The 120,692-nt window shown below is 37.8% G+C and overlaps 1 protein-coding gene across 3 annotated transcripts; it reads right to left on the bottom strand.

Moving 5' to 3' along the window:
* Positions 1-908: 908 nt before the first annotated feature.
* Positions 909-101,151, bottom strand: LOC149833654 (midasin-like protein). 3 transcript variants are annotated; one of them, XR_016432705.1, is made up of 79 exons: positions 100,893-101,151; positions 100,508-100,800; positions 97,865-97,943; positions 96,365-96,633; positions 96,060-96,257; positions 95,783-95,946; positions 94,426-94,538; positions 94,204-94,323; positions 87,119-87,197; positions 85,946-86,068; positions 85,776-85,872; positions 85,545-85,641; positions 85,319-85,453; positions 85,175-85,237; positions 84,901-85,077; positions 84,687-84,812; positions 82,819-84,600; positions 80,521-80,582; positions 80,243-80,438; positions 79,989-80,093; positions 79,594-79,899; positions 73,528-73,721; positions 73,356-73,410; positions 70,418-70,568; positions 42,286-42,359; positions 42,044-42,191; positions 39,623-39,721; positions 39,180-39,280; positions 38,998-39,087; positions 38,847-38,912; positions 38,586-38,750; positions 38,257-38,464; positions 37,272-38,146; positions 35,603-37,129; positions 35,353-35,530; positions 35,196-35,261; positions 34,519-34,601; positions 34,137-34,391; positions 33,876-34,008; positions 33,688-33,770; positions 33,514-33,599; positions 32,975-33,116; positions 29,515-29,604; positions 29,270-29,390; positions 28,973-29,127; positions 28,740-28,850; positions 17,669-17,824; positions 17,179-17,361; positions 16,948-17,100; positions 16,692-16,793; positions 16,353-16,595; positions 16,126-16,227; positions 12,113-12,194; positions 11,888-12,018; positions 11,636-11,800; positions 11,450-11,528; positions 11,167-11,279; positions 11,016-11,095; positions 10,817-10,942; positions 9,967-10,035; positions 9,705-9,861; positions 8,824-8,990; positions 8,629-8,738; positions 8,274-8,521; positions 7,647-7,880; positions 7,394-7,520; positions 7,240-7,313; positions 6,991-7,149; positions 6,677-6,898; positions 5,704-6,018; positions 5,427-5,573; positions 5,137-5,343; positions 3,317-5,032; positions 2,890-3,171; positions 1,820-1,999; positions 1,644-1,742; positions 1,437-1,562; positions 1,230-1,319; positions 909-1,150 (listed from the first exon to the last, which is right to left on the bottom strand). XR_016432705.1 is itself a non-coding variant. In XM_090010929.1 (78 exons), exons 1-78 carry the CDS (start codon positions 100,995-100,997, stop codon positions 1,287-1,289), a joined length of 16,329 nt encoding a protein of 5,442 aa, XP_089867055.1. In that variant the 5' UTR covers positions 100,998-101,151; the 3' UTR covers positions 909-1,286. The 3 variants fall into 3 exon arrangements, 2 of the variants coding, with proteins under 2 accessions (XP_089867055.1, XP_089867054.1); XM_090010929.1 differs by having other exon boundaries at positions 909-1,319; positions 33,688-33,767; XM_090010928.1 differs by having other exon boundaries at positions 909-1,319.
* Between the last annotated feature and the right edge of the window lie 19,541 nt (positions 101,152-120,692).

A 120,692-nucleotide genomic window follows, 5' to 3' on the forward strand; every position in this document is an offset into this window, starting at 1 on the left:
GCGATTGAAGGAAAAGTTTTATAGGACAACAATTAGACCCGCTTTACTATATGATATGAAATGTTAGGTTGTCAAGAGACATCATATTAAAAAAATGAGTGTAGCTACGATGTGTATCCTGAACCAGCATCACTTAGCAGTGCAGCTAGTATCATGAACCAGCATCACTTAGCAGTGTAATAAACTGAAAAAAGAAAAACCATGCATCCTAAGTAGCACATGGCTCCTGCTGACTGCCATTTTCGGGCAATTGTTTTTAACACTTCAGTGGTCGCCCGACAATTGCAACTTCTTCCAGAATCTTGAAAATTTTCAATGAGAGCAACACATCCTTCAACAGTGAAGATTCAGAACGAGTTTCGTTAGCAGCAAGAGATGTAACATAAAATACACGTATAAGCTCCTGCTTTCTGATAACGCAACAAAAACCAAAACGACTCACTTGGGAAGATCATGTTATCAATCTACTGTTTGGAATTCCTAATCCCCACTTGAAAACAAACACGACAATTCCTTGGAATGAGTTCATCAGCGCCAAAAGATGCCTAAGATCAAACCCATATACAAGAAACACCTTTTTATAAGGTAGTAAAAACAAAAACCCATTGCTATGACACACATTAACACAAAAAGATGCAACAGATAAACTCGCACTTCCTGATATCATGCAAAACATAGAAAATTCAGGATTCCTCAACCCCAGCAAAGGCAAGAAGAGCACAATGAGGGATCAGAAAGAGAAATTTTTTTTGATAGGCAAGATGGGGTTAGGCAGACCCCTACTAGTCCCAACACAACTATACCATTGAGTTTTAAACCTGCAACATCCCAACACAAGGTGACGTGCAGTACAGGGGCGTAGCTAGGATTCATGTGAGGGGGGGGGGGGGGGTGCAAACAGTGGTGTAGCAAAACAAAAAAAATTTGGTGTGATTTTATTGATTATAATGTATATATAACGAATACATAAAACAAGTTAGGTATTGACAAATATATCAACCATACAGTAAAAGAATACATACAATAGGTTAGGTATCTACATTATTCAAGAAATTTGAAAAATGCAGCAAGTTCTTGGAACCAGCAAGGTGAATGTAAAAGCCTTAACAGGACATCTTAAGCTCAAGCGTTGTCATCATGGTTATCACTTCTGTAATTTATGTAGAAAAATATGGTCTGTCAAACACTTTGCAATTATGGACACCTTCCTTTGCAGTGAGAACATTTACCTCTAGATGTCATGGTACCAAACCAAGGAAAACATATTCCATAACAATGCCAGGTAATCATTCATCTGCTATCTGCATAAGCTCAAACCACTAAAACAAGGACAAACATAAGCTTTCACAGAAAAAATGATAAACCCACACCCGCAAGGCCGCAGTAGAGAACATCAAGGTATCATACACCTGTTGCAGCAGAAAGAAAATGCTCACCTGTCGCAACAAACCAGAGAGTGTTCGTGGAAGTGCCTCAATATTACTCAATATGATGTAGTATGGGAAAGGGAACGAGTCAAGATACTTTGAGAATGTCGGAGAGCCATTTGTGAAAGAAACAGACTGGAAAGAAGAAATAAAAGTAAAAACAAAAAGGAGTCTCAATAAAATCACAAACAAAAGAATCAAAAGTTAGAAGTTTACTTGAACATCCATGATAGATTCATGTGGGCTATCAACAATAAGAAAGGCAATCATCCGCTTCCTACTTAAAGCATCCCTAACACAACGCCTCAGATTCTCCTGTTTGGAATGAAATCATTTGATTTTGATCAAATTCAATAAAGAACCAGAGAAAGAACACAAATGAGCAAACTTACCTTCTCATGGAACCTTCCATCCGCTATGATCAGAACAAGTTGCTGTAGTGGGTTTTGTCCAGACGGCAGACGGGCATTTACCACTGCTGCATCTAGCAAGCTATTCAGATAGCTCAAGAGGTCAACCATGGGTTCATCAACAATGGAATTATCTTGCTTGAACGTTAAACTTGAAATCATCTGCTCATCCAAGAAAGATAGCCCAAATCAGAAAGAGACAACAGAACCATAAAAAAAGTTCTCCAGAAAAGTTTGTCTACAATTTGTGTTCACCTACCGTTGAAAACAGAAAAGCTAATACCTTCGCCAAAACGTGAGACAGGTAGGTAGCTCTGGAAGTAATGATTTAACAAATGGTGATCCACTGTATACAGGTCGGCTGAAAACAAAGAATTCACTAAATGGGCTGGAAACATGGTGTACATGTGTTGGATCAGGCTTTACTCATTGGATATAATCGTTGAAAAGTGGGCCTGGCTCAGGATCCAGTTGGATGTCACAATGACATTCCAAATCTGGTTAAGAAATGGCATGCCATGGTACCCAATCCAACTTAAAGTGGGAAAAAATTATTAATTTTCAAGTGAAAACAGCAAGTAGTACAAGTTAAGACCTAATTCGAACCAACCCTACACTTATCTGACCAATAATTTGTATCTGTTCTGGATCTAACCCAGATTCAAATGTATACTATCTGAATCCAACGTCAGTCAGATCCAGTTTGGTCCTGGGACCTGTTTGCAACCTAACTGGACAACTGATAGTCAAATGAATTCACTGAATTATCACATGCAACAAGAGGTATTTGGAAAATTAAGCATGGGGATTAAAAGACTGCAAACTAATTCAATTGTTTATGTAGTGCTCTGGCTTCTGGGAAGGCAGTGTATAAATCACTTTCTGTAGTTCTGATAGTGGACGCAGCAATTTGCAACATTTGGGTGCAATTTGGAAATCAACATTATCCCCTTAAACAACATAATTTTGACAGCAAATGAATTTTGATGGTAATCACCTACTCAAATGCATTCCCTTTTACTCTAACTTTAGGATGCAGCCAGAATACATACCCTGACTCCTGCTTCAGAAGTAAAAGGCTGATGAAAATCCTGAAGCAATTGGATATTCCCTTTTTCTCCAAAACTAGCAACTGCCAACTGTCCAACTTCAAGTTGTGACATTGCCCGGCAGACTGTAACTAATGCTTCAATAGCAATGTGGCCACACTGGCTTTCGGCCATACTCCGTGAATCATCAATTGCCACAACTACTTGATAATCCCGCTTGCTGGGACGAGTCCTTCTCAACCATATCTTATCCTTCCGAAAGTGACTTGCAATATATGGAATGACCTGTCAATTTTACTAATCAGAAAAAGTCTCTAGGAACTCGATATGTGATGGAAAAAAAGGAACACAATAGTCATGCTGCAGATGCAGATGGAACCTCAAACAGAATACGAAAGGAAGTGTTTCTGCAGCCCACATGAAAACTAACCTTCTTCATATTTATTCGCTTTCCAGTTCTATAATCTCCCTGAAGTTTGCTAGCCAAAGTAGGTTCCATAACCAGACGTAGTTGTTCAGCCAATTCCTGGGACAATGTGACAGTAATTCGTTCATACCTTGCCCAAAGTTTACTGGCGTTATGCACAACATCATGTGACATTTCAGCAACATCCTTCCTCATTTTGTTCAACTCTGAATGACTTATTGGGTGATTGTCAACTTGTGAGAGGCCAACATTGAAATCGGCATTTCGAATAAAGACAAAATCTCCTGAGCTGCTAATGGGGTGCTCGCCAACATCTGGTGATTTGGTGTCATCGGAAACCGTGTTTGGGTGTTCTGACTCGGGAACATTATTAGATATTTCTTCTTTAGCAAGACGAGAAGAGGGCATAACATGTTGGGAAGATAAATATTTTCTTTCTACATTTGAAATACTGGAGTCAGTCATTTGGTCATCAAAATCTTCTTTCATCAATGAGGAATTTTTCAAGTTGATGTTCTGGTCTATCTGATCAGCAGTTGCAGAGCCTAGAGCCTGGGAGCTGCTTTTTTCAAGCTCAGAAACAAATCTGAACTCATCGGCATTTTCATCACCAGTTTCACTAGGATGATCTGTTTCATTCTCATAGGAATCTGAGACCATTTTCACCCTCTGTTTCCAGTCCTTCAGGGCATCCCCCATACTCCTGCAGGGGTTTGGACGTGTTTGATTTAAAGGAGGAACAGAATCTGTAACTGATGGATGGTGCATGGTTTGATTTGCAGTCATCTCCCCCTCCTTGCTAGGGTAAGAAACCAAACTTTCAGCTTTGGAAACATCTTTGTTGGGCATACCATCAGTCATGTTTTGCAAATCTCCACCATTTCCTACATGTGATTTTGAAGCCTGGTTTGGTTCAAGAACATAACTACCATCCACCGTATCAGTGGAATCCATGATCGGCATAGGCTGATCTGAACCACTCACTTCTTCCATTTCCTTTCTGTCATCACCTTCCTTCTCCAAGGAGTCTGCACAAATGTTTTCAACAGCCACAGTGCCAGTCTCATTCACAGGACTGGTATTTTTTTCAGATGAATCTACCTCAATCATGTTTTCATCTTTACCATCGATATCATGTGCTTCCTCAAAAGTTTTGTCAGGTGCCAAATCCACTCCCTCGGTGCCATCCGAGTTATCATCCTCACTTGCTTCCAATTCCATATCTCGAAGATCAAAATTCTCTTTATCAAAATCAATACCTTCATGATCACTGGATGCAGTTTCTTTATCCATATTCCTATCCTCTGGAGCCTCATCACCATCATCAACTGTAAGATCTTGATCTTGTTCTTGTTTGGCAAGACCATCATTGTCTACATCCTCATCCTCATCCTCATCCATACAGGAAGAAGCATCCTCCCTAGCCCCAAGTTCTTTGTTGGTTGCGTCCATTTCTTTGACAGATGGACCCTTCTCATATCTTTCCTTGGAGTCGGCAGGAGAAGCATCTTTATCCTTGTCCCATGGCATCTCATCAACCATTTCATTGGTATCTCCAGTTTGTCCCATTACAGATTCCAAGTTGACATCCTCACCACCTTCACTTGAATGCTCGGAGTCATCACTAAGGCTGTACGTTTCACCATCAAAATCCTGCTCCATTTCTATTCCTCCATCATTAGTACTGGGAACATTGTCCTCATGATCAACTCCTTTTTGCTGAACCATAAAACCAAACAATAAATTAGAAGAAGAAGAAGGCAATAATTTTTCAGGAAATAGTTACACTAAGTTACAGAAATGACTCTTCTACATACACTTACCTTATCAAATGTGCCAAGCAGCTGATCTTCATCATCTATCTGATTGCTTATATCAGTAATTCCTTCACCCTCCCCCATACCTGTTCCACTTGCATCCTGGCATTTATCACCAGAACTAGCTTCACCTTGATCCCTTTCTGCAGCTCCAAACCCTTCCAAGTAAATGGACAGAAGGACATTTGCAAGCATGAAGGTCATCTCTACTACCTGCAAACATGTAGCAGAAAATATCAGTTCCCAGCAGCACACAAAGATTAGAGAACAGTGAAATGCAGGAAAGGGATTAATACACTTCTGTGAAAGATGAGAAACTCGAACAGAATCCTCTTCCCAGCACATAGAATTGTATCTAGCAACATATAAAGATTCTTCAAATGTATTTCCACCCCAGAGCATAAGTTGGGCAGATTATCGCCAGCATAATTTAGAAGTTCACCCTGTGGAAGATTCAACAGGATTAGATGATCATCTACAAGAGCGAATGGAGCTATCAACGAGAAATACATGGCTGTGAAGAAGGGCTGTAATGCTAATATGACAATGTAAAACGACTTTTTAGAAACGTACTGCAGAAATTATTGTGTGACAAAGCACATTACTAATACGATCCAAATTTAAATCCTCCATTTTCTGTTGAAATAAGCAATCTAACTTGGAAATATTTCTAGTAGTGAGCTCATTAGCCAAAGCACAATCTTCACGCAAGGAGCATTTTTTTTCAAAAGCAACCATAGCTTCTTTTAAAGTCTCTTCAAATGATCCCATGAACGAAGCACCCAGTTTCTTCAAGTTTCCAACAAATGCAGCATCTTCCCTGCATTCGCTTTTTAATCGACACTCGGCCCCGTGATCAGGGTTGAACTCCAACATTATCTCTTTACCCTGAAATAATACAACATGAATGATCACTAACAAATGATATTTCAAATTTACTGCTTCTGCAAGATAAGACATTGACATGTCTAAAACAAGAAAGTTCTAGTGATCAAGTGAAACTTAAACATTTGGTTCAGACAACAGGGTCAGCTAGTTAGCATAAACAAGGTTATCAAATTCACTGCTTCAGCATGATAAGGAATCGAAAAGTTAAATTTACAAGTCTAAGGCAAAAGGTTATGGTGATTTTGTAATTGCTGGGTGATAAGAGGTTGCATCAAACTCAAAAGTTTGACTCATACAAAGAATCAGCTAGTTGGCAGAAACAAGATTTTCATATGAATACACCAATTGGATGTTGACTACCTTAGAAATCAGTGATTTATGATTTTAAAGATATCAAGTTGAGAGCAGTCTGAGCAAAACATAAATACTATATGTATCTTGTGCTATGTCATGTGAGTCAAAAGGCCATCTTTCATCTATTCTCATTCTTCACAGCTCACACAAAATGCTATCCAACACAACTGCATGTGCCCAGATTCAATCACATAGCTCACCATGAAAGTCAGAAAAAAAAACCCAAACTGATAGTCAAGTAATGAATACCAAACAAAATTCTACCACCAATTGCATGATAATACATTGAAATTAGATATTTCACCTTGTCGATGATGCTAATGAGCTGTGCTAGGAGGCACTCTTTCCCAGATTCACCATCCAAGGTTCCCTCATCAAACATCTGAATGCCCTTTTCAATTTCATTCAAGACTTCAAAGTTTTGAATCACAAAGTTCTCCATTCCCTTTGTAATAATAAAGGGATGCTTAAAAGCAGGTGTAGTAAGAAGACCGTCATTACAAAGAAGGTACTTATCCAATAAAACCTGTTGAAAGAAATGGTCCAACATAAAGGCCCTTTAGGAGAGAAGGGACGGGGGAGAAAAAAAGAAATTCATCTTGACTGCAGGGCATTTACCTTGGACTGCTCAACCACAGGGGTGTATTTCCTAATCAAAGCCAAAATTCTGCTGGTGTCATCTTTAACTCTGTCACAACTACTTAGATGTACATTTTTAATGGTTTCAAGCAACAATGATGAGTCCCTAAATATTTGCCATAGATTATCAAACATGTGCTGCACAATAAGAAGACAAGAATTTAGTGCATAAAGTTCAAAGCTAAAAGGAACCAAATATGAATTCACAACAATAACAAGAACACAAACCTTTTGCTGCCACATACATTTGTAAGTGGCATGCTGCCTACTGGTGAGATAAAGTCCAGTACTAATCTCATGATCTGCAAAGGGAAAAAATTTCAAGCATCTAACAGAAGGTAGTAGAGAATGTCTAATATTTCAACTCAAATATTTTCCATACCATGCTCTCCTATCGGTGATATGAGCTTCCTCAAGATTTGAAGCTTGCTTGAAAGTCCATAAGCAAGCACTCTATGATGTTGCTGGATCGATATAAGATGTACAATGAAAGATGTTGTGGACTCAACCTACCAAAAGACAGAAGAATGTGCACACACATTAAGTAAATGACCACAATTATGACACAAGTCTAAGGCTGGGGGTGACAGCATATGGATTATTCAAATCCTTCCCAGTGTTCCAGGGAATCATACCTGTTCAAGAGTCAAATCTTTGTGGAACTTCATGCTAGCCTGATCCAGCCGCTGCATCATTGCCAAATTCTTGTAGTAGTATAGATTGACCGCTTTCCAGTTCAACTCAATGGTTTCATGAATATAGCCAAGATGGAAGTCACAGGAAGGTTTAGCACTCAATTCTTCAAGCTGAAGCAAGTGCTGCACTTCAAAGGCAGGCTGAAGAAACCAGCTGCGAGGATTGTGCTCAACCTGTTGAAGGTGTATTTAGACCAGAAAATATAATCACAGATACTTGAAAGAAGAAATTCCTGATACCATTAAGTGCATGATTATATCTTTCAAGACATAACCAAGTGCATGATAGTTTGTTGTAGACTAAAAATATAAAAAACTGAACTCCATTCTAATCAAGATTCTATGAAGACAGCAAAAAGTAGTCATGCACTCTAGTGAGAAAGCATTTAACTAACAATTTCAAGAGCTCTGAAAAAAAGTCAAATGCATAGGAAAATGATAACAAGTGAAGAAAAGGAACAATGAGTAGTCAAGGAAGCAATGCATCCCTTGGCAGAGCGGATATAAAATAATGCAGATGGTCAGAACTCAACCTGAAAGGGAAAAACAGCAACAATTCACACATACCATGCGCTTAGATAATCCACTTTTTTCTAAGACCTTTAGGAGGCCAGCTAAAGTTCTCCTTTTCTTCACATTATAGGTTTTCTGTTTGGAGAGTTCCACAAGTTCGATTGTGCTCAAGTAGACCTCATTAAGTAACTTTAACCCACTCTCATATGGCTCCAGAAGATTGTTCAAAACAGATTCATGACAAACAGAATGCAAAATATTCATTGTTCTCTCGATATGGACTCCAAGTTGTGCTGTAACTCCTGAAATTCAACGAATTGATGCACAAAAAAGTGATAAAATGTGAATACAAGATCAATTGAGAAGCATCCAAGGGAAAAAAACAGAAACAAATGAGGCACATACAAACCTTCTGCTTGGTCGAGGATGTCCACAAGATTACCATGCTGAATCATCATTGATCTAAAGACATCCAGACCAGACATAATTTTCTTCAGCCATTCATTTTCCCAAAAAGACCTGAAACAACAAGACACCTACAAAAATTATGAAGGATAAAAAACGTAAAACCAGTAAAAACTAGACAAAGGACATTCACAAGAACCTGTCAGAGGTGCTAAGCCTGTCAAGATCAATCACATCAAGCAGCAACTCATTATTAGTTCCACAGATCTCATTATCATGCTTAACTTCAAGCAGACTATGAGCATGAATCCCTAATTTTGATGCTTCCTGGCTTATAACAACCATGATAGGCTGCTGCAGTATGTCCTATCACACACACAGATATAAAGCATTTATAAACTACATAAAAAGAAAACAAAGAAAGATGAACAACTTTTTATAAACAAGTCAGGAATTACATGAAATATTATGAACCAACATGTTAACACATAAAATAACGAAAAACATACTTCCAAAACAACCTTGGACGATCGCGGATCACTTGCTTATGTAAAGAGAGGGAGAGAGATTTATTATCTTCGAAGTGGGGATCCAATAAAAGGATTGACAGTTGAAGTAAAGGGTGGGATTCCGCATCACGCATCGGAGAGAGATTGGATCTTGAGCACTTCCCTCTTTTCCACTCCCTCTCTCCCTCACTCCTTTTTTTCTCTCTCCCCCATGATTAATGAAATCAAACTCTCTCTCTAACGATCCATTCTAACTCTTCACTTGATAATACAAACATTGGTGGAGAGAGAGAGAGAGAGACATTTAGAATTTCAATATTTCAATTCATTAAGGGAAATGCAGTATGTTTAAATTTTCTTGCAGCTTAGAAAAAGATTTGGCTGAAAATAATAATCATATATGCACATAGATGTATAACAACAGCGAAAAACTAACAATATAGAGAAGTCAAACATGGTTGGATATACAACATAAACGTCAAAATCCTGAAATACACCCATATGCCACTTTTCACCCCCTAGAAAGGGGAAAAGCTCAAGTATACAATGAAATAGTTTGCATGGTACTCACATTGAACTTTTGTACAAGCTTCTGAAGCTTTTGACGAGTCCGCTTGGATGTGTCCATTAGTGCATAGTAACTACGACACTCCCACTTTGTAAGCTTTGAAAGTTCTTCCAACTCTGATTTTACACTTGCCTTGCCATTGCTAATGTACCTTGAAATCCTGAAGTGCAGAAAACATAAATAGCCATATAGAAATTACCAATGAATTTTAAAAAAGAGAATAACTATAAGATACAAAGAAGACATTATTTGGAAGAAAACTTACAAAGGAAGGAATTGGGTATAATACCCAAATATGTTGTACATAATGTAAGAATTCTTGACCGAATGAAACCTGCAAGCCGAAAACCAACCAAAGGACATCATTTGCCAAGAATCACAGCTTGTTAACATCACCTACACAACATGTCGAGTTTTACACATAAAACTACCAAAGGACATTCATGTATTAAGGAAGAAACCACATCGGTCAAAGTATGTCATAAAGGTAGTAGATATACATGACTCTCTCTCTCTCAATATTAAAGATGTCCAATGAAAGAAGCAGAACATAAAATTCATTATCCATAAAAATTGATAAACAAGTCTATAGGATTTAAACCAAGGTTGCCAAACTAGGAGGCAGAAACAGGAAACGATACGGGAAGCGGAAGCGAGAAGCGAAGCATTTTAAAATTTATAGGAAGCGGGAAGCGAAGTATCAATTTAAAAGCAAAATATTAAAAAAATGAAACAATATAGTAATTGAATAGGAATCAAACAAGAAACAAATAAAAACTAAAATAAAATTGTTTATTCTTATATTTCGTGTTTTTTCAATAAAAGAGTTAAATTTTTGTTAAAATCTAACAATGATGGTTACTAATTTAAAGAAAGTACATGGAAAGTGAGTGAAAGCGTGAGAGAAAATACATGAAAAACATGAAAAGAAATGTCAGAAAATATATAGAAAGCATAGACCATGTGTGTGGGAAGCATAGACCATGTTTCTGAAGCGAGGAGTATCGCGCTTCCGAAGCGAGTTTCCGGGAAGCGGGTTTCCGGGAAGCGAGCTTCCCACCTACCTAAGAAGCTTCCGGTAACTCTGATTTAAACAAACACTTTCCCAGCCTCACCTAAACTTTTCATCAGAAAAGGCTTCCACACTGATTTCCGTACTAATCTGCCCATGAAATGCAAGCAGTAGCTCAAGACGCCTTTTGAATTCACCTACAGTTGAAGTTCCCATCAACTGCTCTAGACTGCAGGTTAAATTTTTGTAAGAAATACATACAGACAATTGTATCCCTAAGATTTAAACATAAGGAAACTTACGCATTAATTGTTGATTCACAATCATCGTCAGCACACTTGGAAGACCTTCGATAAATAATCGAGTACAAGGGAAACCACAGCTGCATTGTGGAGATGAAACCGAAAAGTTAGTAACCTGTTTCATCTCAACCATTGTAGAAAATTAGAATACCTTTCCAGCAGCAGATTCATGTTGCTCTTCAACACCATCAAGCAAACCAGGCCATAGATCAGCCTCGATCTTCAGCCAATCAGAAACAAGAAAAAAGATTGGCTGCAGCTTTTCTGAAAACAGCGGAAAATAAAAAACTAACTGTGATGAAGTGGATATCAGAAACAAGAAAAAAGAATTGACTGCTGCTTTTCTGACAACAGGGAAAATAAAAAACCAACTGTGATGAAGTTGATCAAAACTAAAGTATGAGAAGACAAGGTTGAAATGAAGCACATCTTACCAGTAATAGATGGGATTTTCAAAGCATTTTCTTCCCACAATTGAAATCGACCAAGCAAAAATTGCAATATGAGGAGTACCTTCACAGGAGATTTATAGATGCAGAACACGATAGAAACTCTTTACAACAAAATTCCTTATTGAAAGAGTCAAACTGCAGGCAACAACAAATACTATGAAATAATACCTTCGCCAGAGGTGTATTTATTGGAATGTCTATAAGCATCTTTAATGTTTTGGAGATTTGCTCAAGGGCTGATTGATCAGGATGTTCATTTAAGAGATCCAACACCCAATCATGGAGAGCAACAAGTGGCTTGATAATGCGAGCCAACTCAGGAACATTTGGGTCCTGCAAATGATTCAAAACGACAGTATCTTCAATATATATATCAATCAAATGTACCAAATCAAGGATGATATGATCACTCTGTACAACCTTGTAAAAGTTGTAGGGCTTAACAGGCTGGAAGGATCGATCGAAGAATTCACTTGACTCCAGACACATGTGAAACAAATGGCCCAACATAACATGTGCATCTAAACTGGATGGCAAGGAGGGTGGTAATCCTGGAAATAAATTGAAAAAAACAACTGGCAACTGATCACAATTCCTTGGAAGAACTCACCACAGAGCAAAGCTGAATAAGACCAGCCAAATTACCTTTCAAAATCCTCCTTCCAAACCCATAGGATAGCCTAAATGAATCCACTCTGTCACGAACAGAGACCGGAACTCTACCAGGCTGCATTCGAGTCCACAACAATCGGGATGAAATATTAAAAAGAAAAAGGCAATATTCTTGATCGTTTATTCAAGTAACAACTAAACCTACAAGCACTTTCAGCTTAGGTGCCAAGACTAGCAGATGCAATAGAGTGAGAAATGCAGGTTTCAAAGAAAGCATAAAGCGAGGTATAACTTTCTACTATTTCCCACAATCTTTAGGGAGAGAAAGCATTCTTGATATTTGTATTTATATTTGTTCAATATCAACTTTCAGCTACCTGAGAAATTCATGAAACAAAAATCAACAGTGTGTCAGAATTACTTGCATTGATACTTGTAATTTTTATCAGTAATTTTGAAACATGTGGGTCTTTAGGGATCATACGATATTCTTGATACAGAAAATTGAGATACTTCTTTAGATCTCCGTTTCATTCCATATGATTCAGTTAAACTTGAAGATTCAATGAACAGGCTGAGACTGTTTCAACAGCATATCTCATGAGCAACTCTTTGATTTATAGTGCTTGTCCAAAAAAGAAAATTGCCCACAGTCCCCCTTGAAACAAGGTGTATTTACACATGAAAACATACTCAATACATGTCACATTGTGATTTATCAATCGTTTTGTCACAGACATCAATGCCTCTATCCTTCAAAACCATCTGTATACTCTGCAAACTTAATATTGTCCAACTTATTAAGGTAACACAATATGGAAATAGCACAACCACCCAAACATTCTCAACAAGGAATGACTACAGTGCATCTCAGGATGATGTAACCTATAGTGTGAAAAAACTCAAACTGTAAATTGCTTTCAAATTAGCCAAATGCATCATTTTATGAACTTTTTCGTTACCCAATAATCCAAACAAATTTGTAGAGTTGCAATAGTTGATTGAGATTTGAAGAAACGAATAAAAAGAATAAGGAAAAAGAAGAAAATAATAGAAAATTTTGCTTAGCCACTGAAAAGCTTGATAAGCACAGTATAGACCAACAGTTTTGAAGAACTCCTGCAGAGAGCAGAATGGACTGAAATTGGCATTAAAAAGGGTCTGTATGAGGGAATAATAATCAGACAGGGAGCAAACAAAGATGGGGAATATAAGAAAAATGATTCTCATAGATAAGAAAAGAATATTTACAGAAATGAATCACTTTGAAGGTTTCTTTTGAAAAACAAAACAAGCATAATTTCTTGGCAAAACAGAGGAAAAAAAAAACAAGGCAGTTAGAATTTGGATGAAAAAGAAGAACGAACAGACACTGGGTAAAGGCGAAGAGAGAGAAACAAATAGGGTGTCAACTATGTCACACGGACTCTTCTAATAGGGCACAGTGCGACACTTGGACACAGCTTCCTTTGTGTGAGGTCCATTTCTATCCAAAAATATATTCAGTTAACCCTAATCAAGTCCATTTTTATCTATATTATATATATAAATACATAAATGCACACAAATACACATAGTGTTAACTTAAAACTGTTAAAAATTATATATATATATACACACTCCCCGTGCCCAAGTTTTTTTAAAGTGTCGCATCTGCACCTGTACCCGCACCTGCACCTATGTGACATAGGGTGTCAACAGTTTTCTATTCTTTTCCCTTCATATTAAGACCAGGATCAACATGATAAGATACCAATCTCCAACGTGAAAGGTGAAATCACCCTCAGGGCACGTTTGGAAGTAAGAAAAACTTTCATACGAAAAGAAAAGTTTGCCTATGAGAAGGTTTGATATGATAATTTTTTTAAAATGAAATTTTTTCACTTGTTTGGGTAACATAAGAAAAATAAAATGAAAAATCTGAAAAAAATGAGAGAGGAGGGGGTGGTGGTGGAGCTGCTCCGGCACGGTTTTCCGGGAGGTGGGTGGTGGTGGTGGAAAATCATCGTGAAGTGGTGGTGGTGGAGCTTCTTCGGAGCCATTTTCCGGGATGTGGGTGATGGATGGTGGTGATTGTTAAAATATGTAATCTCATATAATATCTCATATGTAATCTCATAGACATGTAATGTTTTATCTCCTTTCTAGTTAGGATTTTTCGTTTAATTAATTCTAGTTAAAATACAACTAGAATTAGCCAAACCAGTCCATCATTGGACTGATTTGGCCTTTACCTTTTTGACTAGTCAAAAAGGTACCTTTTTGACCAAGTCAAAAAAGTAAATCCAAAAAGAGCAGTTGGACTCCCCAACAGCTCTATTAGAGCCGTTGGAGAGTCCAACAGCTCTCTTAAGGCTTCTCTCTACCTCTCTATAAATATGGGGCTATTCCCCTTGTAAATACTCACTCTTGTTTTGGGTTTTTATCTCAAATCAATAAAATTGTTTATTTTTCATTTTTATACCCGTTTCGGGTTGTGTGTATTCTTAAGTTCTCTTTGTGAACCTTTGTGGTTCTTATGATGTATTTGTGAGAACTTGTTGAGAGACATTTGTTGTAGCGTATTTTTCACTTTCTTACAGTGATTGATGGTGGCCGGTTTTCGGGGAGGTGGGTGATTGATGGTAGGAAGGATGGTTTTGAGGGAGGTGGGTGATGGTGGGTGGTGGTGAAAAATCATCGTGGGGGTGGTGGTGGAGCTTCTCCAATACTATTTTTTAGGAGGTAGGTGATGGTGGGTGGTAGTGGTAGTGGTAAGATGGATGGTGATGATGGATAGTGAAAAATCATCGTAGGGAGGGTGGTTTTTCTAGAGGTGGGTGATGGTGGGTGGTGGTGAGATGGATGGTAGTGGTGGTAGAGAGTGGTCCTCACCATTTTCTCTTGGTAGGAAACATTCCTCTACCTCCCCCCATGGAGAAATGTTTCTTATAAAAAAGTGTACTTTTTAGAAAAACTCTCTAAGAGAGAAATTTTTGCTCGTTTGGAAGGGTCGGAAAAAGCGTACCGATTTTTCATTTTGTATAACTTTTCCTACATCTTTCACACTTCCAAACATGCCCTTAGTGGTTTCCTAGGAAAAAATAGCAAGCCAGCATAAAGAACACAGAAGCTAACTATGAAATTTCTGTCAATGGCAGCCTAAGTGCACAGACTGCATAAAAACCAATAATGTGAAAAAGAAAGGAAAACAAAACAAACATTACACCTTGTGGAGGACTGTCACAAATCCAAGGAATTAGGCTCCTGATAGTTTAATTTTGAAGTCCAAACCAAAGAATTTAACAGAAAAAGAATATAATGCCATCTCATTTTTATTCTAGACATGAACAACCAGATTAGAAAAATGTTCTCATCATCTCTACATTAAGCACAAACTAACGGAACACTAAATGAAAATATCCAGCCCCATTCTTTTTTAGAAAAACTATGTTCAGATTAATCTCCCATCCCAAAATTTGGAAGAATTATAACACACTATCTGACAACACAAGGAAGCATATTTTATCATGCATTTGCAGAAATAGCTAGTCTCTCCAAATCCAGGCACTATACATGGATGACATTGGACCAAAGATCTCTCGTGATTTCTGCCTGGGATATATAAAGGCATCCAACACCATGAAGGTTTTGTAATCATTAGATAGATGCAGGAACGTGCTTTCTGAGGCCTCAGTTGCAGTTTGACATGCAATGTTTTGAAAAGCTAGAAAGGAAAAAGCCTAAACCCTTTTTGTTGTAAAAGGCAAACACTTTTGTCTAATACTTGGTCTGTAAGACTATACTCCCAGTAAATCAGGTTAAAACGAATGTAATAGCTGCAGAAATTTGATAAGTCTTAAGTCACCATTCTATTTGAATGTTGTCTACAAACCGATTGCATGACAGGTAGGAGAAAATGCACCAGTGAAATGAAGTTAAACATATAAAAAAAAACATTGTAGCATTCATAACCTGTCCCATAACACTGAACTTTAGTAGAAATATATTAAAATTAGACTAGGGAAAAAATAACAAACTGATGAAATAGAATAAGCACAACTCACGCAGCCAACAAGATGCGGCGATCCAAACAACTGATTGTGGACATGCACCACATTCTTAAGAAGTGACTCCTCAATATCGCTCCACTCGTCCTCTAGAATATCCTGTTTCATTTCCAGATGCAACCATAAAATCATTTCACAAAAGCATCACTGCCAAGGCAATCAAGACAGACAGAACTAGTAACTTCAGACAAGGGTAGGGTAAAACTTTTGCACAAGTATCATACTGCAGACAATGGAACCTCTTCAGTATATTCGGGGTCTAACAGCATATCTTGCCACTCGGTGGACCAAGTCTCGTCAGTGCTCAACTTTCTTAAAGCTGAAATATCAACTTCCAAAATGTTTCTGATCTTAAAGGCATAAGGCTTGAACTTGTAGATTTCAGCTTTGTCATCAACCTTTGTCTTTGCTTGAACTTTCATTTTAATCCATAGTTCCGCAAATTGGATAAATATCTTTTCCAAGATCTGATGCATAAGAGGGCTCCAAATTAATAATAAGAAATTATGTCAATGTACTAGTTAAAACCTCTAGAAGATAAAATGTGTTCAAGCTATTCCCACCTTGACTGAAGCTTTATCTATAATTGATGAACCCATAACAGAGTGGGCTACATGTACCAAATAAATTTGATACACAGTAGCATGCGCTTCCAGAACCGGGATCTACAATACAAAGTATGTATTTGCTAAGAGACTACACCCTCTAAAGGCAATCTTATATGAGTGCAAAAAAGGAACTACAATTGATTTAGAAAATGAGCACTAGCTAACAAACAAGAGACAACTTTAGTCCACTAATAATATAGGAAACACTCACATCACTTGAAATGTGGGATAACTTCTTCAATAAATCCACATCCTTCTCAGATATACAGTTAGTCGGATACACATCAGGCTGTATACTCAAACTGCTCATGCATGTCCTTTCTACTCCAACGCAAGGAAATGCCATGAGAAAATGAAGCATTATCTGTCAAGGGATAAGGGCCATTAAGGAAACGAAAAAAAAACAGATAAAAAGGTAAAGACAAAAAAATCATCTACTCACCCAAACTTGGTCAATATCAACAGCTTCATTCATTTTATTCAGAAACTGTTTCTGCAGAGCATTTGATACAAGCATTGACAAGCCTAGCTTCATTTCATATATTGCAACTTGGATGGGCTGGACTAGATCATTATAAGCAGGATATTCCTCCAAAAGTCTTTGTATAAAGCAGGCAGATGTCTCCTGAGCAATCAAACACAAAACAATTTAAAAATACTTTATTGAAAAGGATACTAATAGAAAGGAAGCTAAAGAAACGATGTAGCATTGCATAACATGCAGAATAACACTCAAGAATTTCATTATTAACTTGAGATAGAAATTATAGAAATAATAATTTTCAGCACAGTCTATCTTCCGCATTCGCCATTCCAATGAATACATGGTTTACAGGTGATCCATATCAGATGCAAAGGAAATTCAAGAAAATGTCAACAGTTAGTGCAATTGAAAACTATATAAACAAATTTCCACAGCACATCATACATACCTGCCAATTGCGAACCTTATCAATGGTTTGCTCTAACTGTGGAGATAATGAACCAAGCTCCGTTGCCAATTCCATGGAGAACGCAACCTCATCGAAGAATACAACACAATCGGATTTTAAAACCTTATACTTGCTAGGTTCAGGGCGAAAAACAACCTGCCAAAAGAACATGTTAGAGAAAATTATACATCACAAAGTGACCAAAATGTTAGAGGAACATAATCAATTTCCCGACTCAAAGTATCAGTCTGAATCCGTGTCAGGAAATATGACACATGGAGTAACTAAAAGCCAAAAGGCCATGGTGAAGCCACAAATATTCTCTAAAAACTGACAAATCCAGACCAATGGTAGCTAATAAATCTATTCATATTCACTTGCATCATAACAGCATTTGTTCAAACCAAAAATAACTAGTGTAACAGTAAATATACAGAAACAGAGACTCTTCAAGTGCATTTAAATTTCCAATCTCATAAAAAAACCTCTCAATTCTCGAATATATGGCCTGATTCACTAGATGAGGAAGGGTAGTCCGGCAAAAAGGACACATGTTGCTGATCCTACATATTAAAATAAAGTCCACATGCAGGGTGACAGTCGAGGTTGCATGTTTCAGCATTGAGTATTTTCGGAAATGATACAAGTTTTTAAACCTTTCAAGCTATGTCACAGGGATTCGGCTAGAAGGGTGCCGCACCCGCGTCGATGCGACGCGGGTGCGGCACCGGGTGAGGTCAACCCGACCCAGGGTCATTTCGGTCCAATTTTTCGGACTTAAAAAAAATGTTTTGCCAAGATTTTTTTTTTAATATATGTCACAGGGATTCTCCAACTAGGTGCCGCACCCGCACCCGATGGGGTCAACTGGACCCTGGGTGCAGTCAACGCACCCAGGGTCATTTATGTCCAACTTTTGGACTTTATATATATATTTTTGCCCCACCCCTGCACCCGGGTTTTTTGGAAGTGCTGCATCCCCGCACCCACACCCATGTGACATAGCTTTCAAGCTGTGGTAAATGAGGACTACACAAAAACACACAAAGGGAAGCACAGAAGTTTAGTTTTCTCAACAAGAGCAGCCCATTTTTTTCAGAAAAATTGTTTCTACCATTCATTCCCCCATTTTTTCCCCTTTTCAGTCTGAATGTCCCTTTAGGTTCAGATAGGCGAGCTGCCAATCTGTCTGCCCATTTTGCAGATCCACATTCGCCTCTGTGACCAACGAGTTCCCCTCCATTTTTCCTTGGTCCATTAGGAGGTATCGCTGGGTGACAAGAAGTCCACAGATTGGAACAAACTGGTTTAACTAGGGATAGTGCTGAAAAACAATTAGCACATAGTTGCACATACGCCATTTCAAAATCCAAGGTAATGTTTTTCATCTCCAACATGGAACGAGTAATGTGATGTATTTCAGCAAAATGTTAACATTCATATGAACATTTTTTATACAATGGGAGAGTACTTACAGAAGATAGACTGGTAATAGTAAATCTAACTACTATTTGACAAACAAAAAATTCAATAAGAGAAAATATACAAGAAAGAAACACAAAAGATTTTCAGCTATACTCCAGAATTAAGACCAGTATTCCCAAGGAAAAGATCTTTCAGATTTGAAATTCCACAATGGGGAGCAGAAGAAAGGTAAATGATTACATAAATCATATAAGAACACAACCACACCCGTGCAGGTGTGACACTTGGACACGGCTTATGAAGTGTTAGTGTGACATTGTTGTTGTGTGTTCGTCTAAAGCTCCTATGTGGCTATTGTGCTTTGCCCTCTTTTGTGAGATTTGTATTGAACTCTTGTTTGAGGTGTGTGAAGAGCTCTTGGTTTCATTACATGGTACCAGAGCCCTTGCTAGTTTTGATATTGGCATAAACATGTTCGTGTGAACGTGACATCGTAGATCGTATGATCGTGGACTCGTGGTGCCCAAAAGAATTCCGCCTTCATTCACTTCTTCCTCTCCATCTCTCTTTCTCTTCTTGTACCTATGGAGGATGAACGAGAAGTGATTACCACCATTCCCGTGAGGCTCGATGACACAAACTATGTGATGTGAAGATCCATAATAAAGCACAAGATTTGGAAAAAGGGCCTTTTTAATATATATATATATATATATATATATATATATATATATATATATATATATATATATATATATATATATTTCTTTTGTAATACCCAATAGGGGAAAATTAGTCTTTTCACATTGTACACGCATATCCTAAAAGATATGCTCTTTTTCTCATTTCCTTTTTTCTTTCTTTTTTTCTTTTCTTTTTACTTTTTTCTTTTCTTTCTTTATTGGTTGAGAGGGGTCCGCATAGAGTCGTTGGACCCCTTCAACGGTCATAAATATGACCGTTGGAAGGGCTCCAACGACTCTATGGGAGCCCCTCCTTGGGTCCCTTAGTGTTGTATAAATAAGGGGCTTGGCCCCATGTATTCTTTAAGCTTCTAGTGAAGCCTAATGTGAGTGAAATATATATTTTCACCTTATTTTGTGTGTTTTACCACTTTTGTGGTTATTGCAATCTTGCCCATTAGTGGCTTCTTGTGTATGTGCGTTCGTGCTTGCTCTTGGAGATATCACCTCACTCATTTGGCACTTCATAACATGGCATCAGAGCCTTGGTTGAGAAAGCTTCATTAGATCCTCTTTTGACAAGTAATATCTCTCCTCCTTCTTGCTTTCAAACTCATTTTCTATAAATGGCCAACAAGGATGCAAAAATCGACCTCTCATTCAAATTGAATGGGACCGATTACCGAATGTGGGTGGCCGCTATGGAAAATAACCTCAAAGGTAAAAAACCTTGGGGTTATGTGTGTGGAACTATTCCTGAACCACAATTAAAGTTAACTAAGTTTGAAGGGAATGAGGAAAGAGATTTAAACGAAGATGAAAAAGAGAAGGTTATTCTTGACTTCTCTTCAAAAATGGAAGATTGAAAACGTGAGCATGCTAAAATTCTAGCATGGTTCATGAATAATACCGAATTAAAAATTTGTGCAAATCTTGCAAAGTTCAAGAAGGCTAATGAAGCTTGGTTCTTTATGAAAGGCATGTACACTCAAAGAGACCTTACTAGGCATTTCTTTCTACAAAAAAAGGTAAGAGAAACCAAGCAAGGTAATATGAGTATTAGGGACTATTATAGTGCCCTATCTTCTTTATGGGATGAACTTGTTCTTCTCGAACCTCAATGAGAAGGTAGTGCTATTGCCACGAGGCAAGAGCAAATGGAAAAAGAAAGGTTTTTTCAATTTATTCATGGACTTCGTCCCAAATTAGAGCAACTTAGAGGATCCCTTCTTCATAGGACTTCTACTCCTCCAAGTGGCATTTTGGCCGACTTATGTCAAGAAGAAACTCGTTTGGCCTTGAAAAGAGATGATGAAGTTCATGTCGTGTCTAGACCCAGCAACAATGTAAGATCATATAAACCACCTCATTTTTGGAAGAATAATAGTGGTGGAGGAAGAAAAATCATTTGTCATAATTGTAATGAATCGGGCCATATTCGTCCGAATTGCCCCAAATTCAAGAAGAATGTGGCTTCCGTTGGTGAAATTCCTCCAAACACAAATGAAGATTCAAAGAAGGATGGGGACATAAAGGAGTTCATCGCTCATCTTACCGAAACTCTTCAACAATTTATAAAGATGAACTCCTCTACATCATCATCCTCACCCTCCACTTCCGGTGCGGCCATCTTCTCTTTTCCAAGTATGACCTCTTGGATTCTTGACTCAGGTGCCTCCTTTCATATGACTCCAAATGCATCACTTTTGTCAAAAACAAGTCTCAATAAATTCAAATCATATGTTTCCACCGCTGATGGAACATCTTTGGATGTTGAAGACATTGGAAACCTTAAAAAAACTTAAGACCAAAATAAAGACTTTTTTGTTCCCAAAATCTGAATTATTCCAAACTTAATTTAAATCTTTTTTCCGTTTCTCAAATTACCGATTTTGAATGCAATGTCTCTTTTTCACCAACCCATTGCTATGTGCAGGATCTCTGATCCGGGAAGCGGATTTGGCAAGGCCATAAAAGGGGGGATCTTTATTATATGGATTTTTTGTCTTTGTCATCCGAATCATTTTGTAATCGCGTTCAATCTAAAGATATTGAGACTTGGCATAAGAGGCTTGGACATCCTAGTATATACAAGTTGTATCTCTTTCCTTTTTCGAAAAAAAATTGTAATACAAGTACATTTACATGCAATGATTGTATTCTTGGAAAGATTCATTCGCTTCCGTATTCGCATAGTAATTTTGTCTCAAAAAGACCTTTTGAACTTGTGCATTCCGATGTATGGCCGTCACCCGTTATGTCCAAAGGGGGGTATTCCTAATATGTTACTTTTATTGATGACTTTAATAGATATACATGGGTATACATTATTAAAAACAAATCCGGTGTCTTCACTAATTTTAAAGAATTTCATGTCCTTATTCAAAATCAATTTCAAAACAATATAGCTATATTTAGATCCGATTCTGGAGGTGAGTACATGTCTAAAGATTTTCAAAATTATTTTAAACTAAATGAAATTTTGCACCAACGATCTTGTCCTAAAACTCCGCAACAAAATGGTCTTACATAGACATTTAATTGAAACTACAAGAACACTTCTTGTATCTAAAAATGTTCCTAAAAACTTTTGGGTCGAAGCTCTTCTTACCGGAATATATCTTATCAATCGTATGCCCTCTTCTTCTTTAAAAAATGTATCACCTTTTGAAAAATTATTTAAAATTACTCCAGATTTTAATAGACTAAGGATCTTGGATGTAAATGTTTTGTGCTTGTTCAAGGACAAGATAAATTATCACCCAAAAGCTCTTGAATGTGTGTTCATTGGCTATGGTAAAAATTAAAAAAGCTATAGATGCTATGATATTCGAAACAATAAACTCTATTGTCAAGAAATGTAAACTTTCTTGAAGAACAAAATGGTTTTGATATCCACACATCTAGAGAAGACATTAATTATTCCTTCCTATTAGACTTAGCTCCTAGAATTGAGTCCCTAGATACAATTATTTGCGATAATACTTGTGATGGCATTTTACATCATAATGATATACCACAATATGGTAATGTTTCTCAATATGAGAACCTTAATGATATAAATGTATATACCCGCGGTTAGGAAATGAACATCAACCTGAAAGATATTCTCAAGACTTCTCTTTAGAAGAACCTATTGATGACAATCAACCTAGAAGATCCTCTCATAATAGTAGGCTACCACAAAAATTTGTGTCTTATGAATCTTTTTCAACTAATTATAGGACTTGTCTCATGTTGATACATTTGTATCATGAGCCTACTTCATTTAAAGAAGCTAAAGATCATTCACATCGGATTGAAGCCATGAAAATTGAATTAGAGGCTCTTAACAAAGCCCAAACTTGGAGCATTATTCGTCAACAATTAGGAAAAAGGGCAATTAGGTGTAGATGGGTATATAAAGTCAAAACCAATACAAAGCTCGTTTTGTTGCAAAAGGCTACGCCCAAGAATATGGGATTGATTATGAAGAAACTTTTGCTCCAGTAGCTAGAATGACTAGTGTGCGAACATTAATTGCCTTAGCGTCTATTAAGCAATAGCTGATATATCAACTTGATATTAAAAATGTGTTTTAAATGGAACTCTATGTGAAGAAGTTCTTATGGATCCTCCGCCAGGTCTTGAAATTGGTAAAGAAAATATTTTAAAGTTAAATAAAGCTCTCTATGGTCTTAAACAAGCACCGAAAGATTGGTATATCTTTTTAGCAAAGTAGTTCTTGATAATGTGATAATGGTTTTTCCTCATGTTATACTGATATTGCTTTGTTTGTTAAAACTTCTAATGAATACATAACAATTTTGTTGCTATATGTTGATGACATGATTATCCCAGGTAATGATAAAAAGGGTATTGACCTTATTAAAAATATTCTAAAAAAAAAATTTGATATGTCTGACCTTGGTTTTCTAAGGTATTTTTTAGGAATTGAAGTTGCATACTCCCCCAAGGGGTATGTTCTCTCTTAGATGAAGCTTGCATCCGACATTATTGTCCGGTCTGGGCTGACAGATAACAAGAAGGTGAAGATTTCAGAAGTGATCAACGCCAAGATGAGAGCCAGTAATGGCACTCCTTTAGCAGAACCCACACACATATTTATCTGTCACCGAGCCCGATATTTCTCATGCGGTTCATAGTGCAAGCCAATTTCAGACTGCTCTTTCTACCATTCACATGGTCGCAGTCATGAGGATTATCAGATATTTGAAAAGCACCATAACTAAAGGATTATTCCTACCCTATTCATCACCTCTTACTTTACTTGTCTATACTGACTCTAATTGAGGGGTTAACCCCGATGATCGTATTTCCACCACAGGTTATTGTGTGTTTTTTGTAGAGTCACTTATTTCATGGAGGTGTAAGAAGCAACAGAAAGTTTCTCTCTCTTCTACAAAAGCAGAGTATTTTTATGGTTAAGAAGTTTGTAAGATAAGGGCATTTCATTCTCAACTCCTTCAAAGTTGTGCTGCGACAACAAGAGTTCTATCTACATTGTCAGCAATAACACCTTTCATGAACAAACAAAGCACATCGAGATAGACTGTCATTATGTTCGTGATGAGTTCTTACGGGGCACCATTCAACTGCCATATGTTCCTACCAAGTACCAATTGGCGGACTTCTTCACCAAAGCTTTGTCATCGCCTCGTTTCTACTTTCTCCTTAGCAAACTCTCGGTGATCTCACCATGTGTTTGAGGGGGGGGGGGGGTGTTAAAATATGTATAACATATATATGTCTATGCGCCTATCTATATATATAAATATATATATTTCTTTTGTAATACCCAATAGAAGCAAATTAGTCTTTTCACATTGTACACGCATATCTAAAAGATATGCTCTTTTTCTCCTTTCCTTTTTTCTTTCTTTTTACTTTTTTCTTTTCTTTCTTTATTGGTTGAGAGGGGTCCACATAGAGTCGTTGGACCCTTCCAACAGTCATAAATATGACCGTTGGAGGGGCTCCAACGACTCTATGGGAGCCCCTCCTTGGGTCCCTTAGTGTGTATAAATAAGGGGCTTGTCCCCATGTATTCTTTAAGCTTCTAATGAAGCCTAATATGAGTGAAATATATTTTTTCACCTTATTTTGTGTGTTTTACCACTTTTGTGGTTATTGCAATCTTGCCCATTAGTGGCTACTTGTGTATGTGTGTCCGTTCGTGCTTGCTCTTGGAGATATCGCCTCACTCATTTGGCACTTCATTACAAGCCTATGGGGCTTGGTGAATGGATTCGAGAAGGAACCAAAGCTTGTTGATCATGCATAATTTATGTATAATTTTATACAATTTGTATGCATGATTTTGTGTGGAATGAGCATTAAAAACCCATGTTTGATTAATGTTTGGCGTAATCCTGCAGGGCATTTATTGATTTCAATTAAATAGAAAAATCAACAAGTGTTGACCCACTTGAGTTTTTTAGAAAATTCAGTTTTCATTAACAGGTTTTTAGAAATTACTTTTTAAAAGATGAGGTTTTGTAAAATGATGGAAAATTAAGACACTTTTAGAAAAAAAAATTGAAAACACCCCCTTAACCCTAACTAACTTTATAAATATGATGATTTAGAGAGAAGGGGTTGCCTTTCCCTCTTGGAATTCACTCCCCTCTCTCTTTCCTCTCTTCTCATTTCTTTTTCCCTCTTCTTCCTTTCTTCCCCTTTTCCTCTCCAGCGTCTTCTTCTCCCGTCAGCAGGTGTTGTGTGACTTGCGAACATCGTGGAAGACCATTCTGTCCTGCCCACTCCGTCGGAGGCGAACACCCTCAGGTAAGCCTCTTCTCCCCCTTTTCTTTAAATTTTAATAGTGCTGCATATAGTTTATGCTCATTAATTTTTACATGCATTAGTTTTTATATATTCTTTTAGTTTGCTGCATAGTGTAGTTTTCTTTGATTAGATTATTTCCATTTGATAGTTTAGTTTCTGGGTTTTTTTTTGTTGAAATGAAAAAAAAAGAAAAAGTGAGCTGAATTTTATTCTAAAACGGCCGACCAGATCTGTCGAACAGATCTGGCCGACCGATCTAGTGGTTGTCCAGATCTGATCTGTGGATCAGATCTGCCAGCGTAGAGCGAGACAGCCCTGATCTGCAACCCAGACTAGATCAGTCGATTTGTCAACCTGACAGACTGACTGATCTGATGTGTGCAGATCAGGCTAATCTACCGAGCCTGCAGAGTCTGATCTGCAACCAGTCTAGCCGATCCACGCAGCCCAGACCAGATCAGATCTGGTCTGCGTATTCAGACCAGGCCAGTGCAGATCCATTCAGGCAACTGCTCTGCAGTTTAGCCCAGCCTACCTTCGGCGAGCTCAGATCAGATCTTCGATATTTTTTTGTAGTTGATCTGTTTGATGTGCAGCAAACCTGCTGGTCAGGTCTGTCGAACATTAAACCAAGCCTGATCTGATCAGACTAGATCCATCCAGTCTAGCACAGCCCGATCAAGCCTGCGATCAAGTCTGCCAGCAACAGCAACGCAGACTTAGTCTGCATATATTTTTTTTCCCAGCCTGCTGCCAGCCAAGCTAACTTGAACAGACTGCTAAAACTGCATATTCTTTTATATACATATTCAGTCTGTCAGCTAAACGCTGACCTGACCAGACCAGATCAGGGTCTAGCCTAATCAGTCAACAAACTGGGGCCCGATTTGGACTGGCAGTCGACTGTCAACTGCATGTCCTGATCTGACCGTTGAAGTGTGTATTATTCTTCAAGGGGTACGGCTGAGCTGGGCTGTGTGCATTAGTTGGTTAGCGCCCCTTTTCATCAGTCTAGTATAGATAGTTGTTGGTTAAATTATTCTTTTTGCCAAGTTTCTTTTCTTTTTAGTAGAATTAGAAGTAATTAGATTGTTTGTTCTTAGATTTTATCTTCTGCAACTAACAGTAGCTAGATTAGGGAATCTAGTTGGTTTGTGTGTCCTGTGGTTTTGTGCTTTGCAGGTGGATTCATGCTTTGTTAACTAGAACGTGATAGCAAGGGTCGTGCCCGTGCGAACGAGGAAAGCTATAACGTGAGCGAAAAGAAGCCCTGCAGATTTTTGTTTTTCTTTATTTTTAATTTTTTAGGGCCACTGGCCATTTAATTTATTTGGGGTTGTAATAATTTTTATTTTCTTCTCGAACATCCGTAATATGGTAGCACGTTTCTTTACATTTAATTTTAAGGCAATAAAAGTTCGTTCGTGTTGAGTACAAAAGTTATAAATACGTTTCCTGAGTTCAACCCGGACTTCACCACTAGTGTGAACCGGTTAATTTAAGATTTGATGCACGGTTTGCACTGACAGTTTTATCGAAAAATCTCTTTTAAAATACTTTCAAGAAAAGTTGCATCACTTGTCCTCACCAAGAATGAAAATAGCCAAGAAATTGCAGTTCAAGGAAATGAAATGAATAAAGCCATTGCCGAATATGAAAAGAAATGGAAGTAGTAGAAGATCGGTCATTCTAAAATCATGGGATACTTATTAATAGTGTTGAAATAACGAAATGTTCTAACTTAGCAAAGTTTGAATTTGCTAGTGATGCTTGAAAATATTTTCAGGATATGTACTCTTTAAGAGATGTAGCTCATATATGTAATCTCCAAAAGAAAGAAAGGACCACGACCCAAGAAGATATGAGCATAAGAGAATATTACAATGCTTTCTCTCTGTTTTGGGATGAAATGGCTCTATTGGAGCCTAAGTGGCATTGCCCACTTGGCATTGAACTCCGAGAAAAGCAAATCAACACGGAGCATTTTTATCATTTGATAAATAGGCTTAGACCCGAATTTGAAGGAACAAAATCGACTCTTCTTCGTAGAGGTGTTTTGGGTCCACTTTATTACATTAGCTGGGCCACGTGGAAAACATACTGAAGTCCTAGGAGTGATATTATGTGACAACACCACAAGCTAGGTAAGAAAGAAAAATACAAAAATTATACAGAATGGCGATGTAATCATCGAGTTGAGAAGAAAGTGTGATTCCTCAGGTGCTTTTGTATGCTCATGACATACATAACTTGAATGCTCCTGCATGTCATCTACTCTTAAACTATACCTTACACTTTGAGCACCATTCGCAACCTTGTTGACTTGGAAACAGATTCCACTTCCAAATCAAAAAGAAAATAAAAGCAAAATAAAGATCGATATTGAAGAAAAAACTACAAAGATAACACAGAAAGAACTTCAACAGATCATCATTTTTAGAGAAGGCAGAGGGTCATGCAACTGAGGCTTTACCAATTTACTTCTGCAGGTTGCAGCTTTCCATGATAACATCCATACAGTTGTTGGAGAAAAATGTGGTTTATCACATTATCAGCAAGAATCAATTCAACATCACAAAGTATAGAATGTTCTAAGAAATTAACACTTTTTGTTTAATGCAATACACAACACACATCTATGCACAAAAAGATTTCTTAAGTATCAAAACAAACCCCAAAGAAATACCAGACTACACTTAACATCAACTCTGTCAATCATGTCTAGAACAAGGACTCGTGTAGTTCTAGGTCCACTTTATTCTTCATATATACTTCGCTTATCTAATCTTTAGTTTGATCATTCCGTCGTATCATAGTTAATATATCAGTACACAATCCAGATTCTTAATTTTCGTTTTCTAGAGCTAGTGAACTTTTGTATACTTCTGCACACTGCAAACAGAAAAGAAATTAGGCAGCCACTGATGTATTTCCTTTTTGGGCTCTTTTAGTGCTAATTCTGAGCCTAAATAAAGGATGAGATCATGAGAATAGGCCTCATGTGGCAAGGCCATAGCACATTTACCATATTGCATAAAATGATCCAAAGAAAGATATCTATATGTATGTGCCGCTGTGTCAAACTTCCCAACATTACCCCAAAAGTGGCAAAAAATAAAAAGGATTCTGAAACATCTTCCAAAAACAATATGAGAAAAAGAAAGATGCTTTACAACCTTCCTTTGCAGCTTTGCCTGTTTCTCTCTCAGCTCAAATAGGGCTTCTCTCTCCAATTGGTTACCATCTCTACAGTCGGTTCCAACTAAAAATTCACACTCTTCTCGAACCTAGTGAAGTGAAGCAGAAATTAGTCAAAGGTAACAGCAAATACGTATCTGTATGCATTTCTTGTGGGTAACATGATTGCATCACTTTTTTGGTGTATGTGAGTGTGATTGCAAAGTCATACCTTCATCTCAAGTTCAACTATAGAAATCTTTTCCAATATCTGAGATAACTTGTAAGCATATTTCATAACAGGATCAGGTTCATTTGGTACAACAAGAAGATGAAAACGTAAGCACCCAGTAAGTAACCAAGCACGACCAAGCTCATAAAGAGAACCTACAATACAAAGAACATGAAGCAACACAATATTAGGCATAAAATCCACTTATTTTACATAACAGAACAAGTGATCACGGATAGAAATGCAAAATGAACACCCAAAAAATGTTTATAAAGCATATAACAGTCTCATCATTACCATCAGGTACATGACACTTGAGCAAAGGTTCAATATATGGACCAACTAATGATTTGAGTATAGAATGACTCGTTGATTCAAGAAGTACCATCAACCCTTCAAGGCTTTGAAATTCTTTGCCCTGCATAGATAACAAGAATTAGTATTGACACGGGAATTTTGATGCATCACAAATTAGAAAACTTATGTCAACCATGAACACGAAAGATACCAAAAAATTATGATTATAAGAGGAAAAGGTGTACCTCAAAAGAGCCTTTTCCATCAGAACATATAAGAGACTTAATTGCTGCAAATTTCTCTTCCTCAAAGGATTTCTTATGTGCAAATATAATCTACCAAGCGAAAAAAGATTAGACCAATAACTGGTGCATAAAAAAAAAACTTATGAAGGAGAGCATCAAGTTTGCAGTGTGTGTGTGTGTGTATGAGAGATATCGGTGGTATCATCAAAATACTGCAACATTTAAATCTTTAAAAATAAAAAACAATTTAAAAGCTAAAATATCATGATATTTAGAAAATATCAGATATTATATTTATCACAATAATACCATGATATTATAGTCATAATATCATGATATTTTCAGTCACTTTTACTTTTATAGTCCTTTTCTACATTTCATCTATGCTTTTTCTTCTTTCCTTTATAGCTTTTATATTTCAAAATTTTTATAGCTTTTATTTACTTTTTTAGAAAAACTCTTTTATCTAAACATATTCTTTTTACTTTTTAAAAGTTTTAATTGCTGATATTTTACAGAGATTTACACAGAAAACCTATATTATCACAAGATTCTGTTCGCCGAGATATAGCTGAGAATGATATTTGTGACTATGGTTGAAACTCACAGGTGCAAGCTGTTTCGGCTCAGACACCATAAATGTGTACAACATGATCAATTTGCTAGGTACTGGTCCATGGATCATGTTTTCCCAACAAAAAAAATATTTTTTTGAATTGATGCATTTATGGCCATGGGTTTTCAAATCACCGCCAGAAAAATCTGCTCACACAACGAAATCCAATGTCTCAAACATCCATCCTCAGTAAACATAACATATAGATCAGTTCTATGGTGTCAAATTGAGTTGAAACAACTTGCACCTGTGAGTTTCAACACATCTACATGGTACTCTGGCCAGCCACAATGACTTTACCACACACACACACACACACACATATATATATATATAGAGAGAGAGAGAGAGAACTGAACATATTAGGCTCAATTTTCTCGTTCTTCCCAGTTAGGCCCCACAGTTTGAAGTGTTTTATGATAGATCTGAACCGTTAGATCTATTTAGCATGCTCAATTTAGTGAGAATTGACTCTTGGATCATGTATTTTTATGAGCCGGGAAAAATTGATGCCTTAATTGCCATTGATTTTGGATGACCGGAAAAAACTGTATACAGGTCAGATTCCGGTGTTCCAAAAGCTGTTCCCATTAAACAAATCCTATAGATCACATATGTGGTGTTAGATGTGACAACAAACGCAAAAAAATATGGTTTTTGAATGAGCCTATCGGAGCAGAACGAGAAAAGGGGCAGCACCAGCACATTACTCACACACACACACACACACACACACACACACACATATATATATATATATATAGAGAGAGAGAGAGAGAGATTAATGTGTTCCTTAGACCCCATATTTCGTTAGGCCCCTTCAAAAATCGCAGTTTTAAGTATTTTTTCTAACATCAAACACCGTAGATGTGATCTATAGGTTTTTTTTAGTGGGAACCGGCTTTTGGAACACCGGAATCTGACCTGTATACAGGTTTTCCAGTGATCAAAATCAATAGCTATGAAGGTACCAGTTTTTCCCAGCTCTAGAAAAACATGTTTTTTCATCGAAAAAACATGATCCAAGAGTCTATTCCCACTAAATTGAGCATGCTAAACACATCTACGGTTTAGATATATCATAAAACACTTAAAACCTATGGGCAGAACGGGGCAGAACTAGAAATGGGACCTAATATGTTCCGTTCTCATAGGAAAACCCATATGTTCGAACAGGTTTTCGTTCGAACACGCGGCATAACACCGCATGTTCTTTTTTTTTCGAAGAAATGAGAATTAGCAGCGGTTTTGAACCGCTACTAATTCTTTGTTTTCCGCACAGAGATTTAGAGGCAGTCAAGATCACCGGTAAAAATCGCAAGCAAGCAAAAAAACGACGAAGCGTCGCCGTTTCATCGCGTGCAATCAACACACACACACACACACACACACACACACACACACACACACACACACACACACACACACACACACACATATAGAGAGAGAGAGAGATAATGGGGTGCTCAACAAGCTAGTAAAACCAACTCAGAGACAATGGGTGTAGGACGCATTTTCTCTCAGACCTCTTAAATGTATGGGAGAGACAATGGGTGTAGGACGCATTTTCTCTCAGACCTCTTAAATGTATCGGCATAGATTGTTTGATAGAATTATTCCTTGTATCATGTTTTTTCAACATAAAAATAGCACTTTTAAGTCGCGAAACTTTGGTACATTGTGGACCAAACCTACATCTATATCACGGTCACATGATCCAAAAAGTTGCTTTCTACCTATGTCACATGGATACTCCGTTTTGACTCCCGTTCTGTATCCCTTAATATACAAGCCATATTGATAACTGAACAAGAAATGCACGCAGATCATATCTGGAGAGTATGATCAAAACAAAAAACTCAAGAATCATGAAAATTTTAAAATTTTATTAGGTGGTGTAGGTGCTCCTGGAGCTCCCTAACATTAATGTATCTACCCAGCAAAAAAGATTAGACCGTTAATTAGTGGCAGAAACAAAAGACTTATAAAGGAAAGCATCCAGTTTGCAGTGTGTGCCTATGTGTATACTATGGCCAACAGCATGTGCAATCAACCAAATCATTTTCCACTTTTTTCTCTCTTTTTTTGGTAGATACAAACCCTACAGATGTGATCTACATGGTCTGTTAGAGGGTCAGCCAATATTATCAAATTTCAAGACTTAAAAGTATCATATTTTTACATCAGAAGAACATGATCCAAGATCTGACTATCCCTAGCAAACAAACTATAGTGAACACATTCACGAGTCAGATTTGAGTTTGTGCAACTTGCAATTATGATTTCCCAACTAGATTCCTCACATAGTCGACTGTAGCAAATATATGTCCTTTATAGTATATATAAGTGTCTATGTTTTTATGGAAGCAAGCATATATATATATATATATATATATATATATATATATATATATATATCATGTGTTAAGTATGAACATCTGGGGGTAATGTTTGATATCTTCGTGGGTACAGAACCCCCTAGTGAAAATTTGTATTCATTTATTTTTGCACATCTGACCCTCCAGATCTGATCTACATGATTGGTTTAGTAGAAACTGGCCCTTGGATTATGTTTTTCTGATATGTACGTTGGATTATGGGTTGAAAAATCAATGTCCTACAAGGTACTGAATTTTCACCCCTCAAAAAAACACAAGTTTATGTCAAAGAAATACAATCAAAGGGTTAATTCCTACTATTTTGACCATGCTAAACACATCAATGGGGTCATATTTGGTCAAAACAACCTCCCCCTATAAGTTCCAACTTACCTACGAGGGTAGAAAATACTTTCACATATGTGTGTGTGGTGTGAATAAATGCATGTAATGCAGTGTACAGTACCTGATTGAAGAGGGAGCGTGCAGCAGAATGAAGCACAGTTTTCATGTTTTTCCTAGGAGAACCATGATGCCAAAGATATCTAGAAGAAACTCTAAGTTGAAGAAGATAAATTCCATAATCCTTGATTGAAACTTCATTTGGACTGCAATAGCAGGAAACATAAGACAATATTGCACCAAGAATAGAAAGCAAAAACATTAGATGCACCTCAATTTACAATACTATAGTGACAGCATTAGAAGAAGATAAACTATATTTACTTGTCAGGCAAATGTTAGTATCTTGGAATTTTAGAAATAATTTTAGGGAAAACTTTAAAAAATATAATATAGTGCAGAAACTTTTGCAACAGTGCCACTTCCACCTTAAAACTGATATTTCCATCAACAAAATTGTAAACATCCAGAACTTGAAGGTCATGCTTAGAGAAAATGGGGAAGAATAAACAGCCCTCTTAAGATATAGGTGAAATCAAAAGTAAGAATCGGAATAAAAAAGAAAAGGAAAAATCAGGACAGAAAGAAAATAATGCATCTTACATGAACTGCTCAACAGCTGCAATCATTATTGGATGTAAAAAAATACGAGGCACCATATTCTCAACTTGGTAGCCATTATAACCGCCCTGCATATTCGTGGACAAATTACAATAAAATAATTGAAACAATGTAACAGCAAATAACATAAACACCATATAAACGCTAAGAATATACCAAAAACTCTTTCTGGCTATAGGCCCACAAGGAAGAATGCCATCGAAACCACATTTCAAGAATCAAACAAGAAAGTCTCCCTGCTAACATCAGAAACACCATCAGAATGTGAAAAGAACTGATAGCTACCAGAAAGAATGAACCAGAAAACAACAAATGTTTCTTAACAAAACTAATGGCATTCTAACCAGAATCTGCTGAAGACCAATTATCAAGGATAGAAATTATGCTTTGATGTGATGAAAAATCTCTTGGTGGCCTTGAAGAGAACTTCAATGAGAAATCAACCACATACTGAAGATGTCCAGATAATTGCATAAGCTGTAGTCTCAAAGGAAAAGAGGTGCCAAAATGGTTAGTGAAGAGAGCGCTGATACTAATATCAAATGACAGAAAAAAAAGCAAACTCTCATTTACACGATACCAACTTCAATAAACGAAAAACTGACCTCTTGGCCCTTAGAATCCATTAGAAGGCTACGACCTAATCTGTGAAGCACATCTATATCAAGGTAAAAGATTTTATTGTCAGGTAAGGGAAGTATCTTCAGCCACATCTCAAAGATGGGTCTACTACATAAGTTGTCAATGCACAATGAACAACAAGCAGCTGATGTTTTCTCCATAGCATTGAAATTTTCAACACGAGATGATGAAGACAATTGATTGACATGCTTCTCTGACTCAAACTTCTGCACCAGCATCTGCAAATAAATGTGCAAGAAATGAAAAAGACAAGTCAGAAAAAAAAATCAACAACTTATGTTTGCCTGTTAAAAGATACAGAAGACAGCACATCAGCCAAAATCTAGAATGTTCAACTTAAAATACCCGATATATATCCGTGAGCCCAAGAACGATGTCACCCTCACCTTCTCCGCCTTTGCTTATAAGTAAATAGGCCATAGATAGACCTTCAACATAAGGGAAGTAAATAGAAGCTTAGAGCAATAAACAAAGAGTTTTGGAAGAATAAGAAGCCTTCAATCTCTTAAAAGGAAAATAACAGACAAACAAATATAGAAAAGCAGAGGCAATGGTCATCTACGAGGAATACATTAATTAAGACATAGTTACTGAGTAAGCAAATCAAAGATAAACCAGGTAAGAGAAAATGATAAAGGTTGTGCAAGAATATAATAAAATGAGATTTATCTATCAGGTACCAATGCCAGTACTGAACTGCATAGATAGGAAAACAAACATCTAATCTCAAAGTTGCATGTTGAAGATAAAACAAATCATGTAATGTATATTGCAGAGTTTTCAATATGAAGACAACAATCAGACCATAGATCAGACTGCAACAACCTGACCTTGAATATCTACATATAGCAGACCACACTACTACACTGCAATGAGGCAAAAAGAGTAGACTATAATCATTAATACCATAAACACTAAAACATATTTACATGTCAGACAGAAAATTCCATCTTGTGCAATTGGAACAATACGAACATGTAGAAAACAATCACAAATACCACATGAAAATCTAAAGAACTTACCCTGCATCACCAGCAAACGGAATTCCACATTAGAGAAGACTATAGCTTCAACTATAGAAACTTCCTCTGTAAGAGAATGCACAACAGCTTCAGTATGACCCAACTGAAAGAAAAATAAATAATCTGAAGGCGCCATGTAGAACAATAAGAACCATACCTGAATCATGTGGAAGTCCAAACGACCAGATTTTATTGGAAAAAACTAGCAATTGTTGCATCAGGCAGAAGATGCTGCCAGAAGATGTCATAACTGGGTGCCCTCCATGCTTCCAAAGCATTGAACTGGAAAAATGACAATTCCAAAAAGGTGCCTGATCCAAATTCCTGCCAGCAGCCTACAGAAAAAAAATATCCAAATTTAAATGAAAGTTGGCAATCTCATCAAATAAATTATAAGGGAGACATACCATCAAATTATCCACTTCTTTGGGGAAGTGCTCATAGATTTTCCCTGCTTCATTCTTAAGTGAATGCCAAGAGATCAATAAGTCGTCAGACTGGGATGAATTAACACGCATCCAGAATGAAGCATGACTATCAAGAATATTGGCATATATTTGCTGTAGAAAATCAACACAAGGTGAAGCCACCATTGCATCAAGTACTTCTGCTTCCAGCCTCTTCAGGGCATCAAACACAGGTAAAATGTATGAACGAAACCGCCATACAGGGAAGGAGGCTTCATCTGGTGTCAACAAAGCACCATTCTTCAATTCTGGGAAGAAGTGTTCACATTCAGTATCCCATTGCAGAAGACTAAGCTGCATCAAGCGGATACATCGAGTAATACTGAGAAAACATTTCTTCATATGTTCAAAATCTTTGTTTGATGCATCAAGCTCCAAAGTCTTCCTTGACAATAACGGTATGGGTTTTATATCAACATTGATCTGTTTGTGCAATGAAATAAGGCGAGACCAAATTGGATGTTCCATCATCCTCTTCAATACACTGACAAAGCAGTTGAAAAAAAAACAGTATGGTTCAAATTTTGAAGCATGATACCTAAACCAGAAAATATACAAATCAAGATCATCCTGAGTTGCCTGTTCAATTGCCCAGTTAGCAGCAAATAAAAGCATCTTCTCAACCAGAGCCAAGTCCAACTTTGGAAGTTTGAAGTTTTTCAGCTGTTTGGATGAAATTGGAAACAATACTGAGAGTAAGTGTTTACGAGAAATAGTGTGTGGAAGTAACTTAAGGTGCACAGGCAGCACAGAAGTCGAACTACAATATGAGGCATATTGAGAAGCAAGAAATCCCAGATACATGCAATTCTGTTTAACATAAACTTGTTTTGAATACCAAAGAAAATCAGTTAATTTCAATGGTAATGGCCATCCTCCTGGCATAGACAATGAAGGCTCGAATAATGGATCAAACTCTTTTGCATCAAAATCTTTGAGGTATAAAGAAGTTGCATGCATGACAATGTCTTTGCCAGCAGTAGCACCAAAAGAAGATAGATACACATGTTCCATGCTTAGCTGCAAACTATGTAAATTCTGACTGCCATTCATGAGGAGTTTCTGGTGCAAATACACCCACTTTGATAGCTCGAGGAAAGAAATATGCAAGCCAACATTTGCTCCCCCACCTTTGAGATACAAATGCGCTCTAGCCAATGCACTGATCAACTTATAACAAGGAATACCAGACAAGACCAAGAACCTCTTGACATCCTCCAGTTCGCTCCTCTTCTCATCACAACCTGTAGTTAGTTCAGCAGCCATCCAATAAGGCTGCAAGAGAAACACTTCAATTCCTCTGTTTCTCATTGCTCTAGACACTTCCCCGTAACTTGGGTCAACTGTCAGAAACATGCGGAATCCATGATGAGCACAAACAACCATTGGCTGCCCATTCACAAGGCCACGCTCATTGATAGTAATTGTACCATGTGGCTCTAACAAAGAGTTGATCCTATCAAGAACCTGCATAAGCAAGGATATAGTAGATGAAATAGCCAGCTAAAATACATAAAATACCAAAAAATATATTATATAGAAAGCACAAGCTGTGTAAAAACTTGATATCAAAAGCTTCATGAAATTTGAAAATAAATAGCTTACTAACCGTGGGATTACATAAATTTGCATTGTCCAGCAGTACCCAGTCTCCATGCTCAACAGCCTTGGCTAACCCACCAACAACCCACTCAAACTTCCCTGAAAAGGATTTTAATGCATGTTTCTGTGAATCTGATATGATCTTGATTGCAGAATTGAGTTGCTTATCCGACCAAGACACAGGTAAATGAAACTTTTCCTGGTTGTTGCGGACCTCAGTAACAATCTCAATCAATGAATTTATGTAGCCCACGTCTCCAAGAAGAGAATGATAATCTGAAATCGAAGACGACTTTGTGCGTGCTAGAAAATGGAGCCACTTCTTGACAAAACCCTGCTCAGTATTTGGATCATTACCATAAGCTTCAAAATAGTAACTGCAGTACTCATTAATATACCTTTCAATTTCAACAATGGCAGAACGAAAGCTGCGGAATGCACTATATTGCTCGAAGCAGCCAAGTAATTCAGACATATCAGTTGCAGATGAGAGACTATACTCATGCAATGCATTGCCAGTGAGTTCAGCAAGTAATTTAATAAGTGATGTTTTTCCACAGGAGGGTGGACCAACTAAAATGCAACACCATCCTTGCTGAACACAATGCAGTACAGCTTCCATGCTGTGGCGAATTCCGGGCAAAAGATGAAGTTGACTTTTCAAAGCTTTAGTCGGCTGAAAGCGCTTTCTACTCAGACGTGCTTCCCCAACAACAATGTCTTGTTCATTAATTTCCAACTTTGGGAATGCAGATATGTGAGGCTTAACCCCAAAAACTTCCTCATAGAGCTTCAGAACTTGTCTACGGTCATCAACTGTACGCATTCTTTGCAAGTAGACAACATTGAGGAAGCAATCCACTTTTGACATGGAAGGAGCACCTATGAGGGGGAAGTTCAGAAACAAATAATCATATTAAAACATCTTTCAAGAGAAAAGGAAACCAGGGTACATGTAGAAAACTAGTCTATAAACGACAGTAAGCAACCACCTTCAATAAGCTGGCATGCACGAAGAACATCCCGCACATTAAACTCCCAGGGACTACCATTTTGACCATAAACAGAAGTTATCATTGTATCTTCATAAAGGCGACTATTAAAGCTGATCAACTTAGAAAGAAATGGTCTCGGAATGGATGGATAAAGGGAGTTACAAATAAAAAGATAGTCATCTGCACATAGTTCCTCCACATAAACCTGGTATATTTTGACCACAAACATAAAGGTCAATTAGTAAGTCAACAAAGTCGCAGACGATAACCAAATAGATACTGAATTATCCTCATGGCAATCAGTAGCTTAACTCAAAAAAGCATACCTTAGTAAAGCGATTGAGAAAAGACCTTGGGAGGCCTTTCCTGCCACCACCCTGATATGAAGGGTTTTGACAGGCAAAAACCCTAAAGGAAGGAGGACACTTGAAGGTGAGGCCCAATTCTGGAATATATACTTCGGCCCGGTGATCTAGTATAGCATTTAAACCCTGCAATGCAATTGCCTCCACAATTTAGCATTCAATACAAATTAAGACATAACAAAAGAGAACACCAAGAGAAAAACAGCAAGGCTGGACTATTGCCTCAAGCACAGATTGTGGAGCCAAATTAAGTTCATCCAACAAAACCCAAGATCCGTTCTTTATAGCCTGCAGTTTAAATAATATGAAAAACATAAGCCCAGCAGAAATTTAATACGTAATAAAAAGCAAAATATTAAACAAACATAAAAACCTGGAGAAGTATCCCATCAGACCAAGCAAATTCAATCCCCAGTTCACCATCAACAGGTAGATCCGATCCTAACAAATCCATGATATCTGTCTGAAGTGAGAACAATAAAAAGGGTTACTGTTTCTATTCTAGGACATAGATATCCTTGATGAATCATAAATAATAGGTCAGAAATTGCTTACTTCTTCAGATAGGTTTATCCTTACAACATTATGTCCAGATAAATTAGCAAGAGCAACAACTAGGCTGGTCTTCCCAACACCTGGACTACCTTCCAGTAACACTAGACAGCAAGAAAGAGGCTAAAGTCAGTTTGTATGAGGATCAAACGGAAGATAAAAGTTTGTATGAGCATCAAACGGAAGATAAAATACCCATGTTTATAAAGCATAGAATATGCAACCAAACCAACAGATATGAAACTCTCTCTCTCTCTCTCTCTCTCTCTCTCTCTCTCTCTCTCTCTCTCTCTCTCTCTCCATATGGAAGACTCCAACTAATTTCCATAGCAGGCCATTGTTCCGTCCGAAGAGGTTAGATAGCCAGATACAACTACATTACCAAGTTGCATCTGGTGGCCGCCATGCATAGTCACGTTGGATGTGCATGCATATGACAGAGGTACCTGGTTTGGAAAGCTGCATAGCTCGCAGAACTCGTAAGGCATTTCTAGCTGTTGTTGGTGCCAATAATTGGAATACCTCACCTTTAAAGTCTTTCTCACCTATAAGGAAAAATTAATGCAACTAATTAGTCAAAGTTAAACAAAAGGTTACAGAAAGCCAAAAAAATCCATAAGAAATTCACATTCCACAAAAAGCTACTGGTAATCATCGAAACAGAAGCAAAAAAAGGTACAAACAAACTAGTATTCGCATTTTTTAACACAGAATGTCAGCCCAAGAGCCAATGAGTTCAAGATCAATATTAACCAGCACATACTTGTGCCAGAGTGGTTGACCTTAATATGACCATGCAAACTTCTACAAGTCACTGATAAAAGTTCAGCTCATTTTTAGCACACACGGTGATATATTTTATGCATGCACATCACCAAGTAGAAACAGCAAAGGCACCTTAAACCCATATCAGTAGGTTTGAAGTTACAATTACTACAAAACCTTAGACAAAAAGACCTCTCAGGGAATCCACAGCATAGTAAAATCTGGACCTCTACAAAGGAGTCTAAGGCTAGAGTTTCATAACGTTTACAAGATGATGACATGATGAAATCTCTTAAATTCAGAAATCTTTAGGCAATTTCACCAATGCAAAGACACATGCTGATCCTTCAGAAATGACTAGCCACCTAAATAATGAAGGATGATGGATGGATCATGAAACATAATATGAACAAACGTTTGTATCTCAAATTAAATGGCATTTAGCTTTATCTTATATCAATCCTTTGTATCTCAAATACAATTCATTTTTTATTATCTTTCACCCTATGTCACATACAGGCAAGGGTTCGAGTATGGAGGGTATGGCTATACATACATAAATATATATATATATATATATATATATATATATATATATATATATATATCAGAAAATATTGGCTACCCTCATGTGTTCCCAGTCCCCTAGTTGAAACTCATAGAAGGAGGTCATGTTGATCAAATCCAATCCCATGAATGTGTTCAGCATGGTCAAAATAGTAGGGCATCAACCCTTGGTCCTATATCTTGATGTAAAAAATACAATTTTTCAGAAGGTTAAAATTCAGTACATTGTAGGATGTTGATCTTTCAACCCTTGAAAAATCCAACCTAAACGTTAGAAGAACATGATCCAAAGGCAGGTTTCTATCAAACCAACCATGCAGATCACAACTGGAGGGTAAGATGTGCAAAGAGCAAACGAGTTTTCCACTAGGGCTTTGGAACCCTTAAGGACTGGGGACTGGAGGATCACTATAAGTGGGCATCAATTGATAGGCCCTTGATCGAAAAAGAAGTGGTGCGAGATAAGCCAGATGGCAGGCTTGATAGGATACTGCCTATGTCACATAGATATGGATGCGAAAACGAGAGACAATGGGGATAAGCTTGGTAGTTGGTATGGATGGTCCAATAATTCGCAAAAAATAAGACATGTAGACATGGTGGTACATACACATATATGTCTACATGTGTGCATGCACGTATAGAACAAACATCAAATAATAAAACTGTCGCAATTGAAATGCAATGTAATTGATGACAAATTCTAAAAAAAAACTCAAAGTGAATACAAAATAAGTAAATAAAATCATAGCCATGAGAACTGTTTTAAATATTTTCTCATTTTCACTTTATTGTTTTTTTATAGTTTTATTTGAAATAGCCATGTTTTTTGTTGGTCTCTAGGCAGCAGCCATTACGTAGCAGGGCAAACAGCTAGGCACTGCCTAGAACCTTTAATTACAAGGGTGACTTTTAAATGTGTGCACACGTGCACACATGCACATGTGTGGGTGGATGCATCACAAATAACATCTTGAACAAAGTAATTCAACCAATTAGCGATACAACCTAGGCTGCGAATAGAGTTGGACCATAATAAATTTTCAAGTGATCGCACAGAGAGGTAGGCAAAAGGTTGGGTGGGTTGCAAGCTACAAAGGTATTCACTAGTCTTCAGCTGGGATAAGGCCATGTTAAAGAGGTCTGAGGTTGAGCCCAATTTGTGGCCTGTGAAATAGCCACCAGAAATCCAATCAATCATCCAGGCTAGACCAGCCCATAATGTGGTGCTCCTTGACAGAAAAGCAATGGGTCCAAAAACGTCGACAACCTCATGGAAGGGCCATTTTGTGCCTTCCCTTTGGCAGACCGGGTAAGACCGAGCCATGGCTTGTCAAGCAGCCTGTGGGCCATCCAATTTACGGGTCAAGCTGGAAAAACCAGCTGTCTGCCCTCAGTTGCAGACCTCTAGAAAATGGTTACTATGAAACCAAAAAAAAAAAGACACCTTCATTATGTGAATCACTTTATTAGAAGATCGGACAAAAGCATATGCAATAAAAATTCAAAACTAGATAAGAAACATAAACTGATACCTTTCTCAATGTAAAAAGGATCAATACCAAAGAGATGGGGCGCCTTAACTTCATTGCTGACTACCATATCTGTTTCCCCTTTAGTATTACCCCATCCATAACTTCCCACTTCTGCAATTTTTATGTCTAGAAAACTAGACTTTTGAGCCTGATGGATGAAAGACATCATATAGATCTTTAATTATGATCGACAAGACAAAACCACAAGACTAACATGGAAATGCATGACGCATGAGAATAACCTCAAGTTCCTTCAGAAGAAAAGCTAGACAACTCTTTCGCACTTCTTGTGCCATGGATTTTGAAATTCCTGTCCCTGAAATTTTGGAGCAGAGACAACCATAGGATTACAAACAGACCAATCAACAACTGCATGCAAACCATCCATAAAAAAGAACATACGTAAACTAAAATCTAAATAAGGCCCAAATAGTTATATATTCAGAATGTAAATATATAGACAATAACAATTCTTAACAACAAGAATTGTAAGTAAAAAGCTATAGTTATAAAAGTAGCTATAGAACAGGCTTATGAAGAAAATACCTACCAAAAGAACAAGTAAATTAGAATAAAAAGGAAAGAGCAACATCAACATGGATGCAAGAATGATATAATTCTACAGCTACTTCAACAGCTTTTACTACATTTCATCGATAATTTATGGCCATCACTCGGTTTTCTCCAAGACTAAAGATAAGTTATCTTTGATCAACGGAATCCTGGGGAAAAAATTGCTCATCAAATTATTTATCAATCCATGAAGACTCCCGGTATAGCAGCAAAAGCAAGACATGTAGATGGATCTAAGGATCTAAACAAGGGAAAGCATTTTCCATTTGTTGCTTATTAGGGGCACTCCCTGAAAACGTCCTAGTCAAAGTATGGCTTTCAAAGCAAGTTATCAATTAGTTGATGTTGCCAAGAGGCTGTAGTGATACCATAAGCAAAAAGGAAGAGACTCATAAAAAGTAGAGAACAATAGAGCTTTTGTACATCCTCTTATCATTTTTCAATTATATATCCTTTACCTCTGTTGTAATCCTTTCTCCTCTTTCTTCATCTTTTCCCATTCCTTTCTTTGTTTGAATTCAAGAAAAGGGTTATTCACAGATCTCAATCACTGGAAACGAATGTGGTTCACCTTTATACTAAAAAAAGCAACAAAAAACCATAAGCAGTACAGATGTCAGCATCTACATTTTCATGCTATAACCTCTACTACCTAAAACCAGTTAAAGTTGCAGGCTTTCTTTCCACATAAGATAAAAAATGCAAAAATCTACATTTGATTGTAGCACCAGCCCTATTTTAGCTTCTGTCAACTTTTATCACCTTCTTTTCTTTGAATGAATGTCATCATTCTTCTGAGTTCGTTCCTATTTTCCATCAATTATAACCTCGTATTTTCTACCTCAACCTAACAACTGAAAAGTTAAATTCCATCAACTTTCTTAACTAGGAAAAAAAGTAATAGTAAAAATAAAAAGAATCTGAGAAGCTTCATAATCATGGATCATCTTGATGTCATCGTCCTTGCACCATCAGAGTTTCTTGTGAGGAAAAATATGAGAAGGGAGCCAAAATTGCCTCATGGGCAAAACCAGCCTGTGTGGATTGGGTTAAGACCAAGGTTGCCAAACTAGGAAGCGAAAGCGGGAAACGATACGGGAAGCGGAAGCGAGAAGCGAGGCATTTTAAAATTTATACGAAGCAAGAAGCGAAGTTTCAATTTAAAAGCGAAATATGAATAAAAAATGAAGCAATAAGAAATAAAAAAAGAAACAAATAAAAACTAAAATAAAATTGATCATTCTTATATTTCATGATTTTTCTGTAAAAGAGTTAAATTTTTGTTAAAATCTAACAATGATGGTTACCAATTTAAAGAAAGTACACGGAAAGTGAGTGAAAGAGTGAGAGAAAATACATGAACAAGATTAAAAGAAACGTGAGAAAAGTATATAGTATGCATAGACCATGTGTATGAGAAGCATAGAAGAAGCATGGGGGAATCGAGCTTCCCATGAAGTTTCGGAAGCGAGGAGTATCGCGCTTCCGAAGCGAGTTTCCAGGAAGCGAGCTTCCCACCTACCTAAGAAGCTTCCGGTAACTTTGGTTAAGACTAAGAGTACAACCGGACAAGTCAGCCAGCCAATTTTTGACTAGCTTGACCAACCTGTGGACAGCCTAGGCTGAGCGTAAGTCGGTTTGAAGTTAGGCCTACACCTAAGGCCTGACCCATGGCCTGCCTGTTAAATAAAAAAAAATCATGTTTTCAATTATTGATAACAGAAAATTTAGTGCTACTGAACCCACCTTATCTAAGGCAACATTTTCTCTAAGACACTCCATCCATCCTTTACGCATGCACTCTCTCGCTATTATTACCAAGATGACCCCGACACTCCTCAGTCCTCACCGAGTTTCACATGCATGTTGTTTTACCTCCCACCACCTCTACCCAATAAAGTATTTAGTGTGACTTAATGTTTTATGCTTTCCCTCATCTTTTTCTCATTTCTAATGTTTTAATCTCTCTCTCTCTCATTTATCATGATTTATGGAACATCTTAATGTCCTTCTCCATATCTTCTCCTCTATGCAATGTAAAGTTGTCATCCATTGAATGATTTACCACTTTTTCCAAGAATCACATCTACCATTGTTTCATCTTCCTTTCCCCTCTTGCCATTGTTCAGTTTCTCAATGCCACCAAAGCACTCCAATGTAAAACTATTATGAATTTAAAGGATTACCACTCTTTCCAAGCATCACATCCACCACTACTTCTTCCTCTCCTCATATACTATTGTTTCTATTCTCAACACCACCAAAGCACCTATCCCTCACCTCTCTCTTTTTATTTTCACCATCTCACCATCAGCCACAATATTTTTAAAGGATTGTTGGCTCCAAATCAGCATGCATTTTTCATATACACGTCTTCCCATGCACCTCTTTCTTTTGTTGATCTTCTTCTATTCTATGGTGCAAATTATCAAGAGTATTGTGCAAAGGTTCCTCAATGGTTATTGGTAGGTTTCAAGTGATGGGTCGTATACATGGGTTCAGCTCAGAGTTATCGGAAGCGCCTAGCCTAATGGAGAAGTGTGCTTCCCCGAAGCGCGTTTCGGAAGTGCGAAGCGTCGCGCTTCCAAAATGCAGGGGGAAGCGCCGATTTTTTTTGGGAAGCGCTTTTCCCTTTTATGGGAAACACACTTCCCATTTATAGGAAACATGCTTCCCATTTATGGGAAGCGCACTTCCCTACGCTTCCCCCCTTTTTTTCATTTTGTTTTTGTATTTTTATTTTTATTTTTTTCGTTTCCTCCTCGCTTCCTAGGTCGCTTCCTAGGTCACTTACGGTTCGCTTCCGAGACAATTCTTGATTCGCTTTTAAGTCGTCCCACGCATCCCGCTTCCTAAAATTTTGAAAGTGCCACGCTTCCCACTCTCGCTTTCTCGACTGGCAACCATGGTTCAACTACTAAATTGAGAATCATGCCACTAGACTAAATGCCCATCATGTTTTCTTAATCAATGTTTGTTGTTGTGAAGATGTTTTGCCTATTCCAGCCATTTGGTATTTGTTGTTTTCAAAAACCATTTTTATTTGCCTCAATGAAAGAGGGAAAGGTAGAAAAGGTAAATGCTTTGGATGTTGGGAACAGGAGAGGAAGAAGGGAGGAACAGGAGAGGAAGAAGGGAAGGCCAGGGATCTGGGGAGGTGTTTTGGTTGGTTAGAGCAGGTGGGTTGCTGAAAGTGCATCCACATAGGTTTTTGTTTTACATATAGTTTTCATTTTAACCAATCATCCCTCTACATTTGATTTTGAAATTATATTTTGCTTTCCTTTTGAGATTAAATGTGTACTACAAGTATTTTGTGCTTTTTATTTTTGTTGCTTATTGTAGAGTTGCATTCTGTTATACAAGTAGCAAATAGTCGACATATAGGGAAGCATGGGTTTTTCTTATAGTCCTTCGGATGTGCTTAAATGCACTCATATCTGAAAAAAGAAAAAGAGGTTCAAATTTCATGTCTGTTTTGAATATTTGATACATAGTGTCTATACAAGTGCAGTAACTAATGATGACAATAGTACTATGGTGTCAAAAATTATTTGAGACAGCCCTAACTTGTTCATAGAACGGAGATTCATTATATAATCTGCATGTGATTTATTTTCAGCGAATCGACACTCAAAGAGAGGTGGGTGCATATGATAGCCCAAACCAGTGCTCTTATTACAAAGAGAAAAACAATGAATTTATAAGGTTTGGCTGTCTGACTATAGCAAGAAGTGTCCACCCTGCAACGCATAGAGTGAAACTGGTTCTAATGACAAAGTTGCCAGGTGGAAAGATAAGCTTTGTGGCCATAACATTGTTTTTCCAGTAAGACATCAGAACTGCTCCATTCATACTCAACTGGGAATCTCGACAAAGGTTAACGGGCTTTTAACTTCTCCAGTTCTCAATGATACATTCATTTAAAGAATGAAAAGGATATTCTTGAGACATTCTTTTTTTAGTTTGAAGCACTTAAAAGGATACTCTCCCCCCCCAACCCTCATGCATTATACGGGTTCTGCACCAGCGTGTGCACGTGTGTGTATGTATATACTAATTCCGCTTTGCAAGTGCTTTAACAGAAGCTAATTTGTGTGTAGCCAGCGTTGTTTGTTGTGTTGTTGACTCGCACTATTCATTGATCTATTGGCAGGATACCTTTTTTTTCAAGCAAGCCAAGAATGAATGGTCGGTCGGAACCTTCCATTTCCGTTAAATGACCCGTCCTCCTTGGCTCTTACACCGTCTTGGCTCCCCACTATGCTCAACCAGCGCACACCTACCACGCTTCGAGCTTGCGGCATTTTCGCCAATATAAAATACTTGCCCTTGAGTGTACCGCACACTCTGATAGAAACAACACATTCCTTCACATTTCTTTTGTGGATAAAGTCGGATATGATCTATGTCACAGGGACTCGGCAAAACAGATGCCGCACCCGCGTCGACGCGACGGGGGATTGCGTGCGGCACCCAGGGTCATTTTTGTCCACAATTTTGGGCGAAAAAAAAATCCCCCCCCCCCCCCCCCGATGAAAAGGAGGAGGATTAGGGCAAAAAAAAATTTTTCCCCTAATCTCTCCTCTCTCTCCCCCAGAGCTCGAGCTCTCCCATCGCCGCCCCAGCTCCGCCTCCTCCTCTCGGCTCCTCCTCTCCTTTCGCAGGTATGTCTCTCACTCTCTTCTTGGGTCGGCTGGGGAGGAGCTGAGCCTCCCCTGCTCCCTCGTTTTTCGGCACAGGAGCGGCCGAGCCCCTCCCCCATCTAACTCTTTTTTTGGGTGGACAGGGGAGGGGCCGAGCCCCTCCCCTTTATATTTTTCGTTTTTGGGTCGACAGGGGAGGGGCTGAGCCCCTCCCCTTTATGTTTTTCTTTTTTGGGTCGACAGGGGAGGGGCCGAGCCCCTCCCCTTTATGTTTTTCGTTTTTGGGTAGACAGGGGAGGGGCCGAGCCCCTCCCCCATCTGTTTTTTTTTCTTTGGGTCGACAGGGGAGGGGCCGAGCCCCTCCCCCATCTGTTTGTTTTTTTCTTTGGGTCGACAGGGAAGGGGCCGAGCCCCTGCCCCATCTGTTTTTTTTTTTGGGTCGACAGGGGAGGGGCCGAGCCCCATCTGTTTTTTTTTTTCTTTGGGTCGACAGGGGGCCCCTCCCCCATCTGTTTTTTTTTTTTGGGTCGACAGGGGAGGGGCTGAGCCCCCCTCGCTCTCGCTCTCTTGTTGGGTTGGCAGGGGAGGGGCTGAGCCCCCCCCTTCTCCCTGTGTTTTTGAATTGATTTGAAAATTGTAATGTATTTTTTTTTGTGTTTTCAGGATAAAAATGACGGATAAAGGGAAAGGACTTGCGTCATCCTCATCCCAACATGTGAGTTCTGCTGCTAGTTTTGCTGATAGTTGCAGTGGGATTGATGATGTGGGGCCACTATGGATACATGTAGATAAACTTGCAAAAACTGGAGAAGAAAGTGGTGGAAACAAAAGATTTCGATGCAAGCTCTGCGAAAAAGATTTTGTTAGGTCTTACACAAGAGTGAAGGCTCATTTGTTGAAGATACCAGGACATGGCATTTCAGCTTGCAGAAAAGTTGATGAGGCAATGCGAAGACAATACAAGAAAATACAAGAAGAATATGAGAAGAGAAAGGCAATGGCCGATTCTTCTGCAGTCAGTGTGCCATTTGCAAGCCACCAAGAAGATGCTGAAAAAAAAAAAAGTCAATCTAGGAGGTAGAGGAACGATACAACCAGCATTCAATACATATGGAAGAGAAGAATTTGATAGAAAAGTTGGGAGGTATTTTTATTCTGGTTCATCCCATTTAATGCGGCTAGAAATCCTTATTGGAAGGATTTAGTAACATCCTTGGCAAATTGTAATTTGAGTGGTTATGTGCCTCCAAGTTCAGAAAAAATACGAACCACACTTCTTGCAGAAGAGAGGGCAAACGTGGAGAGGTTGCTAGAAATTAAAAAATATTCATGGGAGCATAATGGAGTTTCCATTGTGTCTGATGGATGGACAGATATTCAAAGGCGTCCATTAATCAATTTCATTGCTTGTTCGCTTAGTGACCCAATATTCTTGAAAGCAGTTGATGCATCTGGGGAATATAAAAATGCAGAGTATTTGAAGGGATTGTTTATAGAAGTGATAAAAGAAGTGGGTGATCAGAAAGTGGTACAAATCATTACAGACAACGCTCCGGTTTGTAAAAGTGCAGCGTTGAGTTTGGAGAGTGAGTACCCTCATATTTTTTGGACTCCTTGTGTAGCACATAGCTTAAATCTAGCCCTAAAGAGCATATGCAACCCCAAAGAAGAAGAAAATTCACAAGCATATGCTTTATGTTCATGGATTGAAGATTTAGAAAGAAATGTCAAAAGCATTAGGAATTTTGTTGTTAACCACCATCGTGCTAATGTTATATTTAATAGGCATTCTGATTTGAAATTGTTGAAGGTCGCTGAAACACGTTTTGCGTCCATCATTGTGATGATGAAGAGGATTAAAAGAGTGAAGAATGCTTTGATTAACATGGTGACTGATGAAAATTGGACATTCTATCGTGTTGATGATGATATAAAGGCTCAAGAAATTAAGAAATTCATTCTTGATGATGAGTTTTGGGACAGAGTGGTATACTTCCTTCAATTTACGCAACCTATTTGGGAAATGTTAAGAGAAGTTGATAAGAATGAGCCCATGCTTCACAGAGTTTATGAAATGTGGGATAATATGATTGAAAAAATACAAGCTATAGTTTTCATGCATAAAGAAAAAAATCCTGCATTGGATGATTCAGATTTTTTTAATCATATTCATTCAATTTTAGTCAGAAGATGGGATAAGAGCAACACTCCTTTGCATTGCATGACACATTCTCTTAATCCAAAATATTATGCAAATAAGTGGCGGGCTGGTGGTATTGGTCGTGTCCCTCCAAATTTAGACCCAGATCTATCAAGACATAGAAATATGTGTATGACAAGACTTTTTCCAGAAGCATATCTTCTACATCAAGTCACACAAGAGTTTGGAAAATTTTCATCTTCGAGATTATATGCACCGGCATTATTCGCGAGAGAAGAAGATAATATAGATCCTATCACATGGTGGTCAACATTTGGATCAGAAACACCTCTTCTGCAACGTCTTGCATTAAGATTGCTATCGCAGCCTGCTAGTTCATCTTGTTGTGAAAGAAATTGGAGCACATATTTTCAAATCCACAACATGAAGAGAAATAAACTCACCAGCAAGCGTGCAGAGGATTTAGTATATGTTCATTCAAATCTTCGATTACTTTCGCGAAGCAATGATGAATACATGTACTAATTTGCTCTCTTAGTTATTTGATTATTTCTTAGTTTTCATTTAAATATACTTGTATTGTATTTATCATTTTCAAATTGGGTTTATAATGCAGACAAGGAACATCCAAATTTTGGGATGTAAACCCAGAAGAGTGTGACTTCGAGGGAGAACATGAATTCAACGTAACAAACATGGATTTAGCTGAGCCCAGTATTCCTTCTAATGATGCATTTGATGATGAAGAAGAAAATTATTAGCATCCATTACTTCATCTGGATATACTTTTGGTATGTAATTTAGTTCTTTTATGCAATACTTATTTGATTGATATTTAGGTCGATTTATGTAATTGCTTTACTTATTTGATTGATAATTTGATATTTAGGTTGATATACTGCATGCATGATGAATCATATTATGAGTTTATGACAATGTTTACTGTTAAATGTTAAACTGTTAAAACTTCAAAATTATATATATATATATATATAAATTTTTTTTACATTTTTGCCCCTGCCGCACCCCCGCACCCGGGTTTTTTGGAAGTGCTGAATCCCCGCACCCGCTCCCGCACCCGCACCCATGTGACATAGGATATGATCTATATGGTATGTTTACTTAAAAACATGCTTTAGATCATCCAATTGCACCAAAATTTCATGAGGTAAGCCGGATATGTTCTCAAGATTTTCAAAAATTGTGAGAAATGAAAATAATGTGATATTTTCTTGAGATGTTCAAAAAACATCTTTTTATATATTTTAAATATTTTTTGTTTCTTTTATATTTTAAAAGCTTTTCTAATTGTTTTTTATATTTTTATAAGAAAAATACCGCAAAACCTATTATTTCTTGTCTTTTTTATTATTCACTATATATGTTTTCAATTTTTAAAGCTCCCAATATTTTCTCGAGAAAAATCGCTTTTTGAGAACATCATCAAGAAATTACCTTGAATGATACAGGTCAATAATATATATATATATAACCTCCTAGAAAAAAACTCTATTTTGTACATCTAACCCTCCAGATGTGATCTACATGTTTGATTTAGTAGAAACCAGCCCTTTGATCATGTTTTTTCGGTGTACATCAGATTTTTTTCAAGGTTGAAAAATCAACAGACTAGAAAGCACCAAATTTTCAACCTGCCCATTGTCCACCCCTAGTTAAGAGTGACCAAGCAAGGGTTTGTTACATACTCCTATGCTCTCCTTGGAGCTAGGCTTCTGATAATCATTCTATATGAGGTCTATGGGAGCGTCTATCAAAGTGTCAGATAAGTATTTACATACCGAGATTTATTGGCATAAAGACAAATAAAAATCATCATAATACTCTAGCCAAGTATTTAAGATGAAAAACAAAACTGGCCAACTTGCACCAATTAGTAGACTTGTTTCCAAGAAAGACAAGGTTATCAAAACGATATTGAATTAGTCTTCAACACTATCATCAGTAGTCGATTTCCACAACCAATCCTGTAACATGATCCCTCATTTTCCTCTGTCAATTTTGGTATATTGCAGCTAAGGCTGGGAAAAGAACCGAGCAACTTGTGGCTAAGCTTGTCCTGAACTTGTTCATGATGGGATCGTGTGGATGGTGAGCAAAGCCACAAGCTGCTCCTTAAGCATAAAGAGTCGAGCCCAAATACATGGTGTTCGGTTAGGCTCCGCTCAGTGCATGTAAACTTATGAAGATATTGTAAAAATATGTTGTATACACACACACTATGTAAATGGTATTTCAGTAATTTTACATTATAATAGGGATCAGCCTATAAAGCTGTCCCTGTCTTTCTTTTCTTTTATTTATTTTCCGTTTTTATAGTTTTTGTTTATTGCTGTTGAGCTGCCCCCACCCTCCCTCTTCTTGTTTATAAATAAGGGGGGGGTTCCCTTGTATTTCCCAATGTTTTTTACAAGCATTCATGTGAATAAACACATTTTATATTTTTATGTTGTTCTCTTACGAGTTGTGATTGTGCATCTCTTTTATGATATTGTATTTGGTCCATTAGATACCCTCTTGTGTTTGTGCACTTGTGTAGCCCTTTGTGGGCATTGTGATCGTGCACATATTGTTTCGTTACATAGTTTCAAAGCCAAGGGCCCTTGTATTTGAAAAGCATCTTGATCGTGATCATTGTGTGGTGGTGTTGATCTTCTAGTCTTCCTCCTCAACGTGATTATCAATATAGGTGGAAGAGAATCAGCTTCTGACATCTCCTACAAGCTCAATGAAAGCAACTACTTGATGCGGGTTACCGCTATGAAAAAACACATCAAAAGGAAAAAGCTATGGGGTCTCGTTAGCGGAATCACTAATGAGCCCCAATTAAAGCTAACAAGAAGATGAGACCAAATCAAAGCTCTTTCCAAAGAAGAAAAGGAGAAAACAATGCAAGAATATCAATAAAAAATGGAGGATTGAAAGGATAACAATGCTCAAATACTCTCATGGTTTATAAATACTATGGAGTTCAAAATCGCCACCAATATCATCAAATTCAAATAGGCAAGTGATGCATAGGTATTCCTAAGGAGCAAGTTCAATAAAAAAGACATGGCTCAATTATATTATCTCCAAGATAAAGTACGTAATACCAAGCAAGAAGATAAAAGTGCAAGAGATTTTTATGGTCTCTTATCTCCTATTTAGGATGAATTCGCTATACTAGAACTTAAATGGGAAGGTTTGGCAATTGAAATAAGACAAAAACGACTGGAAAGAGAGAATCTTTTTCTTCCTTATATGGTCTTAGATTAGAATTCGAGCAAGTCCGGTCATCTCTACTTCATAAAACTTTTGCTCCTTCTATAAGTGATGTTTTTTCCCAAGTGTGTCAGAAGGAAACTAGACTTGGAATGCACAAGTCCAGTGATAAGGTTTTTGACGTATCAAGACCCGAAAACTATGTAAAAACCTATAAACCTCCTAACTTTGAAAAAAATACAATGGAGTAGGATACAACGGTAGAGGGAGTAAGGTTACTTGTCATTATTGTAAAGAATCGTTGCACATAAGACCGGATTGTCCCAAACTTAAAAAAGTGAGCGTGGTAAACGAAGAACCTCCAAAACGTGAAGAAACAAGAAAATGAGGCAACTTCAATAATTTGACGAGGACGTTTCAAGTGATTCAAAAAACAATTCGTTTCAAATATTATAATTGTTGAGATTAAGAAGTTTTAAGTTTTCAGTTTTAAGTTTTTTCTAGAGTAAAGGTTATTTGATATTTTAGTTTAATGAGGGACTTAGATGTAATTTCTCCTTTTGGCCTCTCTCTATTTAACATAGAGATTAGCCCTAATAATGATTAACAAGTTCTCTTTTGTACAGTCATCTCTCTCTCTCTCTCTCTCTCTCTCTCTCTCTCTCTCTCTCTCTCTCTCTCTCTCTCTCTCTCTCTCTCTCTCGGCTTCTGTGCATCTCACCTTACCTTCTACATGGTATCAGAGCCATCGACCTTGGGAGCGTGATCTCGTGGCCTGCACCAAGTTCGAGTGATTACGGAAAAGGTGTGATCGATCTTTGTTTCGAAATAAGTGATACAGATCTGACAAATGTCATGACTAAGATATGTAATCAGATCCAATGGTTACGGTAAATATCTATATCCATGTTGATAAGAACGAGTGTTGTGAAAAAGTCGTGAAACTGATTTTGTTTTGGTTGTCGTGATTTATATGGCTGAGAGCAGTTGTCGTGAATATCTATATCCATGTTGATAAGTACGAGTGTTGTGCAAAAGTCGTGAAACTGATTTTGTTTTTGCTGTCGTGATTTATATGGCTGGGTACAGTTGTCGTGAGTTCGATTTTTCTGCGTGCTCAGGTTATCGCTGGTTGTGAATCTGGGTGCTGAGTTCATCTCAGATTCTATTTGGTGAGCAGCTATCGTGATTTCTAGTTTCTGCGTGCTCATATTATTGTTGGTCATGAATCTGGGTGTCGAGTTCATCTCAGATCCTATTTGATTGTTCGATTTCAGAATATGAATATCAGCAGTCGTGATTCCCTGCTGTGTCGTGATCCTTTTGGCCGGAACGTGTGTGTTGTGAAAGCAGCACGTTAATATAATTTTTTTTTGTGGAAGCAGCCGGCGTGATCCCCTACTGTGTGGAAAAATAGTTTGTTGGTGGGACCTTTATTCTTTTGTCGTGGGATTCTGTGTTGAGTACTGCTACTGGTTGTCGTAGTGGCTGATGCGTGATGGTAACACACGCTATTCTCTGTGTCGCTTGAAGCCTGTCCAGATTTTATCTTTGGTGTGAAAACTGTGTAGTCGTGGACGTGCCTGACATGTGATAGACTGAAAGCCAGACAACTCCTTCGAATCAACTGAGCTGAATTTGTCCTCAAAGCATGTCAATAGTGGTAGAGAGGAGTTTGAATAATTCTACTATTTCGGGCATGAATCAGACACATCTCTATCGTGTTGGATGTGTGATCTTAATATGCAACCTATAGCCATCCTTTGTTGAGGTGGAAGGTTTTGGTCAAGTTTCTTTAAAATTATATTTGAAGTTTGGATCTGAATAGTCGTCGGTCGTGTTTCTTAGATTTCATTGGTGAAGTCAAAACTTGATATAGTCGGGTTTGTAGTTGATTGTGGGTGTGCACGTGTGGTTGCTCCTGCATTTTGTGAATCAAGCCCATTATTTACGCTCATCCACTTCGAAGTCTTTTGTTGCGGAGGTTGTGTGCTCGACAGGTGATGGCCTATCTGGTCAAGGCAATAGGTGGATCATTGATTCTGGAGCCTCCAGACACTTGTGCGGAAATTCGAGTAACTTTTTTAGTTTAAAACATTTGACTGGTCAAAAAGGGGTATTTCTTGCTGATGACAGCTCTTCTCCAATTGTAGGGCAGGGAAACATGTCTATTTCCCCTACTCTTCAATTGTCACATGTTCTTCATGCCCCTTCGTTTCCACAGAATTTATTATCCGTCAACCGAATGACAAAAGAGTTGAATTGCAGAGTAATTTTTGATCCTATGGGGTGCACCTTTCAGGACTTGCTGACAGGGAGAAGGATTGGTGGCGGCTATGAGGAAGGTGGTCTGTAATTCCTACACCAACCAGAGGTTTCGGCCTATTTTGCTGTTACATCATCCTCAAGTCCTCTATTGTGGCATCATCGTTTGGGTCACCTTCCCGTGACAAAACTCTGATGGAACGTCTACGAGTTGATAATCTGATGGAACATAAGGCAGTGTGATAGTCTTCCGTAGAAATTCTTCCCGAACATAGTGGCAATCTATTTCAATGTGTTTTGTTCTATCATGAAACGTATGATTGCTCGCGATATATACAGCACTCTTGTTGTCACAGCATAATCTGAAAGGTTCTCTAGTGTGAATTCCCAAATCCTCCAGTAGTTGTCGCAACCATACTAACTCAGACGTAGTCATTGCCATGGCGTGATACTCAGCTTCAGTTGAGGAGAGAGACACCTTCTGTTGCTTCTTGCAACACCAGGAGATTAAAGAGTCACCTACAAAAACACACAAACCAGTAGTTGAGCGTCTATCATTTACATCCCCTCCCCAATCAGAATCTGAGTATGCAATGACTTCTAATGAGGAAGAAGATGATAAAAACAATCCATGACTTATAGAATTCTTAATATATCTAATAATTCTCATTACAGCACTCATATGTATTGTAGTGGGAGCATGCTGAAATTGACTGGCAGAGTAAATAGCATGAGAGATATCAGGACGAGTAATAGAAAGGTAGGATAAAGCTCCAATCATTTGTCTGTATGGGGTTGGATCTTGCAGAGGTTCTCCATCATCCTTCTTCATTTTTGCATTTATGACCTATGGAGTGTCACCTGTTTTTCATCTAAGAGTCCTGATCTCTTTATGATCTCTGCGGCATACATAGTCTGTGACAAAAAATAACCGCGAGGTGAGTAAGCTACTTCAATTCCAAGGAAATACCGTAAAAAGCCAAGATATGTTATATCAAAGTTGTCTTTAAACACATCTTTGATATGGTTTACTCCCTGCCTATCACCTCCTGTGATTATCATATCATCTACGTAGAGCAACAGTATAACTATCCCTGCATTGAAAGACTTAACAAACAATGCAGTGTCAGTAAAACAAGATTTAAAATGCAGTTGAGTCATCAAATTACTAAATCTATCATACCAAGCTTTGGGAGCTTGTTTTAACCCATACAAGGCTTTTCGTAGACGAAGAGTTTTCTCATGTGCCAAAAATTCAAACCTGGTGGAGGATTCATGTAGACCTCCTCATCCAGATTACCATTTAAAAATACATTTTTCACATCCATTTGAAAAATTGGCCATTTTTGGATTGATGCTATAGAGATGAGAGTTCTGACAATCGTCATTCGAGCAACTGGGCAAAGGTCTCATCATAGTCAATTTCATATTTTTGATTGTATCCCTTAGCTACTAGTCTAGCTTTATATCTTTCCAATGTCCCATCACATTTGATTTTGATTTTGTAAACCCATCAACATCCTATAGTTTTCCTTCATTTAGGTAATGTTTGAATTTTTCAAGTTTTTGCCTTTTCTAATGCTTCTAATTCATCGTTCATGACTTTAATACATTCTTGATGATTTTTAGCTTCATAGTAGGATGATGATTCAAAATAAGAGTGTATGGCCATTAAGCATGCTCGGTATCTTGGTTAAAAGAAATCATAGGATACAAATCTACTAGGGGCTTTTGAAATTCTTACCGATTTTCTAATACTAGCAGAATCAGTACCTTGATTTTGAGAATATCTTTCTAAAGCACATGGTGGGTGTCCTTCGGTCCGCCTAGTATATGTTTGTATGTTACTATGGGATGGGTCGATATTGTTAAGATTGTTGTCTATATTTTCACTTGCATCATGAGAGTCAGAGTCTTCATGTTCACTTTCATGCTCATTATGAAGATTTTCATACCCCTCATGTTCATTGATGAGATCAAAAAGAAACGAATAATCATAGTTTTCTTAGGGTTTTTCCTTGCTAAAACCATCTTCATTTTCAAGAAATGTAACATTTCATGAAACATATAATTTGTTTATTTTCCTGATATAACATCTATATCCTTTTTTATTTTCGGCATAGCCCAAAAAAACACAAGGCACTGCTTTTGGGGAAAGTTTGTCGTTCTTATGGGTATGAACAAAACACTTACATCCAAAGACTCTCAATCTTTTATAATCAAGGGGGATTTTAAGCAATTTTTCAATATGGGATATATTTTTAATAGCTTTTGAGGGCATTCTATTTATCAAATAGACTGTCGTAAGAGCAGCTTCGGCCCAAAACATTTTTGGAACATTTTTTTATACAAGAAGTGTTCTATTGGTCTTAACAATATGTCTATGCTTTCTTTCAGCTAGTCTATTTTGTTGAGGAGGGTAAGGGTAAGATTTTTTATGAATGATGCCATTTGAATCAAGAAAATTTTTAAATTCTTTTGATACAAATTCCCCCCCAGAATCGGATCTAAAAATTTGAATAATGGTTTTGAATTGAGTCTTTACGTAATAGAAAAATCTTTTAAAACAATCAAGTACTTTCACTTTTGCTTAAGAAAAAAGATCCAAGAATGTCTACTATAATCATCTACAAATATAACATAGTAAGATACCCCGCCTTTAGATATAAGTGGAGTCGGTCCCCATACATCCGAATGTACTAACTCAAATGGATTTTTGGATATAAATTGTCTTTGCCCAAAGGGTAAACCTTTCATTTTGCCAAGAATGCAATCTTCATAAACCAAATTCTTTTCTTTATAATAAGAAATGGAACCAAGTGTAATTTAATCACACTAAGATGTCCTAGTCTTTTGTGTCAATTTTTTATATCTTTCTTTTTCACAAAATTACAAAAAGATTGTTTTGATAACTCAAGATTGTTCATTACAAAGAGGTCTCCTCTTCTATGGCCTTGCCCAATCGGTTTCCCGGACTAGAGATCTTGTATTAAACAATCATTAGAAGAAAATAAAACTTTACAACCATGATCCGTAATTTGTGAAACCGATAAAAGGTTCAAATTTAATTTTGCCACAACCCTAATATTTGGTATGTGAAAGTTTGGTTGTTTTTGAAAGATTCCAAGACTTAATTTTTAAGGATGTTCCGTCGGCGGTTGAAACATAAGAATCATTTGAATTAGAATGACATTCGAATAATATTGACTCATTTGGAGTCATATGAAAAGAGGCACCGGAGTCCAAGATCCAAGAGGTCTTACCAGGGTCACCACATGTGGATACGGCCGCCCCCGAAAAGAAATAAGCTTGAGTTTTGAACATTGGTTGTAGCGCCTCCATTAATTGAGCTAAAGATAGGGAGACAATGCATTTGGAGTTGTCAACATCATTTCTTTCCACTGAAGCAACTCTCTTATCATCTCGGTGATCTTCTTTCTTTCTTTTTGGACAAAACGGTCCCGGTTCATAACGATGATAGCATATGATTTTGACACCTTTTTAGTCATTCCTCTCATAGTTAGGATTTCTCTCATTCTCATTTTTCACAAAGTGAGGAGGTTTATAACTCCTAGTATGATTACCGGGCTTTGACATAGCAAGCACGGTTTCTTCATCCTTTGAAGTGGATGGCTTCTTCAATCTATTTTTTTCCATAGTCAATTCTTCAAGAGTATCGACTATGGATGGCACACCTCCTCTATGAAGGAAAGTCGATTTAGTTCCCTCAAATTCGGTCCTAAGCCCATTCACAAATGGGTAGAAATGCTCCGTTTTAATTTGATTTTCACGGAGTTCTACATCTTGAGGACAATGCCATTTTGGCTCAAGAAGAGTCAATTCATCTCAAAGGAGAGAAAGTGCATTGTAATATTCTCTAATACTCATTTTTAATTGAGTCATGGTTCTCACCTTGTTTTGGACATTGCATATGTGTGCAATATCTTTAAGACTATACATGTCTTTAAGATATTTTCATGCATCACTAGCGAAATCAAATTTCGCTAAGCTAGAACATTTGTGGATGTCCACACTATTGATGAGCCATCCAATTATTTTGGAGTGGCCCATCCTCAACTCTTTTCATTTTTACTTATAATCGGAAACGGCTTTACCCATTTCCTCTCCTTGAAAAGCAACCTCTTTCCCATTCTCATTTTTCGTAAGAATGAGCTTGGGTTCTCTTTCGGTACCGTCCACCAAACCCCATAATCCCTTTTCCCATATTTTGTGTTTAACTATGGATGCCCACATCACATAGTTTGTATCGTTTAGGCGTACAGGAATGGAGACCATTACCTCTCTTTCATTCTTCATTTCCTTACAAGGCTATGAGAAAGGGTAGAGAACGAAGAAGAAAGAAAAAAAGAGTGAAATACCAAATCTTATTTGAGAGATGGCACACTTTCCGATGCAACAATCCTCAATTTGTTGTATCCCCTAAGCATATGGTTCTCCTCTTGATATTGTCACGAACTTTCTTCAAAAAACTTGCCTTTGGACCACCAAAGCTCTGATACCATGTAATGAAGTGGATTGAATCCGATAAACATGCAAGAACACACTTTCAATCAAGTAAAAATACTAAATTGAATCACAAAATAACCCGCACAAGGGTCTACAAACTTGTTAATGCATAGAAGCACTCAAGAATGAGTTAGGAATACAAGGCCACAAGAGGCCAATTTATAATACAATGGAGCCAATGGGGTGCAGCTCAATATGGTTGTTGGGGCTGCACTCAACTGTCATAAATATAGCTGTTGGGGCAGCTCCAACACAGCTATATATGGAACTTCCCCGTCATAAATATAGTTGTTGAGGCAGCTACAACAACTATATGGAGTTGTCCCATCAAATCTGAAAAGGACAAAAAGGTAAAAAAAGAAAAAGACAAAAATAAATACATGAAATAAAATGCAGAAATGTCAGCCCCTAATGGGCTGACACCTATTACAAAGAAAAGACCAAAATACTCCTAATGAGTATTTCAGTTAACAATAAACACATATATACATATACATGTATATATACATATATATACACATATATGTATATCTTAACACAAACTACAAAATTCAGAGCACACAAAAACAACAAAGCACTTCCAACCCAAGAAGCCAAACAATGTGCAGCACCTACAACTCCAAATATACTGCACACAAGCAAAAAATAACTCCAACGAGATTCACTAATTCACAATTTTGCAATCTCACAACTATGAGCTCAACAAAACCAATGTTGTGAATCAGAGTCAATAAGCAAAGTAACACAAGAGGTTCAATCAAAGCAACAGATATGAATCAGATGCACTAAAATATCACTTCTGTCATAATAGCCACAAAAGTCTTTCCCTCCTTTGCTAGAGAAAGGATGGAGCAGAAGTTCCTTGAGCTGACTCAAAGAGGTATGAGTTTGGTGGACTATACCACCAAATTCAAGAGTCTAGAGTCGTATTGCCCAAATCTTTTTGTTGATGATAAGGCGAGGACGACCAAATATGTTCGCGGGCTGAAGGACAGACTTAGAGTTTGTGTGATGATGAGTCGACCTACCACTCTCAGCGACGCGATAGAGTCTGCGACGGTCCTGAACAAGGAGTGGGAGCGGTTCAGGGATGGGTCGCAGCAGAAAGGCAGCAATGGAGGTGGCTCTGCAAGCGGAGCAAGGAAGAACACACTTGTGGGCGGCAAGACGCAGGGAGTAAGAGACAGCGGACCCAGCGGGGGGGGGGGGGCAGCAGCAGCAGAGGAAGGCCCCATTGGAGTGCCAACGGTGCAATAAGAGTCATCATCAGGGCTCTTGTCCTTTGTTCAAAGGAGTCTACTATCAGTGCCAGCAACCTAGGCACATTGCGACTTACTGTCCAAACAAGAAGGCAGGTCAGGGAGGACAGCAGTATTTGGTGCAGCAGCAACAGGGACAGTGGATGACGAACGGACGAGTTTACGCTGCTACAGCAGCCATGCAGGGTGATCAGACTGATCTGATCGAAAGTATCTTTTTAGTTGCTGATCATTATGGGTGTGTTATGTTTGATTCTTGTGCTACAGATAGTTTTATATCCTCGTCGTTTGCAAGTTTACTCGATTTAGTTATGTCTAGCCTTGAGAAGGCTCTCGATGTGATGTCACCTATAGGTGCAACCTCGTCTTGCAGGAAGTATTTTCCTGCAGTTTTGTGGTGATCGAGAAGCATGAGTTGTTTGCCGACTTGATCAAACTAGATATAACATTTTATGATGTCATTCTTGGTATGGATTGGTTGTCCAGACATAATACTACCCTCCAGTGTCGAGTCAAGAAGGTCCTTTTGGAGCGTCCCGAATTGTCTGCATTGTTATTTCATTGGACTAGACCGGCGAGTGAGGTGAAGATAGTTTCCGCTTTGAAGATCTCCAAGTACCGCAAGCAGGGTTGCATGGTGTCCTTCGCCAGTTTGTTCGCGCAGGACAGTCAGGCGAAACCCTTGGAGCAGTTAAACGTTGTTTGCAAGTTCCTGGATGTCTTTTCCGAAGACTTGCCAAGATTGCCACCGCATAAAGAGATTGAAGAGATTGAGTTTTCGATCGAGTTAGTGCCGGGTACGGCACTTGTTTCTCGAGCACCGTATCGCATGGCACCTGCAGAGTTAGTGGAGCTGAAGAAGCAGTTGCATGAGCTTCTTAACAAAGGCTTTATAAGGCCGAGTGTATCTCCCTAGGGTGCATCGGTCCTCTTTGTCAAGAAGAATGATGGTTCGATGTGGCTTTGTATTGATTACCGCATATTGAACCAAGTGACGGTGAAAAACAAGTATCCCTTACCTAGGATCGATGATTTGTTCGATCAGCTGAGGAAGGCAAAGGTGTTCTCGAAGATCGACCTTCTGGGTACAATTAGTTGTGGATCAAAGCAGAGGATATTCCGAAGACCGCATTCAGGTCCAGGTACGGGCATTATGAGTTCCTGGTGATATCCTTTGGACTCACCAACGCCCCTCAGCATTTAAGGATCTTATGAATCGAGTCTTTAGTTTGTGGCTGGATTCTTTTGTCATCGTGTTCATCGATGATATTCTTATATACTCGGAGAGTGTAGAGGAGCATCGAGAGCATCTACAAATCGTATTGCAGACAATGAGAGAACATCAGTTTTATGCTAAGTTCTCGAAGTGTGAGGTCGATCCAGCCAAGGTGGAGGCCACATTGTCATGGAAGCAGCCGAAGACGGTATCTGACATCAGGAGTTTCTTGGGAATGGCGGGTTACTATCGTTGATTCATCCAGGACTTCTCGCGTAAAGCTGCCCCGATGACTCGACTTTTGCAGAAGGCGGTGAAGTTCGATTGGTCACCTCGGTGTGAGGAGAGCTTCCAGGAAATGAAGAGGAGGTTGACCACGGCACTGACGTTAATGTTGCCTTCTGGGACAGGTGGATTCGTAGTGTATAGTGATGCTTCAGGGACCGAACTGGGTTGTGTTCTTATGCAGCACGGAAAGGTCATCGCGTACGCTACTCGGCAGCTAAAAATGCACGAGAAGAATTACCCCACACGACTTAGAGTTAGCGGCAGTGGTCTTCGCGTAGAAAATTCGGCGTCACTACCTTTATGGGGAGCAGTTTGAGGTCCTATCTGATCACAAGAGCCTCAAGTAAATATTCATGTGTGATTTGAATTTGAGGCAGCGTAGGTGGTTGGAGTTCCTGAAAGACTGTGACTTCTTCATCGCTTACTATCCTGGTAAGGCGAATGTGGTGGCAGATGCGCTGAACAGGAAGGCGTCGATCATGGCAACCAATCTGATAGGGCGTAGTTGGGATCTGATTGAGGAGTTCGTCAAATAGCAACCTTTGGATGATGCCTCAGGACGTATCTCATATGCTAGGATGCAGGCGCGGTCGGAGATTTTAGATCGGATCGAGGAGCTTCAGTCAATCAATCCAGATCTTGAGAGATTATGCGTAAGTGCCCAGAAGCCAGAGGCGCAGTTTCGTCGAGTGGAGGACGGGACCATCATGTTCGGAGACAGATGGTGGGTCCCGAAGGCGTTGCGGGAGGAGCTGATGAGTGAGGCCCACAGGTCTAGATACTCCGTTCACCCTGGTTCCACCAAGATATTCAAAGATCTTCAGAGAACTTATTGGTGGAATGGGATAAAGCGAGACATCGCTGAGTTCATATCTCGGTGTCTCACCTGTCAGCAGGTGAAGATCGAGCACCAGATGGACTTTTGCAGCCACTTGATATCCCTGAGTGGAAGTGGGAAGATATATCTATGGATTTCATCGTAGGGTTGCCGAAGACCCGACGGCAGCACGATGCTATCTAGGTGATAGTGGATCGTTGGACGAAAAGTGCCCACTTTCTTCCTATCAAGATCAGTCAGAGCCTAGAGAACTTAGCAGACATGTACATGGATGAGATCGTTAGACTTCACAGAATGCCACGTTCGATAGTGTCAGATCGAGATCCTCGTTTCACGTCTCGATTATGAAGGCAGCTTCAGAAGGCCCTTGGCACTACTTTGAAGTTCAACACAGCTTTCCATCCATAAATGGACGGACAAACGGAACGTACGAAACAAACACTCAATGACATGTTGAGAGCATGTGTTTTGGATTAGGCAAGAGATTGGAACAAGCATGTGAAGCTTGCAGAGTTCTCGTAAAACAACATTTTTCATGCCAATATTGGTATGGCTCCGTACGAAGTTCTGTATGGCCGACCATGTAAATCCCCCGTGTGCTGGGATGAGGTTGGAGTTAGAGTAGTGGAGTTTTCAGAGATCATCCAGCATTACACGGACCAGGTGTGTTTTATCCTGCAAAAGTTGGTTACAACGCAGAGTAGGCAGAAGTGCTATGCCGATTAGCAGCGTAGAGAGCTCAGTTTTGACATAGGCGATCACATGTTCGTTCGAACCTCACCTACGAAGAGTGTCTTTCGGTTCGGGAAGGAAAAGTTGAGTCATCAGTATGCAGGACCCTTTGAGGCTCTTGGATGAGTTGAGGAGACCTCATACTGAGTAGCACTTCCTTCTCAGTTCTCGCAGATACACGATGTGTTTTATGTCTCAATGTTGATAAAGTATGTACCTGACCCCTCACATGTGATTCACTATGAAGCGATCGACGTACAGCCTGACTTAATGACAGAGGAGAGGCCAGTAGAAATTGTGGATTGTCAGGAAAAGACGCTGCGGAGTAGGATGATTTTGTTTGTGAAGGTGCGCTGGCAGCATCACGGACTCGACAAGTGCACTTGGGAGTCTGAGGCGGATATGCATCAGCACTACCCACATCTTTTTGGTACGTTCTAATTTTATGGACGAAATTCTTCTAAGGGGTAGGGATGAAATATCGTGTATTTTAAAACTTAGTTAAATTTGAGATTATCGAAAATTTGGCTAAGTATAGAAGAAAAATCAGTAAAATCTCAATTTTAGGTCGATGCTTTTGAGTCTAGGCTTTGCCCAAGTCTCGTTGTCAAGCCTAAATGAGCCACTTAAAACGAGAGAAAGAGTTTTAATTTTTACTTTTAAATTCAAGCAAAATTCAGGTTATTTTCAGGCAAAATTCGAAATTTATGTTCATGTTATATATCGTTGGAAGCGTCTCAAAATTCTGAGCGTAATGATGTTTTATTTTCCTTGATTCAGGTTACGGTTGGCCCGAAAATCACATTTTTTTAAAAAATGAGCAATTTGTCGATTCGGATCTAGATTTGGATCAGATCTGATGGATTTGATCCAAATTAATATAGATTTGGACTCTATCCAAGACCCATATTAATCTGGTATTGATCCAGCTCAAGACCTATTTGAATTTTTTGAGATGAATTTGGATCTTGGATCTGGATCCAGATCCATGACCAAAGATTTTCCAACTTTAAATTCATTAGAAACCTTTAAATTGGAGCTCATTAATGTTAAAAAAGTCTCCCAGGTTAATATGGTAACTTTTGGAAGCTTCTGAAAATTAATTAATTATTTAATAATTAATTAATTAATTAATTTTATTTAATTCCAAAAATTTTATTTGGCTTTGGTTTAGGACTCTTAAAAGAGTCCTTAACACTTATGGAAGGATCTAAGAAAGTTTGAGAGACTTAGAGTCCATTTCAAATAAAATTTTGAAAAGTCAACTTTAAGAGTACAAAATTTTCGAAAAACCCAAGAGAGAGGAGAGCCATAATGGGTTGTACTCTCTTCTCCAGCTCATATAGAAGGGGGGGCGTCACCCCCTTCTTAGCCTATTTAAACTTCAAAAAAAAAGAGAGAAAGAGAGGAGGAAAAAGAGGAAGATCCAGTGATCTCGAGCCATCCGAAGTTCTTTCAACCATGCATTGGTGTCTTTTCTTTTGATCTTTGCGTAAGGTGCGGGTTTTCTCTCTTGATTTAAGTGAGAAATTGAATATAAATTGAATTTTCATTCAATATTTTAGTGAAAAACCATGAAAAAAGAGTAAATCTAGATATTTACTCTAGTATGGGTTCCTCTCTTAAAATGATCAAAAGGGGAACTGAGCATGATCGAATCGGTCGTGGAGTTTAAGAAAAAAATAAAATATAGGGTCTTTTACGTTTTCTTTTTGTTTTGGATTTCAATAGCATGAATAGATTATGCGCATGAGTTCATACGTCAGATTTTTTGTTTATTCGTGCTCTTGCATTGATCTTTTATTAAAAGATCACGTAAAGTATTGATTTATGCATGCATCGATTTCATTGGAGGTTTGTGATTAGATTTCTTGGACTGAACTCAATAATCGATTTTTATGGGATAAGTCAGGTTCTTACTTAAGAAAAAGAAAACGACTTTTCTTGTTGGGTTTCATCAGATTACTCTTGGATTAACCAAGGATCCACTGGTGTGTTCAGGAAAAATGTTTGGGCAAGAAAAAAAAATTGGATTTCCTTTAAGGGTCGTTGTGAGTAAATTATGTTTAAACTAAGTAAACCATGAGTCTGTATTTTTCCTGTTTTGACTGTATTCATGTTGGATTCTTGATCTAAGCCAAAGAATCTGTTTAGAGGTCAGATCCACGTGGGTTGTTTATTCCTAATCAAAGTTAGTACTGATGGTTATGAGCAGGATCCCCTGTTGTTTGGATCAGACCATTGAGTTCATATATAATTTTGTATTGATCTGCATGTTTCGTAAGAGGGCTTCATGCTGTGTTTAAATCTGCATCTTTATCCAAAATTTGGTCTACCTGCTTGTCTCTACTGCTCTTGCTGGAAATTCATGTATATTGATTTACCGTGGATTTAAAGGCTATATGAAGGGATTTGAATGGTAACCAAAAAGAAAAAAATTTGTAAGTTTTTTTTGGGCAGCTGGGCCTCCTGGCAGCCCAGCCGAGCAGGGCAGGACTCGGCCCCATCAGGCCCAGCCTATTGGCTGGTCTGAGGCAGGTCGGGCTGCCAGACCGGGTTCTTGTGGTCTAGTCGGCAGACCAGCCGAATCAGTTTGACTGGTCAGGCCCGGCCAGTCCTGACCCTGTTCAGCTAGGCCTCGACAGCCTATCGAGCCTGCTGAACCCAGCTCAGTGGGCTCGGTTGGGAAGGCCCAATGCTTTTAAGAAAAAAAAAGAAAAAAATCAAATTTGATACTTGACTAAATTTTTTCAGTTTATGCATATTGTTGCTACCGATTTGAGCTTGAATAGAGATTCAGTCTTATCCACAAAATTTTCAGATTTGTTAATCAAATTGGGCTTGGCTTTATGCATGTAAATGAATGAAATTTTGCACATTAGTATATCATGCTTAATTGAAGCATTAATACACAATTGTTTTACATGTAAGTGCTTGCATGAATGCTCACATGTTTTAATTGAAGTGATTCATGAGTGAAAGAATGTATTTGACATGAATATGTGTATTGAATGAAAGCATGCATTTAACATTTAACATGAATGTGTGAACTCGTGCACATGCATATGAATATCATTGTTTCATGAACATCCTTAAATTGGCATAAATGAAGAAGCATTTAAAAGGAATGCATAGTGGCATGTTATTCATGATTTTTGCATATGAATGCATAGATGATGAAAATGGATCATCAGGCATTGCAAAAATAAATTGTGATATTATTGTTCTAATTACATTGTATTATGTTGTCACGAGTTGTGGTCCTGCGAAGATCTCTACATTAATTCTGCATGTTGAATTGCAAATTTAAAAAAAATGAATTAATAACAAGATAAAAAAAATTAAATAAGAATGTAATATATGTTTCCTTGATGTCCCTTGTATAGTATGAGAATCTTGAAAATTGTGGTTTTTTAGAACTGTGAGGATACTAAAACTCTGTGTGTATTGTTGTTGGCCTTGAACGCGATATTGAGGTTCTTCTTCTAACCACGGTTTTAGAGAAAATCTGTCACTTTTCCTAGGGATGGGGTGTGTAGACACGGTTGTTGTTTTGGTATACCAAGAAAGTGGCATTATAGTTGTTGATTTTCATAGTGCCCTGACATTGGTTGTTGATTTTCAATGTTCCGATGAATGGTGTTGATTCCTGATATCGGTCGAGGGCTAAGTTTGGAACCCAGTTGTAAAATACAATTTGTATGCTAAGTTACTCTGAGAACCCTACTTGACCTCAGGAACTTTTACCCATTTGGAGTATCTGCGGGCAACGGTAATTAAGAAAAATAACTTAAATTGTGTGTATTTAACAGGGACATGCATATGAAAAGAAAACTCTAATAAAAGATAATAATTTATTTATGCATTGTACTGAAATCATGCATATTCCTGTTATGCAATAGATCATGCATATTTACTTATTTTCTTAATTGTGATATATTGGTAAATGCATGATGTTTGTTCCCCAATGCATGTAAAATGGCGGTATTGCTTAACTTGTGGTCTATGTTGTTTATTGAATTATTCTCTCATGTTTAATAATAGTTCATTATTACATGAATACTTAATTGAATTATGAATTTGTCATAATTATGTCCCTCTAAAATATTGCATGAATCTTATTTATGTTTTTTTTACTTATTTGTTTCATTAGAGGGATTCGTACACAAAATTCTTTGGATTCTGACACCTCTATTTTTGTGTTTTCCGCAGCCTCAGGGGCCTAGTGAGGTGATTTGCTTTGCGAGGAGCTACGAGGCTACGGCGATTTCTTGGCAGACGTTTCTTTTGGACAACATAGCTCTTCTTTTGCTTTATTTACATTTTATTTGCTTATGTCTCAGGCTCTATGCATTTTAATAAATAAAGTTTGCGTTTGGTGTGAATGATGAGTATAAGATCCTTTATGGTGATGGTTGTGTTTAAACTGTAAGGGCCACGGGTTTCTGAGAAGGTTTTCGTACTTGTTTTAAAAATAATAATAATACTAATAATTGTCACTTTTTCATGGGACAAGTTTGAGTCGTTACATTGTTGACCCCATCTTATTACAGAAAAAGTACAGAAATACTCCTATAAATAATAATATATACACGAGGGGTAGCACATCAAGAAGGGTAAAATACATATAATTTTTCAACATAGCCCATGCCCGAGTTGTGCCCAGTGGTACATGAAGCCAAGCTTGAACACAAGGTGTTCAGTTTGTTCTGCTTGTTTACCAGCCCTAATCGCAGCTACAAAATGATCATGAACTTAAAATTTGTAAAATGAAGTTGTTTCGTCCATTTAGGGGAAGAGATAGATACAAGTATGGGGAAGCTTGTTATGGTCAAAATTTTGGTCAAGATATTGTCTTTGTTTTGAGAGGCTAGTCACAGCAATCTATAATTCCGCCTACAATTGCTGCCAGTATGCAAAGCACTAATGCTCTCAAAAATGCACATATGAAATATATGGATTGAGAGTCACTATAGGTACATGTTGGCACAAGAGACATGAAAATATTATGATAGGTTGGTCAAGGTTTTCTATCATTCTACCAACAGTTCCTGCCAGTATTCAAAGAACTAACGCTCTCAAAAATGACATCTGAAATATATGGATTGAGATGTCACACTTAGGCACATGGCACAAGAGACAAATGAAAATATCATGAGATTGCTAATATAATACTCATTACCTTAATGGACACACACCCATGCACACACACACAAGAACACAAGCAGACAAGTAGTCACACCTGTGTCACAAGGGCATGGGCTTGATATGACACAACAATTTCAAAAAAAAAATGGGTGTGAGGGTCAAGTTGTGAACAAGGTAAACCCAATACAATATGAACCAAAAAACAAACAGGAGGATATCACATTGGACAAAAGACGATCCAAAAAGTGAAGGCTCGCCCTTCACTTCCAAGTTCCAGGTGAGATAAGCGAGAGGGAGACTTATGGCTTACAAAGATAAGCAGCGGGCTGCCTCTCAATTGACAACTGCTGCAGCTGGAAGAAAGATTCCAGAGCTGGTATAATGAACAAGTAAAGGCTTGCTCTTATTGCTTGAGAAAGGACTAAGGAGTTCTATTAACTAGAACTTCCTAAGGGCGATACATCGCCTACTCAATTACACCAGGTGACAACCAATATGTCACATGGACACCCTTTAAAACAAATGAGACAAGGCATTTTTATGCAGTTTTCCTTTAAGAATAGTATATAGAGTGATAGGTTGTCATGATACAGGAGTATATTGGAGTATCCCTATGACAAGATTCCAGGTTTGACCAAAAGCAGGCTATACCAGACCCAAAACTGGCAGACTTAGGTCTGATCAGAGCCCAAAACATAAAAAAAAAGAGTTTTGAGCCCGATCAAAACCAGATCTGGTCAAATCCAGAACAGGCACACCTAGGCCCGATTAAACTTAGTTTGATCAGTACCAAGAAAGGCTAAAAAAGGGGAAAATAGAGTTATTTCTAGAATCTAAGCCTGATTAGAACTAGGATTGATCGAACCCAGAATTGATAACAGCCTAAGGACCCAAGACTAAAGAGTCAACTAATCAACAGAGATCTGAGCAATCCCAAGTTCAATCTGTAAACCCTAGCATTGTGCCAAGCATCATGAATGGCATATATGAGAGAGAGAGAGAGAGGTGAGACACGGAGAAGGGGCAGGAAGAGGAGGACAGAGAGAGAGAGAGAGATGCCGGAGGAGGTGCGCAGGAAAGAGGGTTGGTGACCAACCATTGTCCTAAACCCCCTCTTTGACCTAACAAAAAACGGACCCAAAAACAACTGGAAAGAATTAACCGGATCCAAAACTGGCTAAAACAGTCAGGTGTAATTCGACTACACTTGAAACTGTTTAATGTGTATAGAGTCACACCCGCACTTGGGTCACACCATATTGATATGGATGTGCACCCATATACTAGAGACACATGCACATGCATGAACAGACATAGCGGACAGAAAAAGCCATATATATCACTTTTATCATCCAAGCAAATATGAGGTAGTCATAACCCATAAAGAAAAAAACAATCATGTAGCAACTTATTGAATATAAATTCAGAAAGTACCTAGACCTTGCCCGTCAAGCAACATAAACCATACAACGTATTGAAACATAAATTCACAAAATTACCTAAGGTGAGCCCATCAAGCAACACAAGGAATGCACCATGTATGAAAGCATAGCTGGATCCAAGATCTTGTTCAGTTATGTTGACAAAATCAATCCAAGACAAGAGGTCTCTTATAGTTAGAACCCTTCCAATTTGCAGTTCGTGAAACCACTGTTCGCACAGCCATGCCCACAAAGAAAAATAAAAAGATTAACATAAGAAAATAAATCAGATGCAGAAAACAGTCCAGTAACATGTTTATACTAGAAAAAGAAAAAAGAGAAAATGACTTGTTCAGTCCATGCAGCAAGAACCAGTGTCCAACAAAGTGAATATATTTATATACTACAAACATAAGCAGCAGCCCCACTGTGAGGATGTTCTATGACCAGTCAGTAGTAAAGCAAGTCTGACATACTAGTTTACTTTCAAGCAACAAACAAACAAACTCAATACCAATCACCCTCACAATCAAAACAATACATCTCTAAGGCAAATAAAAATAGTTTAAACACAGTTCTTCAAAGAGCAGGAATATATGTATCAGTAACACCAAAAAAATGATGACAACAATAAAAATAAGTACTTCAGAACATAAAAAATGATACTGCAGCTAATACACTCAGTTTAAGGCAAAATAAACTTGCAAGTGGTTCAAAATATTGTCTTCAATATCCAAGTGAAAAGACATGGATATTCCATGTTAGTTTACAATGCAAAGCAGTTCAAAGATATTGATCAACATTAAATAGTAAACCTAAAATAAAAACTATTAATGTAAATACAAAAGCCACCTGTAACCTTATCAGTAACAGGTTCAACCATTATCAACACGACAAACTCCATTTATTTGGGCATAAATCTACTGAAAATACAAACTTGTATACACTAGGAAGAATGAGAAGCAAGGACATTTTAGACTTCTAGTTCAACCTAGTATTGACCATATGGTAAAAAATCAGACCACCTGCCACATCACCATAAAATCATTGCAACATATCAATCATGACAAGTTGACAACCAGCCTTCAACATGCATCTGTTCATGCCCTCACACGATTCTACTTCGGTCAATTTGGTTCACAAGATCTTCATGCTTTAAAGACTTTGTTCAGACACATGTTATGTCACTTACGTACAAGGCAAGGGGATACACCCATAAACACAAAGGAAAAGGAGCTCTCTCTCTCTCTCTCTCTCTCTCTCTCTCTCTCTCTCTCAAAGCATTTATCATAATATTTCACCTCCATATAACAAAATAGAGTCAGTTAAAACCACAGAATGGCTAAGAATTAGGAATTAGATGGCATCATGTCACAGAGAGAGAGAGAGTATGCTATTGAACTCTCTCTCATCATAGAAGAGGCGGCATCTACTCTAGACCTCCAATGCCAGATAAATTTACAAGAGAAATTTCGCATCAACCTCAAGGTAACTTCTAGGATAAGAATGTCCCAAGGTTCCCAGGGCATCAACAAACTTTAAACCTATGAGGTACTATTCCAACATCCAGATCATACAATACGTAGCAGTGTAACAAGCTCATTTTTATATTCCAAATCTTCACAGATTTGTTATTTGCCATGTAGACAAGGACACAGGTACAGAACTAGACATGGACATGCTTGGTCCAACACAAAAGGTGTAAACTTAGGCATGGGGACAGGGCCTCTTTTATCTGCATCTGGTGTGTCTGTGAATATGATTATGCATGTGCAATATTTTAAAAGTAACAAAGCATGAATACCATCTTAAGTGCAAATTCTTGAACAACAGTTCGAAATCATTACAACTACAGACATTAATAGTAAGTCCAAGTTGAAATTGATATGAAATATAATCGATGACAAGCGCTAAAAGAAAAATCACACAAGTAAATATAAAATGAACAATCAAGACCATAAAAGGAAATAGATGAGATTAAGGACATGGTTTTGACTGTGTGCAACTGTGTCCATAAAGGATCGTAGTGTGTCTAGTGGCAGTGACGCATCATGTTGACACAAGACATGCATGCCAGCCTCTGTCCCTTATACGTTGCTCAGAACAACATTTATACATAGACCAAAACATCCTACACAGAAAGCATCACTCATAGTCTTGATACCTCCCATAACTGTTACAACAGAACACACCCCATCTAGTGCATGCCATGACAAATGGAACCTGTATAAAGCATCAATGTGGCGTTGTGCACAATATGTCAAATTGCATTTGACAGCAACAAATAGATCCAAGAGGCTGATGTATGCAGGTATCTTGAGAGTATATACAGTGTAAAAGTAGCCCTAGAAAATCTAAATAGGATTCTTTTCAAAGAACACATGGAAAAGTATAGTCTATTTCCCAGTGACCATAGAGCTTAACGTTATCATGATAAAAGAAAAGAGGAAAAAAAAAAGGAAAGACCCAATGAGTGCACCATGCCAATATCTGTTAGGACCTATGACTACAGCAGAACATGAGAGTTGAGACTCATTTGAAAGGCTACTTTAACATGTTAAAAGAACAGATATTAAACTCAATTAGATAATAATAACCAGAACTAAATATTAAAAAATTTGGAAACGGAACAGTGTAACCACAAATATGTGAACTTTCGTGTTGATGGAGCATCTTGGGTGCTTTGCTGGTAAATCCAATCCTGCAGATGTGTTCACTATGGCCCCTTTGCACGGAATCAGCACAGATCATGGTTTCTCAATGAAAACTTACAATCTTTTGAAGCTTAAATATTTATGAAATTTTTTGGCCGTTGATTTTCAAGCCCTAAAAACTGCTTAATTGTCATACTGGGACAAAGCAAGAGCCAGTTCTGATCATACCAAGCACATAACACATCCATACTATCAGATTTAAAGAAAAACCTTGAAACTCTTAGCCACATTAAAGTTTATGTTTTTAGTGCTCAAGAATGCAAAAGGATGATACAGGCATGAAAACTGAAGATAGTACATACTTCCCAGAATCTCAGCAATGGCTCCACAAGGTACAAAAGTTCAGGCCTAGAAAATCTGCCATAAGAGAGCCAAATCATAACAAGCCAATCTCAAAGAATCACACTCCAAACACCAATTTTGGTGCAACAAAAGAACCCATCAATCATAGAGAGGGGGGAGAAGAAAGCATGCCTGTTTTCAGCAATCATCCGAAGCTCGTTCAAGTCACTAGGTGGAGGGACCCATATCTCAGTGAAACGATTGCGAAGAGCAGGAGACAGCTCCTTCTTTCCAAAATCACCACCAGGGTTCATGGTAGCAAGAAGAAAGAATGTTTTGTGTGCAGTTATTTCTTCCACCTCAGAGCCTCCTTTCTCAGCCAAAACCTAAAAAAACAGAAACGAAAATTTATTAATACCAAAAAATAAACAAATAGCAGAGAATCAGTTAACATCGCTTACATGAAATAGGTCTGAAACATTAAATCACATATCTGACACTATATTTACCCAGACAATAACATATTTGAAACTATACAAACAGAATGCCACCAACAATCAACTAATAGATGAAAATATGGTTCTTTGTAAAATGAAAATAGCAGAAATGCATCACAGCCAACAAGGACGATATGCAGTGGCAATTTAAAAGTGTATAGACAGAAATTATTAAGAGAGAGAAATAGGTGATTCTGATACGACATGATCCATTCAAAAGTATCAACAATTCCACAGACTACCCAAACAAAACCATCCAACTTACAATAATCCTCTGATGTCTCCAAGAAACAGTCCCATTGTCCAAAAAAACATCAGAAAGAAATCCAGGACAACATAAAATCAGATGTTCCAAACAGGATCACAAGCCAAATGATGTTTCGATTGTTACACATTGTACAATAGCAAAGACAGAGGAACAGGAAAAAAAATGAACAGCAAGAACAGCAACAACAATAATAATGATTAGAACAACAGTAATAAACTCACTCTGCAAAACAAAGGCCAATAAGGCAATCAAGTCATTGAAGCTGTTGGACCTCCAAAATTATACTAATATTACAACAAAAACTCCATCTCAAAGATCGATACAGGGTGCAACCTTAACAAAAACATCTAAGGATGAGTTCAACCATCTTGGTCCCATGTACCACTACCAGCATGCAGTGGCTTGGAAGCAGCTGTTACGAAAATCAAGAAATGATGTGTGTGTGGACGATGAATAGTTGAAAACCAGAGGACATGGGTGAAAAGAAGGGTATCAATAACAGGTAAAATGTAACATTGCTCAAGTCAAAAGGCAAACAAGTTTTTAGTGAGGTTACCTACGTTAAGGAGTCTTGATCTGTAAATGGATAAAAAAAGATTAGGAATCGAAAAATCTGTGTTGAACCAAAAGTTCACAATGGAATTTGAGTAAATTACAAGATGTTGCCCAGCTCACTACAAAGATAATGTCTAACTTATAAAAAATTATTAATGTCTAGCTTACAAAAAAATTACCAAAAGCTAGGTACAAGGATAGGCATGCACACGCACACGTACACGTGGGAATAAATGTGTGCACGTGTATATGTATGTACGTACATATGCGCTATGTATGGATGCTGATATTAATTTTTTTTTAAGTTGCTCAAATTTGACAAGCTACAATATAATATGACCAATCATCGAAATCGTGTACTAATAATGTTTAATATGTCATACTAATTTTGTATTGATAGACTATCTTGTGGTCTGCAGGCCATTGCTTGGTGCAATAGCAAGGTGCTTGCACTGTTGGCACAAAGATGAAAGTTCGAGTTGGCAACTTCTCCCATAAAAAGTGGAATGTCAGGACCGACCTCAATACGGGATAACATTGAGTTATGTCCCTTTTTTGTTGTTTCATGGTCCTCAACATATATTATACTCTCTCTTTACACAAAACTTTAGACATAATTTATAATGTCTTGAAAAAGATGATACATGTTGAAGACCAAATCTTTGGTGATTTGAGGCATTTAGGATTATGTAGGCTTATAAAACATACCATTTGGCTCTCTTTACCACTATGTATCCTACCCCTCGAGGGTATTCCTCCATTAGCAGGTGATTTCGGAAAACTCATTGGCCTTGGTTTAGAAGGCAAACAAAAGCCTATACTTTTTGGTTTCAATAGGACTCCCTGCAAGTGTTAAAAATATCTACTATTATGTAAAAATGATCAAAGTTATTAATGACTAGAAGTAACAAAGAAATAACCTTTAGAATGTGAAATTATAGAAGATCTCCTTTAACATCAAACAATTCCATCAAATTGAGTATAATTGTGTGTGCAACAGCATCTAGTAATACTGTGTATAATGTAATGTATATCAATGAACCAAATATTGCAATTCCCTAAGACACCCTTTTTTTGCTTATAAGGTCTATTTCTTAGTTGAAGATCCCTAATACCAACTTAACTAGAATAAAAGAATTAGTATATATTTTTGTCAGAATGGAAACCGGCTGGGGTTATGAACTTGTATTCAGATATTATAGGTTTTTTCCATATTAAACTAGACGAAAATAGGGATATGTACCTTTCTATGATGTTATGACAAGGGTTATTCACAAGTATAAAAACAGATACAAATACAAATTCTTAAATCATTACATTCTATTTAGAATTAGGAAGAGGATAATCAAACAATAGATGGAATCAGTCAGAGAAGAAATTGGAAAGGTTGGGAAGAATAACCAATCCATCAGATGCAACATTCTCAGATTGTGAATACAATCCACAAGCCATTTGAGTATGCATATCGCTCTGTTAACTATACCATAAAATATGAGTTATACCCTTTAAGATGTTAGTAATAATTACTGACTCATGCTATTTCATACTTCATGTTGGTTATCCACAAAACAAAAGAGAAGGCTAATTCCAATATCCAATCCCATGGAGTGAAGTGAGAGGCTCAATGGAGCTACTAGCAGCAGACCTTAACCTATAGACTGGGGTTTCGTAAACCATTTTACGAATCGCCACTCTGGGCGGCTATTTCTTATCCTTCTCTCTCTAAGTCTCTCTTGGTTCCCAACAATGGATGCTCACAGTATTCTATGATCTTTAATGATAATTACTCTTGATTCATGTTACCTAGACATGGATAACAAGTGTCCATGTCATACACAATGTCAGTAATGCAGAAAGATTGTAAAGCATGAAATCAATTGGCTAGAGATTCCGTCCAATGTTGTCACATAGCATGAAGTACCAAAGTCTAACAAGCAAAAAGGGTTTCTACAGGCATGCTGTAACAAGTGAGCACCATGCCGAGCCGCGGGACCACGGCAAGGCAGCAGTGGGGTAGCTGTTTCAGTCCCATCGGAGTTGGTGTGTCTGTGCACGTGGTGGAACCTTGTAGCAGCATTTGCAGTAGGTGTTGCTGTTGAGGACCCTTCGGCTTGGCAGAGTATTGCACCCATGGCAGGCAACGCGTTGCGGCAAATTGTAGCAATTGCAGTCCCTTCAAGTTGCTGAGTTGCACAGCATGTGGTGATGTTGTGGGCTCAGTTTAGTAAATGCCCAAGTATGAGAAGACCAGGTGGCCTGTGGTGGGGTGGCCAGAGGCAACTTGACGAGACTTTGGCCATGCATTGTAAGCAACATGCATACACAGGCCAAGGCTAGAGATTGGCCTTGCATTGCAAGCTAGAAGCATGCACAGGCTAAGTCCAGAGGCCAAACCATGCAGCACAAGCAAAGCATATGCATAGGCTAAGGTCGGTGGCCAGCAACGGGGTGACTACAGGCCCTCAACTTGAAGCACAAGCAAGGCTCATGCAGAGGCCAGAGATAGGTGGGTTCTCAAAGATGGGCTGAGAGCTGTTGAAGGCATGATGGTTGTGCAGGAAGACTTGGTCATGCACTGAGCCACACAGAGTTGTGCAGACAGTGTTAAGGACTGGTTCATGGATGAAGGAGGTGATCCTGCGGCAGAGTGGCCTTGACGGAGGCAAGGCCAAACACTTGTACATGGCCTTAGGGCCAAGTGTTGATGTAGCTTGCATGAATATGTATATTGGGGGCCCTAAATGGGCTCCCCTGGACCCTTGTTGAACATCTGGGAAGTTAAGTGTACAGCAATAAAACAGGCCAGTATAGCCCTTTGAGAACTCTTGAGTGTTTTTGTGGGTTGGGTGTGGGTTCTTACTCGTTTCTAAGTGTCCCTTGTGCATCTAAGTCTTGGGCTTTGACAGTCCCTGGGTTAGCTAGTGTGGGAGTTAGGCTGTTGTGCTACTTGGGTAAGTGGTACAGACCGCACAGAAGGCAAACTTAGAGAAAAATTTGCCCCTTATGACACATGCCAAGTACATACCAATAGATAATAGCACAAGCAAATAAAGGAACAGATATTTGGCATGGAGTGCAATAGTGGCAAAAATATAAAAAATGTCATTGTAGGTGTCCAACATTTCTCCCAAAAATATGTGCATCTTCATCATTGTTGACATGACCACTAGACTAGAGACATAACCCTTATGGACAAACGTGTGCATGTGGCCCTTATCAAAAACAACAATGTAAAGATCATTGTCCATGCATTCTCTGTCAGTAGATTCTTCTTCGTATAAATATACACTGTATCTTCAATTGAATATTCCTTACACTGTTCCAACATCTCTAAGGAGTTTCTTAAGAGCTTAAACCAGAAATTGGTTCTGCAATAAGATCCTTTCTTTTATCTAGCATATATTTTCATGTGACTGAAGCATCAAATAACAGGCTGAATTTCCTTCTTGTACCATATTTATCATCATTTTGAAGCTTGTGTTTTCCTTGAACATTCCAACCAGACAAAGACATGGATTACACATCAAGCACACATTTCATATCTCTGTGATGCAGCATCAGCCTCAGTACTTTCAAATGAAGAGCTTTAATGATTAAGCCCCAAATCCACAAAAGACCACAACAGTCATGTTCGCTACAACTATGACCCTTTATAAAAGAGATAATGAATAATGCAATCTATCCATATATGTACTATCGAGCACTCTTGTGCAGAAGATATAGGGGAGTAAGCTATCTGCTGTTGTAGCATGACTTGTTCCCAGGTTCCATGAGCCATGTCAATGAGCTCGTAAAGATGCATTCTTTCAAATGGTCAAAAGTCATGCAGTCAACTTTTGATCTTCAATTTTCTTCAATTCAAGATTTTGGCCGACCCCTTCGTTCATTGGCCTTATTGTATTAGACAAGGTTCACAAAAGTCAAATATAGCAACTTTCAATAGGCAAGTAATAGTTTTGGGTGACAATGCTGGATGTACTCCCTGGTGGGCGAGGGGGACCTGGGGTTTTTACACCAATGAGCTCTCCATTATCCAAAAAAGTAGTAGCTTCAGGCTGATGAAGACTGGTGAGCACTACTACAGAAAGGAGACTTTTTTTAAATCTTACAAACTTTTTATCTTCGCAATGACAATCAAATCTTAACCATTTCCAACATTGATCTTGCTCCAGCAGGCCAATATTTTGGCACAGGAACATGTAACATGAACATGGATAAGAATGCAAATGGGATTCAAGCACAAGATATGTACGTAACTTTTATAAAAAATATGACAAGAGGGCACATACCTAAACCCAGAACCAATAAAAACAAAAGAAACAATAAAATATACAAGAATACTAAAAATACATATGCAATGTCTTTGACACATTATGTCCTGTGTTGTGTAGATGTCTCCTTCCGTGCTGTTGGACACAAGATTCCCTTAATGCACCCATGTGACACAGGCACAAGCAAAATCATTGAAGAAGTCCATCTAACAGCCAGGATTCACAAGTATTCAACATTTTAAAAAGATAAAAACAATTAACAGATTGATCAAGAAGGACAAATCAAGTGAGATGTTAGGCTACTGTTGTAAGCCCTCCTTGTATGTCCTAGATGTTCTGATTTGTACAATATGAAACAATTAACAGTCCACCAAGTCAATACCTAAATCTCCCAAAATGCAACAGAATTTTAAGAGCAGATACAAAATTTAAACAATGAGTGCTTGCCCCATTCAAATTGGCACGATATTAATTGGATGAATCAAATGAAAGATGGCAGTATTAGATAGCAATCATGAAAACCTCCCAAAATGCAACAGAATTTTAAGAGCAGATACAAAATTTCGGCAATGCTTGCTTGTCCCATCCAAATTGGCACAATATTAATTTGATGAATCAATTGAAAGATAGCAGTATTAGATAGCAATCATGAAATCTCTAGACTTGCCAATTTTCTTTCAGGCTCCAAGACACTGTTCAATCTTTCAAGCACGCTATCATCAGCAAGGGATATTTCATCCACAAGAAATAAATCACCATTCTTCATTGCTTGAACAAGAGGCCCGTCCTTCCAAGCAAATAATGCTTTCCATTTAGTATGCAGCTTGAACAGCTCAAGTTTTAGTTGCTCCAGAGTTCTAAGGTCTTCTCTCACAACACTAGGACATGCACCAGTATCTTCCAAACAATTTCTTGTAAAATGATCTAATGAAGCCAAAGTAGATTGAGCATCCCCAATATCCAGAGATAAACACTGGAGCATAAAATAAGCCAAATTTAACAAAGATACTAAAGCACTCAAAACCAACAATAGGTACAGTCTTGTGCAACAAAAAAACATACAGTAACTATCTTGGCCCCGTGGAAGGTTTTCAAAAGCTTCAATTTCTCAATACAGCTGCTAAACTCAGAAGCAATTCGAGCACGTTCACGAACTGGATAATAACCCTGAAATACAATAGGTAACATTTGAAGATAGATTGAACAGTTGACAATCCAAAACTTTTGCTAAAAAAATAGTAAAGCTAAAACCAAATAAAAGAACTACATCTTTCATAAAAGATGAACTAAATAATTCACAGGAAAAAAACACCTACCCCAAGAAAATCAGAGGTTTCAGTGTACCGGTGACAGTTTAGAATGTGCAACTGTGAACCCAAAACATTACTTAGTATCTGGCATATAGTTGTCTTCCCACTGCCAGTTTCTCCAACAAGAAGAACAGGCTCACGCATTTGATAACAACGGTCTACAAGAAAATACAACCTCTGCATACTCTGTGTCCATGTAACACTGCAGAATTGGAAAATATATATAAAAAAAAGACATACCAAAAGAAGAATGTATGAGACAGATGTTTTAGTCATGGTCATACTTCCCCATGATTTGTGAGGCATGAAAACTTCTACTTGGATCAACAAGGAATGATAAAGATTCCTGAAATTTCTCACATACGAGTAACAGTAAGTAGCCGATAAAAACACATGGCAGTACAAAATACCTTATCGAATTTTAGCTACATTGACATTTTCAAAAGGTCAAAATCAACAAAAGAGTGATCCATGCAAGATTACAACCATCGAATATGAACCCAATCGAAATGCATGCATTCATCTCATACACTATTAAGATGGTGAGAGGAGATATATTTACATCCCAAAAAAGCTATAATTGCAGATACCATTGTTCCTAGTGTAGAAGTTCATATATCAATGGGAAAAGAACTACCTCTGAGTGCAGTATGAACTATTGATTTACGTTTTTCCCACTAAACATATCAACAGAAAGCAAAAAAGTAAGCAACAACCATAATGACACTATCTACAAAATGGAATGTGCAAGAACAGTTGCAAGAGCTATTCAACGTTATTTTGTCAAAAAAATAATTCCTCCTTACACCACCAATTTATGCAGGGAACCATCCTCCAATTTATGTGCTTCACTACCTAATCAACTCCACAAAATACCAAGTGCTCCCACTAGAGTTGGCGTAACAACAAGCTGGGTGCATTCTTAATTCAATGGCCATTGATGAAAAGCACAAAATTCATCATATATGAGAAATAGATGACCTGCTTATCTGCACTTCTGCGTGGAAAGATTTCCCACACTAAACATCTCTATAAACTTTTTTTAATCGCTCCTCAAAAAAAATTCTAACAAAAGGACAGTTTCATGCTTACACACATATTGTCAAACACATAGTGCCACATACAAATGCAAGGTACCTTTTGACATTAATGCCTAATCGTTAAGCATCACCAAATACATAAAAATGTTATACATCTAGGAGTCAATATATGCAGTCGAATTCACAAAACTACATAAAATAACCAGATTAGATAAGTCCATAGTTACCAAGAAGCGATGCATGAAGCAGAAGTGGGGAAGCAAGTGTTAAAAAGAAACATGAAGTAAGCCAGGATACGTTTTGGAAGCGATTGTGATGTGAAAAAGAAAAAGGAAACATGCAAAAAGCGAGTGGAAAACAAGAGGAAGTGATCCGAGAAGCAAATGGGAAGTGTGTTTCCAGTAATATGAGAAGCGATTTTCCCCAAGTGTGGCGCTTCCTGCTTCAGAAGTCAGTTCCCCCCCCCCCTAAAGGGGTGCTTCTAGTAACTATGAATAAGTCTGAAAGCACAAGGATGTCCTGGAATATCCTACTTTTAATGTCTACACAAATACCTGCATGCCCTTCCCCAACATAGACACGCATACACATATGTTTGTATATATCAGTAAGTAGATTGTGGCACCTATGTCACACGGGTACATCCCAGCACCTCCGGTACCCGTGTCAACACGGCAAAGTATAGGTACAGGTGTGTCTTAGATAGGGTCCAATCCAATGCCGACCCGACCCAAGCACTACTTTCTTTTCCCATATCATGAGACAAAAAGTGGCAGAGAGAGAGGGAGAGGAGGAAAGTGATGGGGAAAGAGAGACAGAGGGGGGCAAGCACGTGCGCCTTACTTCAAACATGAGAGAGGGAGACAGGGAAGGGGGGCGATATGGGTTCCTCATTCCCCACCTTTTCTTTGTATGTAAAGTAGAAATATCAAACCACCCCTCTGCCTTTTCTATTTTTACACAAATATCATCCACCCCACAAACCCCTCAAAAATCTATACTCGCACACACATACATATATAACCATATCAACATATCCGTAGATTCAGAATTTTTTGTGGTGTACCCTCTGCACCCATATCCATGTGACAGTGTGTGGTACTAAACCAACATAACTTAAGGATGTGAACTCTTGGTTTACATAGATCTAATGTCCAAAAACACCTTTTGATCATGTTTAACATGTTCTATTCATCATTTTCATATATGAACATTGACCCCAACATGATGTGATGGGCCATTTATTGACCATCCATATTTTCACAATCATGAGCTATCAACTTTTCACCATCTTGAAAATTGAATATTATCACATATTGGTTTAAAGTTTAAACCAACTAATATAACAAATAAACCATTTAAAAGATAACTGATAAGTCATATCCAACATTTAGTAGCTAGATCTGCACAAACAAGACTGCACCTCGGCATGGTATCATCAGAACAATGACATATTTTTCATACATACATGCATACACACATACATATATGTATACATTACACACACATACATACATATATAGAGAGAGAGAGAGAGCATACAGGAGCATATAACAAATCTTTGGTAATTTCTACACGGAGATGTTTCTTCAAAATTTCTTTAACAACTTCTTGTTCACCTTCATCTCGCAACCTTTCAGCCAAAATGTAGTAGCCATCCTTAGCTAAATTAGTACCAAACTTCCGAAAACGGTCAGCCCAGCGAAATAGGTCCCGTGGAGTTATGAACCCAAGTTTTCCAGCGAATACTTTACTACCCTGCCTGTGACGCTGCAGGTCTTTCATAATATTAACCATCTTAATTGAATAGCTTCTTGGAATTTCGCATCTATGCTCCAATATAGTACTCAACTCATCCTCAGGTATTTCATCAACATGAATCTCCAAAAACCGGTTGCGGAAAGCTCGAGAAAGCACCTTACGGCCACCATAGGAAATGGGAGGATTTTGAGTAGCAAGGAGCATAAAATCCGGATGTGGTTTCACAGTCTCTTGCAACTCTGGCAAAAAAATCTCTCTGTTGTCATCTAATAATCTATTTAGAGCTTCTAATACATCCGATGGTGCAAGATTTAGCTCATCCAAAACTATCCAGTAACCTTTACGAACAGCCTCAACCAAAATGCCCTCTTGAAAAGTCAGTTTCCCTGAGCTATCTGCAACATAAGAACCAAAATATTCCTGCAGATCTGTATGCTCATGATTATTGATGCGAACAAATCTATGACCAAAATATGTGGCAAGATAACGAACAAGACTGGTTTTCCCACTTGAAGTTGGACCTTGCAAGAGAACAGGGTATCTACGAACAAAGGCAGCTCGTGCAAGGGAATTAAGGTGCCTCTTGATGCTTTCTGTCAAAACATAACGCTTACAAAATGAATCAGATGAGAATGCTTCAGGTGCCTGTTCCTTGCTACAATAATAACTAAAAGGCACATCCTTAGGTACTTTTCCTAAGCCATTCAACAAAATTGACATAATCATATCATGCATGATTGTAGCGCTATGTTGATCCAACAATGTTAGGAAAAACATGCAAAACCCATCATACAGAGCTTTTTCAAATGAAAACTTTGGCAATGCCATCCTTGTATATTCCAAGGCACGAGCAAGAGAGCGCAAGCTGAACTGTGGCTTCTGATCAGCCCCATCGAATAGCCTTTCTTCTGATTGTCTCCTAGACTCTCTATAAAAACTTGAAATATTCTTCACAAGGTTCACATTGGGTTTCACTATAAGCTGCACATCTTCAATATACTGAGCCACAAACAGATCCAAATCTTCATCACTCAATATGTCATCCAAAAAAAATTCAGTAAACCTGCTACGAATGGAGAAAGGCAAATCTCTCTTCCCTGCATCAGTCGCAGGGTTCATGCAAGCAAACATACGAAATTCAGGATGCCGATGTATGTAATCCACATCTCCCCTTTCAGCCAAGCAAAGTGTACCTTCTTCTCCTTCTAGAATGCCAATAAGTCTCTGTAGGGTCTCTGGTGGTGCCAAATTGACTTCATCTAGCAAAATCCAGTGACCATTTTTCAAAGCCACGACTAATGCCCCTTCAACAAATGAAAAAGACATGGAAGAAGTAGCAGTAGTTTGCTTGATGGCTGAATTGAGCCTTACAGAAAAGGACATCCAACTTTGAACTATATCTTTTCCAAATAATCTTTTTCGCTTCCTGAAACTCCCAGATTCCTCCACTTCACCTAATGGTTTCTTGAATGTATCAACAGCTTTTTGAAATGCATTTAAGAGCTTACTCCACCTCTTTTCATTTGCATATTTCCTTACCCGTTGGAGAAACATTGTGTTTTCCTGGATGCATCAGCCAAGCATTAAGGAATTGACTGAACACCAAAAACAATTGTTGACCAAAATTTCTCTAACTTTACAAGCATTACCTGTACAGGAAATGTTCTTGGGAATAATTCATTGAACTCCTTCATAAGAGTGATACATAAAGAATGTGAATCTACTGGTTTGAAGCCACCTAATAGATCGGCAGCATCAGTTTGCTGGCTCAAATTCTATAATACAAGCAAAAAAAATTGTAGTTACATATCAAACAGACACAAACAGCTGATAAAGCATAGAGACAACAATCGCAATGTATACCAGGACAGTCAACGGCATTCCCAATCGTGTAGCAAGATTTTGTACAAGTGTTGTCTTCCCAGTTCCAGTCTCACCAACCAAAAGAACAGGCTCATTATACTTAACAGAACAAGCCACCTGTTCAAGCATCCGTAATGAACTACCAATGTTGACAAAATGACGCCTACACTTTTGCAACTGCAAGAACAAAAAAGGTAAAGTTATTGAAATGAAAATGATGACTTGTGTCATAGAAGGTCTCAAGAGAACAAAAACTTTTGCAAAATAGCAGTACCGGTTGCCGAGATGTTTCCAGAATGACACGCCCAACTTGCAATTTCAATTCGCTATCACAATTCTGCAAAAAAACAGTAGAAATCTTAGAGCCATGAAGGGAAGCAACAATGCTATTAAAACTATACTCAGCAATATGAAAAACCTGGATAGCAGGTTTTTTGTGCCACTGCATATATTCTGCCTCAGATTCAGGTATGAACCACATCTTTCCTATCTCTTTCATTAGCAAGAGCCTATTTTCAGGAGATGCCACTGATGAAGCAAACACATCTATAGCCTATACAAAGATGGAGAATACGTCAGCAGCATAATACAAGCAAATATACAGAAAATCACATTTCCGATACAATTTCAACTCTAAGCCAGACCTCCTGATATATGTGTGTAGCTTCAGAAACTGACAATGTAGGCCCACAACTGCTAATACACTGATCCATGATCCTCTTGCACCATTTCAAGAGATCCCTGCAGCTCCAATTTAAAAGCACAGTAATATATAAAGGAAACAAAAGATTTTAAAAGACATTTGATCATGCATGGTAACAGCAATGAAATAAAAGATACTGAAACAACAGATAAATTCAAAGTTCATGCAATACCTCATTGAAAACCTACTAAACGTACTAACTGAACCTGCAACACCAAGGTTATAACCTCCACGTTGTGATATTATGGAGTTAACCTTCACCATAGTTTCTGAAAAGTATGCATAATCAGATTTACGAGTGAAACAATGTCAAAAGCAAAAAATGGCCTCAATTTGACAAACCTATCAATCTTGGAGCAAGATGTTGCAGACTTGGAAAGCATTTCCTGATGATATCTAGCATATCCTCATTACAGGTAGCCTCAACAGAAATTTTTCTCCAATGACCACTCAAGGGGCTCCTGCCTGTCATCAACATAACATGTCATGAGGTCTCCCAACTAACACATAGGTTCATGAAAACATGCACCCAGATACTTGCCAAGCTAGGAAACAGCAAAGTCTAAGTTCCTCTTCCTTCAAAGAGATGATTTCTTACAATTTTATAATAGACTAAGGATAACAATCCCAGAGGCCAACAATAACTAATGCAATACTTCTAAATACATGATAGCAATGACACAGTATTTGATATATATGGTAAATGGTCGGATGGGAAAATCCCGATAGGATGCATATATTTCTTCATCACAAAACTTCTTTCAATTATACATATCCACAGTACCAAATAAGAATCATACCCATAAATATAGTAACCAGAAACAAATCATATGTAAGCTCTCCAACAAGCGTGATACAAATAACAAGTGAAAACCTTTTATCTAGATGGAAAGCAAGCTCCATGATCACATGTATGACAAATAAAGATCAATCAAGGGCTTTAAAAGCTAGTAGTCTTAAAAACCAGCAGAACTTTGAGGTATAGGACATCATCAAAAGAAGGGAAAATGAATTTACAGAGGGCTATGTCTTATCATCAGCCATATGAGAATGAGAACTCCTGGAGTTGACATTTAAGCATTAAGCAACATAGAAGTCTGAATCACTGTCACCGATATCGGAGATATTTTGAAAATATCGCGAGAAACACTGATATTTTAAGGTAATCGATATTAAAAGTAATATCTCACGATATTTTTTTGGAAAGCACGCTTTTTTATTTTAAGTTTGCATTTCCTGTTTTTTTGTTTCTTTTATATTTTAAAACCTTTAAAACGTGTTTCTTTATATTTTTGGAAGAAAAATAATTCAAAACTTATTATTTTCTTAGCTTTTTTGTTGTTATTTATATTTTTTTCAATTTTTTAAACTCCCGAGATTTATCAACTTTTGAAAATCTCTCCGAGAAATTACCTTTAACGATACAGGTCACTATGGTCTGAATAGAGAGACTCAATGAAATGCATAACTCTGAAATGGGTAATCATGAATTTTGCTCAGTAAACAAAGGATGACCTTTTATATTGTTGTAGAAATCAACTCTCGAACTTGATACTGTTGCCAGTAATTGGAACCCTTTAGCTGCACTAATAGTCTGCAAAACATAACAAAGGGGCCAAGTCCGTACATAACCTAGAAATAGCAAGCCTAAATTCAAGAATACTTCAAAATGTTCAAATTAGCAGCTTAAGAAAAGCAAATGCAACACAAAACAGAGAGAATGATGCCACATTTAAACAGAAGAAATTCCCCCGTAGAGGAGATGAACAAATGGAACTCCTGTTTAGATATTACATTAACATATGGAGACAAAAAAGTAAAGCAAGCCCTAAATCTAGCTCCCAAAAAGCATCAATACATATTTAACAAAGAACTGCAAGTTACAGAACAAAATGCAGGAAATTAGCATGGCTTATATAACAGGATAGTAGCATGACTTATATAACTTCTTGGACATGATTTATTCAATGGAAGTATCTATGGCTGTTAGTCATATCACTGTGCAAATTTAACTTGTTTATTTCACTAGAATATGATTTTAATATATTTCACTCGCATATAGTTTTTCTGGTCATGTCGAATGTGCTACTTGTACCAAGAAGAAAGAAAATATTTGTGTGCATGCATGATTGCAGAAGCTACATATTACTGTTGGCCTAACTATGTGCCAATACAAATAGAGAGATTAGTTTATGTGACTTTGACACTGCACTTAATAAAGGCTGATAATCACTGTCAATTAAAAACCTTCTATACAATAGAACTGGTCATGAATAGATTGGTGATAAACCTTAAACTTTTGTGGAGCCATGATGAAATGACACACTGTTAATCATTGAAACAATCGCATGTTTGTCACTTGAGAGACACCCCATTGTTGTCAGAGTTACCAAAACGTGAAAGAGGACACAAGAAACCCCTTATAATAATTACCTCTGGTGCACCTCAAACATATTCAAAGTCTGTGTAGATCATGGTTAGCAGCCAGCTCAAGCATTCATTTTATGAGTCATGATCTTCTTTGCTTGATTATGGCATCTTTGCTTCATCTAGCTAACCACCCTCAATGCTTAGATAAAGTTCTGTCATTTTCTTCTGAAAACACTAGACAGATGAATTTAATGTAAACATACCTAATCCACGGTAACAATGACAATTGGTATCACTGGTCATGGTTCACTGCTCAGACTTGAAGTGATTTACAAACTACTAGGCTATCTTTCTAAGGTTCTTAAATATTTTGTCCACATTTTATACCTTTAGACTATTAAGTGACTAAATCAATTTGATTTCTTTTCGTGCAACCTAAAGTAATTCATATTACTTTCAGTTTTACTTTTTCCTACATTGCATGCATCTGGATCAATTGACTGATATTCGGATCTATACTAAATATTTGAATCTAAATGTATGGAACTAATTCACTGCATCCAAATAATGTCTTGACATTAATATGATACTTGGACAAGAAATTTGGAACTACATTATGAATTCTGTAATGAAAAGGATCACAGACAACTAATTTCCCAATCAATTTAACAGATCAAAATGGGCCATCCACTAGAAATAGACTTACCCCAGACCCTTAAGGATCATAGGCTTCATAGCTTTATTATGATTTTACTTTGCATATTATGAAACTAGTGAAATCTGGATATAAATGACTCTTTCTCAAAACAATCAAGTTTGGGCTTGATTCAATCCCTAGAAAGAAATTAGGTGCACATTCTAGACATAATCCAATCCCTGCTGAATTCAATTTGGAGCCTTAGGTTGAGATGCAGCTTCCCCTCTCCCTTCGAGTGGTAACCCCCTTGGTATGATATTATAAGGTTTTCAATCTGCCTCCCAAGAACAACACACTGAGAGCTGAAAAGAGGGACTGACTAAAGTCAGTAAGCTGCATGATCGCAATGAGGGCTATTTTCTTGGGCTCTATGCACTCTAGACAGGCTACCGTATTATTACACATACCAGATCTTCACATTCGGAATCTCATGGCCACCTTTTTTGTGAAGTTTCTCTTACATTATTTTACTAATAAAAAGCACTTTTTGTTATGTATTATTTCAAACTCTTACAAATCTTCTAATCTGTAAGATCAGGCTTACATGACAGTATATTGTCAAAACTTGCACAGGTGTTTATGTTTTTCCTGAGCATTGTTATTGTGATAGGATGCCTCTACTCATAAAACCATTGATTTAGCTTTCCCATCTGATCTTGCTACATAACACATTTTCAATTTAATAGCTTAGACCTCTATTAGTTCTAGGCTTTTAACTTAATATGCCATACGTACACATTAATTAGTTAATGCTCAATTAGATTTTTAAATTGTACACAGCCACCTCTTCTTTGCCCTAAGGTTCAACCCACCTCCCCAACATCCTTCTTCATATAATGCTGCCTTTGTGTTCATGCTCCCTAAATGTGATCAGATGGTCAACATGTATTGATTGTGATGCTGAGCATTTGTATAATTGTATGTTCCCGTGAAATGCTTGATTGGAATTAGGAACGATGGAGTAAGTTTAGAAATCTTCACGAGATTGAACGCTTTGACAAAGATATGCTTCAGCATATAGTTAGGTAAGATTTGTAAAATAAGAATGAAGAACCAGTGATGTGGGAACAGAGACTGCCCTGAAACAAGAAGCTGAGGGATCTTGAATATTATCAAATGGAATTAACAAAAATCTGTATCAAGGAGGACAAAAGGAGGCCAGGTCTGGGAGGGAAGGACAAGGCATTTTCACGCTGTTAGCCCTCAAAATCCAAGAATATGTTATAATATCAAGTCTTAGTTCACATAAAGGATAGTTGCTTTATATGACCATTTGGAATTCAAGACTACAATGCACATATCATATGTGTTTTATCACAAATCTTATTTTGGTTTTTCAAGTTAGAAAAAATAGATGTCACTTGAGAGGTTGTGAGCAGGACAGAGAGCAAGAATGTTATAGGTTGCACATGAATCCACAGGAGCCAACAAAAATAAAGCAAACAGGAGCACAGGAAAATATAATGCAATGCTGACAGCTGAAGGGCACCCAGGAACATGGCTTAAATTTCAATAGAACTGTCTCACGCATGGCAACAGCAAGAATACTTATTTCCAGAGCTGCCACTCATGGATGAAGTTGCACTAGTTGGATGTTGAGAACGCATTTGAAAAATGTGCAGGGAGAGTTTGTGAGGTTAAATCTGAATGGGAAACTTCCACTACCATATTGAGATAGGAGGCAATTAATGGGGCTGAACCAAGCATGGAGAACATAGTTGATTTTCTTTTGGTGGAGAAAATGGCAGAAATTTAAGCGCAGTTACTTAACAAACTGGGTTTATAAAAGTCCAAAGTGTTGTCATCATACGAAGCAATCCCATCAAGACTAAGAACCCGTAAAGGATCTTGCACCATAAATATTATATAAGAATTTGAGGTCCTTTGAGCTATTTTCTCAGTGAATAGGTGCTCCAGCAAAATGGACTCTTCAATAGTAACCTGGTATAAATGTGTGAAAGCCCTACTATACCTAGTGACATGCTAGATTGTAAACCAATAGAAACTTCTATAAGCCTGGAAGAGATGATTAACATAGGATTAAGACAAAGGCCTTCATCTCGATCACACAGAAAAATCAGATGCACAGTAGGGATTAACAAGTTGGATTATGCTGTCAACCAAGAACCATAGTTGATGCATGCTCCAAAACGAGATATATGGAGGTTGTGAGGAGAATCTTGAGGTACATAAAAGAATCACTAGATCCACTCCAGTAAAAAACCTAAAGGGTTAGGTTGAAGAAGGCAAAGATGAAAGAAGGAACTCAAGAAGAAGTGCAGCCCAGTGCCAAAATGAGATGAGAGGATAGAAGGGCATCCTATCTTAAAGTTATATTTATAGTTGAACCCTGTTAGGGTTAACAATAAATTACAACTACTTCGGACAAAAATGACAAAGATTGCCACCGCCTTTCCATTCCTAAGGGTGGCATCAACTAGGTATACAAAATGTCAACACTGCCATCGCCTGTCTTCATGTAGAACTTGCTCCTCAAATAATTGAATCTTTTCTTTGACAGAGCTTTTGTGAAAATGTATACAATATGATGTTCTGAATCAATAATTCAATATAACTGTTTTAATCTGCTCATCCTATCTATTCTCCAACAAAGTGATAGTAAATATGAATATGTTTAGATGTGTCATGAAACACAAGATTTGCAGATACCATGAAACACAAGATTTGCAGCAAGTTCCAATGGACTTTACTATAACAATAGATGATGAACTGATTTGAATTAAATCCAAAACAATTCAACAAACATTTGATCCACTACTTCAGAAATAGCTCCCGCTAAAGCTCTATATTCTGCTTATGTACTTGATCCAGCTACACTTCTTTGCTTTTTACTTCTCAATGATGTCAAGTTATTTCCAACAAATTCAATATCCTTACACAAATCTTCTGAAATCTAACAGAGAGGTAATCAAAGCACTGACACAAGAACCTCAAAAACAAGTTTTACATGTTTCAAAACCATGTACAACTTGAGGGAGAATGTTAGAATAGTAGTCAGTCAATTAGAGGCGTTTTAGGAATTCAAGTTATAGTCTTTTATTGATGGTGTGCTGTAACATGCACAAGTGTTAACGTTTGTTTACAGATAACCCTAAAAAGAACCACATTATAATAAGAGTGCCTAGGGAGCCACCCACTCTCATTGAGAAACTAATTGGTGCTCTCATTCTCTTATTCCTCTCTCATTTATCCTCTCTTCTACTTGACAAATTGTGATAAGTAGGTGCCTTACGTGGGATTGTTGAGTAGGACCTTCTAGAGATTAACTTCTAAGGTTCTCTTTGAGCTTGTTGCTCACTAACATCTACTAGATACACATTTAGGACCCAACTATTAGTTGCAAATAAAACAAAAGCAAGAAAAGAAGTGTAGAGAGGGCAATTTCCACAAACACTTCTGATGAAAGTAAGCTGATTAAAAAAAGGTCGGTTAGCAACAGTGTTATTAAAAACACGCCTCAAGGCTCAAAAAGCGCGCCTCGCCTCAAGGCGAGGGCCTTTGTGCCTTGAGGCGCAGGCTTGAAACGCAATACCCTTGAGGCGTGCGCCTCATAGGCCTTGAGGCACACGCCTTGAGGCGAGGCGCGCCTCGGACTGAGGTGTACACGCATCGATTTATTTGGTCAAATGAGGGTTCAAAAAAAATAGGGCTTAAAGAAAGCCCTACGACCCCTTTATGTGTTTTTATTTTTTTTTCTAACCCCTATCTCTGTTTTTTTCTCACAGCCTTCTCTCCCTCACGGCTCTCACAGGCTCACAACATTCTCGCTCGCATGGTGGAGCCCCTAAACAGGTATGGATTTTTTTTTCTCTCTCGTTCTCCTCTTCTTCTTGTCTCGTCTCTCGCGTGATACAAAAAAATGCACAGATTTTGTCTCTCTTTTTGCCGTAGTTCATGCACAGAAAATGCATTCAACTATTCTAATTTATTCTTTTTGTTTTCAGTTAATGTGTTCTGCGTTTTCAATACACCTCTGAATGTGCTCTGCGTTTTCAAGATGCTTCCGAGTACGATTTGCGTTTTCAATACACATCCAAAGGTGTTCTGCATTTTCAATACACCTCTGAATGTGCTCGGCATTCTCAATATGCATCTGAAAATAAAAGAAAAACAAAAGATTAGTGCACTTTGCTATGAGGCGTGATTTTATTTACTTTTGTCAGGATGATTCTGTGCCAAATACATTCCGTCGTGTATCTGCTAGGGGTCCTGCATTTTCTTTTATGTACAGAAACATGGTGTTACATTAAAAAAATGTCTGTGTTTTATGTTTCATTAGATGGTTATTTTTTTTGTATGTTAATGGATAAGATCACTGCAGCTGTGTGTTTTTGCTTTTGCTGGAAATCTGCAAATACACCTGATATGCATTTCCAGCATTGGAGAAATTTTTGATACGCGTGTTTGACAGTGAAAAAGATATAATATGTTGAAATCGCGGTATCTATGTGTTTTTGTTTTTAATGAAAAACTGCAAATACACCTAATATGAAAATCTGCAAATTTGAGATTTTTTATTTTTTGTTGGTTGTTGCTTCATCAATAAAGCATTTCTTATTTATTTATAATTTTAGATAATTTGTATAGTTTTTGTTAAGTTTTAATAAAAAAAATTTTGAGGCTTACCCTTTGCGCCTCGAGGCTTACGCCTCGCCTCAGATTTTGGTGGAGCGCCTCGCTACGCCTCAACGCTTTTCACAACACTGGTTAGCAACTTCACCAACACCCACATTTTGACAGGTTGAAGGATTTTGTTTTAGCTTTCCATGAAAACAATAGGTATCTTGAGCATTTGATAAGAGGTAAAAGTACTCTAGTTATGATGACAAGCAAAGAAGAAGAATTTAACCATATAAAACTAATTTTTCTGCACATTATTCCCTAAACCCGTTCTTGAGGACTGATCAATCAAAGGCTTTACTTTTAGCTTTCTACAAAAACTGTAGTTATCTTAAGCAATTAAAAGAAAAAATATTCTAGTTGCAATTGGCAAACAGAAGCATAGTTCAGTGTGTATCCATGCATCATCTTATAAATCCAACTTGTAGTCTAAACTGTTTCTTTAAATAAGCTAAACTAATAATATTTTAGGTACTAGAATACACAGGCACATTTTGCCACAATCAAATTTCCCTGCTAGTAAGGCAATACTTTGAATTTCTGATTCTTTCTGGCCTCTCCACTGTAAAGATCAGATCAATTTATCGAAAATATAGAACAGCAAACATAGAATCTCAATTTAACAGCTATTAAACCAATCATAAGATTATACAAAGATCATCTACTATTGTATTCACAGAAATAAATAAAAAAAAGCGCCCCACGTTTATCCATGCGTCACGGGAGAAAAAAGGACTTGGAAAACTCTCCATTCTGAAACTATTTCCATGTACAGTTACTGCATAAGCTTGATAGAGTAGATATTTTAGAGAATCTAGAAGGTCGAAGAAAACCATGTCAACATCCACGAAATCAAAGATATCAAACAACAACAAGCAGAATTGAAAATGACCTCCCCATGACTGCTGATAAATAAATTTTGACTCTCTAATAAAGGTGCAATAACAGACAATATCTCTGATGGTGCTTTGTCAATATCTTCAAATACAACCCAGAATCCATTCAGAACGGCCTATCAGGAAAAAAAAAGGAATTCACAAATGAGGACACAGAAGTGACAGAATAAAAAACAATTCGAGATTAAATGCATACTATGACCAATCATTGTACAGACCTGTGTGAGTGAACCAGGTTGCCACTTGAACTCACCAGGAGTCTCAGTGCACACATAACTTCCAAGTAATGTTTTGACATCCATTTGGTCATCCATGTAAATAAAAAGAATATCTGCACAAAAGTGGAGGCAAACAGACTATAAAATTACCTCCATCAAAATCTGAAAGCAGTTAATATTAAAATTCTCAATCAAATTAATGTTATACACTAATAATTGCATGACATTGTTCCAAAAAATATTTAGGACAATCGTAGAAATAACCTCCGCCTAACCAAAAAGTCAACCATGCACATGATAGTCATCTTGCTTGAAAGATAAGGCATGGTAACCAAAACCCCCCAGGGACTCTCAAATGCTCTTCTCCAGAAGCACGCATCAAAAAAGCCTGAGGGAATTATGGAATAATTATCAGAAGCCCTCTAAGGCCTCAAAGATACGCTTTGACAAAGCATCCTCCTACATGCTTCCAAAGCTATAGCCGAAGCTTGCTTTTGAACAGCTCACTTTGCCCATAACATAATCAAACTTCCTTGAAGCTGGAATTGAGCTTCTGCTACAGGAACTATAAATTCCTCCAGAACTATCATGCTTTACCTGTAAAACTTACAAATTCGTGGTGAGCACAAAGCAAAACATTCTTCCATCTTCTATCAAAGCAAACTGCGTAATTGCCAGTTTAAGTGGCACATGCCTATTTTGGATGGTTTTGCCAAAGGTAAATCCCTAACAAAACTGAATGAAAAGGTTTAGAAGAATGCACTTTGGTAAAACTCACATACAACCACTACTTCCATTTTGCAACCTACTTGTTTCACTTCTCTTGCATTTGTTGTTTGCATGTGTTGATGCCATTTCCACATCCCTTACCCAACTGAGTATAACAGCTCCAGATTTTTACAATTTTAATGAGGCATCCATCATAATGAAATTAGCTGAATACCTTGCCAACTGGTAGAATTACAAAAAATCCCTAATGACTGCTCACATCCTTCACACTTTCATAGAGTTCATGTAAAAATCTCAGTATTTCAGTTGGGAGCCAGTGATATCCAACTTGCACTCTTTTTGTGTTACAGACTTTTCATAAATTAAGGGCTACCTCATCTCATGGAATAAAAAAGATACTAGCAATACAATCTTGAAACTGCTGAAGAAACTGCCACTAGAAAATATGATGAGAAGAAACAAGGATGTAGGCAAACAATGTATATACAAGAAAATGAAAAATTGAAATCTTAACATTGATCAATAGTTGAATAATTTTACAACATCCAATGGAAGGCCTCTTAAAGGAACATCAGAAAGAAACCATAAATTAATAAACTCCAAGAAATGGTAACAAGCAGAACACAACCTTTATTCCCAGTAACTCGTGCCATTTCATTAATTAATGCAGTCTTCCCTGAACCCGTGGGACCATGCAGAAGAATAGGCCATTCTTGACTTAGCGCCAACAAAGCCATGTCAAAGCTCCTTTTCATGGCTGAAGTTAGGACAAATGGCAAGTTTGTTGTGTAACTGACATTCAGAGAGAGGAAAAAAACAAAAAAAATATGAGCACTAATAGAGATCATTTGATGTAGGTAAAAAGAATCAACTAGATGCCGCATCAGATAAACATATATGCATACCGTTTACTCTTAGTGTCATCCCCTCTTCGCATATCATGAGGACGGTTATCTGATGAAGGAATTATCAGAGAGTTGTAAAAAGAGAGTTTATCATAAAGAGTAGTTTTATCATCAGAGCACCCCATTATTTCCTGATCTTTTTCTTCCATATACCAACCAGCCTTTTCGATGGAGATATCCTGACAAAAATCCTTCCAACTGCCAATAACAAATTTTGCCCCCAATAAGATCAATGTTGTTTCAACAATCATTGTACTCGCATCTTATAAAAACATTATATAATAAGACATCAAATGCAAACCAACCGAAGAAAGCATCCAAGACCAGCATCTGCAGTGAGACCCATGTTTCTGTTTGATCTATCACTAATCTTCAGGATAACTGATAATGCTTGTATGCAGCACCATCTTATGTCCAAAATTTCCTCTTCCTGACCTTTGCTTGGATTAACAATGGTAGACCATTGGTGCAGGTCTAAGACACAAGCCCAGTCCCACAGCCCAGAAAAAACATCAGGTTCTAGCTCCAGGAAGCGATAAGATGCTCGAATGACCCTTAATAAGTGTGCAGCATCCTGCAAGAGAAATTTTAAAATATTCAAGGTCCCATGAAGATAAAAATGGCCATCAGTATGTTTGTATTGAAAATATTGTGTTCTTTTACCACAGACAATAAAAAATCATGATATTTTAAGGATATCAGCATAACATATATCACGCTATTATCACTAGTTATATAAAAAAATCCTTATTACATATATTCTACACATATCTTAATTTTTTGTTTTTATAATTTAAAAACCTTTTATAACTGTTTCTTTATATTTTCGTAAGAAAAGTACTACTAAGACCTATTATTTCTTATTGTTCTTCTTCTTTGCATTTTCTTAAAATTTTAGAACTTATTAGATTTACCCAAGATTTTCTTGAGAAAACTCATTTCTCACAGAAAACTCCCTAGACAAAATATTGCCAAGAAATTGCTGAAAATGATACTGGTGACTATAAGATTAAGAAAAATTGAATTTCTGGGTGGTATGAAGCCATATAAATGAGTCAGTTGCTATCGAGCAACAATTCAAGCTAGCTTCTATTTGTGTACATTCAAGCAAAATTAAGCTCCTTACAGACATTTGCATGCATTACAGATGCATTAAACATGGTTAGATTCTATTTATGTTGCACACCTTTCAGTTTGAGATGCTATTTGGAAGCATTATAGGCATTCTTTTTTCATTCTAGCAGATCTTGTTACAGTGGAACTAGATATACTTAAGTATATTAGGTTAACCTCCAGATGAAAAGTGAAGCAAAAGCCTTGGGCAAGTAACTGTCTAACAATAATTAAAAGAAAAGAAAAACTGCATGAAAACAAGAAGTAAAGCAGCATAAAGGCATGGAAAATGCAAAAATCAAGTAACAAGCACTAAATATCACAATTCACAAAGTTTCTTAGCATCAAAATTCATTGGATCTAACTGGGTGCAATAACCAAGGTAGTCCAGTTTATATATCATAACACGAATAACTGCACAAGTGGCATGAGAGAGGTGCATATATGAAAAGGCAGGTTGGAGTTGATATGGTACCTACCAAACACATGTGGCAGCAGATGTACATGTAAAATAGAAAAATAATGCTAAAGCTACATTTTTTTCATTTGCTTACATTTTTTTCATGAAAGGCAACAGTAAGGTTAGATAAACCTTATTCTCATTCATCTATTATTCAAAGCAAACATGTTTCCCAAAACAATCTTTCACAGCATTGTCAAAGAAGAACCAATAAAAAAAGAGAACCACATACCTGACAAGATGCAACAAAAGAACTTCGTCTGAGGCGCTCAAATGGAGGAGGAGCAAATTGGAAATAACTCAAGATATACCTACATCAAGTAAAAAGATATACACATCAATATCTGATAATTCTACTCAAAGTGCTGCCATCTTCTTCTGCTATATGAAAATATCACAAAATAAAGGCACATGGTAGTACAAATAAGCCCACAAAGTTCAAACCCTCGTTGAAATAAAGAACTGGTGACCAATAGAGGCAAAAGAATACAACAAAAACAGAACTTGAGGCGTGCATGATTTATATATTTGCTTGCACACACACACACACACACACACACACACACACACACACACACACACACACACACACACACACACACAAACAAAGACAATAGGGTGTTGCTAACATGTGTGTTATAGCAGTTTTTAACATGTCCACTCTTCACTAACACTAATGTATTTCAAATATCATGAGCCAAAGGCTAATACAAAGTCTAGAGATGAAGTGTGCTCCCTACCACAGGTGAAAACAACAAAAGCAGATACAGAGTGTGTCACATGGACACTTAGCATGTGTATCCCGTCTCAACACGACAAGACACATGGACACACCCACACACTTCACGGACACAGTCAAACAGTATTTCATCAACTCTATCTATTTTATTTTATGATCTTGATTGCTTATTTTGTATTCATGTGCTTTTTCTTTTAAAAAAATTTATTTTACATTACATTTCAATTTCAACTTAATTTTATTATTTGAGGTTTTATTTATAATGACTTAGAATTGTTGTTAAAGAGTCTGCACTTGAAATGATATTCATGATTTAATGCTATCTTTCCAAGTGCAAACTCTGGAACAACCATTATAAGTCATTATAATTAAAAAATTCAACTAATATAATCAAGCTGAAATTCAATTGTAATGTAATTGATGACAAGTTTAAAAAGAAAAGTGTGTGAATACAAACTAAGCAAAATATAGAGTAAATATCGGCAGCCTTCAATTGTATCATACTCTCTAGTGACGACTATTTTTTTCCCCTTGTTTTATTGATTTTTTTTAAATCAAGCACCAAAATTATGATGATTATCATTTGTTTAGTTAAAAAAGGTTTTGGATTGTTGAATTACATTTTATAGGCAGATTTTTAAGAGCTGAAAAAAATCAAATGGCCGATGGTACACCAAATTTTCACAATTGGAAAAATTCATGTCTTATGTAATATAAAAGGGCCATACTAGCTAAGGTTGAATGAGCTAGCTGGATCAGTTAAGTCACACTATCACAACGGAGGTGTCTTAGGTTCAAACCCCATAAGAGATACAGCCATGTTCCCATGTCCTAATTTTTTAGAATTGTTGCATCATACTAAGTGTGCATGCACCGTGTGCCATTCCCACATCTGTATAAATGTGACATAAGACAGAGAAATTTCAAAACTCACACAAGCACACAAACACATACAGACACTCCCACACATTCACATTTGCACATGCTTGAACATGCACGCACATGCAGACACATACACTTTATGCATGCACATATGTGCACACACTTTCATTGAGCAGGTTAAATCTCTTTGGATATCAATTCAGTTAAAGAGATTCACAAAATATTGAATTGGCTATCCCCTCTATGATTGTAAGGTGTAACTGTGAATACACCCAATCTCATATCTATACGTTGCATCACTAGCTCATTTCCTAGAGCGGGCTGAATCTCATTGGATATCAATTCAGCTATACAGATTCATAATGATGGAATGGGTATCCACTAAATAATTAGAAACTGTCATACATATCATCTAACCTCATAGCTGTGAGCTGGGCTTACTAGGTTTAACACTTCCCGTTTGGAAGAAAGTTATTCCTAGATAAAACTGTTAGAAGATCATTCAAAGCAATTAATTCAACTCTCCTTGTGTTGATATACTGCCTACTAGATGAGAGCTCACTCGCCACCAGATGGGATCACATCCCATAAATATTCTAATCCTATCGCCAAAAACAAAGGAGCAATGACTACAACAACCTCAAGAATAAAACAGAAGTAATATGTGAAAGCCCATGTAGCCTTATGTACCCAAAATTGCTAACCACATGCACGCTCCAAATACACATGCATCAGTAAGAACACATATCAATATGTAATTTATTGCAAGTTCATGGAGTTCGGTATGTATTTGATATTATAGGAAAACCTTGCACGTTTTTCTGAACTGACTGTTCAATAATGATTCTCTTATTAAAACTGCTGGTTTAGTTTCCACAGGATACCCCGGTAAATTGATCAAAAATAACTGAATTCATCTCACTACTAGGCAGTGCAACCTATCTATCTCAGAAAACAGGCTGGATCAGCGAACGATGTCTCAATTTTTTTTAATCCAATTGGATGTTCAATTATGCACCATAGGTCTACAACAACATCACAGCAACATCAAGCACACCACACTCGGTATTGTTGTTTCCACTGTGCATAGAAGCGCCCAGGACGGGAAGTGAGAGAATAAATTGCCGACTAAAACATCGGTAAAACCACAATTCAATTTTGAATACTCATTTAACAGAATGCCGAAGTAAACAATGCAAGGCAATCGCGAATGACTCTGAGAAGCAGTGAGTAATCGGCGGCAAAGGAGCGTACCCTAAAACGAAAGGAGCCAAGGCCAGGCTCCGACTGAATGCTAAAACCGTGAATTCGTGCAACTGCAGGCTCCAACCGCTTCTAAAATAGAATTGGAACCCACGTCCCTCCTCGTCATCCATATCCATTATCTCCCCCGACCGATCCTTCACGAGGCAGAGAATCTCCACCGCTCTGCCGACGATTCTCCGCGTGAAGGGCCTAAAGCATCCCAGTATAGGAACCGTGAAATCGGGATCTAAGAAGATGTCCGACACCGCTTCCACTACTTCCTCTTCCTGAAGCGAATCTCCCTGCGAACGCAACCGGCTATAAGAAACAGGAAATGAAAGAGGACAACGTTTTTCCGCAGTTTTCGCAACAAAAGACGATGACGAAGCAATACCTTATGGGAGAGAGCGAGAAATCTCTGGTCGGATTGAAGAGGGACGCACCGAGCGATGAGCCTGTCAAGGGCACCACGAAGAATACGTTGTCGATCCTCCCCCATTATTTTTCTTCTCTTCCCTTGTCTTCTCCTGTTTCCTGATTGTGCGAAAGAAAGGAGATGATGAGTTCTAGAGACGACGGTCGCGGTGCCCTTTAGTCTCTAGCGCGGGAGCGGCAGAGGGGGTTTGCGCTAGGGCTTAGGGTTTAAGGCGGTGCCGTTTGAAACTCCAAACGTACCGCCGTTTTATTTCCCGTTTTCTTCCTGCGAAATATTATTGGAAATAAATTGTGGGTAATTTACATAATGGTGCCATAGTTATCAGATATTTACATATAGCTTACTAATGTTTCAAATATTGCACAACAAGGAACAAAACCAGCTTCTGACTTCTGAGGCCATAATCGGTGCAAAGTGAAAGGGGTGTGTATGCACATTTGGGATGTAAACGGGTCAGACTTGGGTCACTACAGGCATTATCAAGTCTGACTCAATCGGATCTGACATAATTAAACCTAGATTCATATTCAAATTCGGGTAGAGAATTAAAACCGAATATAGAACCAATTTGCTTAAAATCTGGCATTTATGCATCAGATCCTAGTCAGCTTCCAACTCGGATTTGAATGCAAAAATTGATACTAATACATATAGTTGCCTAAAACATGAAAAAAACTGCATGTAGCCATTTCAATTTTATATATTTAAAATAAGCACCTACCTTTTTAAGGGATTATTCTTATGATTGCTGTGAGGTGCTTGGTGTAACCGGGTTGGTTCGGGACCCAAACCCGACCCTATCTCATTCAGGTTTGTGTTCGGTTCACGTACAGCTAAAAACTGTGGACCCATATGGGTTAACGGATTTGGGTGTACATCTTATCAGGTTTTCAGTAGACCCGTTTTTTATTCTGGTTGGGTAGAGTATGGGTATGTTTGAAAAATGTAGACCCATACAGGTTAATGGGTCTGGGCATAAAAGGTTGGGGTTTTAATGGGATATGATCAGTGTCTAAACCTAATTACCCGTCAATAAAAAATATATAGATTAGTGGAATCATTTGTTTATTAAGAACATTATATGCTAACAAAATAGAAGCTTAATAAACATTCCAAATAATGTCAAAATTTGAATATAAGAAAAATATACGAGACGAAATGACTAAAACTGCGACAAAGATTGCACTCATGCACGTTCAGAAGACACCGAAAGAGCAGAAACAATGGATGCACAAATTAACTTCTCATATTTCAAAATCCTAAAAACCCTAACCCACAATGGATGAACAAATTAACTTCTCATATACCAAAAGCCCCTAACCCACAAAACAAACATTAAGGGAAAAAAAAAAGAGATAAAACCCTAAACCTTGACCTCATAACATGATGACAAAGGCACCAGAAACCAAAGGAGCCCTGAGAGAAAGAGGCTTACGAGTGGTGAAGGAAGCGAAGGAGAAGGTTTGATTCAGATATTTAAATTTCTGAATCAAACCTAAAAAAAAATGAAACAAAAACTGGGTGAACCCTGATGGCGAGAGGCACAAAAAACAGGGTTCATAGAGAGAGAGACCAGTTGGTGCTAGGCGCCTACCAGTGGCGGAGCCAGAAGTTTTTCGTTGGGTGGGCAGACTTCGGGTGGTGATGATCGACCTCTATCGGTGGCGCAATGGCTCGAAGCCTCCGTGGTGGTGAAGATCATAGATCGAGATCGAAAGCCTGTTTCGGTAGTTGAGCCACCTCCTTCTCGGTGGTGATCCAGCAGCAAGCCGAAAGTCTTCCAACTGAGGTGCCTCTTCAGCTCCCTCTCGGAGGGGACGGTCCTCGCCACAGCATGAGGCGGAGCAACTCCCTCGGCTGGCTCCATCCCATGTCCACCGTCTCCTGCGTCTGGGTGCCATAGGCCATAGGGTACTCTGTATCGCAGGGAGGCTTGATCTCCACTCCTGCACCACCCTGCTCTGATCTTCTTCGACAAGCATTCGCAAGGAAAGAATGCAACCACCAAATCGTGAGAAGACCCGAGTCGTATCATATTTCGACTCGGTTTCTAATTCTGGGGTGGGCGACCGCCCACCCCTGGCTCCGCCACTGGCACCTACGTCTCGATGGGGAAGGAGAGCGACTGCATAAGTTGGGTTCACCCATCCGGGGTTAGTGTTTGCCTTTTTTTTTAAGAGGTCAACAGGCTGGCCGTTGGTAATTGGATCTAAACAAGATCTGTGTGACCACGGTTTGAGTAGCTAAGGAGTGCCCAGCTACTATCTTCTATCCATTATATATATATATATATATATATATATATATATATATATATATATATATATATATATATATATTTAAAAAAAAAAAACTCAGTTTCTCAAAACAACAGTTACCTCTGATGAGCACTTGAGATCATGAAGCTACTGTTCAAAGATCTGGATATTGTTCTAATCCCGATCTCCTACCCGGAAAATGAATGAGGGGGAATTTGTTGAATCATGAATGCAATCATCTGAAGTGCTGGTGTCATGGTTCTTTTGGAGAACAGATCAGGTGATTTGACAAAACACAATTTTTTGGTGTTAATCACCACTATCCACTGTGAAATGATGACATTAGCATACTAAATGGTGGTGATTGAACCGATGAAATGGGAAAAATGGTGACATCAATACACAAAAAATTTGTATCAGAAATTGGGACCCATTTCATTTATTTTTTTGAAAAAAAAAATATGATTTCATTTGACAAACCTCAATATCGGAATAGGATACATGTGAATTGGACAAAAAGATATCAGATTCAGCGCTTGCTAAGTATCCCTAATGAATGAATATCATGCATTCAACCTGCTCTCTCCCTCTTGGCATGCAAGCTACTTGGTTCTATCATTGGATCTCCACTCATAAGAGCATGGGTATGTTGGTTTTAGGTGTTAGAACTAAATTGTGGTCACAAGGTCTCACAAAAAGGAATCTCATAATCCACAAAATTGTTGGCCTACTTAGTGCAATTACTACGGAAAGTTATAACTACAAACAGTGGGCCATTTAATGCAATTACGAGTTTTATGGGAGGTTAAACCCTTACATGTATAACTAATATTTGGTAATGGAGATAGTTGTAGAATTAATTGGGCGTTATTGTCCAAGTCAATGGTTGGATAAATCTAATCCTCAGGTTGTCTGTAGTGAGAGATACCAGACCAAAGAATAATACATAAGGACCGTGAAAACCTGCACACGGTGAACTACAGGAATAACTCAATCTGATAGAGCATGTGAATTAACCTTCCTTCTAACATATGCCCCATAATTCTTGATTCAAACTAAAACCAATTGTGAAACTTATGAAATGACTACATCGTCAACTTATTATTGTTGTAATGACCTTAACTCATACCCATTGAAAAGTGTTTTTTTTTAAATAATTGCAAAAACATTTATAGAGACCTGAGTTTTACCGTGATAACCACATCCACAATCACAAAGGATCTTACACTATCATCAACAAAACCAAATCAACTTCATTCATTAAAACCACAATGTATAAGAACAATGAACATGAATAAAAACAAACAAAAAAGTGGAGTCTCTCTATCCAAAGTAAAAACTATCATATAATCATGTAGCTTTCATATCTCCCGAAAGCAGCAAGTCTCGTCATTAGGTCTTAATTAGATACTGTAAAAAATATAAAAAGTAGGGTACCAGAATCATATATCTTACATACAAATTTCTTTAATAATTTAAATAAGTAAAAAATATATAAATTAGATTTAAGCAATATTTTAGAAAAAATATAACACTAGCACATAATTTGAACAATCATTCATGCATTTATGAGCAATATTCATGCAACACATTATATCACAAGTAAAAAAGCAGTAAAAATGCATGATCTAATGTTAAGCAGTAAATATGCATGGAATCAATGTGCATGCATAAATAACATATTAAGTTATTGTCCAAGTTTTCTTTTGTATGCATGTCTCTATTAAATACACACTTTTAGTTTCACTTTAATTAAAATATACAAATACTAAAAAATGAGCACAATAATTTTTTGAGTTCAAGTTAGGTTCTCAGTTATAGAATAACACATAATTTGTATTTTATTACTTGGTTTCACACTTGGCCATTGACCGATATCAGGAATCAACACCATCATAGAATATTAAAAATCAACATATAATGTCGGAACATTAGAAAAATCAACATCCGCTAATGTCACTTTCTTGGTATACCAATAACAACAACTGTGTCTACACACTACCCCCGGGTAAAATGACAGAATCTCTCCCAAAACTGTGGTCAGGAGGTGAACCACCTAGTTGGGTTTATGAGCACAATTGCACACAGAGTTTTAGTATCCTCACGATTCTCCAAAACCGTTGTTCAGAATTCCCACACTAAAAAGGGATATCTAGAAAAAAAACATTAATTATATTATTTACTCTTTTTATCAAAAGAATGATTTATTTCACAATACTTGTTTTGCAAATCAACATGTAAAACACAACAACATTCATTTTGCAAATCAGCATGCAAAACTCATCACCAAAATTCATTTTGCAAATCAACATGCAAAACACAACTCGGGTCCTCAGCCCGTTACAATATGAAACAGTGCAATTAATTCAAAATTCAATAAATATAAAATTGAGTTTTGCGATGCATATAACTAAACATAGTGTAACACCTACTCGTGGCCCACAGTGGTTCACTTTGACTACTAATGCACCATAAGCAAAACCCATAATAAGCATGCATATATGAAACAATTCATCATGCTCACAAATGCACATTCACGCAACCACAATGAGAATGCACATATATAGCCATTTCTCAGACGCATATGATCACATGGTTACAAAATACATCTTTTTTTTCATGATTTATCTCATGCATAATATGCAAAACTGCATGTGATCATGTGAGTGCAACAATAATATACTTTTTAGGATTTCACATGTTCACTACATGCATATGTAAGTAAACAACACATTAAATTTCACAAGCATGAGAAATCAACATTTCTTCTTGCCATTTCGAGCAAGCTTGGGGTACAATACATACCCACTAAGTTCAAGTCGTGTTGCATGCACACGGGACAACACTAAGACATTATTGGCAATATGTTTCTTATGTAGAGACATACGACCAACTAGTGTTGGGCAGTAAACAATGCTGCACAAAAAGATGTAGCGATGTACCACTCAAAACATCCCGCAAGTAGTCAAAATCATAACTTATTAGCATAGAAATAGCTCATGTGACAGTAACAAAAACAAATACTTGTTCAGCCCAATCATGGCAACATACATAAATTTTTATGTTACATTGTTAAATAAATGCATGGCTAACAACTTTTATGAAAACATGCATTCTAGTCCCATGGAAGCAGCCATGACAAAAACACTTAAATATGAAGTTTAAACATATATGAATCTAAATAGTCAACACATATAAATCTGAACATTTAGCATATGTCAATCTGGACATAAACATGAATAGTTGTCACAAGTATATCTGGACATTTAGCATACATAATTAAGAACTTGTATATCTGAATATACTTATAAACATGTTAATCTGGACATCAACTTGCGTAAACATAAACATGAAAGTCTAGACATCAACGCGCATACACCTTAACATGTGTTTAGATATATTATTTTTTTTATTCGTATATAAGTCTACCCCCAGCTGTCTGCAGTCGGTTGGGGTGTAGTACATGAGTTTCTACCCAACTGATTGCATTCAGCTAAACATGACAGAACAGTCCACTGCTCAGCTGACTGTAGTCGGTTGGGCATGACAGCATGTGAAACATGATCGGCCGGGCACAAATATGACTAAGATATGCTCATTTATGCCAATATGGTATTTCAATTTTATGAGCATACATAACACAAGACATCTTTGTCAATACGAGTTGTCTCGGGTTACTAAACATAATTACCAAACCAAAGCTAAGCGGACTCATACACATGACAACATTAGTAATCACAAAAGAAAATTCAAATGCTCATATGCAAGCATGCAAAATAATTCAGTCACAAGAGCACTCGATCTGGTCATAAACAAACTCTCTAATATGAATATTACGCATGTACAAATCTAAACATTTGTCAGGTATAAAACTTGCAGAAATCTGAGCGCTTATCTGATAGGAGTTTTGCATAGGTAACATATATAAAAATCTGAATATCTAAACATGTAAAATAACATGAGAAAAATATGGATACTTTACATGTAAGGTTTTGGACATTAACATATGTAACTTTTTATATCGCATGTGAGATAAAAACATATATATATGTATGTATGTATTACATATATATTTTTGTGAAGCTGCCCAGTTTTTTTTTTACCAATACCCTTTGTTTTTATAATGCCCAAAAAATCTTTGCCTGGATATTTTAAATATTGCCAACAGACCATCGGCTAGGCTTTTAACAACATTCAACAATGCCCAGTTGATGTGCAGTCTGTTGGAATTTAATCAGAAATTTATTGCCTAGGTTCAGGCTTGCCTAAGTTCAATTTTACAATTTTTTTTTTGACAAGGACTCAACCCGAGCCAAACTAGTCGGTTGGGACTGAACAACACATTGTTCTGCCCTACCGACTGTGTGGGCTAGGCTAGACAACATATTGTTCTATCCAACATAAAATTTTCTTTGATGAATGTGTCCAAAACTTACTTAACCAATAAACCAAAAAAAAAGAATTCAAATTTTAAACACAAATTATCTTTCAAAAGCATGGTCTAAAACTACACTTTCTCTTAAAGTTTTCTTTTTCTATGATACCCAGCATAAACCTGGATTTAGGATTGATCTTGGAGTTTGGCTCACACCTAATAGGAAAATAGTCCAACTGATTTCTTTGGTTCAGGCAAAAATCTGAGCACAACAATAACATGCCAGGCATGTCGGGTCAAACTTTGATACTCGAACCACAAGTCAAACCTCATTACATGTATTAACAGTCTACCCTATGCATGCTCTTAAACAAATCGGAACCTTGAGCATGTTTCCTCAATAACAGTGGTACATGGAAAAATTCAAGACTACTCAAGCATCAAATTTGAGAATGCTTAGCAACCTGAACAAATATTTCAATTTCATCATGTGGTACCACATGTTGAATCCAATTTATATGCATGGTTAATCGATAAAAAGATCAATGTATTAATGCGTAAAAAAAATTCAAAATCTGGATCCTCATACTACATGAACAAAATTGGTAGGAATCAATGCTTATACCCTTAGAGCAAGATTTGAAATGCTAACACAAACTATTAAATCCCTAACATAATTTAAAACAAAACAATGCACTGAAATTCCCAGCATGCCTGATTCATGTAAAAGAAAACAAACCATCAAGTATATAAGATCTAACGTTAATAATAATTGGACCCCATTGGGTTCAAAGTTTGTACCAGCGACTTCACAAAGAAGAAATCTGAATCTAAACTCTATTATAATTGAATTTAGCATATAACTAAGGAAATGAAGGTCGGTTAATAGACCTTTATTTATTAATCATTTTTTTATTACGTAACACAGTCAGCCCATATATTTTTTTTGTTTTAACTCTACCCAGCCGACCATCATTTGACTGGGCTTGATAGCTCTAAATCAGCCCAGCCGAACTGTAGGTTGGTTGGGTCTGTTTAGCACTCATATCTGCCCAAAATTTTATTTAAAAATTCTATGTCACTGCTTAGAGATATCTGCGTACTAAATCTGTCTAGAGAAACAAACATTTTCTTTTTTTTTTTGTTTGATTTTGACAGTCAGTATAACTGCCCAGGCAACAGTCGGTTGGGCTTCTGTCTTGATACATGCCCATCCAACATTCTGTGTTAAGCTTGCTCAGCACAGAAACTGCCCAACCGATAGTCGGTTGGGCCCATATAAAGTTTTGTTTTGTTTTATAACTAAAACTTCAAAATGTGAATAATAGATAGAACTACAGATTCAAAACAAAAATTCTTTTCAAATGATCTAAATTACAAGAAAAACCATTACTTACAATGTTGCATATATATATATATACATTTATATATATATATATATATATATATATATATATATATATATATATATATATATATATATATAACCCCAAAATCCCAGCTTGGAAAATCCTTAGATTTTTAGAGTAAAATTTTTTTTTGAAATATTGCGCAAGCGAAAAAACTCATAAGGGAAAAAAACTTGGAAATTTTGAGTGGGTTATACGGTGAACAATAAAAAGAAACATTTCACTGTGATTGGTTTACAAAATTTGATGGAAGAAAACATACATCATTCCCTTTTACAAAAATGTCTCCCAAAAGAGGAGATTTTCCAAAACCAACTGCCAAGATCGCAAATATCTAGAGTGTGGGTTCAATTCTCTACTGCACATCAATTGCCATTGCACTAGTAGCAGTCATCATCTGCATCATCATAAAATGAGGTTAGTACTCTTGCGAGTTGGTGAGATAATATTCATCACATACCATTTTATGAAAAACATAAACAGTAATAGCATGATGTGCAAATATCAACAAGAGCTATACGTAATTAACTTAGGCTTGATGGAACAATTAGAAACATTTGCAGAAATTAATAAGTGCAACTATAAGCCAGAGACAGTAAGCAGAAAAATACATCTTTAGCAATATGATCAGAGATAAGCATTAAAAATATTATCAGGTGACTAGCATGCTCATGCGATTATAGTTAACATTCAAATACAACACTGAACAAATCAATAATTATAACTATAAGCAGAGAAATGCAAGTTAAGTTAATGCTAAGTAGTGAGTGACATCATCACGTAACAAGCATGCATCTAGATTCATAACCCAATGTACTTAAGTAGTTAAACAATTAAGCAATTAGATAATTAAGCAATTAAGCAAGTAGCAATTTAAATAATTAACTACGTCAAAAACCATCATCCCATAAGTCAGCTGATAATGCATTAGTTTAATTGCATTGTCTTGATTACCCCCTTTGGGTACGTGAGAAAACCTTGCATTCTGCGAGAAATATCGCTGACATCTGCTATTTCAATTTATGTGAATGTGCAACTAGCTGATTTATCATAATTAGGCCTATATAGCAACATTCTTTCCTTCCGAGGTACTTAAGCCCATCTGACCTTGTGTTCCCTGCAGGGCAATACAAACAACATGACGAGGTCATGCTTGTATATTCACATGCTCTAGCACAACACGCCAAGTGGATCACTTCGTCGGTGAAGGTGACATCAACATTCGTCACTTAGGGGTGTATGACATCTTTGAGCAAGTGAGCTTGACTCACGAGGTGGGTTCATCGCCCACACATAACTCGCCACAGAGTTTCAACATATTAACAAGTCTCAAAAGACAATTATATTCTTAAAATGTGCCTCATATCCCCTTTGCATTTATGGGTCGAATCAAGTGTCAAGTATGCATTATGTGTCAAGTGTACATGCACACAAATTTGTTTAAGCATTCATTGCATGCTAAGAAGCGTCGTCAAATATAATACACTTGATAGTTCAGTGACATGATGTGTCAAGGTGCATGTGAGACTATCATATCATCAAGCATTCAATCGTATATTTCCACGATTCAAAATACATGTGCTACATCATTTTAAGCAAGACATATTGTTTTAAACATGCTTCATTAGACAATTCGCATCATGGTGGATGTCATTACCATTCGTCACGCATCATGGAATATCAATCCTTATGCTCATAATTTGTTTCAAGCAGTAATTTACATGTTATAGAATATCCGACATTTGTTTCGATAAATCGAGCCTTAATTGTATAATTCATTATAGTGACAAACTGTGCGATAGCGTACTTCATCTCAATAACATGTATGTGCAAGCACTATAGGTATTTTTCTTCCAGAAGTTGTCAAGCACGCGATATGTCTAGCCTGTTTTACATAAACTACCATACATATTGATCCCACAAGGGAAGATCAATATTGCAGCGGGAGATGCGCTGCCCAAGAGCACGGGGTTTCGCAAACTTTTGCAGTGAACCAAGGGTTGCCACGAAGCTCACTATAGCAGAAAAATCTATAGTGATAAGGGCGTTGCTACATAGCCCACCATTGTGGGAGGTTGTAGCCAACAATATATTGCCAGATGCACGTACTTATGTAGTGAAAAGTGTTGCCAATAGTGCCAGTTATGCCAAAAGACATGCAACAAGCTAAGTGTTGTTGAAAGCACAATCGCTGTGCAGGAGAACGTTGCGAGAGGCATGTTGTCATGCCTCCCATCTCTATGGAACATACACAGTGCATAGAGTGCTGACACAAAGCACAAGACTGTAGAGAGTTTTGGCACTTAAGGTGCCCGCAATGCGTGGACATGTACCAAGGTACGTTGTCACGTGCATCAAGTATGTGAAAAAAAAAGAAATCGCGGCAAGGAGCTTGCTGTCAAACACACTAAAGTTGTTGGAGAGCGCAATAAGATATGCTGCCAGAAATTCCCAAAATGCCAAAGACAACACAACAGAGTAGCGCTGCCAAAGGAGGTACCTTATCGTTGAAGTTGTAGTAGCAAATGCACAATCCAACAGGGGTTGCTGCTGCGGGTATCATAGAGATATAATGCTACCCAATGGGCACCTTTTCTGCTGCAAACTGAGGGCTGATCACACCCCTCGCTCTGCAAAATGATGCAGCCCAAGAATCTGCCACCAACAAGCCAGTTGTTGCAGAAGAGTGGCATCAACTAGGTGCTGCCAGAGGATGTTCTGATCAGCAGAAGCATGCAACAAGGGTGTGCTACTGCAAAGTGTAGGTCCAACACAACTAACTGGGACATGGGCAGACTGCCAAAGGTAGTAGCAATCAGAGGTAGGCGGGATGCTGCCAACAAGGCAAAGCTCAGCCTAGACGAGTAGGTGCAACCACTATACGACAGCCGCCCGACCACCTATTCTTGCTCGGGTCTGGTCTTACAGGCACAGCAGGCTTGGGGCTGGTTCTTGTTGTGGCACGCTATTGTAACATTGATCGACTGGGTGCTAGGATGAAGGCATGAGTTGGTCCAATTTGCAGAGCACCGAAGAGAGAAGGACATAATAAAAGGGCCAACATGAGATCACATAAACAAAGACAGGTCTAGACCAAGCTTGGGTCCATACCTGTCACAACCATAGCATGCCATACGAATATAGGTGCTCGGCTCGGTCCGGACTGAGACATGGCTGCAACCTCTCGGCCAAAGTCGGTGCCCAAAAAGGGGTGGGCGATCGAGTTACAGCTTGATATCAATTGGACAGTCCTAGGGTGGCGCCAACAAGGTGCAACAAGAGCTGATGGGGCACCCTAGGGTTTGCATAGGCTGCACCTAACTCGGCCCAGCCTAGTGGTGCACCTGCCATGCGACAACCGCCCAAGGGTCCTACAAAGTGCACCCAGGTTTGATTTGCATGGAATCAGACCAGGGCATGTAAGTCTGGGCAGACTGACCAGATCTGAACCATGTGGTTCAGGGCCTGGTCTGGGTCTCCCAGCTGAAGCCCAAAATTGGTAAACAAAAGAAAAGGAATAAGAGCTAAAAAAAAACTAGTTTGGGCATGCATGACAGCGGGCTGGGGATGCTAAGAACCAGCCTCTCTTGTGCCCAAAACTGCAAGGAAGAAGCCAAACCCCAACCAACTTGCACTCCACACTGCCAGTCCTCGATCACAAGGCCAAACGACCAAAAACAAAATTCTGCTATGCTTGAGCTAAACGAAAAACCAAAGAATACGTTTGAAATGCACAACAAAAATATACATAGTGGGCGTGTGTGAGTCAAAATCGTGTGATAGCACACCACAAAAAGAACTTCCATTATTCTTCTAATCCTCCAAAATCCTTCATGCATTTCATAAAATGCATTATAGGAATTGGTTTCATGCAATAATGAAATTTTTCAAAAGATTTAGTTCTAATAGGTATTTCACCTTGCTATTTTCGAAAGTCCGGGGAAGGGGGAATCCCTTTGGCTCAATGTGTAGAAAGAAGTCCATTTTCGGTACCCAACCCTACACAAGAGCACAAAGGAGCTTCTAAGGAAGGCCACACGATTTGGAGAGAGGGAGAGGAGAGGGGTACGGTTGGCGCCCTTTGGGGAGAGAGAGAAGAGAGAGAGAGGAAGAGAAAATGCTCTCTCTCTCTCTCTCTCTTTTATTTAAGTTTAAGTAGGGTAGGGTTTAATCAATAAAGATCTAGGATTCAAATGGAGGAGATGGACGGCTAGGGTGTATGCCACACCCTTCTAGGAGGTGGCATACTTGTAATTTTTCAAGTATGCTTCCCACGCCCCCCATAGGATTCTCTCATTTGAGGTTTCTTAAAAAAAATTTAAAAAATGCCACTGACTAAGGTCTTTTATGCCCTCTTGGTTTAAAAAAAAAATCAAAAGGGTGTCTCAGGGCTGCCGCCCCCTGTGACCAATAGGTATCCTTCCAACTTTCTTTCTGGCCTTTCTTTCAAAAATGCCATAGGGGTGCCGCCCCTATGGCCAATGAGCTTCTTGCTCCTATATAAATATTGTGGTAATTACAATTGGGCCACCACCCAGCTGGTAAAACACGCCCAGCTAGGGTCTAGGTTGGAGCTCTCTGAGTCGAGCCCAACCAAGCCCTAAAAAAATCGATTTTTGTTATATTAAAAATTACACTTAGAGTTATATATATATATACATATATATATATATATATATATATATATATATATATATATATATATATATTTGAAAATGATTTATGTAAACTCCGGTAAGACTTAAGAATTTCTTAAACCTCAATTCATTGTCAAATTATGAAAAATGATGAGGTTTAATCATTTAAAATCTCGTTGGTGAAATTCAATTAATTTTATGTATTTGAATTAAAACTTAGGGGTATTATTACGAGGTATATATATATATATATATATATACATGTGAGCATATACACATACATATATGTGTATACATAGATCCATGTAAGTATATTTTAAAATTCTACCATATATTGAATTTTTCTCAGAAAAATTACGGGTCTTACATATATGTACATACCGACTGAAGGAAGCCTTTTCAAAAAATATAAAATGTGTACATGTATAAAGGTATATACATATATTCATATTTCTGCATTGGTAACCTCATCAGATGTGTCCACCTTTGTACTGGACATATTTGTTCAAATCTGACAACATAAGTGATGGGAGAGATTTGTCCAGCATCACAATGATCAGATATGTCCGAATCTAACCATACATTCTATGCATGTAGGTATAAATCTCTAGTAAAGCATGTATTCAATACCAAACATATATCGTAAATCTAAAATATACATTCATACTATGAATATGTATCATTTTTTCCTAATTTGAGCATGGGAAAATGAACCGGATTCATGGTTTCACTCAAAAATATCGCTCAAACTAGATTTAGGCTATTTTCCCTATTCGAATAAAAAAAATAAACTCATGCCTTGTTTTGAAGTTAAAAAAAGTTAGAGAAAACGTCAGATGACCAGAGAAGAAGGTAAATCCTCTTTCTTCTTCCTTTCTTTCTCTTTTCCTCCTTCTCTTTTTTTCTCTCTTTCTTCCTTCCCTTTTTTTTTTTGAAGTTTTATAATGAGGAGCCCCTAGGGTTTTCTAATATGGTTGGAGATAGAGCTTCCCATATGGGACTCTATCTCCAACTTCCTTTCCTAATCTTTTTAGACTTTAGTTTGTCTTTTAAAACTTATTTTCTAATTTCATAGAATTTAATTTGTTTACTTACCTTCTTTTTATTCTTGTATCATGGCAATTGTAAACTCTTCTAGAGGCCCACCATTAGGTAAGTTTCGAATTTTGTAATTAATTTTTATTTAATATTAATTTAATTAATTATCCAGAACCTTTTAGAGGGTGCCTTATCCCTCTATAAGTCTTTTCAACTTTAGATAACTTCAATTCAAACCTGTATATTGAATTTAAAGTTGTATTTTCATTGGATCTGGATCTTGGATATAGATTTATATTTGGATCCAATATCCAAAACCATATCCAAAATTCATTTAGATCCTAATCTGGATCAATTCTTAATTAATATGGGCCTTGGAGTGAGTCCAGATCTATATTAATTTGGATCGTATAGATTAGATCCAGTCCGATTCAAATTCAGACTTGACCCGTCGAGGTGGGCTTTTTTTGAAAAATTATATTTTTTGGCCAGCCGTAGCCCAAATTCATAAAAGTAAAATACCGCTGAGCTTAGAATTTTGAGATGCATCTAACGGTATATAATTCAAATTTCATCTTTAAAATCCGCCTGAATTTAACTTGAATTTCATTTGATATTAAATGTTTAAAATAAAACTTTTTATCATATTTTAGTTGGCTCATTTAGGTCTTGTATTATGAGACCTGAGCTAGGCCCGGACTCAAATATCATATTCCTAATATCGAGGGTTTTCCAATATTTCTACAACACTTAGCCAAATTTTAGAAATCTCAAATTTTAACCAAGTGTAAAAATACGCGATATTACAATTGTATTTCATGGTGGTTAGTGTAAAAATGCGCAATATTAGTGTTGTATTTCATGGTGGTTAAGCAAGGGCATGCCAGCCCCAAGGGGCTTGGCAGAGTGGAGGGAACCTTGGCTACTAGACCAGAAGTTAGAGTTTCATTCTCATAAGTGTTAGCCACTTGTATTAATGAAGGCTAGGGATAAGCCCTTGCTTAGCCGAAGTTTAGCTACACCCGGGAGGCAAGGGGTGCTCTACGGGTTTACACCGTTGAGACAACAACCGTGAGTACAACAGGTTTATCCAGCACGATTAGGTCTATGATCTCGAAGGTGTTTTTTCGGTCATCCATGAAAAAAAAGAGTCAAGGGCATTTCTTCCAGCAAGTAGGGATAGCAGTGGACCGGGGCAAAGCGGGGGACAAGGTCTCCACCCCCGCCCCGTCTCAAAATCCTGCCCTTCATCCCCGCCTTTATCCCTACACAGGTTTTGTTTTTAACCTCCATCCACATTTCATGTCCTCCATCCTCGGTCCAAATGGGGCAAGGAGGGGCAGGACCCCGTTTCCTCTCGGTCCGTTAACATTCTTGAAGAAGGATTCGAGATGGGGTGGGGTGGGGGAAAGCGTAAGTCCATCACCTACTCCATCCCCACACAGGTTTTGATTTTAACCTCCATCCCTGTTTCAGGTACTCCATCCCCGATCCAAATGGGGCAAAGCAGGGTGGGGCCCCGTTTCCCCCGGTCCACTGCCATCCCTACAAACAAGTGAAACCTGTTTTTACTTGAAAGATCCCTCTACCCCTTGAAAAAGGGTTCCCAGTTGAAAATGCAAAGCCTGGGGAATCATGAATCCCTCCACAGTTCGAAAAGGGGTTCCAAGTTGAAAAAGTAAAGCGTGAGGAATCATGATATTTTTTGTGCTCAAGTTTGTCTTTGGTTCCACCTTGCAAATTCAACAAAATCGATAGAAATTGCTTTAACTTTCACACCTTATCCGCAATCCCCATATTATCAATCCTATGGAGGAAAGCAAAAGCATGTTTAAATGGATCATGGTGAGCTTAGATCAGTATTTTTCAGTTGTGTGATCCTTGAAGTTCAAAGGCAGTTTCAACTGTGATTGGCTTCTCTTGTCACATGGATACAGTTAAAGGGAAACGGGACACCATGTTCCTAATTAATTTTGAGATGGGATCAGGTCAGAGTGTGCTCTAACAGTATCCCATCATAGTACCTTTGGATGCCATTGATCTCAAGATGAACAACATCCAAAACCTGTACAAATATGATGCCCATCACTTGGATGGGCCCCACTCTTTTATCCGATGTTCGTATTTCGGACGGATGGCATCAGAATGGTTTAAAATGAACGACTCACAATGAACCTGTTCATTGCTTTGATGGGTGTCGTTCATTTCTACTATGAACAGACATCCAAGTTGGATGTCCTTGTGACATATAGGTTTCCATTCATTCCTTCATTTTGAAACAATATTTTGCACAAGGCTAACATGAACTTTTTCTGCCATTATTCTTGTGATCCCCTTGACCACGGTTTTTGTAGCCAAGGCTAACATGAACTTTTTCTGCCTCCCTAATAGGGATATGTACAAAGGGTACCATATGGATAATAGTGGGTCCAGATTTGGTTATGGCCATTCAGATTGGATTTCATCATAGAAACTAGGATCTGGATCCAGCTGGTGAAATGGGTGCACACAAATAGTTTTCATGTGAAAAATGTAAAGGGGCTAGGTTGGAACCGTTTCCAATCCAATATCACAATTCTTATTCTCGGAAAGCGGGGGGCGGGGACGCGGGGGAGAGGAATCGAACATTTTTTTTTTTTTTGGAAAGGCAAGCTGGGGTGAGGCAGACCCCTACCAGTTATACAAGTATACCATTGGGTTTTGAACCTGCAACTTCCCAACACAAGGTGACGTGCACTAGCTGCTCCCACCAGACAAGCGGAGCCTGGGTAGGAACTAGGGATGGCAGTGGACAGGGGGAAAGCGGGGCCCCGCTCAGCCTCGCCCCGTTTGGACCGGGGATGAAGGGTATGAAACGGGGATGGAGGTGGGGACGAAGGTTAAAATCCATCCCCGTTCCAGGATGGAGGCGGGGATGGACGTACCCTTTTCCCCGCCCCGCCTCATCCCTGTTTAAACCGGGGATGGAGGACATGAAACGGGGATGAAGGCGGGGGTGGAGGTTAAAATCCATCCCCGCCGGGGATGGAGGTTCTAATCTTGAGGCGAAGCGTGGGTGAAGACCTTGTCCCCCGCCCTGCCCCACTGCCATCCCTAGTAGGAATCACACCATATTTTAAAAACTCTGGTTTTTCTTCAAAAAAATATTGGCATATATAAAAACAGACCTCGGTCAGATGTTCCATATCAATATTTTAAATATTATGGAAGAGAAGAAAATCGACATAATTGCACATGAAAGTATGGTTTCACTTCAGATTGCATCTTAAGAAATATTTCTAAGTTACCTTCAGATTGCATTAATGAATGTTTTCGCCTCTTAATTAGTTATAGAGAGGCTAGCCAACATGGACCTCACCTTCCAAACTACGAAACATCATTATTTTTTTTATTTTTAAAGGCAAGCTGGGTTAGGCGGACACAATAGTTAATAATAAACGTACCACTGGGGTTTGAACCTGCAACGTCCCACCAGACGTACACTGACAGCTCCTACCAACCACGCGAAGACCCCCCGTTGATAGAAAGGCCTTTTGTTGAACGGTAATACAGTGATTATCAGTAGAGCCAAAAGTTCGAGCCAGCACTGGTGCTCCAACTTTTGAAAAAGTTTGGCGAAAGAAAAAAAGAATGTAAAGTAAAACGTGAAGGACGCCAGACTTTTGAGCTATTTAAAATTGTTTTTCTTTCTTGATCCTTGTCTCGGAGTCACCGTTTGGTCTGTTGACCATTTGCAGTCAAACAAAATGATTAAAGTGCCTTCACTGAGTGTCTCTTTAGCACAAGAAAAAAAAAAAGTTTTGTAAATAAAAGATAAAAAGAAGTAGCTTTACACATTAGAGTTTTTGACTTGCAAAAAGCAGAAATGCCAAAACAAGGATAGGCGGCTTTCTGTAATAACTAATGATTTGGGAGGGGTTTCTTAATTTTCTTAAACATCATGTGAAAAAGATATTTAGACGTGACAGCTGTTTTTAAGTTAACTTTCCAACACCTTTTTTTTTTGGCCTACCAATCAGGCTACCGGGCTCTCGAACGGTTTTTTCTTGTTTTTTTTTTTAAATATGACCATGTAGATATAGATGTCTTTTAGGTGCTTGAATTTATTGGAATAGACTCTTAGGTCATCCAATTCGGACACTCAGTCAAGTTTTTATAAAGTTTTAAAACCAACACTCTAAGATTTTATAAATATTCAAAAGCTTAAAAAAAATATAAAATTTTTAATTGAAAAATATTATTCAAGTAATGTTTTCAATAAAATTGACCATACCGAATACATATGTATGGTCAAAGTTGAGATTTTTTTTTTAAAATATGATTATGGTAGGCAAAGCTATTACTTTTCTTATATATATGGTAAGTGTGCACCACCATCTGTCAGCACTAAAAAGTGCAATGAATTTAAGTTTATAAAGTTTTGATCATGCAAATGTGCTTTACGTGATCAAATTAGTACTGAAAAGATCAGGTGCAATATGGTTGCACAAATATTTGTGCATTAAGCACCCTCCGTTGCAGGGACAGGCTGGTCATGTGTGGGTAGGGGTGGCAAAATCTGGCCCGACCCGCCAACCCGCTTCTTAGCCGGGTTCGGGTTTAGCTTAAACGGATTCGTGTCATAAACGAGTTGACCTGATTGACCCGTTTAATAAACGGGTTAGGCGGGCGGGTCAACCCGACCCTGACCCGTCCACCAACCCGTTTACTCGAACCCAACCCACCTGCTAACCCACCAACCCGTTTACCCAACCCGACCCGTTTATTAAATGGGTTAACCATGTCATGTCGGGTTACCCATTTAATAAATGGGTCGGGTTCGTGTTTCCCATAGCCGACCCATTTAATAAACGGGTCGGGTTCGTGTTAAGGTATGTTGACCCGCCAACTCGACCCGATTTCCACCCCTATGTGTGGGGGCCCAAGACCTCATGGAGTGCGATGAGGTGCCTCATGCACAATTTTTGTGCAATCATATTACACACTATCCAAACTCAAATTAGTAGGATCTACTTTTAAATCATCCCCTTGAGATACTTAGGTGTTTTTAAGGATTAAAAGTCAATGGTTCACAATATTTTGACATTGAAAAACACAAAGGGTCCATTCTTAGCAAATAAAAGATGCTTTCACAGAAAAATCATGTTTAACATTGGTTCACTCTATAGTGCACATATATATAGTAGGGTGTATCATTGTCACAGGCTTACTTTTTTCAATAAGTCAGTGCAATGTACCACGACAAGCTTTTCTATCGCTTTGTCATGGGCGTAGAGTGCTCCGTAAACCTGGGATGCGCCAAGCTGGTCAGCCTAATGATCAAAAGTTATGTACAAATACATTTTCATGTGCTGAATCATTTTTATTCGCCCTGCGCATCACCTTAGGTGCATTTTCGAATGCACATTCTATGTAGTCTGCGCCACTTAGTGCATAGTCGTCCTATATCAGCTATTACTTTCGAAATAGGCACAAACTTTGCCTTAGCCTTGCGTGCCATGCAAATAAGATTGTATATCACCTAGAGTATAGGTGGCAGTTGTCTAACACTTTTCTATTCTATTGTCAACCTATCAAGTTTTTTTTTACGTTTTCATAAATTTGACTATACAAATGTGTTCTACATGGATGTTTTTATAATATTAGACTCTTGGACTGGATCTTGGTACGCTGACAGGTTCTTTTAATGTTTAAAAATCAACAGTCTAATATTTGCATAAATATTTAAGGCTTAAAATAATATATTTTTTATCTAAAAAATATGTTCCAAGTGTGGCTTCATAACAAATTGACCATGCTAAATACATTTGCAAGATCATATTTATGAAAAAGAACCCAAAAATATTGTTTGCTCGTGACAGTCAGCTACCTCTCTCTCTCTCTCTCTCTCTATATATATATATATATATATATATATATAGAGAGAGAGAGAGAGAGAGAGAGAGAGGAAAGAGAATTGCCCAACCAAAATAAGGTCCAAAATCTATAACCAATAATAATCGATTGTGTTCATTATCTAATGATTGAGTTTTTCACTGATC

Source organism: Nuphar pumila, chromosome 6, assembly GCF_984573655.1.
Source record: "Nuphar pumila chromosome 6, dmNupPumi1.hap1.1, whole genome shotgun sequence".
In the NCBI taxonomy this organism is placed as follows: domain Eukaryota; kingdom Viridiplantae; phylum Streptophyta; class Magnoliopsida; order Nymphaeales; family Nymphaeaceae; genus Nuphar; species Nuphar pumila.

What these genes read in the sequence shown, in the direction of transcription:
- LOC149833654 (XM_090010928.1), bottom strand. Translation starts at nt 100,997, where the DNA reads ATGGGGGAGGATCGACAACGTATTCTTCGTGGTGCCCTTGACAGGCTC. An exon ending in ATAGCCAGAAAGAGTTTTTG is followed by an intron (nt 33,600 to 33,687) that starts GTATATTCTTAG and finishes ACGAATATGCAG; the next exon opens with GGCGGTTATAATGGCTACCA. An exon ending in GCAGCTGTTGAGCAGTTCAT is followed by an intron (nt 33,117 to 33,513) that starts GTAAGATGCATT and finishes CTGCTATTGCAG; the next exon opens with TCCAAATGAAGTTTCAATCA.